This window comes from Corylus avellana, chromosome 2, assembly GCF_965113065.1.
Source record: "Corylus avellana chromosome 2, dhCorAvel1.hap1.2, whole genome shotgun sequence".
In the NCBI taxonomy this organism is placed as follows: Eukaryota; Viridiplantae; Streptophyta; class Magnoliopsida; order Fagales; family Betulaceae; genus Corylus; species Corylus avellana.
Genome location: NC_142491.1, coordinates 34,629,454 through 34,773,051, shown reverse-complemented (window position 1 = coordinate 34,773,051; position 143,598 = coordinate 34,629,454). Strand labels below are relative to the sequence as shown.

The 143,598-nt window shown below is 36.6% G+C and overlaps 14 protein-coding genes, 1 non-coding gene and 2 pseudogenes across 17 annotated transcripts; 6 read left to right on the top strand and 11 right to left on the bottom strand.

Moving 5' to 3' along the window:
- The first annotated feature begins 24,859 nt into the window (after positions 1-24,859).
- LOC132183995 (glucan endo-1,3-beta-glucosidase, basic vacuolar isoform) lies at positions 24,860-27,998 on the top strand. The gene is made up of 3 exons (XM_059597475.2): positions 24,860-25,062; positions 26,017-26,417; positions 27,288-27,998. The coding sequence occupies exons 1-3, from the start codon at positions 24,972-24,974 to the stop codon at positions 27,915-27,917; spliced, it is 1,122 nt and encodes a 373-aa protein (XP_059453458.1). The 5' UTR covers positions 24,860-24,971; the 3' UTR covers positions 27,918-27,998.
- Positions 27,999-29,824: 1,826 nt separating this feature from the next.
- Positions 29,825-32,917, top strand: LOC132175717 (glucan endo-1,3-beta-glucosidase, basic vacuolar isoform). Its single transcript, XM_059587742.2, has 3 exons — positions 29,825-30,027; positions 30,948-31,348; positions 32,207-32,917. Exons 1-3 carry the CDS (start codon positions 29,937-29,939, stop codon positions 32,834-32,836), a joined length of 1,122 nt encoding a protein of 373 aa, XP_059443725.1. The 5' UTR covers positions 29,825-29,936; the 3' UTR covers positions 32,837-32,917.
- A 47-nt stretch (positions 32,918-32,964) lies between these two features.
- Positions 32,965-33,036, bottom strand: TRNAH-GUG (transfer RNA histidin (anticodon GUG)). Its single transcript has one exon. It is a non-coding gene; the product is annotated as a tRNA-His (tRNA).
- A 13,114-nt stretch (positions 33,037-46,150) lies between these two features.
- Positions 46,151-47,211, top strand: LOC132189354 (bZIP transcription factor 53). Its single transcript, XM_059604105.2, is given in 2 exon segments — positions 46,151-47,177; positions 47,179-47,211. Coding segments are annotated over 2 exon segments (447 nt in total). The 5' UTR covers positions 46,151-46,763.
- Positions 47,212-47,265: 54 nt separating this feature from the next.
- LOC132175725 (heme oxygenase-like, multi-helical) lies at positions 47,266-52,879 on the bottom strand. Its single transcript, XM_059587755.2, has 3 exons — positions 52,633-52,879; positions 48,548-48,765; positions 47,266-47,829 (listed from the first exon to the last, which is right to left on the bottom strand). The coding sequence occupies exons 1-3, from the start codon at positions 52,786-52,788 to the stop codon at positions 47,514-47,516; spliced, it is 690 nt and encodes a 229-aa protein (XP_059443738.2). The 5' UTR covers positions 52,789-52,879; the 3' UTR covers positions 47,266-47,513.
- Positions 52,880-68,874: 15,995 nt separating this feature from the next.
- LOC132189532 (DELLA protein GAI1-like) lies at positions 68,875-70,116 on the bottom strand. Its single transcript, XM_059604308.2, has one exon. It carries the CDS (start codon positions 70,114-70,116, stop codon positions 68,875-68,877), a length of 1,242 nt encoding a protein of 413 aa, XP_059460291.2.
- Positions 70,117-82,087: 11,971 nt separating this feature from the next.
- LOC148587686 (secreted RxLR effector protein 161 pseudogene) lies at positions 82,088-82,529 on the top strand (annotated as a pseudogene).
- Positions 82,530-92,609: 10,080 nt separating this feature from the next.
- Positions 92,610-93,734, bottom strand: LOC132189811 (DELLA protein GAI1-like). The gene has a single exon (XM_088512757.1). It carries the CDS (start codon positions 93,732-93,734, stop codon positions 92,610-92,612), a length of 1,125 nt encoding a protein of 374 aa, XP_088368883.1.
- Positions 93,735-95,851: 2,117 nt separating this feature from the next.
- Positions 95,852-96,762, bottom strand: LOC148587685 (DELLA protein RGL1-like). The gene has a single exon (XM_088513961.1). It carries the CDS (start codon positions 96,708-96,710, stop codon positions 95,910-95,912), a length of 801 nt encoding a protein of 266 aa, XP_088370087.1. The 5' UTR covers positions 96,711-96,762; the 3' UTR covers positions 95,852-95,909.
- A 152-nt stretch (positions 96,763-96,914) lies between these two features.
- LOC132168064 (uncharacterized) lies at positions 96,915-97,655 on the bottom strand. Its single transcript, XM_059579132.2, has one exon. The coding sequence runs from the start codon at positions 97,653-97,655 to the stop codon at positions 96,915-96,917; it is 741 nt and encodes a 246-aa protein (XP_059435115.2).
- A 12,226-nt stretch (positions 97,656-109,881) lies between these two features.
- Positions 109,882-111,567, bottom strand: LOC132189977 (scarecrow-like protein 18; annotated as a pseudogene).
- A 1,752-nt stretch (positions 111,568-113,319) lies between these two features.
- On the top strand, positions 113,320-116,278 carry UBC32 (ubiquitin-conjugating enzyme 32). Its single transcript, XM_059578969.2, has 5 exons — positions 113,320-113,546; positions 114,152-114,283; positions 114,388-114,472; positions 115,300-115,463; positions 115,553-116,278. Exons 1-5 carry the CDS (start codon positions 113,436-113,438, stop codon positions 115,958-115,960), a joined length of 900 nt encoding a protein of 299 aa, XP_059434952.2. The 5' UTR covers positions 113,320-113,435; the 3' UTR covers positions 115,961-116,278.
- Positions 116,279-116,676: 398 nt separating this feature from the next.
- LOC132188332 (PAPA-1-like family protein / zinc finger (HIT type) family protein) lies at positions 116,677-120,356 on the bottom strand. 3 transcript variants are annotated; one of them, XM_059602757.2, is made up of 7 exons: positions 120,229-120,356; positions 118,928-119,337; positions 117,921-118,536; positions 117,630-117,730; positions 117,470-117,559; positions 117,216-117,343; positions 116,677-117,051 (listed from the first exon to the last, which is right to left on the bottom strand). In XM_059602757.2, exons 2-7 carry the CDS (start codon positions 119,291-119,293, stop codon positions 116,907-116,909), a joined length of 1,446 nt encoding a protein of 481 aa, XP_059458740.2. In that variant the 5' UTR covers positions 119,294-119,337; positions 120,229-120,356; the 3' UTR covers positions 116,677-116,906. The 3 variants fall into 3 exon arrangements, with proteins under 3 accessions (XP_059458740.2, XP_059458747.2, XP_088369538.1); XM_059602764.2 differs by having other exon boundaries at positions 118,928-119,334; XM_088513412.1 differs by lacking the exon at positions 120,229-120,356 and adding an exon at positions 119,843-120,209 and having other exon boundaries at positions 118,928-119,334.
- A 1,341-nt stretch (positions 120,357-121,697) lies between these two features.
- On the bottom strand, positions 121,698-122,530 carry LOC132190074 (Plant invertase/pectin methylesterase inhibitor superfamily protein). The gene has a single exon (XM_059604993.2). The coding sequence runs from the start codon at positions 122,528-122,530 to the stop codon at positions 121,820-121,822; it is 711 nt and encodes a 236-aa protein (XP_059460976.2). The 3' UTR covers positions 121,698-121,819.
- Positions 122,531-123,196: 666 nt separating this feature from the next.
- Positions 123,197-125,179, bottom strand: LOC132188193 (Adenine nucleotide alpha hydrolases-like superfamily protein). The gene is made up of 4 exons (XM_059602601.2): positions 124,924-125,179; positions 124,168-124,277; positions 123,981-124,099; positions 123,197-123,588 (listed from the first exon to the last, which is right to left on the bottom strand). Exons 1-4 carry the CDS (start codon positions 125,099-125,101, stop codon positions 123,501-123,503), a joined length of 495 nt encoding a protein of 164 aa, XP_059458584.2. The 5' UTR covers positions 125,102-125,179; the 3' UTR covers positions 123,197-123,500.
- Positions 125,180-126,220: 1,041 nt separating this feature from the next.
- Positions 126,221-128,520, bottom strand: LOC132190168 (UPF0481 protein At3g47200-like). Its single transcript, XM_059605108.2, has 2 exons — positions 128,441-128,520; positions 126,221-127,607 (listed from the first exon to the last, which is right to left on the bottom strand). The coding sequence occupies exon 2, from the start codon at positions 127,505-127,507 to the stop codon at positions 126,221-126,223; it is 1,287 nt and encodes a 428-aa protein (XP_059461091.2). The 5' UTR covers positions 127,508-127,607; positions 128,441-128,520.
- Positions 128,521-130,903: 2,383 nt separating this feature from the next.
- ALDH22A1 (aldehyde dehydrogenase 22A1) lies at positions 130,904-139,162 on the top strand. The gene is made up of 14 exons (XM_059577781.2): positions 130,904-131,122; positions 131,216-131,259; positions 131,808-131,912; positions 133,806-133,933; positions 134,524-134,646; positions 134,858-135,011; positions 135,344-135,447; positions 135,538-135,616; positions 136,229-136,324; positions 136,496-136,633; positions 137,371-137,586; positions 137,883-138,074; positions 138,501-138,644; positions 138,762-139,162. The coding sequence occupies exons 1-14, from the start codon at positions 131,011-131,013 to the stop codon at positions 138,915-138,917; spliced, it is 1,791 nt and encodes a 596-aa protein (XP_059433764.2). The 5' UTR covers positions 130,904-131,010; the 3' UTR covers positions 138,918-139,162.
- Positions 139,163-143,598: the final 4,436 nt, after the last annotated feature.

Genomic DNA, 143,598 nt, shown 5'->3' with positions numbered 1-143,598 from the left:
GTCACAATATATCTCCTCCTTCCTTTCCATCCCATTCCATTTCCTCTCTCTCTACTGTAAATCCGACCCAGTAATTCCTAGCAATTTGTGCATATATTTATACGAAATAACTCGAATAATTTTGACAGTTAAAACCCTACTCTCAAATCTCATGATCAACCCAAATTCACCTACGGCTAAAGATCGATCGAAGCTGATCAAACGGTGATTGGATTCGGTGATTCAATTTCATAGCAAGAGATGGCTAAAATCACTCTTTTATAAAAAATAAAATAATTAGATTTTAGTTTTTTTTTTTTTTCATCAAATGAATCTTTTTTATCGAAATACTACACATACTTACATTCCTTACACTCCCAAGTACACATTCCTTGATGTGCAAGGACGGAGGAGGGGTGCCGATATAGGTCATGGCCCTCCCAATTCCTAAGAAAAAAAAATTATAACGTAAAATTTTATTTTTAGCCTATTGGCTCTTAACTACAAAAGTTTTTAGCCACGACCCATGTTCATAATACTTTTTGGCTTCATTCTTGCTAACGTGCCATTAAAAATTATCATTGATGAGTGTACACTAAAAAATCTAAGAGTATGAGTGTATTTACTTTTTTATTTTTTGAGGGGCAAGTTGACCTTTTCTATTATTTATTTACAGACCTTCCATTAGATGTCACCACATGTGTATGAAAGACTCGGATTATGCCATATGTTTCCCCATTTTTCATCCGATTAGCTACTCAAATTCAACCATAATTTCAAATGACAAAAATTAGCTACAAATTGGTTTGTAGCTAATTTCTATAAATGTATAATTCTCATATGCTAATGGACACTGCAAATTATTAGAGCCTGTTTGAGATTGCATTAGAATAAGTGAAAAATACTTTTACTACCTAGAAAGTTGTGCCAAACAAAAAGCTAGCATGTTTAATAAAAAATTACAAAAATACTTCTTTGACTTTTTTACTCTGAAAAGGGCAAAAATGCATTTTTGAGAAAAATTGAAAAATTGAAGCCTTTTATAAAAAGTTTTGTTTGACTTTAAAAGCTCTACTTCCTAACGCAATCATAAACATGGTCTTAGACTCTTATAGACTTGTTTTAAAAAATTTAGCTACAAACTAGTTTATAGCTAATTTCTGTCCACCACCATTATTCTATCTGAAGGTGTCATCCTCTATGCTAGTTAAACTACGCAATTATATATAATGGGGAGAGAAAAGTAAAAGGGGTAAGTTTAAAGGCTTAGTAAGTAATAATGTGCACAATACCCATGTTATTTAGTGATGAACTCCATTTGGTAAAGTATGCAACATTTAGATATGACAGTTATCCATGAATATAATATAGATATAGTACATGCTATAATCATGAGAATCAGTGACAGTTCAACAGTATAGTCTACCTGAGATATTACCTATTCTTAGCAGGGTTAGCGCTATTCTGAGGGACCTATAATACAATATCGGTGCCCCGGATATTGTACGCTACTGTCCATAACACTATCAGCCCGACCGAATCTGACCTCGAGTAGCCTACGCTACTAATGATGTACGTCTTGCAGTGGCCATCCGTTAAGGCTGCACTGGTTACGAAACAATCATTCAATCCAAGGCCCATATAACACACACATTTGACCATAAAGTTAACATTATAGTAAGCTCATGACTATTATCCCACATGTACCGGTGTCCCATGTCATATGATGCAATTAGTATTATCCGTATTTTACATGCATGCTTTTACAAGTCTCATTGTCATTATCCTTTTAAATAGCATTTTTTTCACAAATAATAGAGCACATGATGGAGCAAAAATGTACTTCATGAGAGTTGTAAATATGCATGTTTGGTACACAAAATGGTCGTGCAACGCAGGAAAAGAAATGATGAGCATTATGTGAGTTAGTATTTACCCGGGTCGTACAAATCCTCCAAAAAGTCCTCAAAGGGGTTTGGGTTTTCCAAATTTATGGAAAACCTAACATTAGTCCTCAGTCTAAACTAAAACGAACCTAAGACATAAAAACAGGGGCTATTGAACGATTGACCAAAGTGGCGTTCCCCTGGAGTGCTTCTAGGCAAGCGTTCGGGCTCCTGGCCGAACGTTTGACCAAAAGGTTTAGGTAGAACCTCATTTGATTCAAACGTCCTCATAGACCTCCCAAATTGGTCCTAAGGCTATAAAAGAGTTTCTACCACCTCCTAACCCAAAACAATGTCTCCATGCACAAAGAAATATGTGCAACAAGAATGAAATGCTAAACCAAGCTTATGTCAAGATTAAAGACATAACCTAGCTAGAAGTTCAAACCAACAACTAAGCTAACTAGAAAAATAGTATAATGACTATGCAAAGAGAAAGCTTAAGCGTAGAAGGTTATTTCTTGAAGCAAGGCCTCCAAGAAATCACCACTGCTCCTCCAATAACTCTCACAACTCACAAAGATACTCATACAAGCGTTCCATAAGGCAAAATGGCGAAAATGGGGCTTATGGGTCGAGAGGGGGAGTGTATTTATAAGTGGTAAAAGTTCTTAGCCCTATAGGGGCAGTTCTGAAAAGCAATGAACGTTCGGTACAATGGGGGCAAACGTTAGCGTACTAGTTACCCAGTGGTTTTAAGGTTGCATCGTAAGCTCGGGCATTATCCACTAGTCAACCAAAAGTCAACGAACGTTCGGCCGGTCCCCACATGAATGTTCGTGTACTGTTTGCAGGTGAATGTTCACGTACTAATTACCTAGCGGTTTTAAGGTTGCATTGTATGCTCGGGCATTATCCACTAGTCAACCAAAAGTCAACGAACGTTCGGCCTGTCCCCACATGAACGTTCGTGTACTGTTTGCAGGTGAATGTTCGCGTACCAATTACCTAGCGGTTTTAAGGTTGCATTGTATGCTCAGGCATTATCCACTAGTCAACCAAAAGTCAATGAACGTTCGATCAGTCCGCACATAAACATTCGTGTACTGTTTGCAGGTGAACGTTTGGTCAGAAAGTCCGAAGTGCCCAAAATGCCCTTTTAGTTGTTCCTAGTGACCTAAAGTCCAAATTAACCCTCTAACTATACTATCTAAGCCTAGTTAATTATTTGAGTCACTACAGTGGGACCCCGTCGGGACATGCTTGGGACCGTGTCGGGATTTAAATGGGACCCGCCCAAGACTCGATCGGGACCTCACCAAGACTTACCCGGGACCCTATCGAGACTCACCTAGGACTTGAGTGGGACCCCGCCCGGGACTTGAGTGGGACTCGACTGGACTTGACTGGGACCCGACAGGACTTGAGGGGTACCCCGCCGGGACTTAATAAGGACTTGATCAGGATCTCGCCAGGACTGGCCCAGGACCTGCCCAGGATCCGCCTGGGATCTTGACAAGACATGCCTAGGCCATGCCCAAGACCCAGCAGGGACTTGACTAGGACCTGCCCGAGATCCAACTGGACTTGCCTTGGACCCCGTCGGGACTCTCTTGGGACCTGTCCAGGACCATGCCAGGACCCCGCCGGGACCCTACCGAGACTTGATTGGGACTCGACGTCGAAAAATATTTTCCTAGAAAATAATTTCTTAGAAAACATTTTTCGGTATTTGGCATGTACAAAAATTCAGGTGAGGTCTCGGTCGGGTCCCTGACGTTGAAAAATGTTTTTAGCAGAAAATATTTTCATGGAAAACATTTTTCGGTATTTGGTGTGTACGAAAAATCATATTAAACTCTAAATTACGAAAATGTCCCTGTCGGGTCTTGGGTTGATCCCGGCGGGGTCCTGATAGGGTCTAGGTGGGGTTTGGGCTAGTCCCGGTAGGGTATAGATGGGGTCTAGGCAAGTTCTGGGAGAGTCGCAGTGGGGTCCTTGCGGGACTCAGTTAGGAAACCTCTAAGAATTGATCGGGAAGTTTTCATAATTTAGAGTTAAATATGATTTAATGAATATATATATATATATATATATATATATATATATATATATATATATATATATATATATATATTCATTAATATATATCTTCTCTCCCTTGGTATCAGAGCCGTGAGAGTTGTCGGTCTCTTTGCTGCCTTGATTATACATCTTCTCTCTTTCTCCCCCCCTGAGTGCATAGTCTTTGCCTCCTCCTTTTTATTTACCCCCTGTTAACCTTTCTCTGTGTCGTTAGACGGTAGTCTGCCACCCCGTCACTTTTGTTGGAACGGTAGTCCACCACCCTGTCACCTCTGTTGTAAGGAACGGTAGTTCGCCACCCCGTCACTACAGTAGTCGAGGTATCTGTAAGTCCCGCTTGAGCCTGGGTTGGCGTTAGGGCGTGAAGAAGAGTTGTGGGTTAGGCCAAGGGTATGTGCGAATAGTTCTGGTTTCAGCTTAGGGCTAGGCCAAGGGTATGTGTGGATAGTTTCACCAAAGGGTTAGGCCAAGGGTATGTGCAGATAGTCTAGTGTCTTTAGGAAGTTTACCAGTGAGTGAGTACCTAGGATGAGATCCTTTAAGACTTCACCCAGTGAGTGATTATGAGTTTAGTTTGTGTGTCATAATGTTTAGATCTACATCTTCTGTTAGCTCTAATTCCAGTTTGCCACAGGACGTGGTTAACTATGAAAATATTTTGGTTGATGGTGATAATGATTTTAGTAAGTGGAACATTCCCAAGCTGGACGCTAGGGATGTTTACAACACTACTTGGTTTCAATCTTCTTTTAAGATTCAATATTCTGTCAAAACTGTTGAACAGACCTTTCCGGTCACTGGTAATAATCAGACTATTACCTTGTTCAGCAAGCGTTTTGTTAATAATGCTCTTGCTAAAAAGTTCAGATTTTTGCATGTTGGTTCTGTCCAAGTTGCAGTCAAATCTTTGACTCGACTCGGTATTAATGCATCTGTCTTGCTTTGTTTGCGTGATGCTCGTTTTCTTGATTTTAAAACAAGCATTATTGGTTTAATTCAGTCTTCATTATTTGGTGGCCCTGTCCACTTTGATGTTTTTCCAAACATGACTTTGAGTTTAACCGATGTTCATATTCTGAAAGCACTGACGCTGAATATTCTCACATCTGGTTATAATATGGAAGAAGGTAGCCATCCTGTTGCTATCATCTACCGTATTTATTACAAGTTGATGAAAACGAATCTTGATCCACGTGCTGTGATTAAGAATACTGGCGAATCAACTCTGTTGATTCAAAGTTCTACTCAGAATGCAAATATTAAAACTCCAAAAATGATTCGGTGGGCTGAGATTGAACTCCCCAACGAGTGGCTTTTGGAAGGTGTTGCAAAACCTTCTCGAGTAGTTAACGATGCCTCTAATCTTGATTACATCCAACAATACATGGATGGATCTGTTAAAATCAATTTTGCTGATTTGGGATATTCAAACAGAATTGAACGTCCCCTGTTGATTAACGAACGAAGGAATTCTTTTGCGGGTTCAACGACCTCAGAAGGACTCCGTCGTAGAGATAAAGATGTCGACGAATCCCTTAACGATTCTCCTCATCTTCATCCCACAGTTAATCCTGGCTTGAAACTCAAAGGAATTTCCACTGATTCCCAAGTTTCATCTGCTTTTTATTCTACGAAAAATCATCCACTGACGGATGACGATCGTGGATCTCTCTCTCCTTCTGCTTCTGATTTTGTTGCTCCTATTCCTTCTGATTTTCCCCATCAGTGTAATGTTATCACTGCTCATATCAGAGATTTCTTCTCTGTCATTGATTGGTCTGCTTTAAACAAGGATTTTGCTTCAAAAGAAAATCGTGAGTTGCGGCATGCTTACCGTGCCAAGTATTCTCAAAAGGAACGAGATCGTATCAAGGTCCAATGGGCCGAAGCTATGATCGAGTCCCAGACTCACATTTTGGTTTTTAATTTTCTCCAAAAACATTTTCCGGACGAAAATGGTTTGAACGTTGTCAAAAAGAAGTTTGTCAGAGAGGATAAATCTGAAATCAGATCTTCTCATCCTCCTACTGAGACTACTCTTCTTAATGTCAACAACATGGTTATTAAGTGTTCCCCTTTCAAAACTCATGATAAGGACCCTATCACGAACGATAGGAGAATCATCGAGCAAAATAATTTTATTTCCGAATCCATTCACATCATAGGACAACAGTTAGATCGGATTGAAGAAAAACTTCCCTCTTCTTCCTCTGATTTAAAGTCTTCCTCTGTTCCCCCAAAGATTGAAAAACCTTTGATTTCTCTCCCTGATTTAAAGAAATCTCCTGGTTTAAAAACCACTTCTCAGAAGAACACTGAGAAAGTGAACAAATTGCTTGCAGAACTGACCGAGTTAAAGACGACTCGTGCCAGTACCTCTGGTCAGAATTTTGCCATGGAAAAAGCCTTTTCATCTGATTCTGAATCTTCTGCTGATTCCACAGATTCTGACATCAAAATTCTTGAACAAAACTTTGGCAAGATTGAAATGGAGCCGAAACTCCAAAGGATCTTTGACGGATCTAGAACTTTCAATCAGACAAAGAATTTTTATCCAAAACCTACCCCTCCTGATTTACAATTTGAGGAAAGGTTTTTGCAAACTCAATTTTCTGTTTCTGCTGATAAGTTGTATGAATGGAACATTGATGGCTTGTCTGAGCAAGAACTGCTCAACAAGATGAATCATATGGCCATGGTTGCTAATGCCTACATCTCAAACCACAGTAAAAGTCAAACTGATATTGTGGATTTACTTGCTACTGGTTTTTCTGGTACCCTTCGGAATTGGTGGGATAATTATCTCACTGAGGATAGAAGAAACCAAATCAGGAAAGCAGTAAAGTGTGATGAAGAAGGTATACCCATTTTCAATGAGGACGTTGGCATGGGTGAACCTGATGGTGTTAACACCTTGATTTATACAATTATCAAGAATTTTGTTGGGACTCCTTCCAACATTACTTCTCGTATTTCTGATTATTTGAACAATCTTAGATGCCCTACTATGTCTGATTATAGATGGTATCAAGATGTTTTTCTTTCCCGTGTTATGATGAGGTCTGATAGCCAAAAGCCTTATTGGAAAGAAAAGTTTATTGATGGATTGCCCTCATTATTTGCTCACAAGGTTAAAGACGAATTGATCAGTACGGACACTGGCCTTATTGATTTTGAAAAATTAACCTATGGAGATTTATTCTCCACAGTGAAAAAACTTGGCATTAAGATGTGCATCGATCAAAAAATGATCCGACAGCAGCTTAAGAACGCCAAGAAAGCTAAATATGAAATGGGAAATTTCTGTGAACAATTTGGTTTGCCTCCTATTGCTCCCTCAAAGAAGCATAAGAAGAAAACCAGAAAAGATTTCGCAAAATCTTCCCCTCCATATTACAACAGAGCTAAGACAAGAAAATTTAATAAAACCTAAATTTTCTAAACCTCCTAAACGGAGTAAAAGCTCTAAGTTTGAAAAATATTTTTCAAAAGATAAGTGTTTTAATTGTGGAGAAGCAGGACACTATGCTGACAAGTGCCCTAAACCTCCCAAAAAGATTAAACAAGAGATTAATGCTTTAAACATCAAGGACGATGAAAAGCAAAAGATTTTCAAAATTTTCCAAAACAATGGGTTTTCTGATTATTCTTCTAATGATGATCTTCCATCCTCTTCGGATTCTGATTATGATTCTGATTCTTCTGTTTATGAAAATTGTTATAAATTTGAGAACTGTGCCGGTTCTTGCTGCAACACAAAAACTTGTTCAATGATGTCCAAATCAGAAGAACAATTAGATTTGCTTTTAACTTTGATTTCAAAAATTGATAATCCTGAGTTAAAAGAAGAGTATCTTAAAAAACTTAAGAAACTCATGTTAAAAGATTTTAAAAAACCAGCTACTTCCAAGATCTCTCTTGAAGACACTTTGAAACGTTTTTCAAACCCGAAAAACAAAGTGCTTACGGTCTCAGAGTTGCAGCATGAGATCAGTAACATCAAGAAAGATATTGTGAAATTGCAGACTGACCTGCAAGCTGTAAAATCTGAAAACAAAGATTTACAACAACAGCTTCTGCTGTTAAATCTTAACAAACGTTTTCCAGAAAGTGCTTCCAGTAACGAAGACACTAAAATTTCTGAGCATGATGATGAGGCTGAATCCACCCATAGACCTCTCTTTGATGATGAGGTTAAGGTTGTCAGTATGATTAATAAAATTGTTCCTCCCAAATGGTATTCAAAAGTTCATATCCGTATTTCAGATGAATATGTTTTTGATGCTATTGCTTTAATTGATTCTGGTTCTGACTTGAATTGCATTCAAGAAGGTTTTGTTCCCAAAAAATACTTTGAATCATCCACTCAAAGATTGAATTCTGCCAGTGGTGATAAATTGCATACCAAATATGAACTCAGTAACATTCATGTTTGCCAAAATGATGTTCGTTTTCATACTTCTGCAGTTCTTGTGAAAAATATGAAAGAAAAAGTAATTCTTGGTATGCCTTTTCTTTCTCTGCTTTATCCATTTTCTGTTGATGAAATTGGTGTTTCAACTGTCAAGTTTGGTTCTAATGTTCAGTTCCAATTTGTTTCCAAATTTGAGATTGATATTAATAGGTTGATTAATAGGTTTTCAGGATTAGAGTCTGATGAGTACCCCACTCCCATTAGGACTTTATCTTGTTTAAACACTCCCCCTGACGGTCGTGTTTTACCTACTGTTCATACCTGCACCCAGCACATGGCGCATATTATTATATCTGTTTTACTTTGCATCAAAATAATTTTAAAATTATTTTGCGATATTTTAAAGATTTTTGCATCTTTATTCCTGATTTCTTTCCTTTTGAAATTTTGCAGTGCCACCATGGCAAGCAAAAAAGATAAAGAGAAAGTCACTTCCAAGGCTCTGACCATCAAGTCAGAGTCTTCCATTGTTCCTACTGCTTCCCCATTGCCATTTTCATCTGTTGCCCTAACCAACAGATTCACCCCATTTTGTCCTGGTTCCCAGGTTTCCTACTTCAGCACTCTTGCTGCTCCCTATGATCCCTTTGCGGATCCTACCCAGAAACCTTCTGTCAAGTACGACCGGACCTCGTCCAAATACATGACCCTCCCCTACTCCCAAAATTTATTTTTTGTTGAGTTAAATCGGGTTTCCCCTTCTCTCACCCCCGGAGATATTGCCGTCTCCTATTTTCCCCCAAACTTTCATTGGATCCCTGAACATCCTTCGAAAAATTTGGCTTACTATTCTGCTATCCTGAAACAAACAGGTTCTGTTTTCTTCAAGACCATCCAGGATAAGATTAACCCCCAGAAAACAGTTTACCACAGTGTTTATTTCAAGAAAGTTATTTTGGAAAAAGAATGGGGTAATCACCCTTCTGATTCCAGGTCCCTTAACGGGTTCAACATCCCCTGTAATTATTATGATTACGTGGATGCTTTTTTCAAATTTTTGCTTCATCAAACCTCGAAATTTGAACATTCTTGGTTTGTCAGTTTTGATAAAGAGTTCTATGGTATCCTCCCTCTCTGGTTCTCCAGGTGGTGGAATCAATTTGGTTGTCTCCCTGATATTCTCCCCCTCCCTCCCTTGGAGTTGTCGGTCTCTTTGCTGCCTTGATTATACATCTTCTCTCTTTCTCCCCCCCTGAGTGCATAGTCTTTGCCTCCTCCTTTTTATTTACCCCCTGTTAACCTTTCTCTGTGTCGTTAGACGGTAGTCTGCCACCCCGTCACTTTTGTTGGAACGGTAGTCCACCACCCCGTCACCTCTGTTGTAAGGAACGGTAGTTCGCCACCCCGTCACTACAGTAGTCGAGGTATCTGTAAGTCCCGCTTGAGCCTGGGTTGGCGTTAGGGCGTGAAGAAGAGCTGTGGGTTAGGCCAAGGGTATGTGCGAATATATATATATAATTGTGATTTTCGGTATGCGCCAAACACCGTAAAATGTTTTTCAATAAATAATTTTTCAAGAAAATATTTTCTTTTGAAAATATTTTTCGACGGAAAACATTTTACGTCGAAACAAACGGAGCCTAAATTACAACAATATTACAAGGAATTAATATCGGTTAGAGAATATATTTCCTATATTATAAGGAAATATATTAAAATGATATTGTAGTTACTTACCTTACCTTTTATATTGATGGGGTTTTTGTGAATCTTTCAAGCCACTTTACAAACTGCTTTGCAAATTCACACATATTCAGTGGAAGGAAACATATATGTTTTAAATGAATAATGTCACAAATCGCTTAGAAAAAGAAAATGAGTATCAGACAAATGGTTCATGAAGTGAGCAGTTAACATGATGCAATAGAATTATTTTCTACCGAATTTTGATTGTGAAAATTGGACTTATATATATATATATATATATATATATATATATATAAGTCCAAATATAAATCGATGTATGCTTTTGAATGTAGTTCTAAAGATTCCCATTTGAATTAGACGAAATTAAAAAATTCAAATATAAACTATATTTATATAAATTATATTGTTAAGCAATTAGGAAAAAATTATAATGTATACTATCTTCAAATGTAGACAATTAATAACTTTTGTTAACTATTTGTTTCGTTTTAGCCGAGCAAATGTTGTACAAGGTTTTTTTTTTGGGAAAAACTGACTCTTTTGGCTGGGCTACCTCTTTAGAGGCCAAGGGAATGCTGAAGAAGGCTGGAAATTATAAAATTTATCTGACCTACTATACAAATAGTATGATTTTTTTTTTCCTTGTCTACTTCAGAAGACAAGCAATATGCTGATTATGTTCAATTGCGCTCAACCTGTAAGTCATTGAAATCTATGCTACCAAAGACGCCAAACCACCAACTCAGTCCAGTCCCATGTCGATCTTATGGTTCCAAACAACAATGCGAGCAAAATAAGTATTGGATTCCTTAACCCTTTAGAAAATAGGATGTATAACTTTGACATTAATTGTACAAGTAGGAGGGAAATTGTTTCGAGGATCTTTGTATGGTCGGATACTTGGGTATCCGGAATTGTGTCTGCTTAACCCATTGACTTGGGCTCGAATTCAGCTGCCACCTCTAGACACATTTCCAATACTGCCCAGATGTGCCTTATAAAGCATATTTGATTTATCAAGAAAGATTTCAGACAATAGATCCGATTCGGATCTAGCTTACATGTTGTTATTAAAATAACAGCATGTATGCTGTAGTTTAATCAATAGTCAAGATTAAATCTCAAAGTTGACTTAATTTTAGAAGCTTTTAATAAGAGAGAGAAAATGAAGAGAAATTTTGAAAGATTCAATCTTGACCATTAATAAACTACGGCATACATACTGTTATTAAAATAACAGCATGTAAGCCGGATCCGATTCTAGAAGTGTTGCTTACTTTCGAAACGCTTTCGTTCATAACGTTGTCTTACCGTCAAGTCCTACTTCTAATGAATACATAGCCGTGGCCATCTATGGTAAGTTAGGAGAATTGGCTTTTTCCTGAAGTGGAGATAAGATATAGACTCGGCTTCAGCAAAATGATCACCATTATTATGAAGATGTTGTTTCTCATGATGGGAAATTCTATATATGTTGTAAGTCCTAGTGGAGGGGTTTGGGTTGGTGATGCTACTTCCTTGCCAAAGATAACGAGATTTGAGCCATTTTTTTCACGGGCATACCCATCTATTAAACTACCAGTTGTCCCAAAAGCTTAAGTTTATAGGAAGAGGTAAACTTAATCACTTAATTATTACATTAATACGATCCCTCACGTGTGAGTTCAAACTTCTTTTTTAATAGGTGAAGCCCTACACGTGGAATATTTAATTAAAATGGGGTGAATTGATGGAGTCAAGGTTCAAACTCAGGACTTTTGGCTCTGATACTATTGTACAAATTTATTTAACTCGCAAGTGCACAAATCGTTTGTAGTTTAATAGATTGCAAGTGCGAGGTCGATCCCACAGAGAATTGTATTTTTGAAAGAGCAATTTATATCTAAACTAATTAAATCCTAACCTAGGTCCAAAAGGGTTTTGAATTTTGGTTTTTAAAAATTAAAAGACAAACATAAACTAATTAAAATAAATTAAGAGATAAAATACTAAGGTTTGGGAATTCACACTCACCGAATCATAACAACATACTTCCAAGTTTATCAATATTAATCTGAAGTTCTCACAATTAAAATCTTAGATATGTTTTACTATACTTCAAACGTTAATCAAAATCAACCCATGTATCCATTCATTGCACAAATCACAAAAGGAATCCAATATCAATTAAATCATTAGATGTATCCGTAAATCATAAAAGATATTCAATCTTAATTGAAACACCAAACGTATCCATAGAACAAATCGCAAGGGATATCCAATTATTTAGGCAAATAAAATCAAGCAATCAATTATGTGAAATTATTTTAAATCATTAAGTGTACCTTTAAATCACAACAAGATATCCAAGAATCATGGCACATATTGAAAAGAAGTAAAACAATTGAAATAATAAACCCAATAAAATCAGATAATTAAAGACTTACATGAAAGTATTGATGTTCTTCATCGGTGAGGCCTTATCCTCAACCTTAGTTGGGAATTAGCTCCACATAAAAATAAAGCCTAAACTAAAGAAAAACTAAACTAAAAGAAAAGCTGTGGATTACATTCTGTCTCCAAAATTGTATGCCAAAACTAGTCTCTGGAATTGTATATCTTTTCTTGAATGTAAAGAGGTCAATTTATAGGCTTAGGAAAGTCCTAAAAGCCCTATTAAACCTAAATAATTCAGAGGTCTGTCTCCTAGTCAAAATAGAAGTCTAAAATCGGAATAGGATTCGTCCAGATTTGTGACCTTTTATTGTAGGGCGATTTTGACATAGTAAACGTCCGAATTAGGAAAATCCTATTTCACAACAAATTGTATTATTTTGAGTTAGCTTTCCAATGCCACTTGAATCACTTCAATTCAATATTTGAACAGAAAGTTATGATCAAAATACTGAGACGTATATAGAATATGATTTTGAATCCAATCCGAAATCTTATCAAATCTGATCTTTTATCCAATTTAATCTGATTTAACATTTTTCTTGGATTTAGTTAAACTTAACCACATCATATATGTCTTTTCAAAGTATGTTTTCTTCCAAACTTTGCATTTTTCCCTTTAAAGCTGTAGTTCTTCTTTATTGACCTACAAAACATTAAAAACACAAAATTAACACTATTCAATAATGACACAGCTAAAAGATTAACTAATATAAATAAAGGGGTCCAAATATGCAATATTTGACACTTATCAAACCATATAAGATACTGTGATTATCTTTGCTACCTTACCATAATACATATTTCAGGTTAAGGTGTTCTATTTATAAAGAGATGATTACAAGAGTTTAAGTTTGAGTGAAACTCAAAAACGTAAGACTTAGGGAAAAATTCACTTCACCCCCTGAAGTTTTAGGGGGTTTTCAATTTGAACCCCAAAGTTTAAAAATTGGCAATGTACCCCCCTAATGTTTCAAAAAATTTCAATTTAAACCTTCCGTTACCAATTTCCGTTAAATTGGACGAAAATCTCTAAAATTACGTAATTACCCTTAAGCTTTTTTTTTTAAAAAAAAATTCCGTCAAATTTAACGGAAATTAGTAACGGAAGGTTTAAATTGAAAATTTTTGAAATATTGGGGGGGTACATTACCAATTTTTAAACTTTGAGGTTCAAATTAAAAAATTCCTGAAACTTCAGGGGGGTAAAGTGGATTTTTCCCTAAGACTTACCAAAATACAGAGTGATTATCACCCACAAGATAGCTTTCTATCTTATTTATAGATGGGAGTTCAATTACAAGATCACAAGATAACTATCTATCCTTATCAGGTTGTTTATCTTCATCTTCACGTGATATGTGAGTGGGTTTGAATAGGTCTCTAACACGCCCCCTCAAGCTTAGCGTTATAGAAAGAGCATTAAGCTTGGAACGAAGAAAGCTAAACCGGGAGGATGAGAGAGGCTTGGTGAAGATGTCCGCAAGTTGATCTTTTCATGAGATGAATTTGATGGAGAGTCGATTCTTGGCAACCAAGTTACGTACGACATGGAAATCAATTTCCACATGTTTCGTCCTTCCATGAAAAACTGGATTGGTGAAAAGGTATTTGACACCAATGTTGTCACACCGTAAGGTTGGAGGTTGGGAGAACTTGAGGCCAATTTCGGAGCACAAAGACATTAACCATGAAATTTCTACAGTAGTGTTTGCTAATGCTTTATACTCGACTTCGGTGCTTGATCGAGCAATTGTGCTTTGTTTGCGACAACTCCAAGAAATTACATTGTTACCAATGAAAATGCAATAACCACATGTGGATCGTCAATCATCTCTACTACCTGCCCATTCGGCATCAGTGAATGCTTGGATGTAAGATGTGGAGGATTTCTAAAACATAACTCCATGCTGAATTGTTTGCTTAAAATATTGTAAAAGCTGTTTAACAAATTGCCAATGCACATCCATAGGTTTATGCATGAATTGTGCGAGCTTGTTGACACAACAGGAGATGTCTGGACATGTGATGCAGAGATATTGTTGGGCTCCAACTGTACTTCTATAAAGGGTTAGGTAAGAAAACAAGCCACCTTCAAATGCCAAAAGATGAGTAGATGTAGCCATTGGAAAGGTGACCGGTTTAGCCTCAAAACATTTTTGTGCTTTTGAGGATGTCCATTATATATCGTTGTTGAGATAAGATGACTCCATGAGCACAAGACAATACTTCAATGCCTAGGAAAAAATTTAAGGGACCCAAATCCTAGACAGCAAACTCACTGTGTAGTGTCGTGAGGAGAGATTGAATTGCAATAGAACTTGAACAAGTGATTAGCATATCATTCACATAAATTAATACTAGCAGAAGATATTCAGAAGTTCTAATAAACAAAGAAGTGGATTGAGAGCTATGAAAACCCAATGTGAGCAACTTGGAACTTAATTTGGAAAACCATGCCCGAGGGACTTGTTTAAGGCCATAGAGTGCCTTTTGTAGTTTGCAAATGTGTGTAGGGCGTTGTGGGCGAGCAAAACCGGGAGTCTGGGTCATGTAGACTACCTCAGATAATGTGCCATGGGGGAATGCATTTTGAATATCAATAATCTGATGGATATGCCATCCATGTCAAATAGCTAGAGAAAGCGCAAGGCGTACCGTTGTAGGTTTAAACACAGGGCCATATGTCTCACCATAGTCGGATGTTGGACTGTTGATGGAACCCTTTTGCAACTAAGTGGGCTTTGTAGCGATCAATAGAACCATCCACTTTTCACTTTAACCGAAATACCCATTTGCATCCAATAACATTGCGAGCTACAAAAGGTGGAACTAAAGTCCATGTATGACTCTTCAACAATGCATCAAACTCAACATTCATAGCCTATTGCCAATGATGATCTTTCATGGTTGAGGTGTAACACGTGGGCTCCATGTCTTGAGGAGTAGATTTGGCAATGAGGGTTCTCGGTAAAGGGTACCGGATGATGCCATCATGGAATTGCTTGGGTTTGGTTATATTGTTCTTTGCACGTGTGATCATATGATGAGGGGTATGGGCTGATGTGTTTGATGCTACATCAGAGGAATGTATAGAGGATAATGAAGGATAATTTGAAGGTGAGGGTGGTGTATTACCTGTTGGAGTCACGGATTGGGATGGAGATGCTTCCATTGTAGGTAGAAGGAAGGATGTCTCACTGTCTCTTGAAGGTGAAATTGATGGAGATGCTGCTGCCTCGGGTAAATAGTCATGAAGTCGTGGGATGGAGAGAGAGCTTGGGCTAGCATGGGTTGTGCTGTGGGGCTTATTGGAATAGATAAATCACAAACAACTGATTGTGATAAAGATAATGACAAAGGAACTTTGTTCAAACAGAAACTCTTGCAGAAACAAGAACTGAAATGAATTACTTCTCAAAGACAATTTAGGATTAGGTTTCTATCAGTTATTGATCTTGTAAACAAAACAATCTCTTTGTTATTATAAATAAGACACACTGCCATATGATTGAATAGGCAGAAAACACAAAAACAATATTATTCTATATGGTATCAGAGCCAACAGGCTAACACCAAATTGTTAGATTTTCCTTTATATTTCTTATTTTTCAGATTGATTTCAATTACTTGATTTCTTTTTAAGTTTGTAAATAAAAAAATAAAAAAATAAAAAAAAAATTCTCAGATCCGTAGTTTCACGTTCACTCAAACAAAGCAAAGCCGGAGCTCCCCTTCACGACCAGACCTGCGAAACCGCCGGACCTCTCCACGGAAGCAACCCAATCCGCAGCACCTCCGAGCCGCAACACCAGACCGCAGACCTGCAACACCAGATCTGCCACAACACCGCCGGACCCACACTGCTGGATCTCTGCACTACCGGAGCTGGTTTTCATCACCGGACCTGCTGATCTGAGGACCTGCAAACCCACGATGTTGCAGTTTCGTTCACTGTTGTTCGCAGGAGACCCAAGCCACACGACATCGCCGGCCTCCAAACCGGACTGCAGGAGACCCAGCGCACGGCTGACCCAAATCGGACTGACGGGACCTCCACCGGCGTGACTGCTGTTCGCCGAACCAGCCTGCTGGAGATCCGGCCACACACCCCTGCAGATCGCCGATCGCACGCCAGACCTGTTGTTCACCGTCCAAACCCGTGACACCGCGACACTGCCGTTCACCTCCGGACCCGCGGCATCACCAATCCATCACTGCAGATCGCCCATTCACCCACGCAGCCCTTCACTGACCCGCAGTATCTTTGCGTCGAGTTCGTAGAAGAAGAATAGAATAGTTCACAAAAAAAAAAAAAAAAAGGTGATCAATGGCTGATTCTTCTGCTCGTGTATCAACTCTCCAATCCCATAATCATCATATTACCCTAAAATTAAATTCTGACAACTACAATTTGTGGAAGTTTTTAGTCACAAACCTTCTAGAAGGGCATAGCCTCTTTGGTTATGTCGACGGCACCAACCCACCCCCTCCTCCCAAACAGACCCTCACTGAAACTGCAGAAATGGCTGATAACCCAGCATACCAAACTTGGTATCATGAAGATAAACAGGTCCTCAGCGTAATTGTTTCCACCTTAGAAGAGGACATACTACCACATGTTCTCAACTTGTCCTCCTCCCGAGAGGTTTGGCTCACACTTGAGACTCTATTCTCGGCTCACTCTCAAGCCTGCATCGTGCAAACCCGGTCACAACTTATCAACTTAAAGAAAGGATCCCAGAAAATTGCTGAATATTTTCGCAAAGCCCAAAATCTTGCTCATGCGTTGGCTGCCGCAAATCAACCAATTCAAGATTTCGAATTGGTGTCATATATTTTAGCTGGTCTTGGTGTTGACTACGACTCCTTGGTCACCTCAGTAACCACACGTTCTGATTCAGTTAAACTCAATGACTTATATGGCTATCTTCTTTCTCATGAGATCAGACTTGACCAACATCAAACAGAGATTGATATATCTATTCCAACTGCCAACACGGCTCAACGGCAGCCCTTCTCTCATCCTAGACAGAATCGTGGATCTTTTTCAAACTATGGTCCCCAGAATCAGAACTTCAGCCGCAGCAGAGGTCGAGGTCGTGGCTGAAACTTCTCCAACAACCGCCCTGCTCCTAGACTCATATGCCAAGTCTGTCATAAACCAGGACACTCTGCTGCCTCATGCTGGCATCGATTTGATCAAACCTATCGAGCTGAAGTAAGTGAACCTGCTGCCTACATGGCCACATCTGGCCCTGGTCCCAATTACCCATGGTTCCATGACACCGGCACCACCCATCATGTGACAAATGAGCTCTCCAACCTCAATGTACGTGCAGATGAATACACTGGAACTGATCAACTTCAAGTGGGCAACGGACAAGGTTTGAGAATCCATCACTCTGGTCTTGCTAACTTATCATCTCCCCATCACAATTTTCGTCTTTCTTCCTTATTGCATGTTCCTGAAATCACTAAAAATCTTATCTCAGTAAACAAATTTACGAAAGACAATAATGTTTTCATTGAATTTCATCCTAATTTTTTCTGTGTCAAGGACATTCAAACTCTCAACGTATTGCTCCACGGCCCGAGTAAAGGTGGTTTATATCCATGGCCTTTCTCACGTCACTCCTCCACCACACCTGTTGCCTATCATGGTGGGAAAGCCCCCATGGATACATGGCACAAAGGCTAGGCCATCCTGCTCCTCCTGTTGTTCAACATGTCCTCCGCAACAACAACCTGCCTCTGTCTACCTCAAGAGTCTCCTCAGTTTGCTCCTACTGCCAACAAGGCAAAAGTCATCGTCTACATTTTTCTTTTTCAAATTCAGTATCAAACAATCCTTTAGAATTGCTCTTTCTTGATGTATGGGGCCCTGCTCCTATGCTTTCCATGAATAATAAAAGATTTTTTCTTTGCATTGTGGATGATTTCTCTAAGTACGTATGGATTTTTCCTTTATCTCAAAAGTCAAGAGTTTATGCAACCTTTTTACGTTTCAAAATCCTTGTTGAAAACTACTTTAGCAGCAAAATAAAATCTGTTCAAAGTGACAATGGGGGGGAATTTCGTCCTCTTCAATCTCGTCTCCCCTTACTTGGAATTTCTTACCGTTTAAGTTGTCCACACACTCATCATCAAATGGGTTCTGTCGAGCGAAAACATCGACATATTGTTGAAACTGGCCTCTCACTTCTTGCTACTGCAAATGTTCCTCTCTATCTATGGGATGAAGCTTTTAACTCAGCCACATATCTCATCAATCGACTTCCTTCCAAAATTACCAAAAACAAATCTCCCTACGAGCTTCTCTTCAAAGTCACTCCTGACTACAAATTCCTCAAAGTTTTTGGCTGTGAATGTTGGCCTTTCATTCGTCCATACAACAAACATAAACTTGACTATAGGTCCAAATCATGTGTCTTCCTTGGATACTGTAAAGATCACCATGGCTACAAATGTCTTCACATTCCCCCAGGGAAAATATTTCTTGCACGTCATGTTGTATTCAATGAAACATCATTTCCCTTCAAACACAGCCAAACAAATCACCCACCCTCACCACAAACTGTTGTAATTCAGTCTCCATTCACATCCCCTATTTCCCTCCATCCAACCCCTACCGCTGTTGCCACTAGCTCCCCACCTACGGAAACTCCTCATAACCAAAGGTCTCCAAATGGCAATCCTCACACTTCACCTCAATTACCTACTGTCCCAACCCCCACCATCACATCTTCTGCCGCAAGTGATTCTCAAACTTCATCCACGACCTCAGAAGATGAACAAGTGCCAGCTCCTCTCACACGTACTCATGAGATGACAACTCGATCTCAAAATCAGATATTCAAACCGAACCCTCTCCCTAAAGGGATGATCAGGTATCCACCAAGTGCATTCACCACCACTTTAAGTTCAGCTGCCATTGAACCAACCTGCTACACTACAGCAGCCAAGGATGCAAATTGGCGTCATGCAATGAATGAGGAGTTTGATGCTCTCCTCAAAAATGGTACGTGGTCCTTGGTACAATTCTCTCCCTCAATGAATGTCGTTGGCTCAAAGTGGGTATTTCGAATCAAACGAAAAGCTGATGGGAGCATTGAAAGATATAAGGCTCGGCTAGTAGCCAAGGAATTCCACCAACAACCAGGGGTCGACTTTGATGAAACTTACAGTCCCGTAGTGAAACCTATCACTATACGCACTGTCCTTACTATTGCTGTCACTCAAAATTGGGCTATTCATCAAATTGATGTTAGCAATGCATTCCTACATGGTGTCATCAAGGAGAACGTCTATATGCTGCAACCTCTAGGATTCACACATCCCAACTTCCCCAATGCAGTTTGCAAGCTGCACAAAGCATTATATGGCTTAAAACAAGCACCAAGGGCTTGGTTTGACCGATTGAGTTCACGGCTTCATGAATTAAAGTTCAATGGTTCAAAATCTGACTCGTCTCTCTTTATTTATAAATGTAATGGTGTTACTATCTTTGTTTTAATATATGTTGATGATATCATCATTACGAGCTCCCACCAAGCGGCTATTCCAAGACTTATTGCTGACCTGCAACTATCATTTGCCATCAAAGACCTTGGACCATTGCACTTCTTCTTAGGCGTTGAAGCAATTTGGACAAAAGATGCTCTTCATCTCTTTCAACAACGGTACATACATGATCTACTTACAAAAACAAACATGATGTTTGCCAAGCCTATATCATCTCCAATGTCAGCTTCTTCCCCTTTAAGCAAGTTTGATGGCTCCACAATCACTGATCCCTCATTATATCGTAGCACAGTGGGCTCTCTTCAATATCTATCTCTCACACGGCCAGATTTGTCATTTGCCGTAAACAAGGTATCACAATTCATGCAGGAACCCTGAGACACCCATTGGACAGCAGTCAAGCACATCTTGCGTTACTTAAAGTTCACAAGTGATCATACATTCTCAATATATCACTCATCTTCACATTCTCTCACAGCATATTCAGACTCTGACTAGGCGGGATGCCCCGATGATCGTCGATCAACTTCTGGATATTGTACCTTTTTCGGCAGAAATCTACTCTCATGGATTTCGAAAAAGCAGCCCACGGTATCAAGATCTAGCACCGAATCTGAGTATAAAGCCTTAGCAAATGCCTCATCCGAATTGGTATGGATTCAAGCTCTTCTTCGTGAACTTGGTCAGCATTTCCAGCATCCTCCGATCTTACATTGTGACAATATCGGAGCCACATATCTCTCCTCCAATCCTATGTTTCATGCACGAACAAAACATATTGCCATCGACTATCATTTTGTTCGTGACTTAGTGGCTGCCAAGGAACTTGACATTCATTTCATCTCAGGGAAAGACCAAATAGCTGACATCCTTACCAAACCTTTAGTTTCACAGAAGTTCCTGGTGCTAAAATCCAACCTCAACGTTAGCATACCTACGTCGAGTTTGAGGGGGAGTATTGGAACAGAAAAATCACAAACAACTGATTGTGATAAAGATAATGACAAAGGAACTTTGTTCAAACAGAAACTCTTGCAGAAACAAGAACTGAAATGAATTACTTCTCAAAGACAATTTAGGATTAGGTTTCTATCAGTTATTGATCTTGTAAACAAAACAATCTCTTTGTTATTATAAATAAGACACACTGCCATATGATTGAATTGGTAGAAAACACAAAAACAATATTATTCTATAGGGCTAGGTGTACCTAGAGGACTTTCAACAGTAAAAAGAAAAATGTTTTTATTAAAAACAACATCTCATGAAATATAGAGTCTATTAGTGGAGAGATTTAGACACTTATAGCCTTTGTGAAGAGGGCTATAGCCAAGAACGAGACACTGTGTTGAGTGGGGCTGAAGTTTGTTTTAATTATAGGGTCGTAGATTGGGCCAACAAGCACAACCAAAAGTGCGTAAAAAATTGTAATCGGGTGCACATTTGAAGAGTTTTTCATATGTGAATTTATTTTTTAGGAGATTGAAATTGTGATGATTTATAGGAGATTGAAATTGGAAACAATAGGTCTTGATCCCAATGTAAAAAAATATTACATAACGACTATCAAAAGCCTTACCAAGTTTGGTACTATAGACTCGACAGTTGGAGAGGCCCTAGCTTCTAGTTATGCGGCTAGCTTATGCAGGACCCTTGCTTTGGAGCCAATTTGTTTGGAGGGGGATGCGGTGCAAGTGGTAAACGTTGTAAATTCAAAGGGGCCTAATTGGAGTTGTTTTGGCCACCTTGTAGAGGAGACAAGGAAGATCCTTCAATCTTTTTCAAATTGGAAATGTTGTTACGTGGGCAGAATTGCAAATGGTGCTGCCCATAGATTGGCTAAAGTGGCCACACAACAAGTCACTGATGTTATTTGGAGGGATGAAATTCCCGACTGCATCCGTGATGTAATTTTGAGGGAGCAATCTGCTCTCTTTTTGATGACATAATACAAGTTACAATTTCTTCTAAAAAAAAAAAAAAAAATAGTGGACCTCAACATATAGAACGCTGTTGGAAATAATTTTGGATGGTGCACAAATTCTCATTGATATAAAATCATTGCAATCTAAAAATTAACAATAAAATAAATAAAATACAAGAGATGAAAAGTAGAGTATGGAAAGATCTCACAATGTGCTATAGAATCACGCAAAAGCGTTGTCCTTAAAGGTTGATTCGTGCCTCCCACAGTGTATAACTCGGTGCGATCGGATCCTTTGACACGCAACTTCCCAGGATTAGACTATAGCGTCTACCTTCGTTAAGGACGCACTTCCAAATAACAAAGAGTAATAGAACAACCCAATTATCAAAGTTGGTGATGGACTTCAGAATATTATTTGTAGAAAAAAAAAAACCAATAATATAGCATATGGCTTTATGCCATAAAACAAGTGTTTTGCAACACACTATATGGCCTTAGCCTTAGATAGAAAAGAAGTGTTTTTTTTTCTTCTATCTCTCATATATGTTCTTACCTTCAATGTATTAATATATCTATATATACAAGTGTTGGAAAGTATGTCATAAAGGAAATCTAATGAACAAACGGTCAAAACGTTAAAAAACCTCCCAAGCATAAAACTTGTTATAAAATGCAATAAAACATATTAACTCCAAACGGTTATAAAACGGTAAGGAAATCAATGGGTTAATGACATAACACCAAAAAAGGGTAAAACATTTGTTAATAATCAAATGGTCAAACTATAATAAAAGTTGTTAAAGACTAACATTCAAAACTATAAAAATTAATTAAAACTAATTTTTATTTAACTCATAACTAAGTAATAAATACAAACGGTTATAAACCAAAATGGTTAAAGATGATTTTTATTTCTCATAAAAACTCATGAAGATAATATCAAATGATAAAATATTTTCAAGTGACTAAAAAATGAATGTTTGTAGCAAATATTACAACAAACGCAAGGAAAAAATTGGAAAGAAAGAAAAAGAGATCAAAATGGAAATGTGGGTCAATGTTGAGAAGATCAGAAAGAATAACCAAAAAGAAAAAGGAGTAAAAAAACGGTCCACTTGACTTTTCTTTCATTAGAGTTATTTTAGGTGTCCTTCCACTAACGACCATATCAGGCTTTCATATGTTCAATTAATCAAGACCATTGCTACAGTGAAGCCGCCTGTGGCGTGATTGAGATGCATGAAGCCAAAAGCATTTATAATACAAAGTCCAAAAATCATAAACTAACAAAATCATTAGATGGGTTGTCACGTAATCATATAATATAATTATATATATAATGTAGTTTGGTTTCATGTATATACAGATAACTACAACTGCATGCCGCATTTGAATCACCATGGGCATATTCAATTCAATGCTAGTAGTCAGAGACGGAGGGAGGGGGGACCAGGGTAGGCCATGGTCCCCCCACAAAAAGAAGGAAAAAAAAATTATAAGTAAAAATAAAATAAAAAAATAATAAAGTAAAGTTTTAATTTTATGCATTTGGCCTCCTTCAAAGAAAAAATTGGCCCTATTTTTAAATTTTTTGGCCATATCTAATAAAAACTTTTGACCATATTCTTAATTTTTTTGGCCCATACCCATTAAGTTTTTTTATTTATTTTTGACCCTTACGATAGTCTTTAGTTCATAAAAAACAACCAAAATAATTTTTTTTAATAAAAAATTTCTAAAAAACCGAAAAAAAAAAAAAAAAAAAAAAAAATTGGCTGGCCCCTTCCATAAAATTTCCAGGCTCCGTCCCTACTAGTAGTACTACTGAAAAAGTCTTAATCAGTTGGCGCCTTGTGGGGTTTGCTTTCAATTGGAGCCAGAGAAAGGAAAGCAGCCTAATTTTGTCCACCAAGGAGGCGTCCACTTTTGCTGCTTGATGGCAATATCTCATCTAATCCCAGATACTACTTTTACGCGAAAATTTCAGGTTCTCAGAAGATTAATAATCAGTAAAACTCTGGGAAATTACAATATTATAATATTATTTGGTATCGTTTGTATAGTAAACAACACTACTCTTAATTCCATACCCCATATTTGGAGTCTTTTACCAAGCGTCACTAAATGAATAGTAATGTTTTTTTGGATATAACGAGTCATTATTCACATGTCACTAAGATATATATATATATATATATATATATATATATATATATATATCATGAATAAAAGAAGAGTATTTTTCCATTCATATTTTTGCTCTAAGCATTGTTTGAAAGCTGCCTTTGCCAAATGATAGGATGCCATTTTTGCTTCCCTTCTAATATGCATCACATGCCGTGATTAGAGACTATGCAGTATTATCCTCACATCGCCAATTTGAGATAGCACCTATTCTCATTGCATATATATGTTGTTTAATGGTTATACTTGTGTTAAATCACCAATCGTTAAATTTTTAAGATAAATTATTATTTAACATGATATTGGAACTATAGGTCTTGAATTTGAACCCTATCTCTGTCAATTCACCTAATTAATTTCAATTACCTTCCTTATTAAATGTGAGTTTAGGCCCACACGTGAGGAAAAATGTTAAAACATAATTTAAATGATTAAATTTATCTTTTCCTGTCAGCTTGAACTTTTGGAGTAAATGAAAATGATAATTAACTGACGGTATAAAAATATAATCAATATTGGCATTTAGAAAGCTTTTTATTTTTTCCTGCTTTTTGGGAAAACATTTCCCGGATTGAAGACATTGACATATATCTTATCTTCTACCCACAAGTTCAAGAAAATATTAAAGAATGACCAAGACATTTTGAAAGCGAATTGAGAGAGAAAAAGCATGAGTTGAATTGGTAAACATAGACTGCCATGAAACTGATTATTAATTTGGAATGGCAAGCAATAAGCATAGTGATGTGGTTAGACAACTATATAAAGAGGTGAAATGGAGGTGACAGAATACAATTAAGCTTCTAAGTTTTGTGCTTTTAATTTCTTCTCTATGGCTACCGTCTTTGAAACAAGCAATAGATCCTCAATGGCTGCTATCGTGCTACTTCTGGGACTCTTGGTGGCAAACCTTGGCACAACAGGTCTCCTCATCATCATCTCTCTCACTTTGTTCCTCTGCAACTGTATATATATATATATATATATATATATATATGCTTGTTTATGTTGATTTGCCTTTAATTTATGCATTAACTTCTGCAACAAACGTATAACATTTCTTACATGTTTTCTTGAATTTCTGATGCCTGATTGCAGCATGGAACTCCTTTTCTTTAATGTTTTTTCCTTCAATGAGACCATGATATAACATGTTGCAAAATCATTTAGACCCAAAAGCTTAATTTGTCTATTGGTTTGAATCTAATTATTTACTATAAGAGAAACTTCATTTAACCCCCTGAATTGTCACCACTTTTGTAATGTTTTCCCTAAAGTTCAATTTCTCTTAATTTAGTGTATATGTCACCCATCCATTACGATTTTCCGTTAACTAATACTCCTAACTGTTAAAATTACAAAAATACGCCCATTTATTTTACTTAAAAAAAAAAAAAGAGTTGCAAAGATTAAGGCATGGGTCCGAATTTAACGGTATTTGCAAAGATACTCACGCCTCAATCTTTGCAAAAATTTTAAATATTTTTTCCAAAAAAAAAACCGAGGGTACTTTGGGAATTTTGTTGGAATTTTACGAAAATCTTAATGGAAGAGAACATAGAAAAAAAAAAAAAATTAAAAGTTTGATATACTAAATTAAGAAGTTTTGAACGTTAGAAGAGACATTGCAAAAAATGATGACATTTCAGTAAGAGGGGTAAGTGAAGTTTTCCCTTTAAGTCCTTTCAAATGTAATGTGACATTTAAAATTACCAATGGAATGATTATTTCAAATTCAATGGTTATTTTAAAAGCCACGTCATATTTAGGAGCACTCTAGTCCTCAATATATTATTATTATTATTATTATATATATATTTCTAATTCACTCATATTATATTAACCATATACTAAAATGGATTTTGGAATGCATGCAGGTGGAGAATCGATAGGGGTTTGTTATGGAATGATGGGCAACAATCTCGCATCCACTTCAGAAGTAATATCTCTCTACAGATCCAACAACATCAAGCGAATGAGAATCTATGATCCCAACCAAGCAGTTCTGCAAGCTCTTAGAGACTCCAACATTGAGCTCATGCTTGGCGTTCCAAATTCAGACCTTCAAAGCCTTGCCACCAATCCTTCCAATGCAAATTCATGGGTACAAAGAAATGTGCTCAGCTTCTGGCCTAGCGTCAGATTCCGATACATTGCCGTTGGAAATGAAGTCAGCCCTGTCAATGGCGCCACAGCTTCGCTGGCTCAGTTTGTTCTCCCTGCCGTGCGAAACGTATTCAATGCAATCAGATCTGCTGGCCTTCAGGACCAAATCAAGGTCTTCTTTTGAAAATTTCTACTTTCCTTCCATTTGTGTCTTCCACTTTGTCAATGAAAATCTCAAAGAATTTTTTGTGCTTTATATAGACATGTCTTTCCCTATATATTTATTTAGAGGATGTTTGAGATTATGTTTGAGAAATATAACTTTTAAGTAAAAAAACATTTTTTTAATAAAAGTTTAATTTTGTAGTTTTTGCTAAAAGTGGGTTTTGGTTATTTTTTTTTACTTTTTTGATCCTTAAAAGCGCTTTGAATTTTTTTTTACCAAACATGTACTTTTTTAGAATATGTTTAATATTCTGTTTGAGAAATATAGTTTTTAAGTCAAAAAAGTTTTTTAACAAAAGTTTCATTTTTTTAGCTTTTGGTCATTTTTGGACTTTTTAGATCCTTAAAATCGCTTTCAATTTTTTTTACTAAACGGTTACTTCTTTTTTTTTCTTCTTCAAAACAGAGTTTTTGGGTATTAAACATACATTTAGACTCTTCAAATGTAAACCCAAATAAGCCCCCTAAGAGATAGAGTCAAAATCGCCTTAGAGCCTGTTTGTGATTGCGTTTGAGAAATAGAACTTTAAATTAAAAAAATGTTTTTTGGTAAAAGTTTAATTTTTAAACTTTTGTCAAAAATACGTTTGGACCATTTTTAGGTTTTTTTGGACCATTAAAAATACTTTTAATTTTTTTACCAAAGAAGTATTTTTTTCTTGAAGGAACTTTTAAAGTGTTAAATGTACTTTTAGACCTTTCAAACACAATCTCAGATAGACCTTAGTATCTACAGCTGAGTCTGATCATCTCATACAGTTTTGTGTTCTTCTTTCTTTAATTCTGAAATTCTCACAACTTTATTATTTTCTAACAGGTTTCAACTGCCATTGACATGACGTTGATCGGAACCTCGTACCCTCCGTCGCAGGGAGCTTTCCGGGGAGATGTGAGGGCATATTTAGACCCCATCATCGGCCACCTTGCATATGCCAAGGCACCATTGCTAGCAAATGTGTACACTTATTTCAGCTATGCAGGGAATCCACGTGACATATCTCTTCCCTACGCTTTGTTTACTTCCCCATCGGTTGTCGTATGGGATGGGCAACGGGGATACCAAAACCTTTTTGATGCCATGATGGATGCATTGTACTCTGCCCTTGAGAGGACCGGAAATCCTCTGGCGGTTGTGGTGTCGGAGAGCGGATGGCCGTCGGCCGGCGGGGTTGCTACCACCGTTGATAACGCACGTGCTTATTACTCGAATTTGATCCGGCATGTCAAAGGGGGCACGCCCAAGAGCCCTGGCAGGGCAATAGAGACTTACCTGTTTGCCATGTTTGATGAGAATCAGAAACAGCCAGAGCTGGAGAAACACTTCGGGGTGTTCTTCCCAAATAAACAGCCCAAATATTCCCTCAATTTCAATGGAGAAAGAATAATCTGGGAGGGTGTCGATGTTGATCAGTATAATGCAACAGTTTCCCTTAAGAGTGAGATGTAAGAATACTGCAAGCATAGGATCGGAGTTGTTTCCTTTTGTGTTTCTTGGTCATCTTAATAAAAGAATCCACCGCTTGTGTTCTTTTTGTGTTTAAAAAAAAAAAAAAAAAAAAAAAGGATGTGTGGCTGCAAATGGTGCTGCCCATGGATTGGCTAAGGTGGCCACGCAACAAGTCCAAAATATTATTTGGAGGGATGAAATTTTTGACTGCATCCGTGATATAATTTTGAGGGAGCAATTTGCTCTCTTTCTTATGACATAATCCAAGTTACAACTTTAAAAAAAAAGAAAAAAAAAGAACGACCTTATTGGATCTCAACATATAGAACGCAAGGAAAAACTTGGAAAGAAAGAAAAAGAGATCAAAATGGAAATTTGGGTCAATGTTGAGGAGATCAGAAAGAAGAACCAAAAAGAAAAAGGAGTTAAAAAAGGTCCACTTGACTTTTCTTTCATTCTTTAGGTGTCCTTCCACTGACGACCATATCAGGCTTTCGCATGTTCAATTAATCATGACCATTGCTACAGTGAAGCCGCCTGTGGCGTCATTGAGATGCATGAAGCCAAAAGCATTTATAACACAAAGTCCAAAAATCATTAGATGGGTTGTCGCGTAATCATATAATATAATTATATAATGTAGTTGTATATACAGATAACTACAACTGGATGCTGCATTTGAATCACCATGGGCATATTCAATTCAATGCTAGTAGTACTACTGAAAAAGTCTTAATCAGTTGGTGCATAGTGGGGTTTGCTTTCAATTGGAGCCAGAAAAAGGAAAGCAGCCTAATTTTTTCCACCGAGGAGGCGTCCACTTTTGCTGCTTGCTGGCAATATCTCATCTAATCCCAGATACTACCTTCTTCTTCTTCTTTTTTTTTTTTTTTTTAATTGAAAATTTCAGGTTCTCATAAGATTAATAATCAGTAAAACTCTACGAAATTACAATATTATAATATTATTTTGTATCGTTTGTATAGTAAACGACACTATTCCTAATTCCATACCCTATATTTAGGGTCTTTTACCAAGCGTCACTAAATGAATATTGACATTTTTTTGGGTATAAAGAGTCATTATTTACATGTCACTATTTTTTTTTGTTTTTTTTTGTTTTTTTGTTTTGTTTTTGTTTTTTATTGTTTGTTTTTTGTTTTTGTTTTTGTTTTTGTTTTGTTTTGTTTTTTTTTTTTTTTTTTTTTGTAGTAAGAGTATTTTTTCCATACATATTTTTGCTCCGAACATTGTTAGAAAACTGCCTTTGCCAAATGATAGGATGCGATGTTTGCTTCCCTTCTAATATGCATCACATGCCGTGATTAATAGAGACTATGCAGTATTATCCTCACATCGCCAATTTGAGATAGAACCTATTCTCATCTGTTTAATGGTTATATTTGTGTTAAATCACTAATTGTTAAATTTTTAAGATAAATTATTATTTAACATGATATTGGAGCTATAGGTCTTGAATTTGAATCCTATTTCTATCAATTCACCTAATTAATTTCAATTACCTTATTAAATGAGAGTTTAGGCCCACACATGAAAAAAAATGTTAAAACATAATTTAAATGATTAAATTTATCTTTTCTTATCAATTTAAATTTTTGAGGTAAATGATAATTAACTGGCGGTATAAAAATATAATCAATATTGGCATTTAGAAAGCTTTTTATTTTTTTTCCTGCTTTTTGGGAAAGCATTTCCCGGATTGAAGACAGTGGCATGTATCTTATCGTCTACGATACCGACAAGTTCTAGAAAATATTAAAGGATGACCAAGATATTTTGAAAGCGAATTGAGAGAGAAAAAGCATGAGTTGAATTGGTAAACATAGACTGCCATGAAACTGATTATTAATTTGGAGTGGCAAGCAAGAGTAAAAAAAAATTTTGTTACTCGGCAAGCAATAAGCATAGTGATGTGGTTAGACAACTATATAAAGAGGTGAAATGGAGGTGACAGAATACAATTAAGCTTCTAAGTTTTGTGCTTTTAATTTCTTCTCTATGGCTACCGTCTTTGAAACAAGCAATAGATCCTCAATGGCTGCTATCGTGCTACTTCTGGGACTCTTGGTGGCAAACCTTGGCACAACAGGTCTACTCATCATCATCTCTCTCACTTTGTTCCTCTGCAACTGTATATATATATATATATATATATATGCTTGTTTATGTTGATTTGCCTTTATGCATTAACTTCTGCAACAAACGTACGTATAACATTTCTTACAAGTTTTCTTGAATTTCTGATGCCTGATTGCAGCATGGAACTCCTTTTCTTTAATGTTTTTCCTTTCAATGAGACCATGATATAAAATGTTGCAAAATCATTTAGACCCAAAAGCTTAATTTGTCTATTGGTTTGAATCTAATTATTTATTATAGGAGAAACTTCATTTAACCCCCTGAATTGTCACCACTTTTGCAATATTTTCCCTAAAGTTCAATTTCTCTCAAATGAATGTATATGTCACCCATCCGTTACGATTTTCCGTTAACTCCTAACTATTAAAATTCCCAAAATACCCCCATTTGTTTTAAGAGAAAAAATAAAAGTTGCAAAGATTAAGGCATTGGTCCGAATTTAACGGTATTTGCAAAGATACTCATGCCTCAATCTTTGCAAAAATTTTAAATATTTTTTCCAAAAAAACAAAACCGGGGGTATTTTGAAAATTTTGTTAGAATTTAATAAAAAAATCCTAATGGAAGGGAACATTGAAAAAAAAAAATTAAAAGTTTGATATACTAAATTGAGAAGTTTTGAACTTTAGAGGAGACATTGCAGAACATAATGACATTTCAGGAAGCGGGGTAAGTAAAGTTTCCCTTTAAGTCCTCTCAAATGTGATGTGGCATTTAAAATCACCAATAGATCAAAATTTAATAATGATCATCTCAAATTTAATGGTGATTTTAAAAGTCACTTCATATTTGAGAGCACTCTACTCCTCCGTATATTATTACTCATATTATATTAACCATATGCTAAAATGGATTTTGGAATGCATGCAGGTGGAGAATCGATAGGGATTTGTTATGGAATGATGGGCAACAATCTAGCATCCACTTCAGAAGTAATATCTCTCTACACATCCAACAACATCAAGCGAATGAGAATCTATGATCCCAACCAAGCAGTTCTGCAAGCTCTTAAAGACTCCAACATTGAGCTCATGCTTGGCGTTCCAAATTCAGACCTTCAAAGCCTTGCCGCCAACCCTTCCAATGCAAATTCATGGGTACAAAGAAATGTGCTCAGCTTCTGGCCTAGCGTCAGATTCCGATACATTGCTGTTGGAAATGAAGTCAGCCCTGTCAATGGCGCCACAGCTTCGCTGGCTCAGTTTGTTCTCCCTGCGGTGCGAAACGTATTCAATGCAATCAAATCTGCGGGCCTTCAGGACCAAATCAAGGTCTTCTTTTGAAAATTTCAACTTCCCTTCCATTTGTGTCTTCCACAACTTTGTCGCACAATGAAAATCTCAAAGAATTTTTTGTGCTTTATATAGACATGTCTTTCACTATATATTTGTTTAGAGCATGGTTGTGATTGTGTTTGGGAAATAGAGCTTTTAAGTAAAAAAATGTTTTTTAACAAAAGCTTCATTTTTTTGCTTTTGCTAAAAGTGTGTTTTGGTCATTTTTAGACTTTTTAGATCCTTAAAAGCGCTTTTAATTTTTTTTACCAAACAGATACTTTTTTAGAGCATGTTTGAGATTGTGTTTGAGAATAGAGCTTTTAAGTCAAAACAGTTTTTTAACAAAAGTTTTATTTTTTAGCTTTTGCTAAAAGAGCGTGTTTTAGTTATTTTTAGACTTTTTAGATCATTAAAAGCACTTTCAATTTTTTTTTACTAAATTGGTACTTTTTTCTTCTTCAAAACGAACTTTTTGAGTAGTAAACGTACTTTTAGACCCTTCAAACGCAAACCCAAACAAGCCCTAAGAGATATAATCAAAATCGCCTTAGAGCCTATTTGTGATTGCGTTTGAGAAATAAAGTTTTTAAGTCAAAAAGTATTTTTTAGCAAAAGCTTCATTTTTAAACTTTTACTAAAAGTGCGTTTTGACCATTAAAAATGTTTTAATTTTTTTACCAAAAAAGTATTTTTTTCTTCTTGAAACGAACTTTTTGAATGTTAAAAGTACTTTTAGACCTCTCAAACGCAATCTCAAACAAGACCAACTAAGTCTCGATCATCTCATACACTAGTTTTGTGTTCTTCTTTGTTTAATTCCGAAATTCTCTCAACTTTATTATTTTCTAACAGGTTTCAACTGCCATTGACATGACGTTGATCGGAACCTCGTACCCCCCGTCGCAGGGGGCTTTCCGGGGAGATGTGAGGGCATATTTAGACCCCATCATCGGCCACCTTGCATATGCCAAGGCACCATTACTAGCAAATGTGTACACTTATTTCAGCTATGCAGGGAATCCACGTGACATATCTCTTCCCTACGCTTTGTTTACTTCCCCATCGGTTGTCGTATGGGATGGGCAGCGTGGATACCAAAACCTTTTTGATGCGTTGATGGATGCACTGTACTCTGCCCTTGAGAGGACTGGAAATCCTCTGGAGGTTGTGGTGTCGGAGAGCGGATGGCCGTCGGCCGGCGGGGTTGCTACCACCGTTGATAACGCACGTGCTTATTACTCGAATTTGATCCGGCACGTCAAAAAGGGCACGCCCAAGATCCCTGACAGGGCAATAGAGACTTACCTGTTTGCCATGTTTGATGAGAATCAGAAACCGCAAGAGCTGGAGAAACACTTTGGGGTGTTCTTCCCAAATAAACAGCCCAAATATTCCCTCAATTTCAATGGAGAAAGAATAATCTGGGAGGGTGTCGATGTTGATCAGTATAATGCAACAGTTTCCCTTAAGAGTGAGATGTAAGAATACTGCAAGCATAGGATCGGAGCTCTTTCCTTTTGTGTTTCTTGGTCTTTTTAATAAAAGAATCCACCGCTTGTATTCTTTTTGTGTTTCTGGAAAAATTAGAAAAAACAAAATAAAAAAGGATGTGTGGCTGCTGGGATTCGAGCCCAGGTCTCCACGGCCACAACGTGGAATTCTTACCACTAAACTACAGCCACATCCATGTACAATACAACCATCAATGTATATCTATTCTAAATATATATGAGACGCAGCCAGCAAAACGTAATCCAGTCTCATCTTAAGTACTCTGGATGAAAAGGATTCAATTTTTTGTTTAAAATTAATTTATAAAGTCATTATTATTGCATAATCTAATTTCATTTCAAACATTAATCGGGAGTCAAAGGTAGTAGATTTGTAAATTGTAATTATTGTTTATTATAGATGTATATATACTCTCTAATTCTAACTTTTGTATTAAGTTTTACAAGGGGGATCTCCAAGGGACATCTTAATCCCTTGGGTGTAGGGCTAATATTGGACCAAATGCTTATTTCTAAAACTATACCAAGTAATACTAGGGATCATCTTTTTATCCTCCTAAAGTTGATGTGGCTTGCAAAATCACTATTGGATCAAAATTCAATTATGATTCATCTAAAATTTAATGGTGATTTTAAAAGCCACATCAACTTTAATAGAATAAAAAAATGATCCATAACATTACTCAACTATATCTATTGTAGTTTAGGCATTTTATGCGAAGGATTTGGGTTAAGTAACAGTTCAAATTTAATTTCTTTACCACACTTAAATCGAATTCTTAATTAAAATCAGTTGGGTTGTAGGTAAATCTCAAAGGAATAATCATATTAAGTAAATTTTTATATAACTGTTATACAATTGAGATGATATGACAGTTAAAATCAATTTTTTTTGTCAATAATGACTTTTAAAAAAGAAAAATCAACGACTAAATTTGACCGTCACGTCATTCCAAAGTGGCATGTTCATTAATGATTCTTGATAAAGAAAGTTGGTGTCCTTATTCTATTTGAATCAGGAGGTGTGTAATTGGGCGGTTTGCCTTTATGTAATCCGATTTACACAAGGAAAAGAGTAAAAATGGACAAGCTATTATCTTATTATTTTGACCTTTTAAGTATGCTATTATGTCACTTTCACAATAAAAACATAATTAATACATATATCATAGGATTGGAGAAACGAATAATTTTTATTTTTTTTATTACATATCAAATAACTATAAAATAACTTATCAAATCAATATTTTGGGGAGGGGGATTCGAACTAGTGAAATCCACTTCATTAGGCGTGGTCCACAGCTAATTACAATCTTCATAATATCAACTTTACATATCATGTTGCTCACTTATAATTTTACATAAAATCATATCATATCATATTTTTTTCTCCCTAAACCCGCCAAAAACAAAAATAATGGGTTGGCACGTTTATAATCCAAACCCTATAACTTCGTGTCGTGCTCGTGGCTCGTGTCAAAATTGACAATCCTACCTATAGGCCTAGCCCTCTCTGCTTAGGGCTAACAATTGAGATATTGTCACATGAGGCTACACCCTCTACGGTGCGTTGTACTACTTTCTAGAAAAAATTCTTAAATATTATTTTATACGTAGTAACAGTGATTCTCTTTATTGTTTATGTTTTCTTTACTGTTTATTGATGGAACCCCACAACTAATAATAGAAATTTATTGATAATAATGGCTCATTTCGGGTTGGAGAGACTACAATAACTCCTTTCGGGTAGGAGAGACCACAATTGAATCCAATTAGGGTTGGAAACAAACCACAAACAAGCTTTTGCTTAATAATTCTTTATTTAAAATAAACTACAACTACTATCCCTATTTATAAGATAAGAAATCCAACTAAAAGAAGGACTATAAAGTCTAATTAATAAAGGACTCAAACATAAACTTGGACTTGGAATATAGACTTCTTATTGTACTAGTAGACCTTTCTCCTTGTCTCAGAAGAACAAGTAGACAAGTCCCTTGCTTCTCAACCCTCAATTGCCATGTGAGACCTACGTGGCATTGGTTCTCCATCATTTGCCCCCCCCTTGAAGGGGAACCTTGTCCGCAAGGTCCAAGGTACCTACACATGGGCTTATTAGGTGAGTTATGAACCCACCTTTTTTTTTTTTTTTTTTTTTTTTTTTTCTAAGCCCCTTGAACAAAGATGGTGTGAGGAGATGAGACTGCGACACTCGAGACGTGTGGCAGTGTTGATGGCACAATTTGAGGATACGGCAACGTGGAATGGCACGATGGTTGACGGCACAGTTGGGATGGTATGCACGTTTGGAGGGTTGAGTCTAGTGTTCTCTAGATCTGGGATTGGTGGGGTAGCGACCGTGGGTTGTGAATGGCTCAGTCTCTGGACGGCGTCGCAATACTGTTGATCTCTGTAAGTCGTTTGTTGATGGTGGCTTACAGTGGACCCAAGCTTTTTTGAGAGATATGAATGATGAGTCTTCATCCTCTTTCAGTGCCTTTAGGCCACACAATATTCTATCTAAATTTCGCTCAATTTGTTTCACAATTTGGCTTTGATGGGTTAGCTGACGAATGAAAATCTACTCAAAACGATCAAGTAAACAATGAAGTTGAGAATTCGACATCGTTGCGAAGGCTCTGATACCACGTTGATGGAACCCCACAACTAATAATAGAAATTTATTGATAATAATGACTCCTTTCGGGTAGGAGAGACCACAATAACTCATTTCGGGTAGGATTTAACTGTGTGGTTGTGGGTTCGAATGGCTCAGTCTCTGGACAGCGTCGTGATACTGTTGATCTCTAAAGTCGTTTGTTGATGGTGGCTTAAAGTGGACCCAAGCTTTTTTTAGAGAGATGAGTGATGATTCTTCATCCTCTTTCAATGCCTTCAGGCCACACAATATTCTATCTAAATTTCGCTCAATTTGTTTCATGATTTGGCTTTGATGGGCTAGCTGACGAACGAAAATCTACTCAAAACGATCAAGTAAACGATGAAGTTGAGAATCTGACATCGTTGCGAAGGCTCTAATACCACGTTGATGGAACCCCACAACTAATAATATAAATTTATTGATAATAATGACTCCTTTCGGGTATTAGAGACCACAATAACTCCTTTCGGGTAGGAGAGACCACAATTGAATCACTTTTGTTTTATGTTATAAATACATAATACCTATTACAACATAGCCATTTTATTATTTCATTTATTAGAACTTTATATACATATCATAACTTTTGTGGGAGAACGTTATAAAACTATTATTGAAAATATACTATATGTTACGGGTCCACAACCCGGTGAATATATATTATAATTATTTACATATTATAATTATTATTAAATGAGGTAATGATGTATTATTAGTCTTATTAAGAAAATACGAAGACTTGCTCATAAAGCAATATCTCTAGTAGGAAATATGAGATTTGTCTCCCATTAGAATTATATTTTCTATTTACGTATATTTCTATTTCTACCATCTAATAGTCTATATATATAAACCTAAGAGTGATCAATAAAATATATGAGAAGTTTATTATTCAACTCTAGTAGTTGTTTTGGGAGGTTTAGAGTTCCTCGAATTATCCAAGAATTAGGAGGCCCAGAATTCTTCGAATTATCCTACCAAACCCTATCAAAACCTATCGCTCTCGTTGATTATTCATCCCTCATTACGAAGGTCCAAAACAACTTGGTATCAGAGCCAAGTTAACGACGACAAACCAAATCAACTATGTTTGACATAGTTTTCGAAGAATGTTGACAGAATTTCACCACCTTCTCAAGGATTGGAGGAATGAAATTGCAGCTCGTTATGAGAAGCATCCAATCTCACTCTCATCTTCACCAAACACCCCCATAGACAACCACTCCATCAATCCTTCAGCACAACCATCTTCCAAAATCTCACCCAAAACCCAAAGAAAAAGAACCTCTTGACCAAAACCCATCAACCCTTCAGCACAACCATCTCCCAAAATCTCACCCAAAATTCAAACAAAAAGAACCTCTAGACCAAAACCCACCAAACAAACCCATACTGCATCATCTCTCTCACGGCTTATGCCGTCATTAACCCCTACAACCCATAACACCTCAGACCACAAAGCACCACACCAAGCCGCCGCCCAGCCCCAAATCGCAGCACCGCAATCCCAGCCACCAACCCAAAAGTTGCCACACCAAATTCTCCGGCACCGCTGCATCAGTTGCTTCTCAGTTGGCATCCACGTTTGAATCTCAATCTTGGAAGATTGCTACATGCTCTGTACTTCGACAAAGTCTATTTCTGAGGTTGAGGTTCACGCAGAGGAGAGGAAGATTTGTCTTCGTCATGTGGTTGAGAAAGAGGGGGAAAAAAAAAAAGGACCACTTGATGTTCCTTGTGTCTACATGTTTTCTTTGGGCTTTGCTTAAAAATCTTGACAAATCTCCACCTTTTGTCAAAAAAAAAAGCCAAAAAAAAAAAAAAAAAGAAAAGAAAGAAAGAGTTGTTGGTGCCTTGGGTGGGACACTCATTAAAGAAGCCTATTGGAGTAAAGCCTAAATCACTTTGGAGGAGAGGATTCAAGAGAATTTTTGGATTCAAATATTTTTGGGTACAAGTATTCTTGCATGGTCATGGTCGTGGAGCTGCTATGAGCTTTGATCATTTCTACGACCTTGAGGACAAGGTCATTTTAAGGGGAAATGAGTGTTACGGGTTCACAACTCGGTGAATATATATTATAATTATTTACATATTAGAATCATTATCAAATAAGGTAATGATGTATTATTAGTCTTATTAGGAAAATATGGAGACTTGCTCATAAGACAATATCTCTAGTAGGAAATATGAGATTTGTCTCCCATTAGAATTATATTTTCTATTTACGTGTATTTCTATTTTGCCCTGTAATAGTCTATATAAGCCTAAGAGTGATGAATAAAATATATGAGAAGTTTATTATTCAACTCTAATAGTTGTTTTGGGAGGTTTAGGGTTCCTCGAATTACCTTAAAATTAGGAGGCTCAGGATTCCTCGAATTATCCTACCAAAACCTATCGCTCTCGTTGATTATTCATCCCTCGTTACGGAGGCCTGTAAGCTTATATACACATGTTCAAGATTAGACTTAATTCATGTGGGACATTAGAATCATAACACTATGCATCATTATAAAATATCATTTGCACAATTTATTCACATCACATAATTCATGCATAAATCATTTCATATTTGTCATTATACATAATGCTAAAAATGACTTGGGTTTTTCTTTGGAATTTTGCATAACCTCATACATAAAATGTCTCAAGTCGACATTCATAAAAATACCAGCACAAACATAAGCTTGCTTAACTCAATCGCTTTTATTTGTTTTGTCTTCACCATAGCATACCGTCCTTATCATTGTGATCAATCCTTTAAATGTCCTATGAAAGCTTCTATTTGAATACCTACAATCAATATCTCTAGTAGGAAATATGAGATTTGTCTCCCATTAGAATTATATTTTCTATTTACGTGTATTTCTATTTCTGCCATGTAATAGTCTATATAAACCTAAAAGTGATCAATAAAATATATGAGAAGTTTATTATTCAACTTTAGTAATTGTTTTGGGAAGTTTAGGGTTCCTCAAATTACCCTAAAATTAGGAGACTCAGGAATCTTCTAATTTTCCTACAAAAAACTATCACTCCTGTTGACTATTCATCCCTCGTTACAGATGCCCAAAACAACTTGGTATTATAGCCAAGTTAACGACGACAAACCAAATCAACTATGTCTGACAGAATTTTTTGAAGAATGTTTGACAGAATTTCGCCGCCTTCTTAAGGAATAGAGGGATGAAATTGCAGCTTGTTGTGAGAAGCATCCAATCTCACTCTTGTCTTCACCAAACACCCCCAAAGACACCACTCCATCAACCCTTCAGCACAACCATCTTCTAAAATCTCACCCAAAACCCAAAGAAAAGGAATCTCTCAACCAAAACCCACCAAACCAACCCACACCACATCGCAACATCTCTTTCATGGCTTGCGCCGCCATCAACCCCTACAACCCACAACACCTCAGACTACAAAGCACCACACCAAGCCGCCTCCCAGCCCCAGATCGCAGCACCGCAATCCCAGCCACCAACCCAGAAATTGCCACACCAAATCCTCCAGCGTCTCTGAATCAATTACTTCCTAGTTGGCATCCATGTTCGAGTCTCAATCTTGGAAGACTGCTACATCCTCTGTATTTTGAAAAAGTCTATTTTCTGAGGTTGAGGTTCACACAAAGGAGAAGAAGATTTGTCTTCTTCATGTGGCTGAGAAAGGGAAAAAAAATAATAAAAAAATAAAAATAAAAAGGCCACTTGATGCTCTTTATGTCTACATGTTTTCTTTGGGCTTTGCTTGAAAATCTTGATAAATCTCCAACTTTTGTCAAAAAATAAAAAAGAAGAAGAAAGAGTTGCTGATGCTTTTGGTGGGACACTCATTAAAGAAGCCTTTGAGTAAAGCCTGAATCACTTTGGGTGAGAGTATTTCAAGAGATTTTTTGGATTCAAATATTTTTTGGTGCAAGTATTCTTGCATGGTCATAGTCGTGGAGTTGCTATGAGCTTTGATCATTTCTACGATAGTGTTACGGGTCCACAATCCGATGAATATATATAAATGTTACAAACCTTGGGTAGAACTCACCCTTGAAAACTGGCTTACAAGGGAAGGGTGCCCAAGAGCTTATATATACATGGTCAAGATTGGACTTAACTCATGTGAGCACCACGCTTCCATGGCCGACGTCCACGGCAACCCACTCTATCGACACTAACTTGATGGTAGCCATTTCTCTTTTGGTGGCTCCACTCACCTATTAGTATTTTAGTCTAGCCCATAAGTCACCCATTCTGTGACTCGAGACATGGTGGCTAGCTTTGATGCCAAATGTTACAAACCTTGGGTAGAAGTCACCCTTGAAAATCGGCTTACAAGGGATGGGTGCCCAAGAGCTTATATACACATAGTCAAAGTTAAACTTAAATCGTGTGGCACATTAGAATCGTAACACTATGCATCACTATAAAATATCATTTGCACAATTTATTCACATCACATAGTTCATGCATAAATCATTTCATATTTGTCATTATACATAATGCTAAGAATGACCTGGGTTTTTCTTTGGAAAATATTGCATAACCTCATACATAAAATGTCTCAAGTCAACATTCATAAAAATACTAGCACAAACATAAGCTTCCTTACCTCAATCGCTTTTATTCATTTTGTCTTCACCATAGCATACCGTCCTTATCATTGTGATCAATCCCTTAAACGTCCTATGAAAGCCTCTATTTGAAGACCTAAAATCGTGTCATAGAACTTCCTTAATTAATAGGTCATATAAAAACCTTAGCTTCAAAGGACAACCAAATTCCTTAATCTCTTCAACAAACTTCTCAAATTCATTATTCTCATTTCCACAACCATCTAGCATTTCTTACTTTAAAATTAGTGCTAGACCCCGAATTAATGACCTAAACTATATCTACATTACTTGTATTACTTACTCTCCATTAACCTTCAAATAATTTATGCTTTATTTAGTTTGAGCCTAATTCCTCAAATCCCAAATGTACCAAACCCTTTTTCATAATGGATTAAGAGTCTATTTAAACTTTCCCAAATCCCCCTTGCAAAACCTATAGTAAAATGATCTATTTATTTCGACTAAAACATATCCCAAACATTCAATTTCAACTAGACAATGATCATATAGGATATGTTTTAGATGGTTTTGGGTTTGGAGAAGCACCCAACAATTCATCTTTGCCTAATCTGATAAACTTTTGAAAATATGTCATGTGAGCTTTATCATATGACATTTCATCATGTTGTATGTGATTCTCAGCAATAGGAAAATTTGAAATTGCATCACGAAGAAGAAGCTTTTAAAAGCAAGCAACCGTATTCGTCTCGAACTCTAAAGGAATAACTCCTCTCATAAAAAGATCATTGGTTGGCAAAAGGAATTGAGGCAATTTCTCATGAGGACAAGCCTCTCATATGCAAACACGCATATGAAATGTAAGAAGCTTGTATGCACCTGTTTTCGTCATCCCATTCAAACTTGATAGGTCATCGTTATCAGACAACCCAATGCATATCGTCCAAGAAGTCCATTTGCAAACTTTACGATGTTAGCTACATTTTCTATTAAAACAAAGTTCGGTTTTAGATGTTGTATTAAATTTATATAAACCTCAAGTTTTTTATTTTTCTTGTCATCCAATAGATTATCTTTATTTATAAAGCGATTAAACTTACTTTCCTTGAAAATGAGGCCTAACATATATCACATCAACGTCATTGGTAGAATGTAATATCTTTGAGTTGTAACTACAAGTGACAAAAATATTTTATAGTTTCCCTACAATTACCCAATCTCTAAAGTGGCTCCCAAGTGTCTTCATCAACACCATAACATTTCCAAAACATTTTTTGCATACTAAATAATTTATCTTATAGGATATTTCATCTTTCTATCTACACTTGAGAAGTTGAACTTGGGAGGGAAGATGCATGACATTTTGCCATGGAAGAATTTTTTTTAACAAGGTAAAATTTGATTTTCAATATATTTGGCCCCTACCCATTAAAATTTTTGGCCACTCATTTGAAATTTGGGCCCTACTCCTTAGATAGAAAATTTGATTTCACAAGGCATGAGATGGCACTACAAAAAAAAAGAGGTTTTTGTTGACCAATAGTTTCTGACGTGTTAGTATTGACGTGTGTGTCCAAAATTGGCACGTCAATAATTTATTGACGTGTCAAAAAGTGGCACGTCAAAAAAAAATTTTGACGTGTCAATTTCTAACACGTCAATAAATTATTGATGTGCCAAAAAGTGGCACGTCACTAAATTTTTTTTTTAAAAAAAAATTTCAAGAAGTTTTTTTTCAATTAAATTTACTTGATGTTTAATTTATCATCAAAAATCCAGTTGCAACTTAAAGCCCATATAAATCCCTACAAATGTTGAACACCCATATATATATATCTAACTATTGAAGGAAAATTCTCAAAATCTCATCATGAATTCACTACACAAGTACTCTGATCTCTAAACATCCGGTAGAAATTCCTAAAATACTTCAAACCCCCAAATAATGTGGAAGAACAAATCTAAAAGTGGGTTAGCAAATTTAACAAAAAGAAAAAAAAAAAAAAAACTTCTATATAAGAGACTAATAGATATAAAATAACTCAAATTGAAGCATTTATACCTTAAAATCCCCAAATATTCCAACCTCTTCCCTTCTCTCTCCATTTATCTTTCTTCTTCACCTTTTCTCCTCTTCTCTCACAGGTTCCTTCTCTTCTTTTCTTTTATTTTGTTTAAGCTACAAACAAGGGAGGTGGGCGTGAGAAGAAGAAGAAGAAGAAGAAGAAGAAGAAAAATTTATATATATATAAGTGAGAACCGAAAGACAAGCAGAAAGAAGGAATTTGGGAGAAGAAATTAGTTGAAAGGAGAAGGAGAAAGGAAAGAAAATAAGGAAGAGATCTCAACTAGAAGAGGAAAAGAAAAAGAAAAGAAAAAAAATGACAACTTATTTGAAAAGGAAGGCTGTGGGCGCACGCGGGAGGAGAAAGAAAAAGACGAGACAAAAAAAAAAAAAAAAAAAAAAAAAAAGAAAGAAAAAAAGAAAAAGAAAAAGGGGTCCAGTTGGTCTTGCGCCTTTTCGATGAGGTTTCTTGACGTGTCTATAGTAGACACGTCAAGAAAGTCATCATATAATTAAAACATTGCATAATTTTTATTATTAATTAATAACCATATATATATATATATATATATATATATATATTTTGTTACCTAATATTAATTATTTCCAAATAAATTAAAGAATACAAATTAAGTACATATATATAATAACCATATATAGTGAAAGCATTGCATAATTTTTATTATTAATTAATAACCATATATATATATTTTGTTACCTAATATTAATAATTTCCAAATAAATTAAAGAATACAAATTAAGCACATATATATAATAACCATATAGAGTGAAAGCATTGCATGAATTTTTTTTTTTTTTTTTGAAATTGATTTTTATTATTAATTAATAGCCATATATATTTTGTTACCTAATATTAATTAATAACCATATACCAATTATACATATACCAATTAAATTTTCTTACCTAATATAGGTACCAATTAAATTTTGTTATCTAATATTTTTTTAAAACAAATAATTAATATTATTAATTAATTAATTTTTGACGTGTGAAATAATGGTACATCAATAATTATTAACGTGTTACATTTGACACATCAAGAAAATAATAAGAGAGAAAAATTATATGATCACTTATTTTTTAAAAAATAATATATACTTAAAACTAAGATAATGCATATATGTATTAATATTCCTACAATATTGAAAACGTGATATGTATTAATACTATATCACTTTAATTAATAACCATATATATTTTGTTACCTACTATTAATTAATAGCCATAAATTAAAGAATATAAAGCATATATATATAATAACCATATATAGTGAAAGCATTGCATAATTTTTATTATTAATTAATAGCCATATATATTTTGTTACCTAATATTAATTAATAACCATATACCAATTATATATATATATACCAATTAAATTTTGTTACTTAATATAGGTACCAATTAATTAAATTTTGTAACTTAATATAGGTACAAATAATTAATATTATTAATTAATTAATTTTTGACGTGTGAAATAATGACACGTCAAGAATTATTGACGTGTCAGAATGACACGTCATTATGTATTAACGTGCGGAAATGCGCCACGTTAATAAAGTTAACTTTATTGACGTGTCACTGTAGGCACATCAATAATTACCAACGTGGCAAAAAGTGTGTTACTGTTTGCCACGTCAAAAAACACCTTGTTTTTTGTAGTGTGGGAACAGGATTCTCTCCAATCTATTTTAGACTAGAAAATATTCAGTTAATGATTAGGATTTCTCTAGAGAGATCCTGATGCCATGAATGAGACACATGTCCCATTAATAATATATATACATATATATATAAAGAAAAAAAAATTAAATTTTTTTTGAAAAAAACAAAGGGATGGCCGGCCACCCCATGGCCCTTGGGGATGGTCCGGCCACCCCCAAAGACCAAATAAAAAAAATAAAAAATTGATTTGGCCCTTGGGGCCACCCCCAAGGGCCAAATCAAAATAATAATAATAATAAATAATTTGGCACTTGAGGGTGGCCGATCCACCCCCAAAGGCCCTTGGGGTGGCCGAAGCCACCCCATGGTCCTTTGAGGTCGATCAGCCACCCCCAAGAGCTAAATCAATTTTTTTTTTTTTTTTTTTTAACCACCCCCCAAGGGCCATAGGGTGGCTTCAGCCACCCCAGACCGTGGTCAAAGCCACCCCTAAACCCAACTGGGGTGGCCGGCCACCCCTTAATTTTTTTTTAATTTTTTATTATTTTCTTATATATATATATATTGTTTGTTAATAAACAGGTGTCTCATTTGTGGCCTCATGATCTCTTTATATAAAGATCCTAACCATTAACTGAATATTTTCCAGTCCAAGATGGGCTGAAAAGGATCATGTTTCCATGAGATGTGACTCTGTCATGCTCTATTTATGGAGCCTGAAACAGAGGAGGATAAAAGCTCACTTCTCTCCCATGTCTTTATTGTCCCACATCTCCTGATATTGCATTTACAAGCAACCCAGAGTCTTGCCACATACTTAAGAATAGGGGTGAAAATGCGGATGCAGATAATAACAATATTCGCACCCGCAAAATACAAATAATAGATTTTGATATCCTCATCTGCATCCGCATTATGGGATTAACTATTCGCATCCGCGCATTTAATGCAGATAATAAATACAGATATTATCCGCTATCTGCATTTGAGATAATGAGCATTTTAGATGTTGAAGTTGTAATTCACTAATTATTGGTTCTAGTAAATACCAAAAAAAAAAAAAAATTATTTATAGTTGAACATTATTATTCAGAATCTCATATCACACTTGCTAATCGTTTTGCCAATAAATTTTCATCACATATATTATTTAATATTTAGCTTCTAGTAAATCTATAGTTGGTGACAAGAAAAATCATTTTTAAAAATAATAATAAAAATGGAAGAACACATAAGATAATTATATCATAACAAATCAGAAAAAATTCCTAAAAGTAAAATTCAACAACATTACAAATCCAACAAATATAAGAAACATAAATTACAAATCCGACTAACATAAATTAAAAATATATATATATAAAACCGCTATCCGCATCCGCATTTGCGAATATTAATTTTTGCTATCTGCATCCGCGTAAAGATAAGAGTCTTCTCCCGTATCACTTGGCCTCTCGCCCGTCTAAAGCCTGTCGGACGCCCAAAACGTCAACCTAGCTTGCCTCTACATTGCTCTGGCCTCAAAAAGAATGGTAGGTCCCAAGATTGTGTCCCGGTAGCACATTGCTTTAGCCTTTTATTTTAATATATTTTTTATTTGGCCCCTTCCGGAGACATTAGTGTATGCATTAGACCTTTAATTACAATATTCTATTAGATAACGATAGGACTACCAAGTCAAATGATTAAATCTAAAGCACTATGTATTATTACATTGTGCAACCAATTTGCCTTTGAAAATCAAAACTTTAGCCAAAAACAGCAGCAACAAAAGGCCAAAAAGCACGCACAAATTGGATAATGATAAACTCACTCTAAAATACTAGCAAGTACAAAAGAAATGTTGACTTCCAGGCTGCTCCTTATCCAAACCCATAAGTTTATTAATAGTGCCAAAAAGAATATAAATAGGAGGAATATAATCCTACGTGTCCAACCCTCAATCACACGCAATTACAAGTTTTATATCATACCCATATTTTGCCACCGTTGAAATTAAGTAATTTGATTGGTCCATGTAAAAATCCCAATTTAAAAAAGAAAAAAAAATAATAATTGGAGCATCATAATTATTCTCAATTATTCTCGAAGATTTGAGTTCTACTTTACTTAAATTAAGACAATAATATTTTATAAATTGACGTTTTCTATAGCTAATACGACGAGAATGAACTCAAATATGAAAAATGATAAAGACACAATTTAAACTCAACTTTAGCCCAACTTTTCTCTTAAGTTATAAAAAAAAAAAATAATAAAAAAAAATAAAAAAATCTGTCTATAGAGGAGAGAGAGAGCCTTAAGCTAGAGAGAGAAATTTGGTCTAGAAGTTGAGCCAAAGTTTGGTTTAAGTTGTAGCTGTATCAAACCTCTTCAAATATTATCCAAAATTTAGTTTAGACTATATTAAGAAATAGCCAAAGAACCACCTGTTATTACCAATCTAATCTCCTAAAAAAGAAGAATATAAGGATATTTCAGAAAGAATACTCCTAATAAACTTTCATAATCAGCACTCAACACAACTGTAAAACTAATTTCCCACCCTTTTCCAGCAAAGATTTGATCCACTTTTTCATTTTAATTCACATAATCTATAATAATTTAGAGATAAAGAGTTAGACATCAACTCCCTTCTTGTTATAAATACCCTCATTCCCTCAGCCTTCAGTTCTTCCATCCTCTCTTGGACCCATCAAATCTAATTCATCCTTCTTTCTTGAAATAAATTTTCCTCGAATTTGGTCATGTTTTCTATGGTTTTGGCGATTCACCCCTAGAGATACAATTGTGATATGAACTACACTCCTCATGTCCTTCTCTACCATTCTGTGTCAGTCCTTTTGCTATATTGGCTCTACGTGTTTTCTTGATCAACCTTCTCGGAGGCCATTGTAGAAAGTTGGGAGGAGAGTAAAAGATGCCGTTTACACGAGCAGCGAGCTCAGGGTCTGAAATCGATGCAAAGTATGCGTTGATGGAGGAGAAGAAAAGGAAGAGAATGGTGTCGAATAGAGAGTCGGCGAAGCGGTCGCGAATGAAGAAGCAGAAGATGGTGGAAGACTTGGTGAATGAAAAGGGCAGGCTGTCGAGAGAGCTTGAGAACAATAACCGACTCTGCTTGGAAAGAGAGAAAGGATGGTATGCAAAGGAGTTGGAGAACAAGGCTTTGAGAGCTGAAAAGATGAGCTTGGTTCAGCGTTTGAGGTGCTTGCACTCGATCATACAAAATCTAGGGCTTTCGACCAATGCACCGAGGACTATGCAGCCTATTGTGAATCCGATGCAGCTTGTCATTGCCTCGGCTGGAAAGTATCCACAAAATACTGCACAATCACAGGTTAATGTCACAAAACTTACAAAACTAAGCACATAAGACCACTTTTGAAGCTTGAAGAAAGCACTTTAAACCATATTTGAAGCATAATATGCTACTAGCTTATAAGCAGCATGAGCATGGATATGTCCAGTATATATTACTACTGCCTATGAGGCATACTTATTACGAGTGAGATGCATCACTGTCTTGCTAGAGGATTTGAATATCATTATAGCTTCTATTCATCTTACTCACTGCATTATAGATATAGTGATATAGTACATGCCAAATGAAACAAGAACAACAAGCTCACCAGCTCATATCATTTGAGATCTCTGAAGTTAGGGTTGATCAGGCATCCCCGCGGCTCATGTTCCAAAATTCAACCTCAAGTTCCAAAACACGTAGTAATGCTACTTCGGCTGCCGAGAGCACATCATCAGATGCCTTCTCTAAACGCCGATTAGCAATTTTCTTTAGAGAATTACAGTACTGACCGAAACCATCATTGCCCCATCTTTGGCAAGTCTCCCTCAGTTCTGTTGGGGTCTTGGAGCCATCCTCCAGGCAAAGTGCAAAGCTTGTTTGATAAACGGCTTCAATGGCCCAAAACGCCGTGATAGCCACAGTATATTCGACATCTGTGCTCATTAAACTTTCCAGAAATCTGTAAGAACATGCAAACCATGTAATGGTTCCAACTGTACCAATATAATGAATCAAGAAGCAGAATCAAAAAAATACCAAACTCCAACAGAATGGTTTTCCAAGGTCTAATAGCATCTCGTCTCTGATGACAAGAAAAACAGAAATTGATGATGTTGAACTTAGACTTAAGCAAAAGTAAATCAATCCTTTATCCAGAAACCAGTTTGTATCAGCATCTTCTAGAATCATCCCATTGGTTGTTTAAACTAGAAATGCTTAATGGCTACAAACGTCATCTAAAATAGTGATGGCATCTTTATCTAACATAATGGACCTTAACCATGAGGATCAGCTTCAGCTTTGCCTTACACAATCGGAAAGACTTGGGGCTAAGTCAACTAAGTCTATGGTTGAGGCAGGAGATGCTAAATAACATGGCACATGGGAACAACCATTGATTTCATTAATATCACAAGGAATTAAAACATATTGGAGCTTCATTTGTGATAGAATTTCAAATTAAGCAATAAAACAAAAGTGATTAATATATCATTGTTGGATCCTAACTATTTGGCTTAAACTTTTGGATTAAGCTCCTATCCAACAATTTATATCAAGGCCCATGAGACTCCTGGGTGTTTATCTCACCAATAAAATCAATGTGTAGAGGCTATTTCACCACAAAAATCATTATGCATAGTACATGAGTCATGGTAATATCGAATATATATGGATACCGGCAATAATCTTGATTTGCCTTCTGAGGGACAATGTCAGACAGTTGAACACCCCACTTGGGAGCTTCGCTCTTGAACCACGCAATCTCATCATTTAGAGAAGCCATACCGCTCAAAATGACTTCCATATCCGTAGCATCATTGCATTCCTTCCAAGCTTTAATCAATATACTTGCTACAAATGGGACAAACGCTCTAACAAATATGTAATCCTGTCCCTGCACGAAAAAATCAAAGTCAGCCTCTAGCACTAACTCATAAGTATAAGATCAAAACAAATTAATTAAACGAACAACAAAACTAAACACATTGCTATAAATCCAAACCCAATTTTAGATCAACATATATTAACGAACATATTTAGAAGATTTTCAGGATTTTACATATTGCCCCGAAACCCTTCCACCAGGTAATAAAAAAAACTATTAATAGAACATTATTGATCCGAACTTTGCCACTTTGGGATTAGCTTTTGCATAAGGCCACCCTATTTAACATATGGGTAATGCATTTGATGTGGCAGTGAAAATTGTAAGGTTTTGAGAAGCTCTGGTTTGGTTGCTTACCAAGAGCAGAGTAGTTCATTCATATTTATAACCAAAAGTGCAGAGAGTTGGGTACAAAGTGAATTACAAGAAGTTCAGAAACAAAAGGAAATACAAGAGAAAGCTTTTACACTTAAACACAAATGAAGAAAGTGAGGAGACTCCAGGTGTCGTGAGATGACATGGTTGTGGGCTGAGAGTCAGTGCAGGAAACATGGAGAGCAATTGAGCGTAAATCAAGGAATGAGAGAGTGCTGCTGTCAGCTGAAGGAGAAATCAGCTTCTGTTGTGGGCGTGAAAGGGCTGCTGAGGTTTCCGGAGTCATCGTGAATTGTGGAGGAGTTTAAGGAGTCTATTTGCTGACTATCACGGTTGATTTGTTTGCGCTCTCATATATCTTTAACAAAAATCGGCCATTGAAAAAAAAAAAAAAAAAGTTGATTTTCACTGCTACATTCTAATTGTATGACAGTCACATATATCGGTCTCTACTAAATAGCAATAGTCTTAAACATATTATGTCAAGTCTCACATGGAGAGACTCCAGTTTTTAAGGTTTACACCTGAACACAAAATAATAGAGTTATCAAATAAAAACAATGGAAGTGAGTGGTTAATATGATATTATGGGTCAAAAATTTGTCAGCTTAACAAAGGTGGTGGGTTGTGCATGACTACTCTGGCAGTGCAGCACTTCAAGATTTTTGAATTTTTAAGATATTCTACATATAGAATTTCACATAATCCACAATGATTTTGTTTAGAATATATTTATTTTAGAATTTCACATAATGAACATATTTCAAAGATATTCTACTATATAAAATTTCTCAAATTTCAATCACTATTTTTGAATTAGAAGCTTCAAATTTTGTTACATCAATATTTATTATAATATAAGATATATAATATATATTGAAATGATAAATGCTAAATAAAAGTGATAAATAATAACATGATGATCTTTCCATTTAATTTGAAAGAATGATAGGAAGTACATGGTAGAATATGTCAAGATATCTTGCTGCAATGATACTGTTAGAGCAAGAGCAAAGGTATCTTGGAAGCATGTTTGTGTTCCTTAAGAAATGAGGAGGATTTGGGCTGACGCGTGTGGAAGACTGGAATCTTGCTGCAATGATGCGGCACATTTTGAATATCTTTGCAAGGGCAGGATCTTTGTGGATAGCATGGGTGAAGAAATACTTATTGAAGGGCAAGAGTTTTTGGCAAGTTAAGATTCTGCAGGTTTGTTCATGGAGTAGGAGGAAACTCGCATCTCAAAACCCGAATGGAGTGCTTTATGATCAATATGGACATCGAGCTGTCTATGATTCAGGGAGTAAAGTGGGGAAAAACTGTCTTCTGTACTGAGAGAGAAAATGTGGTGTTGGGTGTTGGCCTCCTGCAAGATCTGAAGATTTGGTGAGAACCCGAAGTAAACTACTTGTGCGAAGCTAGGAGAAAAGGATAAACTTCTCAGGAACTGTTGGAAGAAGGGACAACACACATGCTCTGAAACTTGGGACGCTATTAGATTTAAACTCCCAAATGTTAGAGCATTAGCAGCAGACTCTCTATAGCCCATTCCCTTCCCTATGTTTAAGAAAAATCTCAAAAAAACCACAAAAAAACACCCACATCAGAAACCCTAAATATAACCAACATCAAATGGCATTTACAGTGTTTCCCAATACAAATGCCCAATGCATTATTAAATTATAAAAAAGTGATTCTCTCTCATCTTTCCTTCACATGTCCCAGCAGTTCTCTCTCCTCTGTCATTGGTTGCAATGATAAAAAGAAATAGTATTTAATTTATATAGGAAAAAATAAGGGAATCTATTGTGAAGTGTTTTTTTATAGGGAATAAAAAAATAGTTATATTCCCTAAATTGAGGGAAAATGGTTGGGAAGCTGCTGCTAGTGCTCTTATATGGTGGAAGATGATATGGTTTCCGTTGGCAGTTCCTTGGCATGCAATCATTTTATGGCTGGCTGCCAGAGATGGATTGACAACAGGTGAGAATTTAATAAAATAGGATTGTGCAGGAGATGATTTATGCCTGTTCTGCAGAGGGTGTTTAGAAGGTAGGGAGCATCTGTTTTTTTCTTGTGGATTTAGTAGGAGAGAATAGAGAGAGGTAATGAGCAGAAACATGATTCGGGGGGATCCATATATAACCTGGGAAGCAATTGGTGATTGGAGAGTTAAAGATTTGAAAGGCTGTGGTTGAAATTTAGCTTGTAAAGTATTGATTAAATAATTAAATTTATAATAAGCTTAAGCTTTTGAAATAAATATTCCATTTGTTTTGATGTAAAATTATTTCTAGAAAATATTTTTCGTATTTTTCGGTATTTGGTGTGATGAAAAATATTTTTGATTTGACCGAAAAAACTTCTATAAATTATATAAAATGGTTTCCATTTTGAAAACCGTAAACTATTTTTCAAGTTTGAGCTTCTTATAATCAAACCGACGGACCTAGCTGACACCCTACCAGTACTTCACCAGGCCACCGTCGGGACCCAGTCAGGACTACTTTGGGACTTGCTAGGACCCAACTAGGGCACTGCCGCGACTTCACCTGAATATTGTTGGGACTTCGCTAGGACCTGGTCGGACTACAACTAGGACCCCAACGGGACCTGTCGGGACCCAGTCACGACCTTATCGGAAAACACAATCGGGATTTGCGGGGACATGGTCAAGCCACAGCCAGGACCCAGTTGGGATCTCGCTAGACCTGGTTAAGACACCGCTGGGACTCAGTTGGGACTCATCGGAACTTGACCAAGCCACTGCTGAGACTTCACCGAGACCCGGTGGGGACACTGTTGGGGCCCGATCGGGACACCGCGCTGAGACCCGGTCAAGACAGCTAGCACTAAGACCCGGACGGGACTCTACAAGACCTAATCGGGCCACCGCTAGGACCCAATCAGGACTCGTCGGGACTCAGCCGAGACTTTCCCAGGGCCCGATGGGAAAACAGTTGAGATTGGTCGGGACATTTTCATAATTTAAAATTTAATATGGTTAAATAAATAAATATATTTTTCCTAGCCGCAAAACAAAATGTTTTCAAAAAAATCATTTTTGAAGAAAATATTTTTCACCAATCGAAAATATCTTTTTTATGTCGAATTCGAAGCCCTGTTAAGGTATCAAAGAAGACGGAAGTTCAAACCCGTTTTAGTTATTTACTACTCATTTCAATTAAATAAGTCCAACAAGCTGGAAGACCAGAACAAGGATAATGGCCAAAGGAAGATTTAAGTAGAAAACCGAGAATTTGGAAATTATGCAGAAGCTGGAATCTTCAGACAAGAATTCTGGGAGATGGAAAATGTAGTTGATTTGCTGTGTGAAATTGTTTTAGTTTAAGTGGTGTAAATGTTGTTTCTAATTGCTTTGCTATCTGTAATTGTTAGAATTACAACTGTTAGAATCAAATATAGAACATAATAAACAACAAAATAGCAAAACAAACAAAAACAAAAAACAAAAAAGAAGTTATTAAGAGTATCAAGTACCAGCCATCTTTTGTAGGCGGAGAGATCAACGGTCCCATCTCGAATGCTGAGGATTAAAGGGTGCCTGGTAGCTCCGGTGTAAATCAGACGGTGCTTCCTCAACCACGTGTCGATCATCCCGCTCTTCTCCACATCTTCCCTCGTCTTCCCCTCCATTCTTCTCGTACCACTTCCTCACAAACTTAACTCGCAGAGTGTGCGAGATTGATTTAATTCTGGCGGTGCCTTCATTCAGATTCAGTGTCAACGAGTTCAACAGACTTTATCCCCCTACCGTACACGTGGCAATCATGCACGCACCATAAACCCCGCGCCGCTTGTCAAATTTGGTGGCACGTGTAAGTAGCATAGGTTGCAAATAAAACATTTTTTGACTTTTAAAATAAAAAAAATAAAAAAATTGTATAATTGGACCTTCAAAATAATCTGGTCATTTTTGTAACAAAACTGTCGCCTTTTGGGAAAAAAATTGATTTTTTTTTTTAATATCTGTACTGAGAGAAATCGAATTAATAACATTCGCTCGTTTCGTAAGACGTATTCTTCAATCGATTGAACTATCATTTGAGAACAACATTAAAAAAATTTAATTGTTCGGAAGACTGTCAATTGAGTGATAATTTAATAGAGATATATAAATTTTTCTCAAATTTAAATTTATTCTCAAAATATATAAAGATATAGGTGAATAAAAGATGAGTAACCCTTGTATTGAATAATTTCATCAAACAATTGTCTTATTTATTATCATGTTTAATATCATTATCACTAATCTAAGCCAAAACACAAGTGAAATATTTAGGGGTTGTTTGGCAACAGCCTTGAACAGTGTCTGGGTCAAGGCGCTGCTTTTGGGGTAAAAATACACCCAATTTTCCCCATTTTGCCCTTCTCTCTTCCAACGTTGCAACAGGCCTTCTTTTGTGACTTTCCCACGCTGAACAACTGAAACAGGCCAGCGTCTCCCCAACACAGTCCCCCTCACACGCATCATTTCTGATTTCTCTCTCTCCCCCCCCCCCCACCCCCTGCGCTTTGTCTGAAAAATTTCTCCCCCCCCCCCCCCCCTCTCACACGCGTCTGCAGCTGGCTAAGGAAACCCAGTTCTGATTTCTTGCCCCTCTCTTCCACAGTTGAAATAGGCCTTCTTTCGTGACTTTCCCACGCTGAACAAAGGAACAGGCCAGCATCTCCCCAACACAGTGCCCCTCACACGCGTCCGAAGCTGCCTAAGGAAAGCCATTTCTGATTTCTCTCTCTCCCCCCCCCCCCCACCCCCTGCGCTTTGTCTGAAAAATTTCTCCCCCCCCCCCCCCCCTCACACTCGTCTGCAGCTGGCTAAGGAAACCCAGTTCTGATTTGTCGCCCCCCCCCCCCCCCCCAACCCCCTGCGATTTGTTAAACAGTTGAAAAATTTCTCCCCCCTACCACGCGTCCGAAGCAGGTCAGGAAAACCCAAGGATTTCTCTCGCCCCCCAACCCCACCTGCGCTTTGTTTGCAGAATTTCCCCCCTAACACGCATCCAGCCCATGCGTCTCAGCTCCCCCCACAATGCGTGGACCTGGTCAGCTGTGTTCCTCGAGTATATTAGAGGCTTTGCTCCCCAAAAATCCAGAGCACCCATTTAGAAACTCATCTGCCAGTGAAGCCAGGCGCCAGTCTCGGTGGAGAAGAGCTCTAGCCACGGCTCCACGCACACGCTCACGATCGAAGGTACTGCATGTAGCTTTTTGTTATGGTTCTGTAGAATTTTATTTTGTTAGTTTCGTTTTTGCTTATCTTGTGTAGAATTTTATTTTGGGTTTTCTTTATAAATGTTGGCAGAATCACAATAAATTGCTTGAAAAAACGGTTTATACATGCCCCATTGAGAAAGAGGAAAATTAGACACCACAACATCTCGTAACAAAATTTGGGTTCAGTTTTGCACAGCTGCTTGTAGAGAGCAGGGCAAGTTTTTCGGTGTAGGTTAGATATTGTTGCCCACATGAGATTGTGTGATATAATTGTAACAGGGTCCGAGAATCTTTTGAATTATTATTGATAATATGCTTTGTTTGGTTGTGTCTTGTGCTGGTTTCCTGTTTTCCAAGTGTAAATGCATTTTTGTTTGGTTCAATTGTCTTCTAATTCTAGAAGTGTATAAGGATACTGAGTTATATACTCATTTTGTATGGCTTTTTTTTTTTTTTTTTTTTTTTCCCCCCTTTTTAGGCATTTGACTTGAAAAATTCCAGATTTGTATTTGGATACAGAGTTATATTTGTTAAAGCAATGTCTAGGGGTATTTTTCTTTTGGTTTTTTTCAGCATTTCACTTGAAAAAGTGTTCTGACATGTTGTACATACTGTTTTTAAAATATTTTGTATTTAAATTGTTTGTTAATATTGAGAAAGCACAAAATACAATATAGCACAAAATGAACATAAAATTCTCCATAGGTAGGATCTATACAAATTCTCCATAGGTAGGATCTATACAAATTCATCTTTCGGACTCTCACTTCAAAAAAGAGATTGAAACATCTAGCAATGAAAAAGGAAATATAGAACTTGAATTTCAACCATTTATTGATGTTGGTAAGCGAATTTCAAGATTTTGGATCATCTTCTATAGGTTTCTTTAGAAGATGATCCTCATTCCCTTACCTCTGTCCTCATTTCCTTACCAACAATTTTTCTTTCCAGGTTCCAACTCTCATAGTCATTATCTATATCTGCTGCATATAGGTGATATGGAGCTTCATCAATTGTTCCCCATGTTATAGAAATCAGCTTCTTTTTCCTCTGCTCGGAGCTGTTGAACTTTATCGATCTGAATCACTTTTTTTTTTTGCTTGCTTGAGTCTCTAACTTTACTATCTCATTATAACCAGAATATCTGTTTAAAGGTTTATCTCTAGTCAAATACTTATAGTTTATAGAAATGCTAAAAGGATCCTTTATTTTTTTATTAAAGTTAAATTTTGTTCTGCCCATAGTTTCCCCATTCTCTATTAAAAGAAAATGATGTCAAAACTATTTTACATATTTTGAGCATGGACATAGAAATAAATATGACAGTAAGGGACTAGGTGTTGTTAAACCAAAGAATATAGCAACTAATTCATGGAGATATTAGCTCAAGACAGAGAGAGATAGACCTAAAACCCTGTTAATATTATGAGTGTTGTCTAGTAGATATAGAGTCTGATACATCCTTGTAGTTCAGAAATCAATATCTTAACCCCTGGCCCCCCAAAAAAGAAGAAGATATTCCAAGAGATATAAATAGAAGCAAAAGTGACCCTTGGAGAAAGATACTACTGTACTACATAACTGAAACTAGAACTAGTACAATAAGCGGCTGAGAAAGGGAGAGCTGAAACAAATTACTGCTAACCATGGTTTTACAAAAAAAAAAAAAAAAAAAAAAAAAAAAAAAGTGGCGCTTTCTTCCTTAGCCTCTCATTCTCTTTCATTATGTAACAGTTCTGCAAGTACAACTTTGAGTTCAGCCTATCCATTTCTTGCCAAAAATACCAAACCTTTCAAACTGCCTGTAATGCCCATTAAACAAAAACAACAGAACCAGCATCAGAACATAACAGAACAGAGCACAACAACATCTCTAGATAATATTCTTTATTGCCCCAAAAAATTTCATACAACCCATTAGACAATAGCATTATACTATATTTTATTGTAACAAAAGATCCCAAATGTTAAGTCTAATATGTATGAAGAGAAGTAACCAATATTTATAGTATAATGGCAGACCAATTACTGATTATAGGTCCAAATACAAGTTACAATCGGTAGGGATTACTCTCCCTTGGGCATTTCTTGCTTTATCCTATGGTTTTGCTAGTTCAAATTACAGAAATGAAAACAAGAATGCCAACAACATCCTAGCTAGGAAAACAGAACATGTGAAAGTCAACAGGAGCTTGTTTTTATAAAGTTGTGGACAAACAGTTGTTTGAATCTGCACTCATAAGAATCAAATCCCCTACTATATGTTGGGAATGTGTGCCTTGAACCTAGGGGTGGGACCCAACCGGTTTTGTTGTGTTATACAAGGATTGGAATTTCCTTTCATGGTTGGAGTTGGAGTTTTTGTCCTACACGAAAGTGGGTTTCCTTGTTAGACTTTTAGTAGGAAAAAAGCACCGAAGAGAGAAAAAAACAAAGTAATATTTGCTTTGTGTTTTGGTGAGCCAACAATAGAGAGAAAAAGTGAGAGCAAGAAAGAGAGTGTTTTCTTTTCCCCTTTTTGTTATTATTCTCCTTTGGGCAAAGTGAGAATTGGGTGTATTTGGGGCTTTGGGTTTGAGTGGTTTTCTCACCCTGTTACTCTCTTGTACTCATCTTTTGATAGTGAATTTTCTCTGGGTCGTCTCCGCCAATGGATGTAGGCTTGTTAAGCCGAACCACTTAAATCTTTGTGTCGTGTGTGATTGCTTATCTTTATTATTCCGCATTCTTTTTATTTTTCGCATCTCACGGGTCTTGGGAAATAGGATTAATTTCCTAACAACTAGTATCAAAGCTGTTGGTTCGAGTGGGAGCGATGGCAGGTGAAGAAGGAAAGATGGGAATCGAGAAATTCGACGGCAAAGATTTTGGGTATTGGAAGGTACAGATTGAAGATATTCTTAATGGGAAGGATCTTCATCAACCTCTTTTGGAAGAACAACCCGACGACATGTATGATAGCGAGTGGGTTCTGCTTGATCGTAAAGCCCTAGCAGTTATCAGGTTATCTCTGTCAAAATCAGTTGCACACAACTTTGTAAAGGAGAAGACCACAACAGGTCTAATGAAGGCTTTGTCAAGCATGTATGAGAAGCCTTTGGCTAACAATAAGGTGCATCTGATGAAGAAATTGTTCAACTTAAAGATGGCGGAAGGAGCTTCGGTGGCACATCATCTCAATGAGTTCAACACCATCACAAATCAATTGTCCTCGGTGGAAATTAATTTTGATGATGAGGTTCGCGTGTTGATCGTCTTGGCATCTTTACCAAATAACTGGGAAGCAGTGAGGATGGCTGTGAATAACTCTGTAGAAAAGAGTAAACTGAGCTATGAAGACGTCAGGGATTTGATTCTCAGTGAAGAGGTTCGTAGAAGAGATGCGGGTGAAGCCTCTTGTTCTGGTGCTGCTTTAAACCTCGAGACTCGGGGCAGAAGACAAGACAGAAACTCTATTAGGGGCAGACCTAAGTCCAGGAAGGGTAGGAGCAAATCCAGGTTTGGACGACAACCTGAGTGTTGGAACTGTGGCAAGACAGGCCACTTCAAGAAGAACTGCAGAGAGCTGAAGAAGAAGACCGAAAATGACGCCGCAAATGTCGTGGCAACAGAAGAAGTGCACGATGCCCTACTTCTATCTGTTGATAGTTCTCTTGATTCTTGGGTCTTGGACTCAGGAGCTTCTTTTCACACTACACCGATCCGTGAAGTTCTCAAAAATTATGTGGTAGGAGATTTCGGGAAGGTGTACTTGGCTGGTGGAACGGCGCTGGATGTTGTGGGTATAGGCAATGTTTGCATTAGAGTCCACAGTGACTCGGTATGGAAGCTGTAAAATGTCAGGCATATCCCAGAGCTAAAAAAGAACCTGATTTCAGTAGGACAGCTTGATGACGAAGGGCATTCAATTCATTTCCACGGTGGAAAGTGGAAGGTCAACAAAGGAGTCAGGATTTTGGCTCGTGGTCATAAGACGGGTACTCTCTATATGACGACGAATAGCAGGGATACAATTGCTGTTACAAATACGGGTGCTGACTCAAAATTATGGCATTTAAGGCTTGGGCACATGAGCGAGAAAGGGATGAAGGTACTTCTGTCAAAGGAGAAACTACCAGAGCTGAAGTCAGTTAAGTCTGATTTGTGTGAAGGCTGCATCCTAGGAAAGCAAAAGAAGGTGAGTTTCGCGAAGGTTGGCAGAACACCAAAGCCAGGAAAGCTGGAGTTGGTACACACGGATTTGTGGGGTCCCGCACCAGTGGCATCTCTTGGAGGCTCGCAGTATTACATCACATTTATTGATGACTCAAGCAGGAAGGTATGGGTTTACTTCTTAAAACTTAAATCTGATGTATTTGAAGTTTTTAAGAAGTGGAAGGTCATGGTAGAGACAGAAACTGGTCTGAAATTGAAGTGCCTAAGATCAGACAATGGGGGAGAATACGAAGACGGGAGTTTCAAACAGTTTTGTGCAGTGAATGGGATTAGAATGGAAAAGACTATCCCAGGGACACCGCAACAGAATGGCGTGGTTGAGCGCATGAACAGGACCCTCAATGAGCGTGCAAAAAGTATGAGGTTGCATGCTGGACTACCGAAAACTTTCTGGGCAGATGCAGTAAGCACTGCTGCTTACTTGATAAACAGAGGACCGTCAGTTCCTTTGGGCCATAGACTACCTGAAGAAGTCTGGAGTGGAAAAGAGGTAAATCTTTTTCACTTGAAAGTTTTTGGTTGTGTTTCGTATGTCTATATTGAATCTGATGCTCGTAGCAAGCTAGATGCTAAATCTAAAAAATGTTATTTCATTGGCTATGGGAATGAGGCATTCGGGTATAGGTTTTGGGATGATCAAAACCGGAAGATCATTAGAAGTAGAAATGTTACTTTTAATGAGATGGGTGTGTATAAGAATAATTCAAGTGCAAAACCAGTAAGTACAGAGTCAGAGGCTGAGAAGCCTGAATTTATCAACCTAGATGGAATTTCTAAAGGTGCAGCTCAGAGAAGGAATTCAAAAGTTGATAAGGATTCAGAAACTGAAGATGGTCTAGAAGTTGAAGAAACAGTAGATCAAGAGACTGAACAGGGTACACCGACAGTGGTTGTCCGTAGATCTACTAGAACCATTAGATCTCCACAGCGTTTTTCACCCTCTCTATTTCATATTTTGTTGATGGATGGCGTTGAGCCAGAGACGTTTGTTGAAGCCTTGGAGGTTGAAGATTCAATCAAGTGGGAGTTAGCCATGAAGGATGAGATGGACTCATTATTGACTAACCAGACCTGGGAACTGACTGGGTTGCCAGCAGGTAAAAAGGCTTTGCACAACAAATGGGTGTTCAGAATAAAGGGTGAACATGATGGTAGCAAACGCTACAAGGCAAGATTGGTAGTCAAGGGATTCCAACAGAAAGAAGGAATTGACTACACAAACATATTCTCTTCGGTGGTGAAGATGACAACCATCAGAATTGTGCTAAGTATTGTGGCGGCGGAAGACTTACATCTAGAGCAGTTAGATGTGAAGACGGCGTTCCTTCATGGTGAGTTGGAGGAAGAAATTTATATGCAGCAACCACAGGGATTCGCAGTGCAGGGGAAGGAGAGTTTAGTGTGCAAACTGAGGAAAAGCTTGTATGGGCTGAAACAAGCTCCAAGACAATGGTACAAGAAGTTTGATAGTTTCATGTGCAGTACTGGGTTCACTAGATGCAATGCAGATCATTGCTGCTATGTCAAGAGTCTTAAGAACTCTTACATTATTCTACTTATGTACGTAGATGATATGCTCATTGCAGGGGCCAGTATGGAAGACATCAACAAGTTGAAGAACCAGCTGTCAAAGCAGTTTGCAATGAAGGATTTGGGAGCTACTAGACAAATCCTTGGGATGAGAATCATCAGGGACAGGGCCAATAGTACACTGAAGATTTCACAGACAGAATATGTGAAGAAGATTCTCAGCAGATTTAGCATAAATGAAGCTAAGTCAGTGAGCACACCCTTGGGGAGTCACTTCAAACTAACCAAGGATCAGTCACCGAAGACAGATCAAGAGAAAGCATACATGAGCAAGGTACCTTACGCCTCAGCTATCGGAAGTCTGATGTATACAATGGTTTGTATTAGACCGGATATTGCATATGCAGTGGGAGTTGTGAGAAGGTACATGAGTAATCCAGGGAAGCAGCATTGGGAGGCAGTCAAGTGGATTTTACGATATCTGAGAGGAACTTCAGATATGTCCCTTTGCTTCACAGGTGCAGAATTGAAGCTGCAGGGCTACGTGGATGCTGATCTAGCGGGTGATGTTGATAGCAGGAAAAGTACTACAGGGTTTGTATATACTCTAGGAGGTACTGCTGTGTGTTGGACCTCAAGGTTACAGAAAATTGTAGCCCTTTCCACTACAGAGGCGGAGTATGTGGCCGTGACAGAAGCTAGAAAGGAGATGGTTTGGCTACAAGGTTTTTTGGATGAGTTGGGAAAGAAGAATGAAAAGGGCGTTCTACACAGTGATAGTCAGAGTGCCATTTTTCTTGCGAAGAACCCAGCGTATCATTCAAGAACAAAGCTTATACAGTTGAGGTATCACTTCATTCGATCTCTTCTTGAAAGTGAACAATTGCTACTTGAGAAGATTCGTGGAACTGAGAATCCGGCAGACATGCTGACAAAAGGAATGACTATTGAGAAACTGAAGCTGTGCGCAGCTTCAGTTGGTCTTCGAGCTTGAAGATAGGTGGAGGAGACATCCGAAGGATATTCACTATGTTGCGACTTGGTAGGATTCAAGTCAAGTGGGAGATTGTTGGGAATGTGTGCCTTGAACCTAGGGGTGGGACCCAACCGGTTTTGTTGTGTTATACAAGGATTGTAATTCCCTTTCATGGTTGGAGTTGGAGTTTTTGTCCTACACGAAAGTGGGTTTCCTTGTTAGACTTTTAGTAGGAAAAAAGCACCGACTATGTGCTCCTATATAAAGACAAGTGCTATGCAGCAATGAAGAGAAAAAAAAACAAAGTAATATTTGCTTTGTGTTTTGGTGAGCCAACAATAGAGAGAAAAAGTGAGAGCAAGAAAGAGAGTGTTTTCTTTTCCCCTTTTTGTTATTATTCTCCTTTGGGCAAAGTGAGAATTGGGTGTATTTGGGGCTTTGGGTTTGAGTGGTTTTCTCACCCTGTTACTCTCTTGTACTCATCTTTTGATAGTGAATTTTCTCTGGGTCGTCTCCGCCAGTGGATGTAGGCTTGTTAAGCCGAACTACTTAAATCTTTGTGTCGTGTGTGATTGCTTATCTTTATTATTCCGCATTCTTTTTATTTTTCGCATCTCACGGGTCTTGGGAAATAGGATTAATTCCTAACACTATATAATAATCTTGGGTTTTGTATGTATGGATGTATGTTGGTTTTGCTTGGTAAGTAGATTTGATTGCTTTACCTTCTTGGGCTTATTTTGTACTTCTAATTAAAATATGTTGCTTCTTGAGATGTTAGAAATTCATATACTTAGTTGCAAATGGAAAAGAAAGAATCAAAGCTTAAATGACGCTTTGTTTCCTGGCCATGAAAAAATTTGCAATAATTATGCTAAATATGTGTATCTGTGTGTTGTGTTTGGTATTAGGGTATTTCATCAATTATGCTTAATATGCCACCACTTTCTGCTTAGTCGGCATTAATGTTGGCCTCGTTCAATTTTCAATTCGGTGGGTATAACTTGCGACAACGACAATCCAACAACTTCAAGGTAGGTTTCTTCTTTTATATCAAGGCTTGCTTCATTTCTAAATTGTTTGTGCCTAACCTATTTTCCTCCTTATTGTAAATATGTCATATCACATTTCACGTAATCATATATATTAGTTCGAGTGTCTACGTAAAAGCTTAGTTTTGTGTTGACTGTGGTTGGTAGATAAGTATCATACATGATTTATGCACATTCTTTTGCTGTTTTATATACTTATTCGTAGATGTCGTTCTTTACCACTCCCCGTAAGTCTCCTCGAAAGCATGGGATGCAAACCCCATCCCCACCAGAAGTTCCCATCCCACTGGCAAATGTGAAATGGGAACAAGAGCACGACAATATCTTGGTGCATATTCTTTGTAACTGCCAAGATGACGGAGTTCGCCATCCCTTTGGGAAGTATATGCCGAACATCACGAAAAAATTAAATAGGCGGCTGAAGGATGGCATCGCCTACACACAAAAACAGGTGAGCGACAAAATTAAGCATCTTAGGGAGCTTTGGGTGCACTTCTTGGAATTTGTCTGAGATAAGGCCGGCACGGGCTGTGGGTGGGATGATGATTTGGGGACTGTCACGGGAAGTCCGGAACAATGGGAACACATTCGACTGGTACGCCACTAATATTATGTTTAATATTTCCTTAATTATGTGAGTTGCCGTACTTATTGACCTTTTGTGTTTTATCTTGTGTTTTTTTTCGTTTATTTGCTCTTCCTTCTCAGACAACGAACCTCAAGAAGTACTACAGATTCCGAAATGGCCCCCCGGCGAACTTCAAGCACCTATGCTACATCTTTAAGGGCTCAACATCCACTGGAAAGTGGAGGTATGCCAACACACAATCACCCCCGGGCAGCGATTGTGAAGAGAATGACATTGATCTCAACAACCCCGCGGTGATCATAGACCTCACGGAGCCCCAGTGTGCATCATCTCACAAGGCAAAAGGAAAAGGAAAAGGGAAGTTGAAGAGGGAAGGTTCGCACTTGCAGGGATCGAACTCTAGCAAGCGTTCATCCAAGGGTGAGCAAATTTTCTCCGAGCTGCGAAGCGAGTATGATGTCTTGCGATCCGACTATTTACAGAGGTGCAAGCTTAGAGATGGCCAGTCACCCGGCGATTGTATATCTTATAAGCTGCCTCCCAGCCAGTATCCTGAGGAAGACATCATGGACCGTATCAATGTGTTGGCAGCTGAAATGTCATTGCCCACGAACAAATATGTCAAAGCATGCGAGAAGGTTGGCAATCTGACTTGGGCAAGGATACTGTTGAAAATGAATGACGACGGTGTACGTCATTGGCTAAACAACATTGATCCAGACAACGACAATTGAATCTTATGTTTTATGCTAATATTTTATGTTGTAGTTTTTTGTGTTTTCCATTGACTATTTTCTATTCTACCCGCTTAAGTTAGTTTGATTGCAATATTAGAGACTCATAAGTTATGCTATAGTATGAATGCTTATTATGGAGTAGGGGAACAATTTTAACACTAATGATTAATGTTATTAACCGAGTTTTACTTTCCAATCTTAATTATCCGGTCGCATGTTATTAATATAGACTAAATATAGCCTGACGACATTTACGCATGTTATGACTAGAATGTGAAGTTATTCATCTCATTTAAATGTAGGCCTGTTGACATGTATGCAGTTGGCCCGCCTAATGGTAACATTGGTAATAGACGTCATTGGATGGACAGTATCGATGAATTGCCCGACTCAGATGCATCCGACACAGACGACGAGGATGAGTGTAATTTTGAGGGAATACGATTCGAGCTAGAGAATTTACTAGTGCGCATGGCAATAATCGTGGAAGAATGTTACCATCATTTTATGCACCCATGCATAAGGGTTTGCATTCTATAGAAGACTTCCAAGCTGACTGGTGCGATGTGGGAACACTGGGTGCTTACCAATCCAAACCCAACTACATGCTATGAGCAATTTCGTATGTTGCCCAAGACTTTCTTAAAATTGTGCAACACACTGAAACACAATGGTTTTTTACAAAGCAATCGGTATGTAAAGATCACAGAACAAGTTGCGGCATTTTGCCTAGTGATGGCACAGTGACACACGCAACAGATGGTAGCGAATAGGCTACAGCGCTCATTGCACACGGTAAGCGTTTACGTTAATCGGACAGCTAAAGCGCTGTGCAGGCTTGGGAAAAATATTATACGTCCAGCTGCGATGGAGTTGCCTCATCCATACGTTGCACGCAATGGCCGCTACTATCCATGGTTCGCGGTACGCCATAGCATAACATATCGCATTACTTCACAAGCACCAATGGCATATATCTATTGTCTTTTGTGTCCTATATCTAATTTACTTTCGGTAATACTGTTGTAACCAAAAATGCATTGAAGCGATTGACGGCACTTATGTTAAAGCGTGCGTTCAAGATGAGAACATTGTGTCCTACAAAAGCAGGAAGTCCACAATAACACAGAATGTCATGTGCGTCGTTGACTTCGACCTTTGCTTCACATATGTTTATGCTGGATAAGAGGGCAGCACTCATGACTCGCGGATTTTCCAGGAGTGCATCGAGGATCCCACCGCTCTTTTCCCCATGCCGGTCGAAGGTACTGTACAGAGACATGTCTTTGTGTCAGGTTCTATTGATTTGTAATACGTTTACAATTCCTTTGCTAAGTTGGAACCCTATGTGATATAATGTTGTACCTTATTATGTTCAGATTACTTTTACTTGGTTGACTCGGCGTATGGATGCTACAAGGGATTTTTACCCCCACATCGCAATGAGCGATACCATTTGCAAGATTTCCGCCGCGGTCGACCTCGTCCGAAGAATGCAGTAGAATTGTTTAATTATAGGCATTTCTCATTACGAACAGCTGTGGAAAGAACTTTTGGAGTTTGGAAAGCCCGATTCCCTATCTTCGACAATATGCATCCATACCCGATTGAGAATCAACGACTATTTGTGGTCGCATGCTGCGCGGTACACAACTTCATTCGCAAAGACTGCGGTGCTGATGATCCACTATTTTGTGCTGCCCTAACGACGCATTATGGGCAAGATTGGATCGACGTCGTGCAATTGCCTACCATGACACCCGTTCCATACGTCGCGCATGGAGCACCACCAAACCGAACCCGCGAAAGCAAGGAAATGATAATTATAGTCCGAGAGGCAATGACATCTCACATGTGGGAAACCGCGAATGAAGAGTAATTTATATTATTTTGTGTGGCTTCTCCATTGTTAACAAAGAAAAAAACAAGGAATGTAAAAATTGCCATATATAAAATTTTTGAGGTTAGGACTATCTAATCGGAATCTTAACCGATCTCGCTTATTTAATCTAAATCGATAAGCATAGGATCATATGTGTACCTCTGCATCTAAGTAGACAGTGCTATCAAAAATATATGACCTCGAGAAACTCCCATAATCCATTTGCTCTTCGGAGTGTAATTCACTTCAACCATTAATGTCAAATAAATAATACAATTTTATGGGATTGAAGGAAAATATCCAAATACATGTTTTATCCTTTCAATAATCTATATTTTATAGAAATGACATCCGATTGTTCTTACCCTGAGTGAAGTGATAAATGACAAATTACAAATATATATGATCTATATTATCTTCTTTATTCTCTATAAAGGACCAGGAATGCATTGTTTACGTATCATTGGATGTGCATTAACAGCTTCTTATACTTATATTTAAAAATTAATAATTAATTAATTAAATAAACTATAAATAATCTAAATTAAAATTAAAAAGTATTTTATGTTAATATTGGAATTACTCTGGAAAAAAAAGAGTATCTGTCGCAGCTCTGCACAAATAAGGTCGATACGTTGTATATCAAGAATAAGCGGATATAAATTACAACGGTTAAGTATCTACAATTTAGAGGGAAATAGTTCATTTTAACATCAACTTGCTACCACTAGATGCATTGTAACCGCCAACATAAAGGAACACTAGCAAGACAAGCAAAGCTAACACTGCTTGATACGTCATTTGTTTAAATTGGAACTTGACCGCTCTAGACTGGTTATTCGCTACCATAGATTTCCACATCTCATCCCTAGACTGAAACATGTTTTCTAGGTGTGTTCTATACTGTGCTTGTTCGGTTGCCAACAATTTTTCAAGTCTACCAATTTCTGCCCGGGTTTGCTCTTCTATATCCTTCAAGCATTGCATGATTCTTTTTTCGTAAGCTGTCATCTCGTTGTCAGCCCAAAGAAAGAAGCCACAATCACCAACTTGCTACAACATACAAAATTTGGAAGAAAAGTCAATAATATACCCTAAACCAAATAAAACTGGTCAAAAAATGTAAACATGGAAAATAAATGTCATACAATACCTTATACTTTTCGCACCCATACCACTTTCTGCTGTAATTATCATTTGTCCAGGAATACCTTACGAACGCTACAGCTCCACAGCGACATAATGGACGGCCACTCGATGCATCACTATTTGCAGACATACTCAACCCTGTCATATTGTGAAGAAAACAAAGATGTAACAACAGAAAAAGATCTGGTGGTGCTAAACCAAAGAGCTTGGATGCTCAACAATCTCTTAGTAGAAAACAATCAGTCAGAAACAAAGCAACCTCACTTAAGCCCATTTTCCTTTTCATTTATTTTATTGTATACAGCGGTGGATATAAGGGGGGTGCCCCTGGTAAAAAAAAATTAAAAAAAATTCTTTAAGTATTTTTAAGTTAAAATTTTGAGGGCACACCTGGGGAAAAAAAAATTCAATTTCTACTCTCAACGATCCAGCATAGCAATACGCTAAAAAAACAAAATTAAACTTACTGCAGAAAATTGGTTAACCCATTTGCTTTATAAAATCGGTAGAAAATTCACCCACTAAAAATTTCCAACAATCACAATCACTCCTCCACCATCCATTGCCAAAAAATCATAACCCCAACAGTGTTGATCAGTTACACAGAACCACAGAGCTCCAACAATCAAACCCACCCAATGAAATTTCTATAATCCACTCAATGTTTAGATTATACTTACGTAGAAAAATTGGTTAACCCATTTGCTTTATAAAATCTGCAGAAAATTCACACACTAAAAATTTTGAACAATCACAATCACTCGTCCACCATCCATTGCCAAAAATCATAACCCAACAGTGTTGATCAGTTACACAGAACCACAGAGCTCCAACAATCAAACCCACCCAATGAAATTTCTATAATCCACTCAATGTTTAGATTATACTTACGTAGAAAAATTGGTTAACCCATTTGCTTTATAAAATCTGCAGAAAATTCACACACTAAAAATTTCCAACAATCACAATCACTCCTCCACCATCCATTGCCAAAAATCATAACCCAACAGTGTTGATCAGTTACACAGAACCACAGAGCTCCAACAATCAAACCCACCCAATGTAATTTCTCTAATCCACTCAATGTTTAGATTATGCTGTTAGGAAAAAAATCAAATACAAAGCACATGTAATTTCAGGGGAAAAAAACAAAACAACAACTTATTAATACCGCCTCTCAAGCTTCCACCCAATGTAATTTCTCTAATCCACTCAATGTTTAGATTATGCTGTTAGGAAAAAAATCAAATACAAAGCACATGTAATTTCAGGGGAAAAAAACAAAACAACAACTTATTAATACCGCCTCTCAAGCTTCAGAATATATCAAACTGTAATTTGAGTTTTATCACTCAAATTACAGGCCAGAAGCAGAAACAGATTACAGAAAAAGAAAACGTAATAAACACACACTCTGTAGGGGCCGGTGGAATTTTGTTTTGGGTCGTTTTTCTCGACCCATTCTCAGCCATCAACACGGCTCCTAACACCCAAAATCGCAAGTAAACCCACACCAATTTGAACCGAAAATCAACAACTACAAATCCTATCATAAAACTCAATGTGGGTACAATATAGCACTAAACAACTGAAAATCACTACAACCAACCACAAGAATTTGAACCCAAAATTAACAAAAAAACAACACATCTGAAATTTTCAAACAAAAACCCTCACCCAATGGGTCTAACCCCGTTTAAACTACAATGGAAACCCTAAAAAATAAGCCCTAAAATGTTTGAACCCTCACAACACACAAAACAGCCACCGAAACGCCAGAAACAATGGCCCCAAATTCTGAGGAAAAACCAACCAAACCGAAAGGAATTCAACAAAGAACGACACAGGGGGAGAAAAAGAAAAGGAAATTCAAGCTCTTACATTGTGGACGCGCGCTGATGTTCCCCCTGCTTGAAACAGAGCATACACTGAAGCCACGGTGAAACGGGAACGACTGAGGCTGTACTTTCGGGAGCGGTGGGGGGTGAAACGGCAGCCGGTATTTTGGCAGGGGGATGGGTGATTCAGGTGTTCAGGAGAAGCCACAGAGATGGAGAGTGGGCTGAAGGAATTTGAGATGCGGTCGCTTCAAACAGACGCTACTTTCGGATGGTTTTGGGAGAAACCATTCAGAAAACGTGTAAAGACATATTAAGGGGCAAAAGTGTAAAGACATATTCAGAAAACGACAAACACAGTGTTGAGGTCTCTCCCAAGGCTGTTGCCAAACGCCCCCTTAACTAAAAAGTGGTGAATTATAGAGTTATAATTCGAATTCAGAAGTTATGAGTTGATATTAATTATGTTAAATAGCACATAGTGGGAATACTTATTAACACATTACAGAAGTTATTACATGTACAAGAGATTATTTTCTAGGCTTGTTCTTGGTGGAACCTCCAAGCCGAAACAGAAAGAAAAGACCTTCCTTTCCACCCAATAGTAAGGCAATTCCCATTCCTTTCAAGTGTGCAAGAGCTCCCACAAGCAAAGTTTTTAACCATCAACTCTGCCTGATACAAAGATGACATGCTAAGCTCTTGTTCCACCATACCAAATCCTCCAAAAAATGTCCTCCAACCCTCAATCTTCAAGCGCCAGAAAATTCTCTCCTCACCCTCCATTGCAACAATGTTGCTTATCTGGTTGCTCAGGTATGTATCTTCCATTCTCGGCCTATTTGGATCACTCTCATCCATGCAAACTTCCAGGCATTCGAAATATGCAGTGTAGGATAAGAGAGCATCATTGAAACGGCATAAGAAATCTGGTGAATTGTGATCTGCATCAGCTTCTATGATCACCATGACACATGGGTTGAGGTCTCTAAGCACTTTGAGCAGAGATTCCAAGCTTCCAGGCTTCCTTATCATATGATTTAGCAGAACAGGGGAATAGACAGCAACAGCTTCATCAGACATTGTCTCGAACATGTCTTTGCTGAGATCTTTGATGTCTTTTACCATAATTATTTGGAATGAAAAGGGTATGTTTAAAGTGTCGGCAAAACAGGCGAGTCTTTTCCTTGTCTCCTCAATCCTCTGTTTTGATGATATCCCAACTGCAGTTATTTTGAGAAGCTCGATTGGGCATCCATGGCGAGTTGCAAGGGCCTGCATAAGCACTATGCATTGAGCTCCAGTTCTGATTGCAAGGTCAATATAGTGAACCCTTTTCACAGAAGCCACACTTTCTACAATTGCTTGGATTCTTGCAAACTGAGTAACTTGGCTGAAGGGAAGGTGAAGATAACATGCAATGATGGTAAGATTCCCGTACGCCATTGTCTCTTCTTCTTCACTACTACTCTTCGAGCCCTTTAATGCATTTCCCCCTGCTTCTCTATCAATCCTCTGTTGAAGGGCTTTGGTAAAATAATGAACGGTTCTTTGAACTGAGCTTCCTGTCTTGGAGGACAAGAAATCACAGAGGCTTAGCAATCTGCTTCGTTCATCATGTTCTTGCTTGGCAACCTTCTCTGCAGAAGCTAAAAGAAGACATGCAAGTTCCACATCAATGGTTTCTTGGTGGGAGAGACCAAAAACATGGTTTTGGATTAACACTTCTTTCGCTATTTTCTTGACATCTTCCGCTGATAATCGACGGACAATGCCCATGGTTTCAAGTGTTTTGAGGTTGGACTGTGAAGTTTTTCTTGGCGACCTCTGTCTCTCACTTTGGATTCCACAGTCCACACTAATATATATAAAAAAAATCTGGAGTTTATCGACTAAATTGTGAGCAAAAGAATTGTTTAATAGCATATATCGCTGTCCTGACGGGTATAACAAGGATTTGAGGAAATACGCAAAGAACAGCAGCCAGCAATGATTCGCATATCAAAAGAAAGTGAGAATGGAAAAGACAGAGAAAGCCGCAACTTATTCTTGCCTTCACAAATTATATCCAAACAAGTCAGAAAGTGAAAAAGAAATTGAGTACTCAGACAAGTTCAAAAAAGTAAAGTAAAGCAAACGTCACAGGCATCTGTGGTTATCATCATGACTTGCAGCTTCACATTGGCCTGTCAAATAAAATATATCAGGACTGGCGAGTGAGATGTGATTATAAATAGATGATGATGTAGTGTGACGTCGTGGGTCACAGAGATCAATAACAAATAAAAGAATCAATTCTTCTTCAAAATCTTTGAGTATATTAAGGATTTAACGAGTTCTTTTTAAAACCCAACAGTCTATCAAGGAATTGAGGACAAAAGATAAAAAGAAATTCAAACTCTAAGCTTTCTTATTAAAAAAAGAAATACTAGGGATAGTACATCTTTTACTAACAAATGCTTACTAAACTGATATGTCGCTCATTCATTAGAGAAAAATAAAACAATTAATTAAGAGAAACGTAATGAGTACTAATGAATGAGCTACACATCAGTTTAGTAAGTCTATGTTAGTAAAATATGTAGTACTCCTAGCATTTTTGTAATGACCCCGATGGGCAAATCAATTAACTAGTAATTGATCTCATGGTTCGTCTCTCAGCTCTATCCCTCATGGGACAAGACTCAGGGATTTCAACCTCTCATAGACGAGAGAGCTCAGCGGAAGACTTTCTAAACTATAGGAATAAAGAACATTACATACACAACCACACATTCATACACTAGAGTAAACAAAATACCTCATAATATAAAGATAATCATCAAATGTACCAGTCATCAGACCATCATCAAATAAGGTTACAACTCATAATATAATTGTCTTAACAAAAGATCAACAGATCAAATTCTAAGTTTAAGCAAAACTAAAGAGATAACAATCTCGATCATGTCTGCTCGGGTGGTTCCTCTATCAGTCCACATAGAATGTAACCAAACTAGATCCAAGTCCTTAAAAATTACTCGAATCAAATCATGCGCGATCACCCACGTCTGCTTCGAAGGCACCTTCCTCTAAGCTAGCTAAATTGCGCAATTATTCGTAATGGAGGGGGAAAAACATAAAATAAAGGGGTAAGTCTAAAAACTTAGTGAATGTTAACGCACATAATGCACATGCTAGTTTTTATAATGAACTCTGGTTTTTATAAAGTATGCAACAGTTCCATCATGGTAATTTATCATAGACGTGATATAGATATATAATATATGCATATGATATAGATATATCATATATAACAGTCATAATTCAATAGTATGGTCTACCCGAGATATTACATCTTCTCAGTAGGGTTGGCGCTGTCTCGAGTGACCTGTAATACATTCCCAGTGCCCCAGCCATTGTACGCTACCGTACATAACACCAGCGGCACGACCGAGTCCGACCTCGAGTGGACCACAGCGCTAATGATGTCTGTCCTGTAGTGACCATCCATTAAGGCTGCGTCGGCCACGAAACAACTATTAGATCCAAGGCCCGTATAACACACACCTTTGACCATAAAGTTAACATGTATAGTAAACCCATGACCATTATACTGCGCGTACCGGTGTACCATGTCATAATATGCAATTTATCTTGTTTGTAATTTACATGCATGCTTTTTACAAGTCTCATTTTGTTAACATATTCAGAACAACTTTTTTTTCTCAAAAATGCTAGAGTTCATGTGCAACAAGTGTAAATCGTGAGAGTTGCAAATATGCATGTTTTGGTACACAAAATAGATGTGCAGTCATAGAAAATAATAGCGAGCATTATGTGAATTAAAACTCACCTGGGTCGATTAAATCCTCTGATCACACCTTCAACAAGTTCAGGTCCTTCAAATCTGTAGAAAACCTTCTATTAGTCCTAGGTCTGACTAAAACAACCCTAGAGCATGAAAACAGGAGCTATTGGATGGCCGACCAAAATAGCATTCCTTGTAACGCTTCTGACCATACGTCTAGACTCGATGCCGTACGTCCGCCCAAAATATTTTAGGTAGAACCTTATTTTGCCCATTCGTCCTCCTATCCTCCCACATCAATTTCTAAGGCCTACCAAAAGGTCTCCTAAGACTACCTATCTCAAAACAATGTCCCCATGCAATAGAAAACATAATGTAATGCTAAACCCAACTCTAAACAACATCAAAGGTATAATATGTCTAAGTTTCAAACCAACGTCTAAGCTACTCTAGAAAGCATTAAAAGAGCATAACGACTTAGAAAGAAAAGTTAGGCGCATAGGGTTACCTCCTAGAGGCAACCTTCAAGAAAACACCTCTCCTTCTCCACATAACACACAATGTCACAAGAACACACTCACAAGAGGTTTCTAAGAGCCTGGGGGAGAGTTGGAACAAGAAAAGGGCGAGGGTGGGGTGAGTATTTATAGAGGAGAAAAGTTGGAGACACTCACCAACTCTCCTAAAAAGTAGCAGACGTCCGGTACTATTGGGGCGTACATCTAGTACTATTTACCTAGCGGTTCAAAGGTGGTATCGTACGTCCAAATATTATCCATAGGTTTTCTAAAAAGTAGCGTATGTCCAGTGGTCCCCCATCATACGTCCATGTACTATCTGCAGGCATACATACAGTGGTCTCCCCGCGTATGTCCTCTACTAACGACAGGAGTGTGCGTCCAGCAACCCTAGCGTATGTCCGGTCAGAAAGTCCAAAATACCCAAAGTGCCATTCCAGCTGTTCCTAATGACCCAAAACCCAAATTAATCCTTTAACTTAGTTACCTTAGATTAGTTATTTATTTGGGTCACTACAATTTTTCTATTAAAAAACAAAATAATTATCATAAAGCTACATTCTTGGGTCTATAAAACATATACTTACAGGTCTCAAACTCCGAACCCTAGTAGTAATAGTAAATAAGTTGGTTTAACAAAACTGCCTTAGGCGTTCAAACGGAACATACTCTCATTCGAACGCTTGTGAGATAAAACTAAAAAAAATACAACTTTTATTCCTCGTTTGGAGGCTCATTCGGACGAGCTAGTGAACGAGGGCTTCTGTGACACTCCTGGAATGCTTTGTTTGCAAGCTCGTTCGGAAGGGTTAGCGAACAAGGGCTTTTGTGATCGTTTGCAAGCTCATTCAGACGGGCTAACGAACGAAGGCTTCTGTGACTCTCCTGGAATGCTTCGTTTGCAAGCTCGTTTGAAAGGATTAGCGAATGAAGGATTTTTGTGACTCCCTTGTAATATCTTGTTTGCAAGCTTGTTTGAACGAGCTAGCGAACAAGGGCTTTTGTGACCCTTTCTTTAATAACTTGTTCGAATGAGCTTGTGACCTTGTTCGGACGCCCCCTGTTGGCACTGTTACCTGAGCACTCTCAACACTTGCATCTACTCCAATCTTCCTCATAAACTCCCATGCGTCTACATCAGATGATTACTCCAAGGCTAATTTTTTTTTTTTTTTTTTTTTTGACAAATTAATTTTTAATGGTATGGAAGTAGAAAAAATTAAAAAATAAAGGAAAAGGTGTACATACCCACCTCAAACTACTATTTCATTGTCAAAGCCTCCTTAAACTAACAATTTACAGTTGTGTCAATGTCCACTATAAACTACCAAAAACATGTCAATATCCTCCCACAATGATAAAAATACCCTTATTAAAAAAATTCTAGAAGTTTTAAAAATTAAGAGAAAAATGAAAAAGAACAAAAGAATTCAATCAACAAGAAAAAGTAAAAAAAATCCAGGGATGGTTGAACTACTCCCATGTGTCTAACATTTTTTTGGTAATTTAGGATGTCATTTAAAGCAATTGGTAGGTTATAGTAGTTTCCAATAGGGTGGTAGTTTAAGGAAGGATATGTGTGATTTTTCCTTAAAGAAATAAATCACACATAATACAAAGATTTATGTGATTCATGTTAACAAGGCTACATTTACAAGCGGAGATGACTAGGAAGAAATTTCACTATCAAAAGATGGCATACTAAGACCAGTAAAGTGAAAACTACTAGAAACCCAAAGCCACACCCTCTCACAAAAGAAAATTATTCTGCAAAAGACAAAAAAAAAAAAAAAAAAAAAAAAATCTCTCAAATTCTCTCTTGTGTGACAACTTTACTAAAAATAAAATTTGGGTAAAGTCCACATACCCTCCTCAAAATACCACCCAATTGACAATGTCTCTCCCAAACTTTCAATTGCGACAATGTACCCCTCAAACTACTAAAATATTGTCAATATCCCCCCCCCAAAGCTAGCAAAAAGATCAAAATGCCCCTATATATTTATCAATATGACACAAATACCCCTAAAATTGAAAAAAAAAAAATTAAAACGAAAATTTTAATTTTTTTAAAAAAATTATTTTAATTTTTAAACGAATTTTTTTTTTAAAACTGAAATTTTTATTTAAAAATTATAAAAGAAAACATTTTAAAAAACAAAAAGACAAACGAAAATTTTTCAATTTTTATAAAAAAAAAAAAAAAAAAAAAAAATCGAAATTTTTTTATTTTTTTTTCTAATAAAAAGATTTTTTTATTTTTTTATTTTTTAGGTTTTTCCATAAATTTTAATTTTTTTTTAAAAAAAATTTACTAAGGGTAGTTTCGTCAATGAGGGGGACATTGACAATGTTTTGGTAGTTTGGGGGGTACATTGTCGCAATTTAAAGTTTGGGGGGGACATTGTCAATTGAGTGGTAGTTTGAGGGAGGTATGTGAACTTTCCCCATAAAATTTTCTTTCTTTATGTTGTGCATCATCTCTCTTCCCTCATCTCTCTTCTCTCTTGTTTAAAGGACTGAATACCTTCTTTCACAAAAGGGGAAAGTGAACTAGCCGAAGTATATAAGTAGTGTGAAACACAATCAAAAACCCATTCTAAAAGAAAAACTGAAAGATCCTACATGACTTGATGAGAACAAGTCATTAACATCACAAATCTCCACTACCTTGACTTGAATTTCATTTAGTCCTCAAACACAAATATCCTCATGGTGTATCCTCCATTAGTGCCTCTAAGAAAAAACAAGTTTAGACCCTTAACACAATTTAAAAGAATTATGCAACAATAATATCAATTTATCAAACCACAACAAATATAAAGATAAACAATCATACAGTGAACACACATGTTTTGTTGATGAATTGAAAACCCTTTGAAAAACATCTCAAATTTAAAACCACTATGTAGAAGCCAAATCCAAGAAATAAATCACTAAGAAGAATTCAAGTGTACAAGCAAATCACATTTACAACGCCTTTGTAACGGACTTTCCCTTGTACCAGACAAGCAACACCACTATCATCTTCATGATCTCCTTTACCAGAACTCCAGTAGAGTTCAAGATGCGTAAATGCTCTCATCAAGATCTTGAGGGTTTCTTAGAAGCTATATAACAAAGGGGTCAGAACGAGTTGCTAACGACATTTCTAGCCAAGCATTCTAGAAGTCACAGCATCAAGACGTCTTGCTAACGACACATTTTGTAAATCTTGTTTCAAGATGTCTTGTGGATGGCCTCATTGAAGACACGCTATAAGTCTTCTAAAACATTCACATTAGGAGAACTTGCTAAAGAGGTTCTCTAGAGTGCTTCTAAATGAAGTACATCAGGATAGATTTGCTGAGGCCAATTTAAACTTCAATAATTAAACTCCAGATTAAAATGCTAAAACATCTAAGTATTTAGGGTTAAATATATTTTACCCCCCCGAATTTTTATTTCTTTTTCAATCTTGTCTCTAATGTTTAAAAATTGGCAATGTACCCAACCAAGTTCCGAAAATTTTCAATCTAGCCACTCCGTTAACCATTTATGTCTTATTTGATGAAAAATGGCTCATGTGCGACATGCCTAAGTTTTTTTTTGTAAAATTTTCAAAATTGCCCCTTGTACATGTGTTGAATTCCAAAAATGCCCCCATTAAAAAAAAAAAGGTGTTGGCCAAACCACCCCAATGGCCCCTACGGCCACCCCTTTTTTTGTGTTTTATTTTTTTAATAAAAAAATAGTGGTATTTATGCTTTTCAATCATATCCGTAAGAGAAAAATGAAATTATTGGCCTAGTGACTACATTGCAAATTTTTAAAACTTGGTTGGAGAATACATTGTCAATTTTTAAACATTGGAAACAAGATTATAATATAGGTGAAACTTTGGCTCACAGGGGGATAGAATGTATTTTTTTCAAGTATTAATAAGACTTACAATCATTGTTTTTGATCACTAAATAGGCTAACACTAACAAACTCTCATTTGCCAATTTGGTGACAAAACCATTAAATTAATAAATTGCAAGTAAACAAAATCAAACTTTATAATATCCCAACATAAGCCAATAAAACCACCAACAAGACTTAAGTGAACGTTTTTGAAAAGCTATATCTTGTATTTGTCTTATGAAACCACAAGTAAAATCATCACACACATTGAGATTGAAAATATTAAATCAAGTCAAATTTTATAATCCTCAATGCATAAGCTTAAATACATATGCAATCTCCACAATGTTCTCCCTCCTTTAGTAACAAAATGACAAAGGAAAAATACAATATGAAATGCAGATGAAATGAGCACAAACAAGAACAATCCCAAAATGCATATGAAATGAAGCACATAGTTCAACATCAAAATTAAATCACATAAGCAAATAAAAGAAATCATCACCAACCAAAGAATATTCAATTTCCCCTTCATTCATTCTCAGCCTCTCTTCCCCTATAATCACTCTCCCCATATCAAACGAAATGACAAACGGCAAGACAAACAAATAATTCCAAGCAATGGACCAAAATGGGTGATGCGCATGCACCATATGAATGCAAATATGAAGGAAATGTAATAAGCAAAAGATTTAACAGAAGATTACTTTCAACTGAAATGTGCATTAGTGGAAATTTTGGAAAAGTCTTATTCTTTAGTCACACATGAGAAGAGAGATATGTTGTATTTTATTTCACTTTTGGGTGGACTGACATAGTCATTTTAATATTTGGGTTCATAATGGGTATGACCAATTCTATAAGCACTTGAAGAAGCCATGTACTCTTACCCTACATATATAATGAAGTTAGCCTAGTAGATTTCATTAGGTTATCAGAGCAATTAGGATTGAGAGACTAATGCCCTCTACATACAACACAACACAACAAAGGGAGATGGCAAGCTCATCGTCCAACAAAGAAGGTACGTTTATATTCTTTTCATTGTTGTTCAAATGTTGTGGTATCAGAGCATTCTGTCTCTTTTCTCTATGGTTGTTGATAAATCTCATTGTTTTAAATATTATTATTATTATTATTATTATTATTATTTTCAACGCAAACAATGAGACTTGTGCTTAAATTGCTTTCTTTATGGAGTTTTTTTTTTTTTTTTGGTGAATGAACGATGAACCCACTGCAACGGAACAAAAAAAAAAAATTCAGCATTTTTTATTTTATTTTGTGGATGCCTGGCCGAAGGCCTCACAATTTCCATGGCGATGCACTGTAGGTATTGGCATTGTTCAATAGATAATATTCTATTTTAGATCCTGTTTGCACATCACATTTTCTCAAGAAAATATCTGCACATCTCACCATTTACTGTGTATGTCTTGAATGGTCCAAGACATAATTACATAAAAAAAAAAAAATTTAACAAAAAAAAAAAAGGGTCTATTTTGTTATTATTCATGACCTTTACGTGTGCTGTGCTAATATCCAAAGAGAGATGTGCATGCTATATATATATATATATATATATATATATATATATATATATATATATGTTTTGAAAGTTGAATTTTATGTTCAATTTTTTTTTTTTTTTAGTGCAATATGGATAATAGTGTTGTGAATCAAAACCAATTATTTTGATTAGTTACGTATCCATCTCTTGTGGGACTAATTATGATAAATTATTGGGTTTCCTTTTTATTGAAATTTCAGTACAATTTGGATAATGTTGTTGTGTACTAATATAGATGATTTTGATTGGTTATGTACTTGCCTGTCGTGAGACTAAACATAATAAATTATTCGAAGTATTATTGAAAATTATCCAAAAAAAAAGGAAATTAAGTTTGTTATTTATTTATTGAAATTGTTGCCTTACTAAGGTCCATACGGATAATTGATTTGCCCTATCGGTAAATCATTAATTTGGTAGGATGCTTAGGACGATGAAGAGATTATTAAATACTCTGCGCTTGATGACTTGGTCTTATCCTTTTGATAACAGGTTATTTTAAGTCTTTAAATTTAATTATTTTGCTTTATCATGCGTATGAGTCCATTGTATATGGAAAACTCTAGCATAAATTTGAGATTAACTATATGTGTAAGAGTCTACTGTGCATTAAGACTCTTGCATGGAAAAATGTGTTGATTTTATGAGTGCATGTTTTTTGTTTTCCTTTTGCATGCATAATAAATCTTGTTGTGATGTCCTTAGCTTTGGGCAATTCTAGTTTGTCTCTCCAATTATATGCCATCAAAACACTAACGGGAACTAATTATGAAGATTGGTATGAGTCTCTCACTATCAATTTAGCAATCATGAATCTTGATTTAGCTTTAAGGGTTGAGGCACTTACTGAACTTACTGAGAAAAGTTCTGCCGAAGAGAAAAACTACTATGAGCGTTGGGAGCATTCAAACCGGACTTGTCTTATGATCATTAAGTACACTGTTGACAATTCTATTAGGTTGAGTATTACTCATATTGATAGTGCCGAAGATTTTCTGGTTGCTATTGGGAACAAGTTCATTAAGCTTGACAAAGCGGAAAAGGGAACTTTCATGAAACTGCTTACTACCACAACTTATGATGGTGTTAGTGGAGTCCATGAGCATATTATGAAGCTCACTATTTTTTTAACAAGCTAAGGGAAATGAAAGTTGAGTTAGCAGATAGTTTTCTTATGTGGCAAGTGCTTGAGTCCTTACCATCTCAATTTGACGCCTTGAAGACCACCTACAATGCTCAGAGAGATGAATGGAGCTTGAGTGAAACGACTGCTATAGTAACTCAAGAAGAAGAGGTGATAAAAAAGGGAAAGTCTCTTGCTGTTTTTATGATGACACAAAACAGTGGAAACTTTAAGAGAAATTTTCATAAGGGCAACAGCAATGGGAACAAACCATATAAAGTAAAGAAATTCAAGAAGTTCTCTCAACAAGCTAGTGTGCGCACCTCTCTAGAGCTTAAGATAGAAGGGTTCAAAGGAAAGTGTAACTTTAGTCATGCGTTTCGACACAAAAAGGCAAATTGCAATAAATATACGGCTTGCTTAGAGAAGAAAGGAATTACAAAGCCCTAGAAGGTTGAGTGATGGGGAGTTGATGTTGAACAAGGGAAACGGTGTGAAGGTCAAAGTTGAATACATTGGCACTACAAAACTTCATTTAGCCTCTTGGCGTTTTTTGGATTTAAAAGGAACTACTTTTGTACCTTCTATTAGGAGGAATCTTATCTCTATTTCTCTTTTGGACAAATGTGGATATACTTTTGAGATTGGAAATGAAATGGTTACTCTATATTATGATTTTATTATGGTTGGTTCTGGTATATTGTGTGATGGTTTATATAGGATTGACCTGATACCTTCTCTTTCTTATTCTTCTCCAAATACTCCTATTGTGAGTATTGAAGTTGGTTCCAAGCGTAGTAGGGCTAGTGAAATATCATCTATGTTATAGCACAGACGATTGAGTTGCATCTCTAGGCCAAGAATGGAAAGGTTGATTAAAGATGGTATTCTTGCTAATCTAGATTTTTCTGATTTTGATACTTGTGTTGATTGTGTTAAAAGGAAGCTTACTGCTAAAACCAGAAGACAAAAGGATGGGAGAAGTGAAAATGTCTTAGAATTGACACTCACTGATATACTTGGTCCCATTACTCCTATTGCTTTGGGAAATTATAGGTACTTCATAATCTTTATTGATGATTATTCACGTTATGGTTGCACTGAACTCATTCATAAAAGGTCGAAATCTTTAGAAGCCTTTCAAAATTTAAAGGCTACTATTGAACTCCAGTATAACAAGAATATTAAAGCTGTAAGATCAGATAGATGTGGTGAGTATTATGGGAGATATGATGAAACTAGGCAAAATGCAACACCTTTTGCAAGGTTTCTTGAAGCATGTGGGATTGAAGCGCAATATGCAATGCCTAGAACTCCTCAGCAAAATGGGGTTGCAGAAATGAGAAATCGTACTCTAATGGACATGGTGCGATGTATGCTTAGTCACTCATGCCTACCAGAGTTCTTATAGGGAGGGGCCTTGAAAGCTGCAACTTACATTCTGAATCAGGTACCCAGCAAGTCAATTCCTAAAACTCCTTATGAGTTGTGCTCTAGGAAAAGGCCTAGTTTACACATTTTCATGTTTGGGGTTGTAGGCCAGAAGTGAGACTTCATAATCCACTTTTAAAGAAACTTGATCCTGAGACTATCTCTGAATTATCTGTAGGGTACTATGTCGGTTCAAGGAGTTCTAGATTTTATTGCCCTTCTCATGTGACTAGAATCATTGAGTCAGATCGTGCCATTTATTTTGAGGATGATATTTAGAGTGGGATTTCCATACCTCGTAAGATCTCATTTAGGGAGGAGCGTGTTGTTGTCCCAGTGCATCTTATTTCACCATCGATGTATGTACCTCCACCTGTAGGGCAATCTCATGTTATTGTTCAAGAAAATGTTATTAACACTGCACCTAATGTTGATGAGGGGACGAATGATGATGTTCATTTGAGGAGATCCTAGAGGACACGTAAGCCTGCAGTTTCTGATGATTATGTAGTCTATTTTGCAGGAGCATGAGTTTAGTGTTGGATTGTCTATTGGTTCGACTACTTTCCAAGAGGCTATTGATGTTCCACAGTCTTCGCATTGGATAGAGGCTATGAATGATGAGATGGAATTCATGCGTCAAAATGATGTTTGGGATTTGGTTGAATTACCAAGTGGTTGCAGACCAATTGGTTGCAAATGGGTTTTCAAGACCAAACATGATTCCAAAGGCCAAGTAGAGAGGTATGAGGCTAGACTTGTGGCCAAGGGCTTTAAGCAGAGAGATGGGATTGAATATAAAGACATTTTTTCACCTGTTTCTACCAACGACTCTTTTCGGATAATTATGACATTAGTAGCTCATTTTGACTTGAAGCTACATCAAATGGATGTTAAAACAGCTTTTCTTAATGGTTATCTATCCAAAGATGTGTATATGTAGCAACCAGACAGTTTTCAGGTGAATAGAAAGGAACAAATGATGTGCAACCTTAAAAGGTCTATTTATGGGCTTGAGCAAGCTTCGAGGCAATGGTACTTGAAATTTGATGAAATTGTCACCTCTTGTGGGTTTAAGGAAAATGTTGTTGATTAATGCATATATTTAAGGATCAGGGGGAGCAGATACATTTTTCTGTGCTTTATATGGATGATATATTGCTTGCAACAAACGACAATGGGCTCTTGCTTGTAGCTAAGCGCATGTCCTCTCATTTTGATATGAAGGACCTTGGTGAGGCCTCTTATGTTTTAGGTATACAAATTCTTTGTGATAGAACTAATGGTGTTCTTGGATTGTCTTAGAAAACTTACATTGATCGAGTATTGAATAGGTTTCATATGCAGTCTTGCTCTCCTGGAAAGACACCAATTGTGAAGGGTGATACATTTTCTAAGTGTCAATGTCCCATAATGATAATTAAAGAACTCAGATGCAATCTATTGCATATGCATCAATTGTGAGTAGTCTGATGTATGCTCAAGTATGTACACGACCTGACATTGCTTATGCTGTAACTGTGCTTGGGAGATACGTGAATGATCCAGGTTTAAGTCACTGGACAACTGCAATGAAAGTACTAAGGTACTTATAGGGCACTAAAAAAATTTATGCTGACATATCGGCGATCCAACATTCTTAATGTAGTTGGATATTCAGATGCCAATTTTGCAAGTTGTTCAGAAGATAGGAGATCCACTTCTGGAAATATTTTTATGATGGCAGGGGGAGCCATTTCATGGAAAAGTGTCAAACAGACACTTACAGCTTCCTCAACTATGGAGGCTGAATACATAGCTTGTTACCAGGCTCCGAGTCAGGCTATATGGCTGCGAAATTTTTATCTCAAGGCTAGTTGTTGTGCATACCATTAAGAAGTCGCTGAAGATATTTTGTGCTAGTTCTACAGCAGTTTCTTTCTCTTGGAACACTAGAAGCTCTTTGCAATCCAAGCATATTGACATAAAATACTTGTTTATTAGAGAGAAAGTAGCCGAGTCTCACATTTGTGTTGTGCATATTCCCACAGAACATATGTTAGAGGATCCACTAATTAAGGGGTTTGCTCCTATAGTGTTTCAGAAGCATGTAACTCAGATAGAGTTGTTGGAGTCTTCTATTCTAATGAGTTAGTGGGAGTTATATGTTTTGTATGTATCGTGAGTCATTTGTGTTGCCATGTATTATTTTGCGATATTGATTATGGCATTATTTGTGTTATAATATGAGATATTGTATGTTAGTCTCGGTGGGCTTCAAATAAATATAGAGTGATCACTATTTGTGTTATTTGTGTGCTATACTTGCATTCCATTTTCTAGATCACGTAATTGTAAATACTTGTTATATGTTATACATCTTATCGATGTTGATGTGGTCTTTTTGCTTGCAAAAATATATCAATAATAAAATTACCACTCGTAATAAGACGAATCCTTGCAAGATAGGGCTATATTAAGGGTGTCGAACCTCAAGCACTGTGTAGATGTTGTTATCAAGTTTGTCAAGATAAAATATAACTCAATTTAAAAGAAGATTGATTTATTTTGTTTTTGTAAAAGTAAATGTATAAAAATAAAGATAGTAATGAGAGATAGAATAAGAGGTTGAATTCACCACTAACCTCATAACAATGATCAATCATAAATTAATAATGGAAATTCATACTATGCATGATATAGGGCTCGGCTCACTCGAGTATTCAAGAAAATATCATCATTTAAGAAATAAGTATAATCCATCTTCAGTTGGCACGGACCATCCACCTAACCACTAAGATGCGGTACGATCTGTCTTCCCTAGGTATGAACTATCTAATTCCTTAATAGGCTATACACAATCAATGAATAAGCATAACGCATCTTCGGTTGGCACGAACTGTCTACCTAAATTGCACTACACTAGGGTGTAGTATGTTTTCTCTAAGCATGGCCTACCAAATCCTATTGATCACGTGTCAATTAAAACAGTTGTATAACAATCATTCATATAATCACAAAAAATAAGAATGATTGAGTTCAATCAATATAAAAGACTTTCTAAGACTAGATAAGAAATTCATAATGATTGAATATAAACATTAAGATCAAGTCTCACACTTATACAACCATCATGCATATAGAAAATCCCAAATTAAAATACAATTAACCATTGTTACTTGAAAATGGCTACATCCTATTGCAAATTTAACCCTTATGGTGGTGCGAGGATGGCCTATTGCCCTGGATTATCTCTTCTTCAACTTGTGAAGCCTCCAAGAAGATTTTTTTATTTTTATTTTTATTTTTATTTAAAACTAAGCACACCTTCTCTTCAAGCTTAAGGGTCTATTCATAGGGGGCAAACTGGGTTTCCTAGAAGCCCTAGGAAACCTAGAATATCCGTAGGTCAGTCTCCCAGTTGAAATAGGAGATTGAAAACCTTCTTCATAGTGTATTTGGGCTATTTCCGCATGCTGGAAGCCCAAGTGCGCTCGATCACACTTGTGGTGCGCTCGGCATGTGGCTGTTTTGTGCTCTTATCTTACGGGGCGAGTTTGGCATAGCAAACGTCCGAATTAGAAAATTTGTATTTCACAATTCTTTGTAGAAGTTTGAGTTAGCTTTCCATTGCCACTAGTTTCACCTCAATCTGATACTTTAACAGAAAGTTATGTTCAAAATACTGAGACATGTGCTAGGTCTTCTCAAAGTGTGCTTTAAGCCCAAAATCAATGGTATTTCTTGTATCTTTATTGAAAACCTGAAAATACTAAAACAAAAAAAAATCATGCAAATAAAAATGCTAAGGAATTAACGTATGTGAGTTAAAGGCTTGAATGTGTAATATTTGGCGCTTATCACACCCTCAATCTTACATATTGCTAGTCCATTAGCAATACAAAACCGAAAATAAACTGAAAAACAACAAGATAAATCATTCTTTCGTGGGATGTACGATTGCATTTAGCGTATGCAACATACCTTTTAAACTCCTAGGCATCCCTAGAGGACAAGTGAAGTCTCGTGAGGGTTTAACAAAAATGGTACCCACAAACATTGTCATGATTATGTTATTATTAAAAATGAATGAAGTATCACAAAATAATGGGTCTCATTCATTAGCAAGCTTAAAGAAATAAACTCTATCTTCAAAATTTCAAGAAATTCATAACCAAGTTACTAACAAATGGCAGTGGAGATAACACAAGTTCCAATCGGTGTAATAGTGAACTAGCACATATTTATAAGGCTTCAAAAATAATTTCAACATGAATGGTTCATTGCTCAAAATTCATTACACTCCCAATTGGATGAAATAACCAAGGTATATATATATATAGTAGGCTATTTTATACTTAGCTCTCTTAAGCTTTCTAATTGACTCATGTATCGAGCATTAAGCTAATGACTCCCAAACTAAATGGCTTTAGGGCATTATGTGTAAAGAAACCCCTAAGAGCTTACTAACTTAAGTCAAAAAGGCTACGAAGCTGAACTAGCCATGTTATCAACCAAACCGAACTTCCAACCTTTTGACGCGAACACTCACTACTTAATAAGGCAAGAGGTCCGGTTACTTAGTGAAAAGCTCAAAGTGATCAATATTATTCTTTTTTTATTATTATTGTTTTTGATTTTTTTATAATGCCAAGATTATTCATCCAACAAGTCACCCAACTATATTTAAGACATTGACAACAACCATAATTGATTTCAAATTTCATACCTCACATATTATATGCTAGTGTGTGCTTGTGATAATCAAATTGAAACAAGAAGCATCTCATGTTGCCACAAGTAAGTAACAAGACTCAAATTTCCTAGTCAATTGATCATGTCTTCATAACTTTAAGCCCACCAATGAAATTCAAATCAAAATCAAAGCTTAACCACATGCTTAAGAATAACATAACAAAAATATTGGACAGTGTTTTGTTCTTCCATACCCTCAAACTTGAATCACACATTGTCCCCAATGTGTGTATAGAACTGAAAAACAAGAGCAAGAGGATAAGAATATCTGAATGAGCAGATGTGAGGCATATCATACCCCCAAACTTGTATGCAAAAACACATGTCGTGAAAAAATAGCTGATACTCCAACCAAATACCAGTCAAGTGCAACACATTGTTGTATAAAGATAATCAAATAATGAAGCAACGGTGAAAATAAACCTGGATGGAGATCATGTACCATTGTGGAGTGAGGTTCAAGTGCACGCACAGGGCCTACGCTTGAACCTATGAAGCTGACTCATGTAGTCAAAATATATGGGATCCGCCAAGTCAATAGAATCCACATCCTTGATGTGCTCAGTACTCTTTGAGTTTAAATTTGAAGCACCAATCTTTTCTTCTCTTGGATTAAAGAGAATGGATTTTACCTATAGAAAGGTAATTCATAATGTCCGCAGATCGAGATAGATCACACTGAATATTCTCAAATAGTTTCTCATCCAAAAGGGAATCATGAACTGGAATAAAATGACAGGAATACTGAGAGAATTTTTCTACCTCAATGGTCACTTTTTGTGCTTGCAGATTACTCTGTTGGCCTCTTAGTAAGTCATAAGCAATAATAATCGGGAGAGTGACATATGTCCCTAAAAATGAGGATTTCAAATTACATGGAATAGAAGCTCGGGGCTCAAATGGCGTTTCGGGAATAGAAGTTGATGGTGAAGAAGCCTCAGTGCTCATTTCTTTGCATTTTTCCCGATGTAGATCCCGTGGGGCCTCAATTTGCTCCTCCTTCATAGCCTCAGTACTCATTTCTTTGCCTTTTTCCTGATGTAGATCCCATGGGGGCCTCAATTTGCTCCTCCATCTCTTCCACTTGATTTCCGACCACTTCTTCACTCCTCAGTGTGGTGATAGCTTGCTCATGATAAGAAGACTCTCATCCTCCATGTAGTGTCCATTAGGATTGGACACCCCCTGACTTTGAATCTCTTCTTCTTCTCTTTTTAGGATATCGGCTATTTGTTAAAGTTGAGCCTCTATCTTGGCAATGGATTGAGAGTGAGCATTCATAATCTCCTGTTGAGAGTTCTCCATCTGATTAGTCTCACTCTTAAGATTCAACATCTTATCTTTAAAGTCAGAATCTAACAGAAGAGATGGCTCTTCTTGGTATTGTTGTTGTGGAGGCCAATAGATGAGAGATGGCTCCACTTGGTATTGTTGTTGTGGAGGCTAGTAGATGGGAGACGGCTCCTCTTGGTATTGTTGTTGTGGAAGACAGTAGATGGGAGGCGGCTCCTCTTGGTATTGTTGTTGTGGAGGCCAGTAAATGAGAGACGGCTCTTCTTCGTGAGCTTCTATCTCGGCGGTGGATTCAGAGTGAGAGTGCAGCAGTTGATTACTATCCTCCACTTTGTTGAGAAGATTCGAAACCTTATTTTGAAAGTCAAACTTCGACAGAGGAGGTGGTGCGGCCTAATACTACTACTGTGGAGTTGGTTGATATTGAAGGGAATAAGATTAATCATTGAACTGCGGATATTATTGATGGTGCAATTCATGAAATTGTGGAGCACAATTTCTAGGAGCTTGAGCTTGCCACGAGAGATTAGGCTGATTGCTCCATGCCAGGTTATAGGAATCAGAATAAAGGTCATTCCCCGGTCTAGAGAACGGTGTGTTCATATGCTTATAAGGATAATTAGAAAATTGTCTATAATCTCTAACATGGTGATAAGGACTATAGCAATATGAACATAGTCCATGGGGTGTTGGAATGTCTCCCCACACGACTACAAAACAAAAAAGAAAATAAAATAACAAAACAAAAATAAAAACAAAAATAAAAAACTCGCAAACAGCTAGAAGATGCAGCCTTAGAGTGCTGGAATCTAGCAGGCAGGCGTAGGTGCGCTCGATCGCACTGCAAAGTGCACTCGAGTGCACAGCCAATGCTGGAGGGCCTGCGTAGCTACGGACCTGAACAAAGAAAGAAAAACCAAAAAAAGAACCAAAAAAAAAGAAAAAAGAAGAAGAAGGAAAGAAACAGGTAATAAAATAAAATAAAATATAAGCAGAAAAGAATCAAGTTAAATTCAATCTTTAAAACTTAACAATGCAACCGTTAAGCAATCCCTGGCAACGGCGCCAAAAATTGATGTGGTCTTTTTGTTTGCAAAAATATATCAATAATAAAATTACCACTTGCAATAGGACGAATCCTTGCAGGATAAGGCTATATTGAGGATGTCGAACCTCAAGGACTACATAGATGTTGTTATCAAGTTTGTCAAGATCAAATATAACTCAATTTAAAAGATGATTGATTTGTTTTGTTTTTGTAAAAGTAAATGCATAAAAAATAAAGATAGTAATGAGAGATAGAATAAGGGGTTGAATTCATCACTAACCTCATAATAATGGTCAATCATAAATTAATAAGGAAAATTCATACTATGCATGATATATGGCTCCTTTCACTTGAGTAATCAATAAAATATCATTATTTAATAAATAAGTATAATCCATCTACGGTTGGCACGAACCGCCCACCTAACCAATAAGATGCAGTACAATCCGTCTTCCATAGGCATGGACAGATGGACTATTTAATACCTTAATAGGCTACACACAATCAATGAATAAGCATAACCCATATTCGGTTGGCTCAAACTGTCTACCTAAATTACACTAAACTAGGGTGTAGTACAATCCGTCTTCCCTAGGCATGGCCTATCAAATCCTATTGATCATGTGTCAGTTAAAACAGTTGTATAACAATCATTCATATCACAGAAAATAAGAATGTTTGAGTCCAATCAATATAAAAGACTTTCTAAGACAAGATAAAAAATTCATAATGATTGAATATAAACATTAAGATCAATTCTCACATTATACAACCATCATGCATATAAAAAATCTCAAACTAAAATACCATTAAACCATTGTTATTTGGAAAAGGGCTACATCAACGCCCTATTGCAAATTTAGCTGCTCATGGTGGTGCTAGGATGGCCTCCTGCCATATATTATCTCCTCTTCAACTTGTCAAGCCTACAAGAAGATTTTTTTATCTAAAACTAAGCACACATTCTCTTGAAGCTTAGGGGTCTATTTATAGGGAGCAAACAAGTCCTAGAAGCCCTAGGAAACCCAGAAAATTTGTAGGTCAATCTCCCAGTTGGAATAGGAGATTGAAAACCTTCTTCAGGGTGGATTTGGGCTATTTCTGCATGCTGGAAGCCCGAGTGCGCTCGATCCCACTTATGGTTCGCACGATCCCACTTGTGGTGCGCTTGATACCACTCGTGGCGCTCTTGAGTGCACCTACGCACCTGGTTGTTTTGCGCTCTTATCTTGCGGGGCAAGTTTGGCATAGCAAACGTCCGAATTGGGAAATGTGTATTTGACAATAATTTGTAGCAGTTTGAGTTAACTTTCCAATGCCACTAGTTTCACTGCAATCAGATACTTGAGTAGAAAGTTATGTTCAAAATACTGAGACTTGTGCTTGGTCTTCTCAAAATGTGCTTTAAACCCAAAACCAATGGTATTTCTTGTATCTTTATTAAAAGCCTGAAAACACGAAAATAAAACAAACTCAAACAATTAAAAATGCTAAGGAATTAGCATATGTGAGTTAAGAGGCTTAAATGTGTAACATTCGGCGTTTATCAAATGTGTTCTTAACTTGTAGCTGCAAACACATTCAAATTAGATTGTGTGTTGGGATGCTTACTTTGGTTTACTTGGTAATTAAATAACTTATGCAGTCCAAGTGGGAGATTGTTGTATTTTATTTCACTTTTGGGTGGACTGACATAGTCATTTTAATATTTGGGTCTATAATGGGTTGGACCAATTCTATAAGCACTTGACGAAGCCATGTACTCTCACCCTATATATATAATGAAGTTAACCCATTAGACTTCATTAGGTTATCAGAGCAATTAGGGTTGAAAGACTAGTGCCCTCTACACACACAATACAACAGGACAAAGGGAGATGGCAAGCTCATCATCTAACAAAAAAGGTACGTTTATATTCTTTTCATTGTTGTTGACATGCTGTGGAGTAAGACAAATTTATTTAGTGTAATTCCAACAAGATATAGATGAACAACATCTCACCCTCAAGAAATGACTAAAAATAAAGTTTGCACAAAGATGAACATATATATTAAAAACATACTTGAAACTTAATGAACAACCAATCAAATATTGTATTCAAAGTGTGTATAAAATGCATCAAGATCAAATGAATTGATGGATTATCATTCACAACAAACGACGCAGTGATGATGAGTACCATTTAAACTATGCTTGTGTGCTGTGTGTAATAACTTTCTACTTTGCGAGCGTAAGACTTGAAACCTGTAACGGGGTCTAGTCTTAACATGAAGTCACAAATGAAAGATGAAAACCTCTCATAGATCAAAAGACAAACCTTATTTCTAGGGCTTAGAGACACTCATATAAACACTTCCCTTAACTTATGACATCGATTTGTATCTAAGTCCATTTCGTACTTTTGCCTTTATCCGTAAGGATATTAGATTCAATTTTAAATTTTGCAGTATTCCCCTCTTGCCCTTGCTTATGAATACCGATATTTACTATCATGCACAAATGCTTTATAAACTAGGGAGAACCAAGTAGGATGTTTTCTAGGTTCAACTAGACTATGGTCAATTTGGTCCAAAGAGAACTTTAACACCCACACTAAATAGTTGACCAACTAACTCACACATGCGGTTAAACTCAAACCTCATGAAATTAACAAGTACACAAAGTGAACAGGATAATCTAAATGTTCCATACTATCACCACAATTATTTTTCATGCATAGGCTACATAGAATAAACTCAAAGTGTGATTTTTCTTTACTAAGCAAAAATGAGAATTTGATGCATGACAGTGCGCAAATATGGAATAATTGAAGAAAGAACCCCTCAATTTTTCAATACTTTTCATTTTTTATGTATACTTTCTTAAAAAAAAAAAAAAATTAAAAAATTAAAAAAATAAATAAAAACCATGCGATCATTACCTACGCAGAAAACAAAAAGCAATTCAAAAAAAAAAAAAAAAAAAAAAAAAAGAACAGTGCATGCCCTAGGAAGAAATGTAATGCATGAATTGTCACCTTGGTATGCAATGAGACCATCTAACTTTAGGTAGAACCATTGCCACTTTCTCTCAACGGGTGAATGGTATCAACTTTTGGAACCCAAATCTTGCTAATAGTAGGTTCAAATTTGTTACCATGAACCTTAAACCTAATACTAGGTAAGGAACACAATCTTATTCTCTTCTCTAAATATAGGGAAAACTTTTTTTTAAAAAAAAAAAAAAAAGAAGTCCCCTACGAGAGACTCCCTTGGTGTTACCTAAATCAAGGAAACCCAAGGGAACCAAAAGTGCTACCATATTCCTTACCATTATTTTATTAAAAAAAAAAATACTCTCTTTCATTTCTCTCATTTGTCTTTCCTCTAACATTTATTTGAAAGAATATTTGAATGGCTTTTTCTTTTCTCTTTTTTTCCCCTAACATTTATTTGAAAGAATGTTTAAAAGGTATAGAGAAATGATAGTGGAAGCTATTGTGGAGTTTATTTAAATAAGGAAGCAAAAAGTATTTTGGTTTCCTAAATTAAGCGAAGTTCTTGCTAGTACTCTAAATGCTAATTACACACCTTAGGCGATTATCAGATTTCCATAACTATAACTGCACTGCCTTAAGGGGTTAGCGATTTTAAAATAACTTACGGTTAGAGGTTATTGAACCCTAAACCGCACCGCATTAACGTCTGTCAGGTACTAGCCTTTTGGATTTATTGGTGTCTTTGGTCTTCATTAGACCTCCTTTTAGGGGTTACTGTAGATTTTTGGGATTTTTTTTTGCCTATTTTTAGTGTTTTAGGCTTGTTTTAATGGTTTTTTTTTTTCTTTTTTTTTTTTTTAAAGCTTTAGTGTTTTAAATGGAGAAAAAAAATTAATAAATTTGTATAGTAACATGACGATTCTTTTCTATCCATTAGAAAAACACATTTGTTAATGTATTACACAACAAAACAATGTTGTTTTGGTATATATAAATATATAAGGGTAAGCGGTTAGCGAATATTAGCTGCTAACCGCATCGCCCTAGCTAGGTGGTTAATAATTTTTACCAGCCACCCACCAAAGCAGTTATGTGGTTAATAACCGACCCACCTATATAGTCCTAACCTTGGGAATGGTTTGGCCAGAGGGTCACCTCTTCCGGCCTCTTCTTTTTTCTTTTTTCTTTTGAATTTTGAATTTTTACTACGGGTATTTTTGTCATTTGAAGTACATTACAAATTTTTGGTAGTTTGATATGAGATTAATGCAATTTTACTCGGGAAGACATCGTAAATAGAATTAATTTGAGGAGAGTATGTGTGATTCCGCCCATAAAGAAATACTAACACATAAACTATTGATGAGTGGGAATCTTGAGTTGTGTTAGGATTTGATAAGCTTATGTAGGCTTTGATAAATTTTCAGATCACTACCTACAATCTGCTGTTTGACTATCCTGGAATTTGTTTCTTTTTTTTTTTTTTCATAGCTTCCGGTGAGGATTCTTTTCTATTGTTATATAGGCCAAAAAATTATCTGGCTTTTCCTTCTTGCTCTTGACCTCCTGATAAAAACTCTTTCATGGAGAAAAAAAAAAAAAAAAAAAAAAAAAAAAAAAATTAATACAATTTATCAGAATGCTGTTGTTTCAGTTCAATCAACACTCGCAATAAATTACAGGGGTTATTAAATAAGAGATTGAGAGAGCAAACTGCAAATTCTTTTCTGGGATTTTTCTTTGTGGAACTTCCAGGATGAAAGAGAAAGAATTGGCCTTCCCTTCCACCCAACAGTAAGGCATTTCCCATTCCTATAGAGGGTGCAAGAGCTCCCAGAAGCAAAGTTTTTCACCAGCAATTCTGCCTGATACAAAGATGACATGCTTAGCTCTTGTTCCACCTTAACCAAATTTAGCAAAAAATGGCCTCCAAGCATCTATCTTCTTGCGCCTGAAAACTCTATCCTCCCCCTCTGCTGCAACAATGTTTACTATCTCCTCACTCGAGTATGTTGCCTCCAATGCCATCCTATTAGCATAGCTCTGATCCATGCAAACTTCAAGGCTTTCAAAAAATGCACAGTAGAAGAAGAGGGCTTCATGGAATCGACCCAAGAAGATTGGTGAATTGTGATCTGCATCAACTTCTGTGATCACCATGACACATGGGTCGAGATCTCTAAGCACTTTAATCAGTGATTCCAAGCAGCTGGGTTTCGTTATCATATTGTCTAGCAGAAACGGGGAATTGACAGCAACAACTTCATCAGCCTTTGTCTCAATTTCGAACATGCCTTTGTTGAGATCTTTGATGTCTCTCACCACAACTGTTCTGAATGAAAATGGCAAGTTTAAAGTCTCAGCAAAACATGCGAGCCTTTTACCTGTCTCCTCAATCTTCTGTCTCGATGTTGTTGTTCCTACAGCGGTTATTTTAAGAATCTCAGCTGGGAATTCCTGGCGAGTTGCAAGAGCTTGCATCAACACTATGCTCTGCACGCCATTTCTGATTGCAAGGTCAATGTAGTGAACCCTTTTCACAGAAGCCACACTTTCTACAATTGCTTGGATTCCTGCAAACTGAATCACTTGGCTGAAGGGAAGGTGAAGGTAACATGAGATGAGAGTGGGATCTCCATACACCTTCTCTTCATGATGAGATGCATCACTTTTTAAGCCTCCTTTTAATGCTGCAATTCTCCCTGTTTCTCTATCAATCCTCTGTTGGAGAGCTTTGGTGAAGTAATGAACGGTTCTTTGCACTGAACTTCCTGTCCTGGAGGACAGGAAATCACAGAGGTTTAGCAGCCTGGTTGCTTCGACAAACTCTTGCTTGGAAACCTTCTCGGCAGAAGCTAAAAGAAGACATGCAAGTTCGACATCTTTGGTTTCTTGGCAGGAGAGACCAGATGGAGCAGCAATGCTGAAAACATGATCATCAGCACAGTTTTGGGAAGAGAAATGAATGAACCTTTCTTCTGCTACTTTCATGACTTGTTCAGCAGATAATCTACCGACATTTTCCATGGTTTTTCAAGTGTACAAAGCTACTGTTTTTGCTCTGAAATATCATATCCCATTATATTTGCATCTAAACAATGGAGACTAGTATACTTGCATGGTTGAGAAAGATGGCATATAGCGTTAGAAAATAGGGAAGATTTCATATAGTTTCTAAGGAATATTCTTGTTGCCGTCCCCCTCTCATTTTGGATCTCTCGACATTAAAATAGGACAGACTTCCTATGGTTTTTTTAAGGAATATTCTTATAGCCGTCCCCCTCTCTAATTTGTTTTGCCAATAAAATGTATATATAGTGTAACAACAGTAAAGGACGGACCAAGATTCCTTCCTATATATGCTGAATAATGAGATAATAAATGGTGACAAATATGGTGATAAATGTTGATATAGAAAAATTTCTGCCATTTAATTTGAAAACTATCACGGCCGAGAGAAAATTTTAGTCACATTTATAATATTACTCAAAAAGTTTTAGTGAATTCTATAATTGGAGTTCTTTAAATCATTTATAAATCTCAATATCATTTAGTAAGAAATTAATGTGGGACTTGACATCCGCTTAATACAATCGTAATCTACTAACCAAATGTGGAACTTTCTTTTAGGGTGTCACAATCTTTCTCACTCAAATGCTTGACCTCCTTGTCATGATATAGTGACCCAATGCAACATGGTGTTACGACTAAGTTCGCTTTGATGTATATTTGTCATAATCTAGAAAAATGGTAGATGCATTTGCGCTATTACTTCAAAAGACCTAGTTAATATTACAATTGGAGTTTCTTAAATCAATTATAAAACCCGATTAAAAAACCAATGTGGTACTTGCCATCTATGTTGCACCATCATAATCCACCAAGAACTCCAAGACTAGAGAGATAGCAACAGGCACCCAGTTGACGGGCTAGCTGACGATGCTCTCTAATAGGCTCCTTGAAATCACCTTTTCACGAGTCGCATCACGACACTATTTGACACCCTAGCTGACGCCAATTCAAAATTTTAAATCCCGAATCCTAACTTTTTCACAAAAATACTTGCGTGTTTAAAAAGATAGAACTCATGTTTTGATGTAGATCGGAGTGTAGTCCGCACCCATATGTTATTTCATGTTTTTGTCGTTTAAGTGTCATGGCCATCCGGACGGGTGCCGTTAGTTTGTTTTATTTTCTAGCCGACTTTATGTTATTATTTTATTAGGGTTAGGGTTTTGGGAGTCTTTATTTCGTTGTTTGATTAGGTTTAGGGTTTTGGGGTATTTATGTCATATTTTATTAGGTTTTGGGTTTTTTGCTATAAATATATGCTTATAGCCTCTAGAGAAATGAGGTTTATGTTGATTATTGATTTTGTTGAATAAAAAACCTCAGAGTTGAGCGTTCTTCTTTCTTTTCCTTCAAGACCTAGAGAGTATCTAGCTTTTGTCAAGAAGATTTTTTAGATCATTGATAGAATCAAGATCTACAAATACATATCCGCTACTTATTGATGTTCTTCGCTGCAGCCCACTAAGTCACGTTGTATCATGTTTTGACCACCGAAATAGGCTGACACTAAAAACCTAAAACTAGTTTTACTTTTCAGAAGAGTGAACACAAGGAAATGATGGATAGGGACATTGCAAATGAGGAGCAGAGGCTCATGTTCTGAGATTGTGTTCTGATCATCCAATCGCAAAGCCATTTAGGTTCAATGCTTTTTGGACCTCAGCAAACGACTAGGTGCATGGTTGCTGAAGCCTAGAGTCTAGAGAGTTGACAGCCAAGGTTCCTTGGATTTTGAGCTATCACAAAATTAACAACACAAAGTTTGCATTAAAAGGATTGAAAAAAAAAAAAAAAAAAAAAAAAAAAAAAAGAAAAGAAACATCATTTTGGTTCTATCCAAGAAAAAATCAAAGGCCCTTCTTCCCATCTAGATTTGGCATGGAACAAATAGAACTGTCGGCTTCGAACTTTTCACTACAGAAAAGCTTGTGTTTCGCCCTTCAAGAAACATAAATCCCAAGTAACATGAATCATTATCAAAGTTAATTTCCAAAAGATATGTCTGGAAAAGAAAAGGAAATGCTCATTCAAGTTCAAGAAAGTAAAGCAAACATCATAGGCATGTGGGATGCATCTTTCACATAATTGTCAAGTTAAATAAAACAGGGTTGTAAAAAGGCAAAAGTATTGTCAAAGGAATTTCCAGACAGAAAGAGAATGAATTGGTGTACCCTTCCACCCAATAATCAGGCATTTCCCATTCATATCAAGCGTGCAAGACTTCTCACAATCAAATTTCTTAATCACCAGGCGTGCTTGGTCCAACGATGACATGCTTAATTCTGTATCCACCATTCCAAACCAGGCAAAAAATGCTCTCCAGACATCAATCTTTACATGTCGAATCTTCCTTCCCTCTCCCTCTTCAGCCACTATACTTCTGATTCCCTCACCAAAGAATAATGATTCTATGATCATTCTGTTTGGATCATTCCTTTTCATAAAAGTTTCTAGGCAATCAAAGTATGCACTGAAGAAGAAAAGGGCTTCAATGAAACGGTTCACAAAAGCAGGTGAATTGTGGTTTGCCTCAACCTCAGTGACAACCATTATGCATGGATTGATACTTCTGACAACACCCATTATAGATTCCAACCGCTTTGGCTCTAGAATCATGCTCCTCAGGAAGTATTCAGAGTAGAAAGCGACTCTTTCATCAGCTTCTACCCCAAAAAGATGTTCTTTGAGATCCAACATGTCTGATACCATAACTACCTTAAAAGAAAAGGCTATGTTCATGGTCTCTGCAAAACTTGCCAACCGCTTACCTGTTCTTTCAATTATATGTTTTGAAGTTGTTCCAACAGCAGTAATCTTGAGAAGCTCAAGAGGGCATTCATATCGAGTTGCAAGAGCTTGCATTAAGACTGTCCACTGCATCCCATTCCGAATAGCTAGATCAACTATGTGAATCTTCCTTGCCTCAGCCATGCTTTCCACAATGGCTTGGATACCAGAAAATTGTGAAATCTGAGAGAAGGGAATACCTTCCTGAGACGCAAGAATGGTGTGATCTGAATTCATCATTGCCTCATCCACGTCAAAACACAGTCTTTTTCCCAAGTCCTTTGATGTGATTCTTCCCGTTTCTCGATCAATCTTCTCCCGGAGAGCTTTAGAGAAATAGTAAACCACTCACTGAACAGGGTTCCCTGTATTGGAACACCAGTCATCACACTGGCTGAGCAGCCTGCTTGCCCGGTCGAACTGCTGACACCCTACTTTCTCAGCAGAAGAGAAAAGGAATTCAACAAGCGCCACATCTTTGGTCTCTTCATTGGAGAGGCCATAGAAGGAAGAATCAAAAGGATGGCAAAGCATGGAAACATCAGCTGTTTGGGAAGAGGAGGACTGGATGAAATTTGCTCCAGCTAGCCTCATGACTTCCTCGGTCGACAATTTCCGGCCTTCCTCCACCTTTGCGCATGGCATGTCATTGCTTGGCTCAATTTTTCTATCCCCATGCAGCCGTTTGAAACCATTTCCAAAGTTGTTTAGGAGCTCAAGTGAGGCAAGAGAAAATGGCTGCCGCTTTTCCTTCCTGGGTACAACTTGTGGAATTAGTGTTGTGAATTCACCAAGCTTTTGAATTTCCTCTAGACATGTTTGAAGCGGTGGTGAGACAATATCGAAGTGCTGGTCACCAAGAGACCCAGAATCTTCTTGTTGTTGATACTTGAAGAGAAGGAATCCTTCCTCTGATGAATCCTCCTTATAGAAACCAAAGTCAGGACACCAATCTTCTTCTCCATTAAAATTGAATTGTTTCCCACCATTTTCTTCTTCCATACCCTCCACCATTTTATCAGAACAACTAAATTTAGCTTCAACTCCATGGAATCCAAACTCTTGGAAAGAAAACACTTCATTTTCCATTTTTATATTTTAAAAAGGAGATAAAACTCACAATCTGGGATCTCAATTGTGCTGGTAGGAGGTATACTAGTTTGATATGTTGAACAATTCTAGATATATGAAAAGAAAGATCTTTGATTTTTTTTATATTCTAAATTTCTTTTCATTGTATCACACGTTTGACGAATTCTTACACCCAGTATCATCAAGTTGAGTTTGATGTAACCAAGGCGGCCTGCAGCAGGGCACTCAATTATTTGACTACATGCATGAATGCTATTTGGAATTGTACGTGTTAGAATAAACAAGATTTCTCAAAAAAAAAAAAAAAAAAAAAAATTTAGAATCCGAATAATATGTCCTAAGGTCCTTATCAAGTTGAAATAAAGATTTCTCCTTAAAAGGGTCGGCCAAGAAAGGAACAATAACAAACGACATAGATGAGTGATTAAACAAGCAACAGAGATAGTAAATAATAAAAAAGAAAATAGAAAAAAGAAAAAGTTATTAAGAGTATCAAGTACCAGCCATCTTTTGTAGGCGGAGAGATCAACGGTCCCATCTTGAATGCTGAGGATCAAAGGGTGCCTGGTAGCTCCGGTGTAAATCAGACGGTGCTTCCTCAACCACGTGTCGATCATCCCGCTCTTCTCCACCTCTTCCCTCGTCTTCCCCTCCATTATTCTCGCACCACTTCCAAACTTCACTCGCAGGGTAGCACAGTGTGCAAGATTGATTTGATTCTGGGGGCGTGGCTTTCGCTCAGATTCAGTGTCGACGAGTTCAACAGACTTTATCCCCTACCGAACACGTGGCAATCATACATCACTGTTCGCCGCTTGTAAATTTGGTGGCAAGTGTAAGTAGCATCGGTTGCAAATAAAACATTTTTAGACTTCTAAAAATAAAGAAAATTGTATCATTCTTGGAATTGTTTTTTCCTACCATGAGAGAAAAAGGGAGAGATATATTCGAACCGAGTAATTCTATAAATTCTTCTTGTGTTTCTCTTCAATCCCTCAAAAAATGATGCGGTTATTAAAATTATTATTCGATCAAAATCTAATAATAATCAATCATAAGCCCAATAGTAATTTTAATAGCCACATCATTTTTGGAAGGACACAAGAAGAACTTGTAACACTACTCATTTGAACTAGTAACATCTGTTTCATGAAGCTTATTCTCTAGCCGATTGAGCTATCATTTGAGAACAACATTAAATTTTTTTTTGGTAGTTCAAAGAATTGTCAATTTGGTGATAATTTGAGAGAAATATATGAATTTTTCTCAAATATAAATTTATTCTCAAAATATATAAACATTGAGGTGAATAAAAGATAGGTGATCCTTCTATTGAGTAATTTAACCAAATAATTGTCTTACTTATTATCATGTTTAATATCATTATCACTACTTATCCTTAATCTCGACCTTTAAAAGAACTACAATATAGGTGCCGTAAAAAAAATTAGAGCACCTAAGCCAAAACAAAGTTAAATATTTAACTAAAATGTGGTGAATTATAGGGTCATAGTTCGAACTAGGGGTGGGTATCAGTTATAACAGTACCGGTAACCCTATTTTCGATAATTAACCAAAATTATCGATTAATTCAGTTAATTAACCAATAACATTTCGATAAGAAATTATTCAGAAAATTTCAGTTAAAGCAGTAATCAGTTAATAACGGTTCGGATAATAGGTTACCGTTAGACCACCACCACGCAACCCACGAGGCTCCGATGTTGCACCACGCAACACACGGCCATGAGGCTCAGATGCTACACCACCAACAACTAGAGTCAAACCACGCCATCACGGACTCACAACAAAAGAGGAACACAGTGACGACAAAGCTAGAGAGAGACGGTCGGGAGTTGAGAATGACGAGAGGGGCGCCCTCCAAGAGGGTTGAGAGTGAGATTGAGAGGGACGTGCAAGAGTAAGAGAGTTGAAAGTGAGAGTACTGCGAGAGTCGAGAGAACAAAGGGGGGTGGCAAAGGATTTGATTTAGGATTAGGGGAAAGAAAGAAAGAGATGTATATATAGCATCTCAAAACTACGTAGTTTTGATTTCAATAAAATGTTTATTAGGAAAAATTAAAAATTAAAAATGAAACGACATTGTTTTGTACCCCTACTATCGGTTCCTTATCGGTTCGGTTCAAAAATCGATAAGAAAAATGTTTTACCGATTACCGAACCGAACCGAAAATCGGTATAAAAATCTTAACCGATTACCAATCGACTTCTATCGGTTGACGGTTAATGTCGATTCGGTCGTAGTCAGAAGACGGTCGGTAATCAATTAATCTACCCACCCCTAATTCGAACTCAAAATTTCTCGCTCTGATATCATATTAAATAGAACGAAGTGGGAACACTTATTAACACATTACAAAAGTTATTACATGCATAAGAGATTATTTTCTAGGCTTGTTCTTGGTGGAACTTCCAAGCCGAAACCGAAAGGAAAGACCTTCCTTTCCACCCAATAGCCAGGCAATTCCCACTCCTTTTAAGTGTGCAAGAGCTCCCACAAGCAAAGTTTTTCACCAACAACTCTGCTGGATACAAAGATGACATGTTATGTAACACCGCTGTTCTAAGTAATGTGATATTATCCGCTTTGGGCTAACCCCGCACAGTTTTATTATTGAGTTTACCCCTAAAGGCCTCATACCATTTAGAGAGAGTATATTCCATATAAACACATTATCTTTTTCATGCACAGGCAATGTAGGACGTCACAATTTTGTAACACCACATCCCAATGACACACAATATTGTCCGCTTTAAAACGCGAACCAGACCCATCCTGGTACTACTCTTGCAGAAATACCCTTAACTGCGAAAATCCGATAGGATCATGACCATCACGGCTTTAAAACGCGTTGTTGTCATTAGGGGTGTAAGTATACATTTAAGTACATCCTTATTTCCATACCTAGGTGTTATGGGATGCCACAATCACCCCCTCTTAGGACCCAGCATCCTTGCTGGCGACCTTCATGGGATTAGCCCAATCTTGGCGTCCCAGCGAGTGCCCGCTAGCAACCTTCATGGGCTTGTACACACTCTCCCCATTTCAGGCTGGGCAATGGCTCTAATACAATTTGTAACGACCTAGAAAAAGCCCTAGCTACATCTGCGCTATCACCCCAAAAAGACTAGTCAATTTGAAACTTCCGTAAAATTCATTATAAAGTCCAGTTTCACCTAGTAACTAGGTAATGTGGGACTTAACACCCATGACTATCTTTATAAACCACTCACTTTATGTGGACTTTTTCTCATCTTCCTAATATGGGACCGGGGTGTTAGATGCTAAGCTCTTGTTCCACCATACCAAATCCTCCAAAAAATGCCTCCATCACTCAATCTTTATGCGCTAGAAAATTCTCTCCTCACCTTCCATTGCAACAATGTTGCTTATCTGCTTGCTCAGGTATGTATCTTCCATTCTCAGCCTATTTGGATCACTCTCATCCATGCAAACTTCCAGGCATTCGAAATATGCGGTGTAGGATAGGAGCGTATCATTGAAACGGCATAAGAAATCTGGTGAATTGTGATCTGATCAGCTTTGATGATCACCATGACACATGGGTTGAGGTCTCTAAGCACTTTGAGCTGAGATTCCAAGCTTCCAGGCTTCCTTATCGTATGATTTAGCATAACAGGGGAATAGACAGTGGTGCAAACCAACTAATAACAAAACATAGAAAAAATGATAAATCGGCTGCTTTGAGAGAGCCATGATCTCTAATGGCTACTTCGAGGGAGCCTTGACCTCCAAAATACAGCAAATTGTATTTTTCAATCAATAATCAACACATACTTTGTTATTGATAATTCTCATATAAATAGAGAAACAATATACTATTGATTACATAATGGGTGAAGTAAAATAGCACGCCAGGAAATTTTTTTTTTTTTTTTTTTTGCATTAAAATATTAAAAAAAAAAATTTCCTACACGGCGTGCTAAGCACGCCATGTGCTCTGAATCACGACTCTTGCATAATAAACCTAATTGAACGACTCTAATAAGGAATGAATATAACTATTTATTGAACTATAAAATCTACGAAGATATACTTCTTATTGGACTCTAACGTAACACCGGACAATATCAAATAATATCAGATTATGATCATATCATTCCCTTCCGCTAACAATTTCCTTGTCCCTAAGGAAAAAAATCTAAACTAATCTAAATGAAAAACAATTAAACAATAATAAATAAATAAAACTACAAATGCCCTTTGAAGTCCACATGGTGCTCATGGGTCACTTCTTTTTCTTTTCTTTTCTCTCTCTTCCAGAACACACATGAAGCTCTCCTTTCACGCTCCTTTTTTTTTGTTTTTTTTGTTCTTATGTTCTTTCCAAGTCCAATGCTTGGGTTGTGACAGTTGGAAGGGAAATATTAATAGGCTGGGATGGGGGTTTTGATGATGTTGTGGATTAAAAACCAAAAGTTATGGGTGTTTATGGATATTGGGTAGAATTGTTTTGTTGGTTTTGGGCAGCGTCGGCATGATGGTGGTGATTTTTTATGTTGTGGACGTTTGTGTGGTTGAATTTTGTTTTCTTTTGGCTTTTGAATGGCAGTAATTGCCGATTGGGGATGGGTTTTTGGGGCTGGTTCTGTGATTGTTTTTCTCTCGGTTTTGGCGGGCGGTGGGAATGATGGGTTCTCGATTGGAGATTGGGGTTTCAAGGCAAATTTGTTGTATACCTCGTTCATCTGGTCCAAGATAGTGCGTACCTGGTTACAAATTTGAAGGACCCTCTCATCACAGTGTTTTTGGGTTGTCATGGATCGGTGATTGCCATAGAAAACAATCGGTCTTGCTTTAATACCACTTGGTGCGAACCAACTAATAACACCGACGATCTGGAGGTGGCCGAACCACCCCAAGGCCCAAGGGAGTAGTTTTGCCACCCTTAGGGCCAAACCATCAAATTTGTTTGATGAAACCTCGTTGGGTTGGATTTGCTGAAGGCAGTGGAATAAAAAAGGTAGAAATAGGTTATAAAATAATCTGTAGGAAAAGGAGATGTGGCGGTTAGCCCACCTTCTCCATAGTCCAATTCGTGAATTAATTACTAGCCCAAGCCCAATACATAAAATCCTCATGCGTTTTTGGACCTCCCCTCTTCGTAACTCTCGGCTATTGAAAGAAACAAAAGTGATAGTCATATATTACTGACAAATAATATATATATATAAAATAATAAATTTTTCTTATGCGGTTGGCTTTTATTTGTCAAAATTCATCTAAAAAATAAAATATTTTGTTGGTTCAGGTTTGATGGAATTAATTTTATCCTTGTATGAACTACAATGCTGATAGGGGTGTAAAAAGAAATCGGGTACCAATCGGTAACTGGAAATCGGTTGGAAAAAATTAGTAACCGTGTACCCAGTTCCAGTTCTAGTTTTTGGCACCTGATTATAATCGGGTAACCGGGTATCTATATAAAATAATATTTTATTATTATTATTATTATTATTATTTAATTTTTTTAGGGCATTCTTAAACATTGAATTTTTATGGCATTTGTAAATATTCGATTTTAAGGGCATTTTTAAACAATGAAGTTTTAGGACATTTTTAAACATTGAATTTTTATTTTTTTTACGCCCAAAAAGCCAAAAACAATGATTTTTTGGGATTTTTTATGTTTTTTTTTTTTTTTTGGAACAATCACAACAAAGCCCAACTTATTGAGACAAAAATGCTAATTGTTTTTTTTTAAAAAATGGGCAAAAAATTGTTAAATTAAGCACAAAAATTTGACCCAATGCCTCAAATAAGCCCAAAAATTAAGCTCAATTCCTAAAATAAGCCGAAAATGTTCTTTTTTTTTTTTTTGTTTAATAAAAAAACTGGTTACCCTGTTCGGATAACCTAGTACCAACCGCAACCGACCGTTATTGTATAACCAAGTAACCGGATAACCAGTTCTGGTTCCGGTTTTTCAAAATAAAAAAATCGGGTATCCCGGTTCCGGTTCCCGATTATTGCCAATAACCAGGAACCAGGACCGGGTTGACACCCCTAATTGCTGATATTCACCTCAAAAAGGAAATGGTGGGTACTACTAGTCCGTAAACAACCAACCATCGCATGGTATCATATCTAGATGTTGATTCGTTTTCGTCCTCATGGAACAAGTATTCATTTAGCTCGGACTTATTTATCGTTGAATTGGGACTAAGAAAAAAAAAAAAAAAAAATCTTATGTCAAAGAGGCTTGCGCTCCTTTTGTTGAAGTAAACACAAATGGTTTGATTCGAGATTTCCTGCTAATTGATTACTAAAATCTCATATTTTGTACATTGCGGAAGCCTTAGTTGGGATGTTCTATTTGTAGTGACCTAAGGAAAAGCGTTCATGGGTACTAATAAGTTCCACATTACTTACTTATTAGGTGAAATTATGATTTAGGGGTAACTTTACTGAAAACCTATGAACTTTTACCCGATTTGACAAACCCCCCAAACTTTAAAATCGCTCAATTTAGTCTCATAAATTTTCAATTGCAATCAATTTGGACCCCTCAATCAAATTTTAAACGTTAAATGACGTTTATACCCTTGATTTTTTTTTATTATAAAATTCCAACTTTACCCTTAATTCCAAAATGTTTTTAATTTTTTTTAAAAAAATGAAAATCACGGATATTTTGGTCTTTTTTGGTATTTCTAACTTCTAAATTTGATGGAAGGATTCAAATTAAAAGTAATTGAAAGTTCATGAGACTAAATTGAGAGATTTTGAAGTTTGGGGAGGGACGGGGGGAGAGTTTGTCAAATCAGGTAGAAGTTCAAGGGTTTTCAGTGAAGTTACCCCTTATTTTAGGAGAAACTTCAATTTAACCTCCTGAACTTCCACGCTATTTGACAAACCCTCTCAAACTTTAAAATCTCGTACTTTGGACTTCTGAACTTTTAATTGTTTTCAATGTGGACCCCTCCGTCAGATTTTAAATGTTACATGACGTTTATATCCATGATTTTTGTATAAAATTTCAACTTTACCTTTAATTTCAAAACGTTTTTTTAATTTAAAAAAAAAAAAAAAAAATCAAGAATATTTTGATATTTTTTGGTATTTTTAACAGCTAAAGTTGATGGAAGGGTCCACATTTAGAGCAATTGAAAGTTCAATGATCCAAATTAAAATATTTAAAAGTTTGAGGAGTTTGTCAAATTTCGTGAAAGTTCAAAAGGTTAGAGTGAAGTTTCTCCTGATTAAAAATAAGTTCTAGACACTAAATGAGTCAGGACAAAAAGAGCTGGAAGAGAAATAGTTAAATAAGTTTTGGACACTAAATGAATCCAGATAAAAGCAGCTCGAAGAGAGATAGTTAACTTTTAGTTATTGAGGAGTTAATATTATTATTTTTAATGCACTATTTAACAATTTTTTTAGAGAATAGTGCTTACACATATTATTGGCTTTGGAATATTTCTAAATTTAGTACTGACCTATTGACATTTGACGATATCAATAAGATAATTTTTATTTATTTATTTTTTTAATAAAAAAATGACATAAATTTTCTTCAAATCAATGAGGAAATATCTTCTAATTCTTTTTTTTTTTTAAACATATCATACTCATTCATTGATAAAAGTTATGAGCCTAAAGCTCTTACAAATAGAGCAAAAAGCTCTAAAGTAAATCATAGCCGAAGCTAAAGATACAGTCATCAACAACAGACCAAATCAATCAAAACACAGCATACGCTAACCTATGACTAAATATCAGGTTGAAAACTCAGATCTGCATCAAACAGACACCATCTAATGCATAGGTAGCGCTTATTCCTCGGCCTTGAGAGCAAAACTCACAAGCCGATACTCATTCTCCTCGACTCGAAAGTCAGGATAAATTTCACATCCACAACCCAAAGGTTTGGACCAGTAATATCGGGCAGCAACCGGGCGCAACAAAGCAGGAGGAGAAAGCCTTATTACAAGCATAAATAAAACCATACAGGGAAATAAAGGGAACAATAAAACTAATGCAGAAAAAGAAATTACAGCAAATAAAACCAAATACAGTGGAACTCAAAGGAAATACAAAACAGAAAAACAACAAAACAGGAAAATAAATGCGAAAAACACTCAAAGCGGGTCACGGCAGCCGAAGGAGGCCGATCGCGAGCTGGCCGGAAACCGCTGTGGAAGGTGGCACAAAAAGCTAGGCGCGGGAGGGGCGCGTGAAAAGACCCGACAGCGAGCGATGAGCAGCGAAGCGAGCGCTGAGGAGATCGGCGGCACACACAAACAAACAGGGAGGGGGAGAGTTTAAGTGAAAACCCCCAAAAACAATACCCACCGAAAGAGAACACAAACACAACAGAACAGAAAACACCAAAGACAGAAACAAACCTAAAACAAAAAACGGGAAGCAAGGAAGGGAGGAGGGATGTAGGCAACGGGCATCCCTCCTCCCCTGAGGCGGCGGCGCTCTGGAGGAGGGCTTAGGGTTTCTCAAGGCTTAGGGTTTCTTCTTCTTTAGTGATGTCTACACACACCCCAATTCATTTAAAATAGTGTCAAGTGTCTATAAATATTTAAAAGATACATTAAATTCTTAACATTATTAATAGCAGTTTACCAACTTAAACTAAATTTAATGTGTTTTTTTTTTTAAATATTTATAAACACATAACACTATTTTAAATGGATTGGAGAAGGAGGAAAGTTCTAGATCTAAATCTTTCCTCCTCCCTTTTCATGATAGCAGTGCTCGGTGTCTTCTCTATAGGCTCCATCGGTTTCTGTTTTCGGCGGGTTACTTTAGATCTAGTTTGTAAATCTAGATCTAGATCCAGATCTAGTTTCTTCAACATTATATCTGATCATCTTCTTCGGCCAAGGTGCGTCTTTTGAAGGGATGTCTACGATGCTATGCTCTTCTGCTGCTGTTTGTGGGGTTTTTATTTTTTGTTTTTTATTTTGTTTGTCATGGCCTTTAGGTTGATGATGGAGTAGATCAGTGTGGAGGCTTAATTCTCATGGCTGGATTTTTAGTTTCTAGTTGTTTTTTTATTTTTGTTTTGTATTTGTGTTACTCATGTCTTATATTTAGTCTGCACCAAGTAGATATGTTCTTTAAATGTAATTATACATGAGTTAGCGGAAGCTTAAAGTCATTTTTATGACTTTGTATCCTTCATAGCTTTTGACTATAATTTTTCAGAATTGTATGCTTTATGTTATAAGAGCTTTATGCATGCTCATAAAATTTCATCAATGGAAGTTCTATATTTTTCTTAAAAAAAAAAAAAAAAGGATTAGAGAATATTTCCTCCCGACAGATTTGGAAGAAATTTAGATGTTCAATTTGAAATTAAGTTACTAATCAGGACACGTCTGTTTTATAGGCATGACAATAAGACATCCCAAGCATGGGCCTTAAGCTGAAAGCTTCCCATATATACATGATCTATGCCCTTCAATTACTTTAGTTAAAACTAGGCTGATCCGGCTTGTATGTTGTAGTTAAAATTATAGCGTACATGCTGTTAAAAAATTCAAGGGTGAGGATTTAACTAAAGTAATTGAAGGGCACAAATCTATCATAATAAATACAAATTTTCTCTTTCATCCATCACTTCATCTATTTATTGGTATTTATTATGATAGATCTAAACCCTTCAATTACTTTAATTAAATCTTCACCCTTGAATTTTTTAACAGTATGTATGCGTTAGTTTTAACTACAGCATATAAGCCTGATCCGCCTAAATAAACTAGAGAGAAAAGAAATTTTTATTAACTTCAGCATTTATTTTGTGTGATAATTGACATGTTGTGAATTGTTAGATATAAAACATGACTACTTGACTAGAATCTAATAATAAGAAAATCTCAAATTTTTTTTAAAAAAATTGAAGGGATATTCCTGATCAGTCTAACTCACTTGGAATAGGATCCTCTCCATTTCAAAATCCCTCAATTTCCTCCATTTAGTGCATTTTGAAGGGTATTGTATTTATTGCACTACCATCATTAAAACTTTTGGACAACACTACCCTTCAAAATACACTAAATGGAGGAAATGGAGGGATTTTGAAATGGAGAGGATCCTTTTCCACTTAATTAAACTTATCTTCTTAATCAAGAATCGGTAATTGCACAGAAATCGATACCTTATTTTAATTATAATGTGACCTTACATGAAGCTGAATTATATTTTGTCAAGTGGTATTTATTAGTTAAAAAATAAAATAATGTCTTTTTCATACCCGTAACCCCTCTCCCATCACGTAAAAAAGGAGGGATGGTTATCCATAAAGTGAACAGTGGTCTGTTCAAAAAGCTGCTTTTATTTATTTATTTATTTATTATTATTTTTTTTTAATTACAAGAATCTTTTAAGAGAAAATTCACTTTACCTCACAAAGTTTCAAAAGTTTTTCAATTCAAACCTTAATGTTTAAAAATTGGTAATATGGGTAATATTTTAAAAAATTTCAATTCAGACTCTCTGTTACTAATTTTCCTCTAATTGGACGGAAAACATCTCACGTGCGTTTCACGTGAGATTTTGATGCCATCTATTCCAATTTTGGCCTCATTAAATCTTATGAAATTACGTAATTACCCTTATTAAAACCTATAAAATTGAAGGTAATTACGTAATTTTATAGGTTTTAATGAGGGCAAAATTGGAATAGAGATATCAAAATCTCACGTAAGATGCACGTGAGATGATTTCCGTCCAATTAGATGAAAATTAGTAACTGAGGGTCTGAATTGAAAATTTTTGAAACATTACTCACATTGCCAATTTTTAAAGATTGAAGTTTGAATTTAAAAACTCTTGAAACTTTAGGGAGTAAAGTGAATTTAACCCAATCTTTTAAGTTCAAACCCAAGCTAGCCTTCCCTAAAAGAGAACTAAAACAAAAATCTACAAGGTAATCCGAAGCCAAAGAAATAATATTTAAACTGTTTCTCACAATATAATTCTTGAATTCTTACGCCCAGTATCGTCAAGTTGAGTTTCATGTAAACAAGGTGGCCTGCAGCAGGGCACTCATTATTTGACTGCACGCATGAATGCCATTTGGAATTGTACGTTTTAGAATAAACAAGATTTCTCATAAAAAAGGAAAAAAAAAAATTAGAATCCGACCGAAGGTCCTAATCAAGTTGAAATAAAAGATTTCTCCTTAAAAAAAGGTCGGCTAAGGAAGGAACAAGAACAAACGACATAGAAGAGTGATTAAACAAGCAACATAGATAATTAGAAAAAAACAAGCAACATAGATAGTACAAAGTGCCCCCCTCTTATTAACTTTTAATTGGCCACAATGATTTTCTTCTGAACTTGGCCTGCAATTAAGACATGCATGAAAGGGAAATTCTCATACAAGTTTAAGAAAGTAAAGCAAACACCATAGGCATGTAGGATAGATGCACTTTTCACATTGTCACTTTTCACATGTAGGATAGATGCACTTTTCCTTCGCCCGCCTACCTCCACCCCTACTGGTGTTTTGTTGTTTTTTGCTCATTTGATTTTGGCCCTCCAGTCTCCATCATCGGCGTGTGTACTTCATGTTCTGATGAATGACTTACACTCGCCGGCCCAAGAATCTCGCTCCATTGCTAATGCTGCTAAGGGGTTTTTGCTTTCTTTATTGTATTTTGATTTGCTTTGTGTCTTGTATTTTTGTTTGTTGTGTTTTGTTGTTTTTTTTTTGTGGGTATTTATCTCCTTGAGCTACTATAGTTTGATATTTTTGTAGAGATTGCTTCATCAATCGGAAATCGGTTCTCCCCTACAGCAGATCCAGATGAGAATTTAGTGCCTCTCCTTCAACAACTTCCTTTTAGAGGGTGTTGTTGTTTCAAAACTAGTGAGATCTTTGGCTTGCCTAAAATACCACTTTGATGGTGCCATTTCTTGATCTGTTGACCAAGATCCAGAGGACCGGGCCATTTTTTGGCCCATTTTCTATTTGTTTATATTTTCTGCATTGTATTACTGTTTTGGGTTTGTTGTTGGGGAGCCCAACCCTTTTTTGGTTTTTTTATTCATGTTTTCTTATTTGCTCAGAAAAAATAAATAAATAAAAAAAATAAACCAAGGGATGTAAAAAACAATAGTATGTGACAAGGGGCACTGATGATTACAATCATCAAATAAATATGTCCTTATAAGGGTATTATACAAGAAAAGATTCTAATCCACCAAGTCTAGGCCCTTTCATTCTGGTAAAAGGAACTTCCAAACAGATAGAATGAATTGGTGTACCCTTCCACCCAATAATCAGGCATTTTCCATTCATATCAAGCTTGCAAGACTTCTCACAATCAAATCTCTTAATCATGAGGTGTGCTTGGTCCAAGGACAAGATGCTCAGTTCTGTATCCACCATTCCAAACCGGGCAAAAAATGCTCTCCTGACATCAATCTTTACATGTCGAATCTTCCTTTCCTCCCCGCAACTATACTCCTAATTCCCTCACCAAAGTATTCTGATTCTATGATCATTCTATTTGGATTATCCCGTTTCATAAAAGTTTCTAAGCAATCAAAGTATGCACTAAAGAAGAAAAGAGCTTCAATGAAACGGCTGTCAAAAGCAGGTGAAGTGTGGTTTGCCTCAACTTCAATGACAACCATTATGCATGGATTGATGCTTTTGACAACTCCCATTATAGATTCCAGCCAATTGGGCTGTGAAAGCATGCTCCTCAGAAAGTATTGAGAGTAGACAGCCACTCTTTCATCAGCATCTATCTCAAGAAGATCTTCTTTGAGATCCAGCATGTCTGATACCATAACTACCTTGAAAGAAAAGGGTAAGTTTCCAGCCTGGGCAAAACTTGCTAGCTGCTTGCCTGTATGCTCAATTACATGTTTTGAAGTAGTCCCAACAGCAGTAATCTTGAGAAGCTCAAGAGGGCATTCATGTCGGTTTGCAACAGCTTGCATCAAGGTTGTCCATTGCACCCCATTCCGAATGGCAAGATCAATTATGTGAATCTTCCTCACCTCGGCCATGCTTTCTATAATGGCTTGGATTCCAGCAAATTCTGCAACCTGGCAGAAGGGAAGAGTCGGAAGACCTTCATGAGATGCAAGCACGGTGTGGTTTAAACTCATCATTGCCTCATCGACGTCAAAAGACACTCTTTTTTCCAAGTCCTTTGATGTGATTCTTCCTGTTTCTCGATCAATCTTCTCTCGGAGAGCTTTAGAAAAATAGTAAACAACTCGGCGAACAGGGTCCCCTGTATTGGAAGACCATCGATCGCACTCGTTGAGCAACTTGCTTGCCCGGTAGAACTGCTGACAGCCTACTTTCTCAGCAGAAGCAAAAAGGAACCCAGCAAGCTCCACATCTTTTTTCTCTTCATTGGAGAGGCCATAGAAGGAAAAATCAAAAGGATGCCTAAGCATGGAAAGATCATCAGCGGTTTTGGAAGAGCACCGAATGAACTTTGCTCCAGCAAGCCTTATGATTTCCTCAGTTGAAAATTTATGGCCTTCCTCCACATTAAACCGTTTGAACCTATTTCTGTAGTTGTTTAGAAGCTCAAGTGAGGCTAAAGGAAATGGCTTCAGCTTTTCCTGCTGGGGTTCAACTTCTGGAATTGGAGTTGGGAATTTACCAAGCTTCTCAATTTCCTCTAGACATGTTTGAAGCGGTGGTGAGACAGTCTGGTACTCTTCTTCTTGTCGATATTTGGAGAAGAGGAATCCTTCCTCTAATAAGTCCTGTTGATAGAAACCAAAGTCAGAAACCCAATCTTCAGCTCCATTGAAATTGAATTGTTTCCCACCATTCACTTCTTCCATACTCTCCAACCCTTTATCAGAACAACTAAATTTAGCTTCAACTCCATGAAATCCAAACTCTTGGAAAGAAAACACTTCGTTGTCCATTTAGAAAATGGAGATAAATTCACAATCTGGGATCTAAATAATATTTGGATGTGTTGATGTTATCAAGGCATCCGGTAGCGTGGCACGCAATTATTTGACTATATGAAATGCCATTTGGATAGACATATATGGGTCCAGTTAATCATGCTTATTAAAGATTTCTCCTAAGTATTTCAGCCTAGAAAGGAACATGGACTAAAATCAAACAAGCAACAAAGATAATATAAGAGACAAAGTGGAATACATAGGAATAGAAGACTTGGTTCTTGAAAGGAAGATATACGTGGGAGCTTACAATGTAGCCTGCAGTTTTTTAAGGTTTTCTTTAAATAAGCTTGGAGAGCTTAGAGAGCGACATCAGACAGTTTTTGCTTGGTCTTTGTCCCTTTTTGTTCATTGTTGGCGGTTTCCTGTTTTTGTTGTTTAACCAATCTGCAAATTGTAGATATGATTTGTAATGTTTAAATTCAAATTGTACTTATCTTTATATTAGATGGCTTGTACAAACTCTACAAATGAAAGGCAAAACCCAACGATAGAATTGGGATGAGTCCGTTTATGCGGCAGCTAAATTGAGGTAGCCAAGCGTCGTCCAACGCATGGCTGCCTCTAAAAAGTAACAAAATAATAATAATAAAAAATGGAAATAAAAGTTTTTTTTTTTTTAATTTTTTTTTATAAACTAATATTTAAGTTCTAATGCCTCAAATTCATAAGTCGGGTCAAAAATTGTTATTCATTTCCTACCATTATATTTATTAGCAATAACAGCAATGCCAGTGAGGAACAGAAGTAAGCAATAATCCTAATCCCACGGTCTATGGATCAGGATTCCCAGCAATAACTGAAGAATTGTTGTGGGTTTTTTTTGTTAATCTAGACCGTTGAATAAAATCCAACGGTCTAAATCTCGCCACGTGTCCTATTAAAAAAATATTATATATATTTTAACAAATAAATATAAAATCAAATAATAAAAAATTAATTTAATAACATAGGGTGGTTGACCACCCAATTTTCCACCATAGGGGGTGGCCAGCCACCCCAGCTCAGCCATGGGGGTGCCCAGCGCCACCCCCATGGCCCTCCCTAGGACCAAACCAAAAAAAATTTGTTTTTGGGTTTGGCCCTATAGGGCCAAGGGGGTGGTCGGTGCCACCCCCAATGGCCCTTGGGGGTGGCCGAAGCCACCCTAGGGCCTCAGGGGGTGGTTCGGCCACCCCTAGGGCCATGGGGGTGGCGCCGGCCACCCCCAACCAGCCCTTGGGGGGTGGCTTTGTTGGGGGGTGGCTTCGGGCCAAACTCAAAAACAAAATTTTTTTTGGTTTGGTCCTAGGGGGTGGTTTGCCATGGGGGTGGCGCCGGCCACCCCTATGGTGGAAAATAGGGTGGCCAGCCACCCAATATTATTAAATTAATTTTTTTTAATTTTTTGTTATTTGATTTTATATTTATTTGTTAAAATCTATATAATATTTTATTATATTTTTTGAATGGGACACATAGCAAGATTTAGACATCCAGCGGTCCATAATAACCAAAAAAAAAAAAAAAAACAAAAAAACAAAACAAAACCCATCAGCAATTCCCCAGCTATTGCTGGGGATTGGTGATGATTTCAAAATCGGTTCCACTCTCTTGACCGATCCACAAAGGTCCAATAGATAGCTGACACGTCAGGAAACGACCAACGAATTGACGTGTAAGCTCCAAAGAAAATATCTTTAAATCTAAATAAAGACCAGGAAAACAACCTCCATCTTTCTCTCGTAAATCTGCAGAGTTCTTTTTGTCGACGGACGTATACCTATACGTTTAGGGGTCGCGTAGATACGGTTTAATCGGCGGGGGCCGGCTGGTCGGATCGAATGGCGGAGGACAAGTACAACCGGAAAAACCCGGCGGTGAAGCGGATTCTACAGGAGCTCAAGGAGATGCAATCTAATCCGTCCGAGGATTTCATGAGTCTACCTCTCGAGGTTTTTGCTTTGCGCTTTCAAATGAGTCTTTTTTTTTTTTTTTATATGTAAAATTTGATTAATGAAATTGTTAAATTTGTAGATTTGGTGGGTTTGAATCGATTTAACTTTAATATGTAGTTTTCTGGATCTGTGCGGCAATTGGGAATGAAATTTTCACTTTTTTCTATTTCGGGTCGATGCAATTAGCTGAAATTACAGAATTAGTGGCCGTATTAATCTATTCAAATTGTTTTTTTTTTTTTTTTTTTGGTTTATGCAATTAGCTGAAAGTAAAGAAATAATGACCTTATTAACCATATAGCTGAAGTCAGATTAGAAGAATTGTTTCTTTTTTATCTAATAATATTCTTGTGTAGGTTTAGGTATTTTCGTAGCTGTTGAATGGTTTTATACGGATATTTTTCTTTTTAATTGTATACTTCAATCTTTTGGGTTTTCTTTGTTTTTTCAGTGACCCCAGATCCCTCTTCCTATAAAAATTAGAAAGAAAAAAGGAACCCTAGTGGGTAGAATTGTGGAAGTATTTGTATTGAATGCAATTTGGGCTAATTTCTACTAATGTTGTGTTATCAGTAGTGTAAGCTTTTGATATTTGGTTTCAGGAGAACATATTTGAATGGCAATTTGCAATCAGGGGACCCTGTGATACTGAATTCGAGGGTGGAATCTATCATGGGCGGATCCAGTTGCCTGCGGAGTACCCATTTAAGCCTCCTTCATTTATGTTGCTCACTGTAAGATTTTGCTTTCTGCCCTAAAATATTAACTGGGTTGGACCAATCGTTATTTTAGTCATGCAATTATGATGTGCTAATGAGTTATACTGTGGTTTGTTCAGCCAAATGGTCGATTCGAAACCCAAACCAAGATTTGCTTAAGCATATCGAATCATCATCCCGAGCACTGGCAGCCATCATGGAGTGGTAAATGTTATTCTTCTATACGCATTTCTGATGTTTGTGCAAAATTATGTCCAGAGATAGTAACAGATTCCTAAACTCATTAGGTTGCTATGTTTGCCTCATGAAAATGAAAATGCTATGAACCTCTGTCCACTATGAAATTGCTAAGTAGCTTTAGCATATGCCTTCTTTTAACCCTTTTACTCTCACTTTTTTTTTTTTTTTGATCTTGTGCTTTTGGCAGTAATATTCATTTGTTTGCCCAGGCCTGAAACTCAATGTGACTTGGTTTTGATATATAGGTTCATAGGATGACAGTTGGTCTAACATTGTAGTTGGATTGCTTAGTCCATGATCACATCAATATTGATATATGTATAAGTTTTTCTGGGGAAATTATACGTTTGTCTCGTTGCCTTTGTCTTAGTTGCATGGCATGGGAATAGAGCTGTATAACGAGCTTTGTCTTGGTCTTTTTATTTCTACTATTTAGCTCTTTTGCAATTATTGACATGCTCATAGGAGTAGACTAGGCTCTGAGGTGGACATGGTTTGGTATATAAGATGAAAGACAGTTAAAATTTGATCAATACACGTGTATCTGTTTGTTTGTTTGATTCATGTTGTGTGGTGCTTGATTGGATTCCACTGGCAATGTATCAATGTCAAACCTACATTTTCTTCATTTTTGCTTCCTATCTTTACTTTAATGACCAATGGTGATTTAGGTTCACATGCATATGGATACTTGGTCCATTCAAAATGATAAATGAGAGTTTCTCAACCTTTTAAAATTGCCCATTCTGGCTATAGTTCTCACATGGCTAATGTTGTGTTGCTGTTGGCAGTGCGGACTGCATTAGTTGCACTTATTGCATTCATGCCCACCAACCCAAATGGCGCACTGGGCTCACTAGACTACAAGAAGGAAGAGAGGCAAACTTTGGCTGTCAAGTCTCGTGAAGCACCCCCAAAATTTGGGACTGGTGAACGTCAAAAACTAATTGATGAGGTATAGTAGTACTTAAGTTCTCTTCCCAGTTGCATGTTTTTATTTTATTATTGCCAAATCCTGTTGTAATGAATATTTGAATACCACAGATTCATGAATATATGCTAAGCAAGGCACCCCCTGTTCCTCAAGTCAGCTCCTCTCAGGCTCCAGAAGAACAGCCCACAAACAGGGAGGGTGAAGCCCAGGAGGATTCTCAAAATGCTGGGGAGGAGCTCCAAATTCCAACAGTAGGTGACAGGATTGTTGAAGAAGTGCAAGAGGGCCCTGTAAATGCTGATTCGAGCCCTGGTGGAGTTAGGGCATCAAGGGAGATTCCATCCAGTGGCTCAAGAGATCAGCCACTACAAAAGCCAGAAACGAGGGTTCATAAAGCGGCCGATGACAGGTTGTTTACATGGGCTGCTGTTGGACTCACCTTTGCAATTGTTGTTCTTTTGCTGAAAAAGTTCATGAAATCTAGCGGACATGGGGGCCTATTCACAGACGGATCTTAGATATTTGGTAGTTTAAGCTTGGCTTTACAATTCAAGACGCCACGCGGTATAGTTATTGGAAAGTATACATATTGATCTAGTCAAGGTTTTCATTTAAATTTGAAGAGTTTGCATATATTATCTATTATGGTTCCCTCGATATATATATCCAGTTGTTGTAACTAATAATGTTGATATGCAACCTGTTTGCAACTGTAAGCGTGACCATCCATAACTGGTACTGCCTGTGTTGTGAGCTTTTGTATGCGTGTGAAATGCCTATTGATGACTCTATGAACTACAAGCTTCTAATCTAACTAATCCATATTTTACTTCTCAGGGTCGGACTTGTTCTTCTGATGGGCGATTAAATTTAGCAATGCGATTTTGTAGACAAAAAGTGTAATTTTAAGTCAAAATCACAGAAAATGTATAATTTAAGTGCTTTTCTAAAAAAATTACAATTTCTAATTGCAGGCATGATGAAAAGTTTTATAAAATGCACGATTTTAAACACTAAATTGTAACTTTAAAGACTGCTGTTTTTCCGACGCTTAACTGTATTTTAGAAAGTCATATTTTCAAATCCCAACCCAGCATTGTTTTGAATCCAGCCATCGAAAGAAAATAATAATATCGATTCAAAACCAATGGAAAGGAATCCAATCTCCTAGGCATCAATGTAAGCTTTAATGGCATAAACATAAGCTAATATGCCAGGATTTGCAGGATCTCACTTCAATTCAAGCATAAAATTTTTTGTAATATATATGTATATATATCCAATCCCTTCCCCTACAATTCATTCCATTTTCAAAAATTGATCTCCACAGAGATATGAGGCTACCCACCAGACTTATATTCAGTTTGCATCACTTCAAAACGATGAAATTCCACCTGCTAATCCAACCATCACCAGACAAAACTACAATGTTGCAGACATTACGTGAGAAGAGAAGGGATGACATCAGCAGGCAAGTAGAGGTTGCATCTTCTGGTGTATTGCCCTGTAACAATGGAGACTGCAGAGGGGAAGCTTCGACTTGGAATCCCGATACTTGTATGAATTTGTGCAATTCGGACCTGCACATTTCTCTCGTGGGGGAGGATAACTGAAACTCACAAAATTTAACCCCATCAAACAATCAAATGTAATGACATAGATCAAGTACCAAGGAGGAAAACACAACCATATATATATATATATATGAAGAAAGAAGAATGGGTAAATACTAATAATGATTAAAAACAAAAACAAGAAAGAGCAAACTTTTACCTGCAGGGCACAGGGTCAAATATACTTGGTAGACCCACATCTTCAGAAAATGTAACAATTGTCCCTGTAGGACCAATGACCCATCTGACAGTGTTTGATGCAAGTGTAATGGCGTTAGCAGCCTTTCCCTGCATGACATAACAATGAAAATTGATTTCAGATGCAAGGGTGAAGAAACTTAACATTGAGATTCTGAGAAGAAAATGAATGAAAGAAGAAAGAAAATGCAGGATGTTTGTCGATTCTTCGGCAACCTGTGCTAATTCATCTCGCCGCTTCTTCATCTTCTCTTCCCTCTTTTTTCTTCCAGAATCTTGACCAAGTATTTTTCTAATTGCCTCAGCCTAAAACACAAAGAAAGTGAGGTAGTTTACTTGCCAATAGACAAATAAAGCATGACATGATGGAGCAAACCTCAGCCTCCCTAGCAGCCTTCTCTGATTGCATTCTACGTCTCTGTGCAGCCTCAGCTCTCTTTAATTGCTGTTCTACTTCAGACAGTTTCTCCTTTTTCCCTGTCATCAACCAACCAATGATGGAATTATTCAAGTAAAAAGGTTCAATATATATGCACATACACACATTTAGATATACCGGGCGTTTATCTTATCACTACAAATTCAATTCATTAATGGTACTTGGCACAGAAAAGTACATTATATGGAAAAATGTAATAACAATAGCATGACAAAAATAAATGCTCACTTTTCGATGAAGCCCCATTTGAGAGGTCAGTAATACCCAAACCAGATCCAGATAAAACGTCTTTGCCAGATTGAAATGCCCGATTGCGTGTAGTGGGAGTCGATACATTTCTTCCTTCTACAAATAAATCAAGAGATCCCTTTTTCAACTTCTTCCCTTCGTATTCAAATTCAACATCTAAGGTTGCTTCTTTTTCTTCTTCTACATAATCTTTATCCTCATATACTTTCTCTGATTTTGACTTCTTTCTACCATATTTTCCTGATCTTGGCGATCCATAATATTCCACATTATCACCATACATGCCATCAGCCACTTGACTAATCTTCTCATCGACATAATCTTCAGGCATTTTTGGAGCATTCAGTCTCCCAAGAAATCGGATTTCCTCATCTTCATCATCATTATCATTAACTCCTACATCCAAGACTCGTCTTTTAGGAACCCGGTTACTCTTGCGAACAGGCTCATAAATCAGAGAAGGACTTCCCTTAGATGTCATTCCCCTTGTAGAATATTCCTTTCCAAAACTAGAACCAGTTTTGGAAAAATCCTTCCATTTATATTTAAGGTCATTCCCCTTGTCCAAAGGATAGACATGATTGGCATCAATATCCTGCATCAAACATATTAATGAGAAGCTTTTCTTACATAATTTAAGAATAATATCCCATAAACACAATAACATCTAAACAGTATATGCTTGAATATCTTATACATTATATAAGGGAGAGGAAAAAACTCCTCCATAATGGATGGAAAAGGTCATATGAGGAAAAGATCATATGAGGAAAAGATAAAAGGTAGATCAACCTCAGATCGGATGAAATTAAATCCTTTCAAAAAGCCATGGATATGTGAATCTATTAAATCTCTTCAATGAGCTAATCTAGAAACCATTGGACTAGAAATGCCCTGAATAAGCCTCTTGTTTTCTGTAGAAGTACATCCTTCCATTAAAATAAGAACAATTTGCAATCTGATTGACGAGGATCAACACAACATACCTGCAGAAGCCGCTTCTCATGATGCTTAGGGCCATCAAAACAGTGATAAACATTTGTGACCAAGGAATCACCACTTAAGTCGTTGCTAGACTTGGCGTGAATAGTATGAGTAACACCACCAACCTTGAGCTTTAGCTTTTTCAGCTTGTTTTCAGCTCCTAATCCATCAGGAACAACTATTGCATCACTAAAATTCTTGTTTTCATTGCGTCTTCCACTGCCTAAAGGTTGTGGTGATGATGGGAAAAAATTAAATCTCTGTAGAAATGTCTGTGAATCAGGGTGAGGTCTACGAGATACACGACTCCTCTTCTTCCTCACAGGGCAGCCAATAACAGCAACTTTGGACCCACCAAAGCTTTCCATTCATATCAAAAATTTGCAACACTGCTATTGTGGTTTTACTGCTGCTACACAATTACAAAATGATGAGAGGAAGATCAGCAGAACTCAATAATAACAAAGCAGGAGACCTATGGTGATGTGCATAATAACAATGGACAAAGTTAGCAGATAATGACCAGTTCTAGACTGAGAACTAGGCCATCAGTTAAAAGTGATGAAGAAAATTAGAAAAAGAGAAATGCATATATTCATACATACATACATACATATATAAACATACCAATTAGAAGAGAAACCCTATCAGAAAGAACAAAAAATGCAAATGTGAAAATTATATAACAAAATAACAACTGATAATGAAATTTAAGAGATAGCCATCAGTTAAAAGTGAATAATATAATGTATTACTGCTCAAACCAATGTACAGAATGAGTTGAAATGCAACTACGAAAATTATATAACAGAATAACAACTGAAATTGAAAATTAAGAGATACCCATCAGTTAAAAGTGAATAATACAATGTATTACTTCTCAAACCAATGTACAGAATGAGTAGAAAATCTCTGACCTTAAAATGACAATGAAACAATGCTGTGTTCAGTTATCAAGGAAAAAAGTATAAACCAAGAAGTCATCATTTTGAAGCTAAATTATCTCATCTAAGCCACAAATAACCATAGGGCCAGTCGGATTCTGTCTTTACCACTTGGCTGGAGACTTAGCAAGCATCATAAACGTTCATAACTTGCTTTCTTCTTTAAAATATTTTAAAAAAAAATAAAAAGGTAACTATTTTTTTTTTTCTTATAATTATTTCCTGGGGCCCATTGTTCCCAGAAGAAAAATGAAAAAATTTCCCTCGAAACAAACAATGCTTGAGAAAGTTTGTTTTTTAAATAAAATAAATAAAAAAGAAAGCAAGGCAGAAACTAAAAGAAAAGCATGGCGCTCAACCTCAGGCAAGCAGAAACCCTGGGTGGCCAGGAAAAGAAGTGGGAGACTCAAAGCAAAGTAGGGTATGAAGTGTGGTTAAGAGCGTGAGAGAGTGGAGTTTTGCCCCTTTGAGACTGGTTTTTGGTTTGCTTTAAAGGTGGCAGTCTGGCAGAGACTCTTTATCTGCTCCATTTCTCTCCATTTTTTTATTATTATTTTTTTTCTTTTTACGTCTCCTAAGCAAATATTTTATGCAGTTTTTTTTTTTTCTTGCTTAAAAGCTTCTCGTCTCGGTGATATATATATATATATATATATATCTTTTTTATTTGAATAATTTGCCAATATTTTTCTTATACTATTTTACAAATTTAATAGATTGACTATTAGATTTGTAAAATCTACTATTAACTTATGTGTAATCTATAAATTTAATAATTAATTTATAAAATAATATAAAATATATATCAACAAAATATTAATACTAATCATTTCTCATTAAAAAAACTTGAACTTGATGGAGAGCGAGTACTACAGGCTAGCCTTAAAGAAACAATTTTAGGTTTTTAAATAAATATAAAAGAATAAAATAAAAATAACTCAATTAGAGCATTCTTAATGACTTTAGTTATTTTACATTTTTAGCTAAAATTACTAATGAAAATGTCAAAAAATACATTCATCAACTTATCCAAAAGGTAGGAGTGAAAATGCCAATGGTTATTAACTGCCCACTAACCGTTAAAAAAATATAAAAATATATTAAATAACGTTGTTGTTTTTTTTAATTTTTTTTAACTTTTTAAAATTTTTTTCTTTAAAAAGCGGTTAACAGTTATCAGGGTTATTAACCGTTGACAGCTAGTTAACCACCTAGGCGCCAGCATAAACGGTTAGTGGAGGCGGTTAATAAATTTTACTAACCATCTAGGCGATTACACTTATTGATTTTTGTAGATAACTGTTAACTGTAATCATTTTTTTTACCTCTAGAAAAGGAAAGGCAAGATTGACTCATAAAGAGTATCACACCACATGCGGCGTAAACGGTTCACAAACACATTTTTTTGTTAAATATTTGTTTTTCTTGATAAATGCTAGAGGTCAATATTTTTCTTATATTTGGCTCATCTCATCTTGCAAATCAACCATCAGATGTGTGGACTTATGTGGGCTCCACATAAGCTAATAATAGACCTTACAAATCTAATGGTTGATCTATTGAATTTGTAAGAGAATGTAGATCAAGTATAAAATTTATTGACCCCTAATAGTCAAATATGTAAGAGAAGGAGTTCGTCCCTCCTCTCCTCTCGGGGAAGGGGAAAATGATTTAAACTCATTTTTTTGTGATTAACAATGCAATCTCTTTGGTACAAGAAATTAATAACCTAAAAAAACATACATGCTCATGAAGATAATGGTAATACAAATTTGTGAAACTTTTTTCATTCAAACCAAACCATCCTATTTTACAAACTTCACCGATAGTCACATTTGATACGTTACAAAGCTTTTTTATTGCTGTTATAACTCTTATAAATTGAATCCCAAGAGAGCTTCTCAATCTCTTAGGAAGAGAATGAAACATATCACTTCACCAAGAAACATATCACTTCACCAAGGAAGCAATGGCAAGGCAAATGCTAGCCAACTTGGTACCCTTGTCATCGTAGGAAGAAAATGGGGACTCTCCATCAAATCCATCCTCGCATGTGTCAAAGTCTGTCAAAGCCGCGCTAAGCATGGTGTTGACTGTGCCAATGTCACGAGGATGGATTGCATCCATGGCATTCTCAAAGTTATCTAGAGCATCGTCGTAAATGTCTTTGCAGTCCAAGATGGATTCGGAGCTGTCGGCTCCGGCTGCGAGTTGTGTAGCCTTGGCCAGCGCCTTGGTTGTGTGTTGGATGGAAGCCCTTACTGCCAACTCTAGCACAGAGAGGGGGTCTGTCTTGCCGATCGGAAATGGAGCTAAGGTGGAGAGGCAAAGAGCAGGGTAGTCTGTGGCGTCACATGTTTTTTTGATGGCGGGATTTGTTGGTAAACTAGGAGAAACTGATGGAGATCCTGAAGGAGCGGTTGAAGGTTGTCCCTGTGGAGAGTGCGACGGTGAAACGGACTCGGACGGAGGATATACCGACGGAGACGGGGCAGAAATATGGCTAGTGGGAGGATCTGCCTTCGGAGGAGAATGCGATGGTGGAGAGGCATGATGGTTTGACGAGTTGCGCGGCACACACAGGGCTCGCGCTGAGTTGAAGAAGACAAGAGAGAAGAATGAGATGATGAGTGGTATTTTCTTGTTGTTAGCCCTCCCCATTATTTCTTGGCTTGTTTGCAAATGGGAAGAAAAAATGAGGAGAAGAAGAAAAATGAGTAATGGGGAAGGCAAAAGGCAGGTATCCAGGAAAATAGGAAGGCAAAATGAGTATTACTTGCAGTTGGCATGGTTTCACGGAGGTAATCTATAAATATAGTGTATGGGTGGTCATGGATTTTGCCCCCACGAAACAATTGGATTGGTGGATGGTGTTTTTTAGATGACCTTAATTTAGCTTCCTCTGTTGGTGTTGGTTAAGATAATGCTTATAATTAAAGACTGAACAAAGATTCAAGCTAAGCTTAATAGGAAAAGAATGAAAATCACCATGTGAAAATGCTTGTAAATTTGTAATGGAATGAGGCCATGACTAGTGTCATGCTTTCTGCAACTAGGGCAGCATCAAAATAGGCAATTTGTTTGTGTTTTCCCCCTTAAGAGGAGGATTTCTGTTCATTTCTTTGCTTAATTTAGAAGAAATGTATTGCTTACGGAGAATTCTCATATTATCTGTGCATTATCTCATAAGTTTAAGCTAATAGAAAATAATGGAGTTAAACATTTAATCCAAGAAAAATTAACTAGAGAAACAGAGGCAACGTAACGTAATCGAAAAAACGAACTTCAACAGAGCGAAAGTCATTGGTGTTATAAGATTAAACAAGCTAAGAGGCAATTTCTTTGTTTGATTTCTTAATTCCAAAGCAAAACTTGCTTCGATTGTTTTACTAAAAACCAACAAAAGAACATCCAAAACGTTAACTAAACAGTGAATTTGCTTGCTATACAAGAATTTGCAGAATAGATCACACAGGATACCCTAGAATACACTAACTCCAAACTCAAGTTACAGATTGCAGGCTTTATTTGACAAGAGACCAAGAGAAGTAGGATTCTGGCTGCCAAAAGAAATCCAGTTGAAGCACAGACAGCATTGCAGTTATTCCTTGAGCACATACAGGAAAAGGAACTAATGTTCACGTTCCACATTCTTCACCACAGTAACAGGACAGGAACCATTGTTGACCACATGGTTACTCACACTGCCTAATATAGCCCTGTAAAATTCAAACAAAAGCAAACCCAAATCAAATTTCAAAATGCACTGCAATCAACTAACTTGTGCCTCAGCAATTTTTCATATGAACCCTTAACACTTCACTTTAGGATTCATCCAGGCATCCATTGAAATAAAAATCATTTTTCCTAAGAAAGTTGGCAACAAACATGCATATTCTGTTCATACTCAAAACAAATGGTGGATAAATTTTGGAAAAAGCTCTCCCACTGAGGAGAAAAAGTGTAGGTTGGTGTCACATCATTGCCTCAATTAAAAAGTCAAATATTAACTTGATTGCCAAGGTAATGGATAGAGCATTAACAAAAGTTAAAAAAATCCAAAATGAACCTTAACCAAACACCACAGTTGATTCCAAGAATGGAGTTTTACCTCTTAAGCTTGCCCAGCCCTCTGTTTCCTATAGTAAGGCAACTCAGAGGGATATTATCAATTGCTTCACATATCTTCTCACGAGGATCTCCCCAGTAGATCTTCAAGACCACCACAATCTGCTCCCACCTCACAAGGTTATTATGGTTGAGAATTACACTAATATCAGAAGTATCAAGAAATCTACCTCTTTTTGCCTAGCGGCAGTATTGAGAATGTCCAGGGTCTCAGCATCAGGCTTCACTCCATACTTCTTCATAATGACAGGATCAGAGAACTCAATTAGAGGGATTAACGCTGCATATAGGCAACAAACAAACAAACAAACATCATCCATAAGCAACAATAGCAGGAAAGGAAAAAGAGTGTTGAATTTAAACCAAACACTTGTTAAATAGATTCAATCATCAAAAATCTTTTGAGACAATAACATTTAAAAATCCAAACAATTGAAGAATTTGCAACATAGGAGACCGCTAAAGTCAGGTTTTTCCCTGCATAGATCCTGGAAGTGGATGGTAATATATCAAAATCCACCTCCATTAACTGTAAAAAGCATATAACCAATTTCAATGAAGAATCTATCATCTCTTGTTCCATATATCAATAAAGAGACCCACTATCCAAAAATCTACCCTTCTGATCGTTAAGAAGATAAGCGAAAATTCGAAGAGAAATTTAATCATCATCCAAGCATTAGCAAAAAAAAAAAGACCTTATTTAGGAGTAATCAGAGATCAGCTTTATTAGTATATTAACACAGCCCCTTCCTCATCAGGAAAAAAACAAATGCTTAACCTTCCATTTCCCATCACGTCTATGATCTGAGATTTTTTTTTTTTTTTTTTATAAAAAAATAAAAAAAAAATTCTCAGGAAACAAACAGAGCCCAAGAAAAGATTGAGAGAAATAGAGAGAGACAGAGAGAGGGAGAGAGAATTACGAGAACCGGTGGTTTCCCAGAGCTGCATCTCGCCCTCTTCGTAGTTGCCTGAGGGCCGTACGGTAAGGAGGATAAGGTAGTCGCCGTCCCGAACAACGTTGTCGACCGCCCATCTAAGCGCTCTCTTGCTGCAATCCGAGAAGTCAACCGCCACCGCAACTCTCCGCGCCACCTCCATCTCTCTCTCTCTCTCAGACGAATACGTGTACGTTAAATGTCTGTCTGTCTGAAATAATAGAAAGATGATGGCAACTGCTGGCAAAGGCTACCCCTTTTAAAGCAAGTGGCATGTATTGTAGGATATCAATATGCATGTGAGGTTTTCTCGTACACGGTTCGTGCGAGCCGTTGGATTGTCTTTTAGGATCGAATGTAATGTATGTTGTGATGATGATCGACGGTGGATATGTGGGGATGTGGTGCTTCACGGAGGACAGCAACTTTTCTTTACTTTTGATTCTTTGAATGGTGGAGAATGCAACGGCACCCTACAATGCAAGTGGACATAATAATGTGTTTTGTCGATTGTGTTTGTCTGAAACGCTGTCCGAGATGACGATTTCAGTGTTGAAGTTGCCTGAAACGGATCGGGCTTATACATGCTATATGGTGTAGTTTAAGTAATGGTTAAGATTGTTCTAAAAAAATCTCTTTTCATTTTTTATTTCTTATTAAAAGCTTTTAAACATAAATTAACTTTAAGATTCAATTTCGACCGTTACCTATACTACAGTATACATGCTGTTATTTTAATAATAGCATTTAAGACAGATCCGCCTGAAACCAGTTTTCTAGCAACAGTTTTATTTACTGCGATAGACCTTGAAAAACAGCCCATGTGAATCATGTGACACATTTGACTTCCTGAAAAACAATCAGAAAAAATGAAAGGGAAATTAGTCAAGGATGAATTGCCATTTTCCTCATTTACTTTATTTATTTCTTCCTTCCTTCTAGAAGAAGTGTTGTCATTTCTTCTTAAGTTTGAATGGATCATGAAGTCATAAAGAGAAAGGCTGTGGATTCATATGAATATGGCTGGAGAAGTGAAATGATTGTTGGACTTCTGTAATAAATTGATTTGAGTATTGTAAGATGAAGGATTAATGCCAAATTGCCATTCCATTACTTTTTCTTTTGCCATTTTTTGGATTGACTGCAGAAATTAAATGACAGTGATTGCTACATTGGAATGCTGATAGACACCATTAACAAATTATAGAGACAAATTAAAATTGAAGGAAAATAATCATGTCTTTATTGAAGGATGAGACACTAGCTCATGGCCTCATCTTCACTACTTATGGTGGAGATAGAATGAGAGTACAGAAAATAAGCTTCCTACAAAGGTGAGAACAAGAAGCCCAATAGCCACAATGAACATAATCTTAGCAGGACGATTGCACTTCAGTTTCTGCAAACTTGCATGCCATTTGGTTCTCTTGTATTCATTCACTTGTTCAAAAAGATCATCATAATAGAAGTCCTTCACTTTCTCATCCCTGCAGAGTTTCCTGAATAGTTCAGAAACCTCTTTCTCCTTGCCCTCATCACTGATGAGAATCTGCCGTCTGCCCAGCAACTTCACATCTTTCTCAGAGGATATTAGGCTGCCCATCAGAAAGGCATAAGATGTAATGTGCTGTGTGTTATCACAGTGGCGCTGCTCATGTGCAATGAGGTTCTTAAAGAGTGTTTCTGTATACCCATGAATCTCTAGAGATGGGATTTCAAGGACTCCATTAACAAACTTAACATCTAATAAGCTTTTGTGTTTTACCTTCTTGAACCTAACTCCTGCTTTTTTGAGGTGTGTTGCACAATCCAAGCCTTGCTGGGTTCCAGAATTTGGCTGCTTTCTTGGGCCTGTTGGGAAGAAATAGTGGCGGATCATGTCAAGTAAATGATTCCCTTCTTGGTCAAACTTCTCCCAAAGAGCCTGCTTATCTCCTGGTATCATATTGTTGAAGAAACGAAAGACGAGCTCATTGAGAGACAGATTACATTGTTTAGGAATTGATAAGATTTGAAATAAGCGTTGGAGAACAAAATAGGGAATCTGATTCTCTAGTAAAATCAAGTTGCACTTCATGTCAAAGAGCAATCCAGGTTTGCTAAATATAGGATCACTTCTGCGTCTCAGATTCTTGAAGGCGTACTTGAAGAATAGCTCTATGATGAAACAGCCATCAACTAACATCATTTGCACAAAGGCATCAGTGGGGAGATTGATAGTTTCTGAATAACATCTCCTTGCTCTGTGCTCCATCTCCCTAAGCACTTTCACACAGCCTTCCAAGCTTGCTTCAAAGTTCGAATTTCGGTTGAGGACTGCGTACAAATAGCGCCACTTATGGTCTTCCATGGCTTTTAGCTCAGCATTTCCTTGGTGAAAAGGGCCGATGGAAACCATGTGAGGGATATATGTCTTTGCATTTCCCTTGCGAAGTTCATCAGGGACTCTGGAGATACAAACTGAAGTAGATACAGTTTCCATCTTTTCTCTCATAGAAGTTACAAGAGCATCCTCTCTGATTTCAATACAAACATTGTCTCTGGTTTGTGATCCTTTCCTATTTTCCATATTTTGGTGGAGATATGTCTCAAAGGAACATACCCAACAAAAAGAAATGCTTAATCTTATCTCTGGGCAAAGGAAGCCAACATGACCTGCAATTGGACTTCTGTGATAAGATAATTATGACAATGAAGAGGAAGTTTTGGGGACAATTCATGTCATCCCGTTTGATGCAGAAGTATCAGAGATACTAAATAAGAAACTTGATAATGAGTTAAGGTTTCAACTTACCAGGTATATTTGATTGAGACAGTTTAGGCAAAGAGAAAGTAATACGCATATATCTTACTATCTAAGTTTTGGTGATTGTTGCTAAAGTATTGATTAAATGATTAAACTTACTTTTTCCTATCAATTTAAGCTTTTGTTCACCATAGACACTGACTTAATGGCAACCCTTTCTCTTTTGGCAGCTCCACTCACTTATCAGTATTTTAATCTAACTCATAGGTCACCCCCTCTGTGACTCGAACCCCTCGACTTGATGGCTAGCTCTAATACCAAATATTACAAACTTTGGATAGAACTCACTCTTGAAAACCGGCTTGCAAGGAAAGAGTACCAAAGAGCTTATATACACATGATCAAGAATAGGGACACTAGGATCATAACATCATAAGTATACTACATAATTATATGCAGTGAAAATTTTAACAAAATGACATATGATTTCACTATATAAATTCACCATAACTATCTAAATAGTTTTGGCCATACTTTTGCATGGTTAGAGTGAAAACCAGCAAGAGTGTTGGTGACAGACATTTAGATGAGTGACAGCAGACAGAGTAGTGAAGGGATTGCCGCCCTGTCTCCAGCAGTGAGTTAAAGTGATTTGAGTACCATTATAAAACAGATGGCTTAGTTGATGTACATTGAGACAAACTATGCAAACAAGATCTTAAACAAATGGGATTTGAAGCCATAAATAATCAATACCTTTCCTGGGGGCTATGGAGTTCCAAAGAATTCTGAAAGGGATTCAGGATCAGCCTTCTTGAATGGCAATTCCAATGATAGGAATTGCATCCATCTGCATTAGTGTTAGTGGTACAACATATTTATTGACTCCAATAACCACAGAATTGATAGGAATCAGAGATGACTTGTGGTTGTGGAGTTGGGTAAAGAAACTGATAAAACAATATAATGAACAGAAAGTAGGAAAAAGATCCATGCTTCCCATCTGAAAAGAATGCTGAAACCCCGACAGAAAGCAATCTTTATACAAAGCAAAGGTAAAATTGATTACTTAAATGTAAATTCAAGTATTAATTATAGTAGAATCACTGTACTTGAAATATGAACTACTAAAGCTGCCTCATTTCTGCATGTTTTAGCTTTACAAAATGTTACAATTGGATGATGCCTAGACAACCCCTGCAGCAAACATGTGTCTCACTATTGTGTGAAGGAGACATATGATCCATAAATAACATTTATGGGTGGTCAAATCCCAAATATTCTTTTACATTGCGGGAGGGTTTATGATTAGAAAGGGATTCGTTGAGGATTATTTGAATCCAAATTAATTGCATGGAATATTTAAATATTTATAGAACAAGATTAGAGAGACAGAGATCCTACTCTAGATATATCCTTTTAGAACAATTTCCCAAATGACACCTTCTCTTTATTCAGTTCAAACTCGTTTGCTTCACTAGCAATCTCTATCTCTCTCTCTAAGTAAAAGTAGACCCATTTTGTAACATATCCATTTGGCCAAAATATGTGCAAGCAGGCAACTAAGTGGCAATTTAGTAAATTAGAGAAAATCTAAGGATTTTTTTAACACGTTACTATATTTTTTTTAATAACGTGTGACAAATTGCCACGTCACTCAATGATGACGTAGCAATAATTAGTGAACAGTTATCACGTCACTACTATAACGTTTTTTTAAAGTGCAATCAGAGCATTGTTCAAAGACAAGGAAGATAGAACAAAATTCATTTTTCCTTTGTTGACTGATGGGCCTTTTGATGTAGAAGCCTTATGATCAAAGCCAAGCCCACACTTGTGAGTCGTGACCACAAGATTTTTGAAAGCCAAAGATTTTGTTTAGTTTAGAAGTGGGAGACTCAACAAGGAGGTCAACATTAGAGGTATACTGAGATTCTTCTAGAGCATTCACTCTATCTATCAGCAAAGAGTTATTAACTTTCAATTTATCCATAGCACAATCAAGTTCAATTACCCTATTGCTAAATGAATCTCTCTTAGTTATCAAGGCACTTCCATTCTTGTTGGTCGCGTCCAAAAAATCAAGTAACCATATTGTTTTCTTCTTTAGCCATGGTCAGTCTTTTGAGAAAATTCTTATACTTCTTCTTGGCATCCACACACTCCTTGTAGAGTTGCTCATAGGCCACTTGGAAGGCTGCAAAAGAGTGATTGAATAAACGAAAAACAGAATATAATGCTAATGAAGAGAGGCTTGTGAGGTTACTAATTGAGATGAAGGAAGAGAGGAAGATAGAAAGTGAGAGGAAACTGGAACTTATGGAAAGAACGGATGCTCGAGAGGAAGAGACGCTTCTTGTTAAGCAAATTATCGATCAAATGGAGGAGGACAAAATTATGCTCATTGATATAAGTGACTTGTATGAAGTCCAAAGAGAATATATTCATATCCGACAAATGAAAATCCTTTAAAGTCGAAGTTATGATGTTTATTTATGAAGTAGTAGCCACCCTTGATTGTTATGGAATTTTTAATATAGCAAGTCATGTAGATAGCCACTGTCTATGATATATTTGGTGACCTTAAGTACGAGCATTCTAAGTGCAACTATCATCATTTGGAGGGAATATAAATTGTGTTTCAGCACAATTTCTTAAATGGGTAGGGTATGAATTGTAAGTTTCTAGCGTAGTTTGAATACAAAGAAAAAGAGAACAATTCATCTGAAACCTCATTCAAGACAATTTTGGAGGATATACCGGTGAATCAACAAAATAGTCGGAAAAAAAAGCCTTTAGAGGCCTTGCAAAGAATCACAACCGATGAACGTATGACGTAATCTAGATCCTTCCTCTTTATTCAATTGTTTATGTGCCATAACAATTTTGCTAATTAGTTCCAACTCATTATCGGAGTTAGAGTCTTCAAAGAACATATTTTTTTAACGCAATCGCTAACCATCGGGCGAAAATAGAAAAATGAATAATGTAATAAAAAATAATAAAAAACTAAGAGAACTATGTTAAGGAGATGGTATTTTTGATTATGAAACACTACAATAGCTTGGCCTATTTATAGTTGAATAAACACGATTAAAAAAAATCAAGACTCACAGCGAACGTTCCAGTAGGCAGTAATCGTAGGTGTCTACTTTCCGTTAGAAAAAGAAAAAAGAAATTAAAAAAAAAAGAAAAAAAAAAAGAAAAAGGAAGAAGTTAAAAATACAAAAAGATTCCGATGCTTTTGGGGTTCTTGATTTGCGCTTTCGGAAATCTGAAGCACCACCCACGAAGACTTTGCTTTTGTCTGTTTTGCTCGGAAGAAAATGGCGTTTTGGTGGCCTCTGCTGGTTCTCGCGTTTGCTTACGCCATTTGTCGATTCCTCTTCATGCTCATTCCTCCCAATGTGCCCTCCATCGACGTCGACGTCTCTGAGGGTACTCTGTCTCTCTGTCTCTCTCTCGCTCTGTTTTTTGTGTGTTGCTGAAGATTTGCGTTTTTTTTTTTTTTTTTTTTTCTCCCAATGGCAGTGTTGGAGGATGCGAATCAGACGCAGGAGAACAGCTTCATCTATGTGAGCTTCCCGAACCGCTTTCTTTATTTTTACATATTTTATTTATTTATTTATGTAATTTGATTGCGATAACTAATTTATGTGAATTTTTTCTCTTTGTAATTCTTAGATTTTTGTTTAAAATTTAATTATCCGTGTTGTGCAAAATTTACGGTCTTTTACGTCTCTTACTTTACCATTCATACAAAAATCCGAGGCTATAAATGCAAAATGCGCGTGATCGAGATTATTAATCTGATCTGTGTGAAGAGAGGAAAACGAGCTGGCAAGAAAGTACTCAAATCTCTTGAAGTAAATTGATTAAGTATGTTTGAATTTTGTTTTACTTTAGAGTTCGTTGTATGATTTGAAAATTTTGAAGTACTTTGTATTGCTTGTGAGAGCTAAAATGGATTGTGTGATTTTCCTTGGGAAAAGCTAGAATAGTACAATTGAAGTACTTATTATCTTTGATGTACATTTCTTGCATTGACACCAGCATTTAAGTTTGCAGCATGTGATTTGAGGCCTGGTTTCTTACCTTTTATTGGTGAATGGCTCGGATGCAGATTCCTCCAAGGGGGAGGACACAGCAAGCGGACAGGAAAGTTCAGTGCTATGAGCCCGCCACCATGAAATACTTGGGATTTTACCCTGCATTGACACCTGCAGAGGTTAGTGATGTTGTGCCTGTCGGGATTCGGATCAATTAAGTCTGGGTAGCTTTATTCTTGTGTCGCACTTTTTTGAACTCTAAATAGATTGGATTTTGACTATGTTCGAGATTAATGAACTTTTTACACTTTTTTTGGGTTCTGTCCGCGCTCTTAAAAGTGGTAGTATACACATTGCAGAAAGAAAACTGGAGTATGATAGCTCAAATTTAGAAAGGAGAGAGTAGAGGAGGGAGGTGATGAGAATCCTTCTCCACTGCTATCTAATTTTAAGATCCCTACTCATATCATTTTTTGATTGAAACTGATATCATCAATGGTTCTTCTGAAGAAGGGGGGAAAGTATTGACTGAAAATCTTCTCAATTATTTATTTATTTATTGTTATTACAAAATATTTGTGTGGCAGCATATGCTTGTGGTGTATTGCAATTGATTTTCTAATTTGAGGAGTCCCTTTTTGGTCTAATAGATGGAATTGTTGACGCAATTAACTTTCAACCATTTATTTGAGCTTTCTAGTTGTGAATTTTGGTATAACATGATTTTGTTGCGATAAGCTCAATGATTTGCTTAAGATGTGGTCCACTTCTTTATCCTTTTCAATTGAAGTGTCATTTTGCTAAAGTTTTTGATAGCTGTTGTCAGAGATAAACATGATGTCCATTTGTCCAACCATTTATTGGTCATTATATTCACATCTGTCATTTTTTTCTTACCGATTCATTTATAGGTATATACATTGTAATGACACAGGGAAAATGCTAGCTATATTTGCGCTATCTCTCCAAAATGATTAGTCAAGTTGCAATTGAAGCTCCTTAGAATCATTTATAAAGTTTCGTTTCACCTAGTAAGGAACTAATGTGATACTTAGCACCCATGAAGGCTTTTATAATCTACTCACTCTATTAGGACATCCTCATCAAGGTCACATTGTGCAATGCTCCGGTACTACATGACGTTACTAGGTTATTCTAATACCATTTGTAATGATCCAGGAAAAGTATTAGCCACATTTGCATTATCACTCTAAGAGGAATAATCATGTTGCAATTAGAGCTCCCTAGAATTACTTATAAAGCCTAATTTCACCTAGTAAGGAGCTAGGGCTGGCAATTTTTGACATGTCTCGTGAAATCATAGGGTTAGGGTTTGGCATAAACGGGTCGGTCCGCTTGACCTGTTTATGAAATAAATATATGTTGAAATGGGTCAAACATGTCAAACGGGGCGTGTTCGGTTCGAAATAGGTCAAACGAGTCGTGTTGGGTTAGGTTAAACAGGTTAAACAGGTCTCGTTTGAGTCTAAACGGGTCAACCTGTTTGTGACCCATTTATTAAACGAGTTAAGTAGGTCGTGTTAGGTGACTCAAGGGGTGGGTTCGGGTTTAAAGGTTTGGCCCATTTAGCTAAACAAATCGTGTTCAGGTTTACCTTTATCGGGTTGGTGGGTCAAGCGTGTTCTTTTTGCCAGTCCTAAAGGAACTAATGTGGAACATAGGATCCATGATTGCCTTTATATTCTACCCATTCTATGTGGGTTATTCATCTTCCCAATGTGAGATTGGGGTGTTACGTGAATAAGCACATGTATATTTTTGTATGAGCCATGTATCCATTTTCCTTGTGTGCATACATAGCTATTTATTTGCAAGTGCCACTTCCCCTAAAGTTGTTTATAGCCATTCCCAGAAGTATTCTTAATCCCCATATTGTCTAGCTATTCATCCATCTATACAAGTAAATATACATAAACATATCTACATACATAATATGTCTGTAAGTCTGTTTGTGTGTATTGCCGTCGCTGGCTTCTTACCTGGCAGAAAATACAAATCAACAAAGGAAGGTGACTATCAACTAAAACTACTGTTTGAATATACTTGCTCAGGTGAAGGAGCGTGTGGTGCAGGCAAGGAGGGCCCAAAAAATCTGGGCAAAGAGCAGTTTCAAGCAAAGGCGCCAGTTTTTGCGGATACTTCTAAACTATATAATTAAACACCAACAGCTTATATGCGAGTAAGGATTCTGTTCCCGCATCGAGTAGGAGGATGCCTTATGGAAGGATATACTTTGAACAAATTATGGAAGGATATAAACATTTGAGAATAAAAAATGTGTCATTTGTTTTTCTTTCCTTTGAAATCCTTGAAGACTTGTGGGGGGGTTCACCGTGGTTGCCCTCTTCTTTTTTCTTTCTTGTTTTCTTGGTGTGTGGTTTGTTTTTGGGGGGGGTGGGATGCATGTATCCTAATTCATTTGTCATTTTGATTAGTGTATCTTCATGTGATACTGGAAAGACAATGGTAGATGCCTCTTTCCAGTAAGTGGAAAGAGGCATCTAAACTATATAATTAAACACCAACAGCTTATATGCGAGTAAGGATTCTGTTCCTGCATCGAGTAGGAGGATGCCTTATCTTCTTCTTCTTCTTTTGGTTAAATCCCAATCTCTTATTTATTGTATTTAACGTCCTTTGAAATCCTTGAAGACTTGTGGGGGTTCACCGTGGTTGCCCTCTTCTTTTTTCTTTCTTGGTTTCTTGGTGTGTGGTTTTTTTTGGGGGGTTGGGATGCATGTATCCTAATTCATTTGTTATTTTGATTAGGGTATCTTCACGTGATACTGGAAAGACAATGGTAGATGCCTCTTTAGGAGAAATAATGACAACATGTGAGAAGATCACTTGGCTTCTTTCAGAGGGTGAGCGGTGGCTAAAGCCTGAATACCGGTATCTCTTTTTTCATTAATTTTATGGAATCTCAGAGTCTTTCCACTTATTTTGGTTATGGCAGATGATGTGAATAGTGTCTCAGCATTAATCTGCCCTGTTCAAGGATTCTAAGTTTCCCTTTGACAATGCTGCAAACTATCTAGGTTCAAACTATATATAATTATTATTTATTTATTTTTAGTTATGTAATTCATCACTGTATTTGTAGATCTTCTGGAAGATCAATGCTTCACAAGAAATCCAAAGTGGAATTTCACCCCCTTGGTGTTATTGGTGCCATTGTTTCGTGGAACTATCCTTTCCACAATATTTTTAATCCAATGCTAGCAGCAGTCTTTTCAGGAAATAGCATTGTGATTAAGGTATCTAATGTCCAACTGCCAAACATTTCTTTTCTGTCGCTTTGGATGCCTTGTACTTTCACAACTTGACACTGCTACACCGTTTTTATTTTTATTTTTTGTTGCATTTGAGTTTAAGTTTTTTTTGACACTCTTTATCCATGTCACCCTATGTTACATGCACCTGTGAACTGCTCTTCTGATATTATGGGGTACTAGGGTATATTCTGTGACAAATTGACTTAAAGATTGAGGAGTTTACTTCAAATATAGTAAATATCTTTTTGGATGAGCGATTTTTACTGAAGTGTAATTTTCAATATTGACAGAAAATCATATGCTTGTAATTTTAGGTCTCAGAACACGCAAGTTGGTCTGGATGTTTCTATCATCAAATTATTCAATCAGCCCTTGCTGCAGTTGGTGCTCCTGAGAATTTGGTTGAAGTTGTAACAGGGTATGCTATTTTTGTTCAGGTCTTTTTTTTTTTTTTTTTCCATTGTCATGATTTTTTTCTGTAGCATTGATCAGGCTTTTTTCTCTGAAGGTTTGCCGAGACAGGAGAAGCACTGGTGTCTTCTGTTGACAAAGTCATATTTGTTGGATCACCTGGTGTGGGTAAGATGGTATGATCTTTCTCTGGACAATTGAATGTACTTGATTTTGTTTTCTAATGAGTGAAGCGGGGATTGTCACTTTCATATCGTTTGATCAATATTTCATTTGCAATAACTCTTGATGGCTTAAGTATGAGTAGACATTTATCAAAGCAAATTCCAATGAGTATCAGTTAATATTGTTATTATCATTTTTTTTTTTTTTTTTCAAATTAAGACATCTTTAATTTGAATATAGTGATTTTATTTCTTACCTACAAAAGAGGCTTACAAAATATTTTACAAAAAAAAAACTCTTACAAAGTGATGTGGCACAACATGATTGAATTTCTCAAAATTTGGATTCATCTCCTTCTCAATCATGTTGTGCCACATCACTTTGTAAGAGTTTTCTTTGTAAAATATTTTGTAAGCCTAGCATTCCTCCATATTTAGATGACTTTGTAGGGGATGGACATAATTTTCTTCCACCCTTTTGTATGTTCTTCTTTCCTTTATAGTATGGTGTTCCCTTAAAAAGTAAGCATACTTTTGTTCTGTCTGCTGATATAACAAAGAAGTCACTACACCCAATTTAGTTTTTGTATTGCTTTTAGATCGGCAAACTTTCTGTTTCTGCAGATAATGAGAAATGCTGCTGACAAACTTATCCCAGTTACGCTTGAGCTTGGAGGAAAAGATGCATTTATTGTGTGTGAAGATGTAGATGTGGATCATGTATGGTTCCTTCTTACCTTTATTGTCTAGCTGGCTTGGACATTCTTGTTGATTCTCTGGTCTCTAGTTGGTGTATGATATTCTTAAGTGGGAATTGAATTTATCAAAGAGAGTGAATTGGAATTGATTTCCATTTTCTTTTTTTGACATGAGATGATCAATTCAATATAGGTTGCACACATTGCTGTTAGGGCTGCTCTTCAATCAAGTGGGCAAAACTGCGCTGGTGCTGAGAGATTTTATGTTCATCGGGAGATTTATTCTTCATTTGTTAGTGCAGTGACCAAAATAGTAAAATCCGTTTCAGCTGTAAGTATATTTATCTGGCATGCTATATATGCAAAATTATTCTTTTGGTTGTCTAGCAATTGTTTTATTTTTTCATAATTATATATCTTTGAGTTCAAGTAGTTACTAGTTGCATGCACTTGGTGGTCGGTTGATTGCTTGGTGCTCCAAAGTCTTGTCTCTAAGTCCTTGACTGTAATTTATAGAACTATTGAAATATCTAAATTTGGACCCTAATAAACTGTGTTGTGTCTTTTTCTTTGTCTACTTCTGGTGTTTCCTCTGCATGTTCACCTTGGAGTCTAGGATACACAATTCACCATTCTTGGAGGTGCATTGCAAGGAAATCTGTTGATTTCACATTTCAGTGCTATATTGGCCTCAAATTGCATATTTGACTTTATGAAATTGCGTATTTGACCTATCAATGGGTAGACTTAGTATTAAATGTCCAGTCAGTGGTTTTAACAGTTTACATAATGAAGCATCACTATTGAGGGAAACCCATAGCTTAGACTGGAATAGCCAGCTGCCAATGGCCTTATTAGGGCATTGAGGTAATTCCTTGAAATGACAGGACCTGCAATATTTTCACATACCTGACCTCTATTTCAAAATGTTACTTTTCTTCGTAGTTTCTTTGCTACATGGCAATGCTCTTTGATTGAAGTGTGCTACCAAAAGTATTCACATTTTTAAGTAGCTAACGTATTCCAATATTAAACTCATTTTCCTATTATTTTGATTATCTTTTGCAGGGTCCACCCCTTGCTGGAAAGTATGATATGGGAGCCTTATGTTTGATAGAGCACTCTGAAAAGCTTGAAAGCCTTGTGAACGATGCCTTAGAAAAAGGAGCAGAAATTGCTGCACGTGGAAGTTTCGGTAATATAGGTGAAGGTGCAGTTGATCAGTTTTTTCCCCCTACCGTGATTGTAGATGTAAACCACACAATGAAGTTGATGCAAGAGGAGGTAGCAAAACTCATTATGCTCTGTTCTGCAGCATTTGCTTGAGTCTTTGGTCATTGCATCTAAAATGTGCATATTGTCATAGATGTTTTGGATTACTTTTGGGATATCTTGAAATAAGGGTTTTAATTGATGTACTTTCAATGATGATGGTTTTTGTTCTCTGCATTGACGCCATTCTTGATGTGAAATTGTGCTTTTGGTATAAGGTATAAAAAAGAATTTAAATGCAAATGGATGTAAGGTATGCTTTATCTTTTACTAGTTACTTGAACGACAGCTTGCTAACTTTTATGCAGGCATTTGGACCAATCATGCCAATAATGAAATTTAGCACAGATGAAGAGGTTGTGAAGCTTGCAAATGACTCAAAATATGGGCTGGGCTGTGCTGTTTTTTCTGGCAATAAACACCGTGCCAAAGTGATAGCTTCACAGATACATTGTGGAGTTGCTGCAATTAATGATTTTGCATCGAATTACATGTGTCAGGTAATATTACAATTTGTTTCCTAAGAGAATAGATGGAAAGTTGATGATACTATCTTTCAAATTTAATGTTGGGACTGAGTGATTATATAATTCCTTGGTGAAAATTAATGTAGATGATATTTGTTTTAAAGAATCTTTTGCCATCAAGAATAAGCATACATGAACATAAAAGAATCTTGTTGCCGTATATATAGGTAAGTGCACCACTTGAATTGTTTATATCTGCATCCTTCACTAGGGAAGGAACAAGAAGACACTGTTTTTATTGATGTAATTGTTAATTGGAAGATTTAGTCATTTTTACCCATAAACTATTTTTTTTTTGGCCACACTTACCTGTGTCAAACCATTTGAGGATAAAATTTTAGTCAACCTTGGGTTATTGTAGTTAACCCCACTGAATGGAAGATGCCTCTTGATTTTCAGTCCCTGCCATTTGGTGGTGTAAAACACAGCGGATTTGGACGATTTGCTGGTGTTGAAGGGTTACGAGCTTGCTGTCTTGTAAAATCAGTTGTTGAGGACAGATGGTGGCCTTTCATTAAAACAAAGATACCTAAGCCCATCCAGGTTATCTTTGTAAACTTTTATCATTACTTCTCTCTCTCTCTCTCTCTCTCTATATATATATATATATAGTATGGGAAAGAAAAAACACTGATTATCTTCTTGCTCTACAATCTGTAGTATCCCGTCGCAGAGAACGGTTTTGAGTTTCAGGAATTGCTTGTTAAAGCCCTCTATGGCCTGAACATATGGGACCGATTGCGAGCACTGGTTAATGTTTTGAAGATGCTTACAGAGCAAAACCCTCCTGCTAACAGTAGGAGAAGAAACGACTGAGCATGATATGTGAGAATCGGCCACACTCTCATGGGTTTGCTGAGTTATGATCGAAGATACATGACTAACTTCCTTTCGATATCTTTTGCATAATCCTAACAAGCCTCCTTTTCTTGCTTTGCTTTCTTGTTTAGTTACAAAATAGGTGACGCATTTTCTTATGAGTTTTCAGCTAGATTTGGTTTAGAAACTACAACAAATGTGCTGTGGTTTTTTTAACGGTTCAGATTTAATTTCACTTCTCATCTCTCTTTCTTGTGGAAGACTTGAAATTAAGTCGAAACAAAAACTACAGTACATGCAAATTATATAAGTGTGAATAGGTGGAACTTGTATAATCTTAATAAAAAATTTAATTTATGAAAATTATATTATCTTTTTTTTTTTATGAATAATTATCTCACGCTTAAGAATTTTAAGATTTTCTCTACAACGAATATTAAATACTATAAAAAATAAAAATAAAAAAAAAAATCCTAATTTTAGACTCTTGAAAAGCTTACACTTGCTTGATTGTCTCAAATCCAATAAATATATTAAATTATTTACGCCTATCCTCTGATATAAAGGGAGATAAATGTTTTATCACTGGGATTAAATAAATGATAGTGAATTTCTTAGTAGTTAATGTTGTAAGCAACAATGTTCTTTTGCGCTCTCTATAGTATAAACGGGGATAGAGTTTGGAGGAAAATTTTGTCTGTATAAATGGTAAGGATGTGGATTTCTTGGCATTGACGATAGAATTAAAATTTCATGTTTAAGAGCAACATCGACGATCCCTATAGAAGATTTAGGCTGATGGTGTTCATCGGTATCCACCTGTTCAATTTTCTGTATAGTACGCAGCACAAATGTCCAAAATTAGAAATGATCTGAGTTCAGGCATCATTTGTGGACTTCCATCAATTTTTTGGACGGAAGATAGACGGGAGTGCTAACTCTGTTTTAATCAATAAGTAGAGTACGTACAATTTGTGATACAAATAAAAACTCAAGTGTATAAAAATAAAGTTGTTAAACTATAGGGGACCAAAGGTATTTAACCCATTTTTTAAAGGTACTATTTTCTTACATAAAAAAATTAAAATATAAAACTTTTTAAAAGATAGAGGATTGTATGGTGAGCATTGGACCATTGGTGGAGCCTAACTGAGGATGGCAGCAGCCACCTTGATGGCTGCTAATCTATCTTACAACCATTGTTTGTGGCGCTACGACGGTCGGTAGAACTGTCTAGCAACTCACATTAGCAACTAGGACCATATAGCAGCTCTGCGTTGGCTTTTAGGGGTCTTTTAGAGCATGTTTGGTATTGTGTTGGAGAAATAGAGCTTTTAAGTTCAAAAATATTTTTTGACAAAAGCTTAATTTTTAAGCTTTTACCAAAAATGCATTTTGGCCATTTTTAGGTTTTTTGGGCCCTTAAAAGTGTTTTTTCAATTTTTTTATCAAAGCGATACTTTTTAATTTAAACGGACTTTTTGAGTGTTAAACGCATTTTTAGGCATTCAAACACACACCTAAACATGTCTTTAGTGACTTCATAGCGGTTGCCAAATTTGTTTGGTGGACCCATGTTCGTTGCCAAGACTATTTGACGGCCTTAGAACATCTCCATCAGGGCTTTTAAACTAACTTTTAAGTTAAATTTAGCAACTTTGGTGCTCTAGCAGACCTTCTAGAATAGCAATTTTCCTAAAATTTGCTACAGTGAACTTTCATATTTGAAAGTTCAATGTGGCACAGTCTAAACATATTTTATTATTTCTTTCTCCTCTCTCCTCTCTCTTCTCTACTTTAATAGTAAAAAATCGATTAAAAAACAATATTTAAATAAAGTAGATTGTAAAATAGATAGTCCGCTGAAATTCATTGTAAAAAAATAATAGCTAAATTAAAAAAGTTGATTTTGAGTGGCTAAAATAGCCATAACTGCTGGAGATGCTCTTAGGAGGGCTGCCAAGACTATCTAGCGGCCCAACGATGGCTGCTAGGACCGTTTGGTGGCAACCTTGCTTTGGTCGCCATATCAATTTGGCAGCTCCACATTTGTAACACCCGACGTGCATTTCATAAAATGAGAATTGGTTTTGAGATTAAAATGAATGAAGAATATTCTATTGTTTGAAATTTTAAATATGGTGAATTTTAAGAATAATTTCCTAAGTATGGATTTTTGGTTGTATTGTATAAGTAAACTATTTTTTTGGTCAAGAAGAGTTTATGGTCCATTTTGAGAGAGAAAAAAAAAAGACATATTGTATTATTATATTTATAGGTATTATTATCTGATGGGTTTCAATCCACAGGTTTTGGTTTTCAATTGATTAAATAAAGGATCATTGGGAAGGAATTGTAATTTGTTGAGATTGTATGTTAATGGACAAGGTGAAGTAATGAATTCAGTTTTTGGGCTTTGGTTTGAATGAGATGGAATTTGTAATTTAATCAGGTTTGCATTGATGGGCTGAGATAGATGGATGGCATAGGCTTTGTACTGGGCTATGTTGGAATTAGGCATTTTTAATGCATGAAAGTATGTAAGTAAATAAACAAGTCTGTTTGACAACTAGTTAGATACCACTCATTCCACTCGTATAAACTCAACTTGAATTCGGTTCGTTTAATAAATGGGCCGATCATGAACACAAAATTAAGTTCGATTATTATATGAGTTATATTCGTATAAAATTGGCTCGACTCAACTCCTATAAACTTGTATAACTTTATTTTTATTATTTTACATTATTATTTTAGGAAAAAATATAAAAAAAACCTTCCAAATTAACAGCCGTTTTTTAAAGAGTCTCGCGATGTTCAAAAGGTGATAAAGTAGCCAATTAAACTACTAAAGTGTGTCAAAAATGCTCATTTTGTTTCCTTTGTGATAGATCTCAAACAAATTAAGTTGTCAAACTTATAACATACAAAGTTCCTTTAATAAAGTTCACATTTTAAATTAAACTACTTTGAAGTCTGCTTTTTGAAAGCATAAGAAGAGTAAAAGTTAAGATATGTTGCATAACCTAATTACAGAAAAGGTGAAATGACTAACATACACTGGTTTTCTACCAATTCCATCCCTAATTTGTGGCTTATAACCGACGATAATAATTGCGTGAAGTTCAATCCCCGTTTCTTTGTTTTTTTTTTTTGCTTTTCTAAAATTCTTGATGTCTTTATAGAAGGTATTCTTCATACGCTGCCAAATGATAAGAAAAAATATAAATGTAAGAAAATAACAAATTTTCATTTAAAAAAACAAATAATTTGTTATTTTCTTACCTTTTTATTTTTTGTGATTATGTGGCTGTGTATAAAGAATACTATCTATGAAGGCATCAACAATTTTAGGAAACAGAAAAAATAAAGAAACGGCGGTTAATCATCAATTAGGGTACAAAGAAGAAGAACTACTAGATCATGAATTCATGGAGGGATTCACAGGTGAAGAAGGGCTATGGTAGGGTTACTTTACCAACAAGGGGACTAGAGAATCAAGAATTCATGGGGAATTCATTAGGGAAGAAGGGCTCCTTTTTACCCAGTAAATTTATGTTGGTGCATTTCTCGATTTCCTTCTCTTTGAATATGCTGAAAAATGAAGTTATAGTGATAACAATAAACTCTTTTTTTTTTTTTTTTTTTTTTGGTTTGTTTATTTTGTTTTTTCCTCCGAACAACAATAATCTATCAACTCCTTTAGATGTGGACGTGTTGCTCGCCTATAATCCATGAGTTTATAGTGTGCTGCAGGGGTTTGAGCTGCAACAATTGCCCAACAATAATCTACAACAACAAATATAATTAATTTCTTAAATAATAATACAACTAATATCAAATCTTATTGTTCGCCAAATTTTGACTGAAAAAATAAACTAAAAATCACTTAGTATCAACTTGGTAATGAATAACATTATGTAGTACTTTAATAGATTGCTTGCGCCAATCAAACCCTTCAATCAATGTATAAGTATGCATATATAAATTAGATAGGGGTGCAATAGTCATTACAAACTCTACTATATATTTGATATACAAGATAGTCAGTTCGAGCTAGCATAAACGAAATGTTATGTTTAGATCATGGTAAGCAATAACTAAATTGAATATAGGATAAAGTCCACTTAATCTCCTCAAACTAACCCCCCAATGACAATCTACCATCAAATTATCAATTGCGACAATTTAACCCCCATACTACGAAAAAAATGTCAATGTACCCCCAATTTTAACAAAATGACGAAATCATCCTTACTAAAATAAAAGAAATACTAAAATTTAATTTTAATTTTTTATTTGTAAGGGTATTTTTGTCTAACTAAAATTTTATAGGGGTAATTTTGTCATTTTGATAGCATTGGTGGGGTACATTGTCATTGTTTTGGTAATTTGGGAGGTAAATTGTCGCAATTGATAATTTGGGGGGTAGATTGTCATTATGGTAGTAGTTTGAGGGGGTTAAGTGGACTTTACCCTTGAATATATCATGTCAATTCACGTGGTGTTTTGTTTTTTTTTTTTTTTTGTTTTTGTTTGTTGGTTTTTGTTTTTGTTTTTTTATTTTTATTTTTATTTTATATTTTTTAATTTTAATTTTATTTTTATTGATGCTATTAAAGAAGCATATGAGATGCACATGTAACGCCCCATGTAAATCAATTAACTGGTAATGGTT

Coding starts and splice junctions, on each gene's coding strand:
- LOC132183995 (XM_059597475.2), top strand. CDS start 24,972: ATGGCTACCGTCTTTGAAACAAGCAATAGATCCTCAATGGCTGCTATC. Junction 25,063..26,016: donor GGCAAACCTTGGCACAACAG/GTCTCCTCATCA, acceptor GAATGCATGCAG/GTGGAGAATCGATAGGGGTT. Junction 26,418..27,287: donor GCCTTCAGGACCAAATCAAG/GTCTTCTTTTGA, acceptor ATTTTCTAACAG/GTTTCAACTGCCATTGACAT.
- LOC132175717 (XM_059587742.2), top strand. CDS start 29,937: ATGGCTACCGTCTTTGAAACAAGCAATAGATCCTCAATGGCTGCTATC. Junction 30,028..30,947: donor GGCAAACCTTGGCACAACAG/GTCTACTCATCA, acceptor GAATGCATGCAG/GTGGAGAATCGATAGGGATT. Junction 31,349..32,206: donor GCCTTCAGGACCAAATCAAG/GTCTTCTTTTGA, acceptor ATTTTCTAACAG/GTTTCAACTGCCATTGACAT.
- LOC132175725 (XM_059587755.2), bottom strand. CDS start 52,788: ATGGAGGGGAAGACGAGGGAAGATGTGGAGAAGAGCGGGATGATCGAC. Junction 48,766..52,632: donor CCGCCTACAAAAGATGGCTG/GTACTTGATACT, acceptor TTTTTCGTGCAG/GGACAGGATTACATATTTGT. Junction 47,830..48,547: donor GCAAATCAAGATTATTGCCG/GTATCCATATAT, acceptor ATGTTCTTACAG/ATTTCTGGAAAGTTTAATGA.
- LOC132189532 (XM_059604308.2), bottom strand. CDS start 70,116: ATGGGCATTGTCCGTCGATTATCAGCGGAAGATGTCAAGAAAATAGCG.
- LOC132189811 (XM_088512757.1), bottom strand. CDS start 93,734: ATGGAAAATGTCGGTAGATTATCTGCTGAACAAGTCATGAAAGTAGCA.
- LOC148587685 (XM_088513961.1), bottom strand. CDS start 96,710: ATGGCTGAGGCAAGGAAGATTCACATAGTTGATCTAGCTATTCGGAAT.
- LOC132168064 (XM_059579132.2), bottom strand. CDS start 97,655: ATGGAAAATGAAGTGTTTTCTTTCCAAGAGTTTGGATTCCATGGAGTT.
- UBC32 (XM_059578969.2), top strand. CDS start 113,436: ATGGCGGAGGACAAGTACAACCGGAAAAACCCGGCGGTGAAGCGGATT. Junction 114,284..114,387: donor CTTCATTTATGTTGCTCACT/GTAAGATTTTGC, acceptor TGGTTTGTTCAG/CCAAATGGTCGATTCGAAAC. Junction 115,464..115,552: donor GTCAAAAACTAATTGATGAG/GTATAGTAGTAC, acceptor TGAATACCACAG/ATTCATGAATATATGCTAAG.
- LOC132188332 (XM_059602757.2), bottom strand. CDS start 119,293: ATGGAAAGCTTTGGTGGGTCCAAAGTTGCTGTTATTGGCTGCCCTGTG. Junction 118,537..118,927: donor ATGAGAAGCGGCTTCTGCAG/GTATGTTGTGTT, acceptor TGTTTGATGCAG/GATATTGATGCCAATCATGT. Junction 117,052..117,215: donor TTTGACCCTGTGCCCTGCAG/GTAAAAGTTTGC, acceptor TGTGAGTTTCAG/TTATCCTCCCCCACGAGAGA.
- LOC132190074 (XM_059604993.2), bottom strand. CDS start 122,530: ATGGGGAGGGCTAACAACAAGAAAATACCACTCATCATCTCATTCTTC.
- LOC132188193 (XM_059602601.2), bottom strand. CDS start 125,101: ATGGAGGTGGCGCGGAGAGTTGCGGTGGCGGTTGACTTCTCGGATTGC. Junction 124,278..124,923: donor CTGGGAAACCACCGGTTCTC/GTAATTCTCTCT, acceptor GCCTATATGCAG/CGTTAATCCCTCTAATTGAG. Junction 123,589..123,980: donor GGGCTGGGCAAGCTTAAGAG/GTAAAACTCCAT, acceptor TGAATTTTACAG/GGCTATATTAGGCAGTGTGA.
- LOC132190168 (XM_059605108.2), bottom strand. CDS start 127,507: ATGGAAAATAGGAAAGGATCACAAACCAGAGACAATGTTTGTATTGAA.
- ALDH22A1 (XM_059577781.2), top strand. CDS start 131,011: ATGGCGTTTTGGTGGCCTCTGCTGGTTCTCGCGTTTGCTTACGCCATT. Junction 131,260..131,807: donor AGGAGAACAGCTTCATCTAT/GTGAGCTTCCCG, acceptor GCTCGGATGCAG/ATTCCTCCAAGGGGGAGGAC. Junction 135,012..135,343: donor GAAATAGCATTGTGATTAAG/GTATCTAATGTC, acceptor TTGTAATTTTAG/GTCTCAGAACACGCAAGTTG.